General features: G+C 41.2%; 2 protein-coding genes and 1 long non-coding RNA gene across 6 annotated transcripts in view; 1 reads left to right on the forward strand and 2 right to left on the reverse strand.

Annotated features, from left to right (window-relative positions):
• Positions 1–2,892: 2,892 nt before the first annotated feature.
• On the forward strand, positions 2,893–25,306 carry LOC131272945 (zinc finger protein 350-like). 4 transcript variants are annotated; one of them, XM_071209601.1, is made up of 6 exons: positions 2,893–3,611; positions 4,535–5,299; positions 13,003–13,192; positions 17,972–18,098; positions 18,563–18,658; positions 23,143–25,306. In XM_071209601.1, the coding sequence occupies exons 3-6, from the start codon at positions 13,178–13,180 to the stop codon at positions 24,564–24,566; spliced, it is 1,662 nt and encodes a 553-aa protein (XP_071065702.1). In that variant the 5' UTR covers positions 2,893–3,611; positions 4,535–5,299; positions 13,003–13,177; the 3' UTR covers positions 24,567–25,306. The 4 variants fall into 4 exon arrangements, with proteins under 4 accessions (XP_071065702.1, XP_071065701.1, XP_071065703.1 ...); XM_071209600.1 differs by having other exon boundaries at positions 2,893–5,299; XM_071209602.1 differs by having other exon boundaries at positions 2,893–5,299; positions 23,146–25,306.
• On the reverse strand, positions 25,293–118,032 carry LOC131274219 (uncharacterized). Its single transcript, XR_009181416.1, has 2 exons — positions 117,981–118,032; positions 25,293–26,545 (listed from the first exon to the last, which is right to left on the reverse strand). It is a non-coding gene; the product is annotated as an uncharacterized lncRNA (long non-coding RNA).
• A 25,225-nt stretch (positions 118,033–143,257) lies between these two features.
• Positions 143,258–144,179, reverse strand: part of PPP2R1A (protein phosphatase 2 scaffold subunit Aalpha) — a 23,440-nt gene continuing 22,518 nt past the window's right edge. The window contains exons 14-15 of the mRNA XM_058279404.1: positions 143,864–143,955; positions 143,258–143,710 (exon numbers count right to left, since the gene is read on the reverse strand). Coding sequence (XP_058135387.1) covers positions 143,694–143,710; positions 143,864–143,955 — 109 coding nt within the window. The 3' untranslated portion in view covers positions 143,258–143,693. The remainder of the gene's footprint in view (positions 143,711–143,863; positions 143,956–144,179) is intronic.

Here is a 144,179-nt window from a genome sequence, read left to right on the forward strand (position 1 = left end):
TATTAGGCCATGAGGCATTTGGGAAATGGCAAATTGGAGTAAGGTAATGATGGAGAATCTGGTGTTTGCTTGTATAGAGTCTTTTTTTTTTAAACAGTTGACAATGTGTTTTATTTTTTATTTTTAAGATTTTTTATTTCTTTCTCCACCCCGCCTCCCCTCCCCCGCCACATACACACATGTTCTCTGCTCTGTGTCCATTTGCTGTGTGTTCTTGGTCCGCTTGTATTCTTGTCAGCAGCACCAGGAATCTGTGTCTCTGTTGTGTCATCTTGCTGCATCAGCTCTCCATATGTGCGGCGCCACTCCTGGCCAGGCTGCACTTTTTTCATGCGGGGCTGCTCTCCTTACGGGGTGCACTCCTTGCACGTGGGTCCCCCTGTGCAGTGGACACCCCTGCGTGGCACAGCACTCCTTGTGTGCATCAGCACTGCACATGGGCCAGCCCACCACATGGGTCAGGAGGCACTGGGTTTGAACCCTGGGCCTCCCATGTGGTAGGGGGACACTATCAGTTGAGACAAATCCACTTCCCTGTATAAAGTTTTAAAAGCATTCTCCTGAAATCTTGCATTAGCCTATAATTAATAAACTAATTCAGGGTTTTGTGGGAATGACAGTAAAGATGGCTGGAAAACAGAGGTGGCTGCAGAGCCACTTACTGGTAGGGCCCAGTGAGGTGGCAAATTCAGTAGTAATTCAGATGAACTAAAGGGAAGAAAACAGGGAAGGGGATGTGGTTCAAGCGATTGGGCCCCCATCTACCATATGGGAGGTCTTGGGTTTGATTCTGGGGCTTCCTGGTGAAGGCAAGCTGGCCCGTGCCACGGAGAGCTGATGGCCTGTGCTGCAAGAGCTAAGCTGGGACAGCAAGAACACGCAACAAAAAGAAACAGTGAAAGACAGTGGACCAGGGAGCTGAGGTGGCTTAATTGTGTGCATCTCTCCCATGCCAGAGGTCCCATAATCGGTTCCTGGTGCCTCTGAAAGAGAAGACAAGCAGACACAGAAGAACGCCCAGTGAATGGACACAGAGAGCAGACAGCGAGTGCAGGTGGCAAGGGGGGAAATAAATAAAAATAAAATAAAATCTTTAAAAAAATAATGAAAGGATAATAGAGGGAGTGATTCAAGTGCTATTTTTCAGATATCGTCAATAGAAACTGGTGACAAGTGTGAGGATGACATGGGTTGGGGTTTTGAGTTAATTTTTTGTTCTTATCAATTTCCAATGACCAATAATTCAGATAACTCCCAAATTTCCATTCTTAATTTCTTGTACAATAGTGACAGGAGTTGTTTAGTTAGAGGTTCTTTTTGGGGAAGGGGTTGTGTATTAGCCAAAGGAGTACTGATGCAAAATACCAGAAATTGGTTGGTTTGTATAAAGGGTATTTATTTAGGGTAGGAGCTTACACATACCAGGCCATAAAGCACTAATTACTTCCCTCACCAAAGTCTATCTTCCCATGTTGGAGCAAGATGGTGCCAACGTCTGAGAGGGTTCAGGCTTCCTGGGTTCCTCTGGGCTCAGTGCCTCTGTTTTCTCCACAAGGTCAGCTGTAGACTATCAGGTGAACTACTCTGTCTCTCTCCCCGGGGCTCCAGCTTCAGCATCAAACTCCAACACCAAAACTCCAACTTTAAAAGCCCTAACTCTGTCCTTTGCCATGGCTTTTATCTGTGAGTCCCCACCCTTTGGTGGGTGGGGACTCAACGCCCTACTGGCACAAGAGGTTTTCATGATTACTTAATCAAGCAAACCTATGAATCAAATATTATCTAATATGCTGAGAAGAAGAGATCAGTTTACAAATATAATCCAATATTTCTTTTTGGAATTCATCAATAACATCAAACTGCTACAGGTGGGAATGCTATTGGTACTGAGCAAAAGTGGGTTCTTTTCTCCTGATGCGCTATAAAGACTAATTTCTGAGGCAGTGGGGCATCAAAGAAAGATTTCTTTGTTTGCACAAACCAACATCAGTCACCAAAAATTGCCTCCTGGAGCTGCATTAATTTTGATATAACAGCAGGATGCTAATGAATAACTGGGGTGGAGCTGGCACAGGTTCCTTCATTAATTAACATTAAGGGGCTGAGCAGGATGGGAGTGGGCACCAAATCAGGGTGAGTCACAAAGTTACAATCTTTATTGGAGATCAGGGTTCTGGGACAGAGTAGAGAGGTCAGTCACAAGGTTTTCCGTATGGATATTTAGCAGGAGGATGGAGTGGTTACCATCACAATAGCAAGTGTACACAGGGATGAGACCACTCTAGCTAGCTTCAGTAATTTCAGGTATTAATTTTTACTATTAGTAATATAAAGGCATCTATATAATAATTTTGTAAACATAGTTATTAATTCTTAATCCTGGGTTACACTATGTTAATAAATACCTGTGAGAGTTTGAGATTATTTATGAATCCCAAAAAGAGAAAAATTATGTTTATAAACCAAACTGTTCCTCTGGGTGTAATACCCTTTGGTGTGTTAAATTCAGTGAGGGGTCTCTGATTAAGTTTATTTGATACAATCAGTTTAGGTCTTTTGATTGGGCCATGTCAGTAAGGCTAACTCAGGTTGAGTCTCCGCCCCCTAGGTGGGCTGATGTAAATGGTCACTCACTCAAAACGGCATGCCAAAGAGAGATGAGCCATTGGCCTGATAGCTGCCAGCTGACCTTGGGAAGAGAGCCAAGACTGACAGGAAGCCCTGAGACCAGCCCTATGCCAGCCTGCAGCTGAGAGTGGGAAGAAACTGGGCCCATGGAGCCTTGAGAGGAAGAGGAAGCCCAGAGCAGAAGGCTGAAACCTGGTGGAGATTGCCTGCTGTCTTGCTTCAACACTTGGCAGCTGACTTTGGTGAGAAAGTAACTTTTTAAAATATATATATTTATTTCTCTCTCCCCACCCCCTCATTGTTTCCACTTGCTGTGTCTGTTCATCTTGTTTCTTTAGGAGGCACCAGAAATGGAACCAGGACCTCTGATGTGGGAGGGAGGTGCCTAATTGCTTAAGCCACCTGTTTCCCTCCTTTGTTGTTGTGTCTCTCATTATGTTTTCCCTCGTGTCTCTTATTGCATCATCTTGTCACACCAGCTCACCGTCCTGCTCATCCTCTTTAGGAGGCATAGGGACCCTCTGCTCCCTGCTTTGTTTTGTCTTACTATGATTTTCTTCTTGTGTCTCTTTTGCATCATCTTGTCAGCTTGCCATGCCTTCCTGTCATGCCGGCTTGCTGCCTTCTTTAGGAGGCACTGGAACTGAACCGTGGACCTCCCATATAGTAGGCAGGAGCCCAATTGCTTGAGCCACATCTGCTTCCTGAGAAAGTACCCTGAGTTGAACTTTCCACGGCCTTGGGACTGTAAGCTTTTGCCCCAAATAGATACCCTTTATGAAAGCCAACAGATTTCTGATATTTTGCACCGGCACCCCTTTGTCAGACTAATACTTTTTTTTTTTTTTTAAGATTTTTAATTTATTTACCTTTTTAAAAATTTATCCCTTCTCCCCCAGTGGTTCTCCCGTCTTTCTGCTCATTGTTTGCTCACCTCCTCCAGGATGCACCAGGAACTGAACCTGGGACCTCCCACATGAGAGGCAAGTGCACAATAGCCTGAGTCACATCAGCTCCTTCTGGGCAGTGGCATTTGTTGACCTGTGGCATCTGCTCATTGCTGCAGGGTGGTGGCATGTGCTCGTCTTCTTTTTAGGAGGCACTGGGACCGAAATCTGGGACCTCCCATGTGGTAGGCGAGCACCCAACTGGTTGAGCCACACTCACTTCCCAATATGAAATCTTTTAATTAGAATTGAGTGGGTGTATACTTAGTGAAGAACCCCAAGGCCAAACTCCACAAATAATAAAAATTAAAGGTTTTAACTTATCCAGAATTTTGACATGCATGTTCATCAATTTTTCTCCTAAAAAGAGGAAAATATAAATGCTCTTCTGTAGGTCCATTTCTCATCCTCTCAATAACACTTTTATTTTGATTAATACTGATAATTATATTGACTTTTTTTGTCTTTACTCATTTTTTTAATATTACATTCAAAAAATGAGGTCCCCATATATATTGACTTTTTAATGGCTATATAATGACCTATTAAGGGAATGTGCCTTAACAAATCCTTAACCTATGGATGTACATTCAAACTATCCCTAATATATATTTTTCCTAATATTATTTTAATTATCAAAATTGTTGTGGTTAATAGAAAAATTTAAAACTAATGATTAGAACTGGAATCGCTGGATTGAAGAGAATGAAAAAGTTAAATTGGAGCGCTAATTCCACGTTGCCCTCCAAGAAGACGGTAGACTATATTCTCTAATACCCCAGCCCACCTCGCCTGCAAACTAATATTTCTTAAGTGTTTATTTTTAAAAATTTGAGAACGATGCCAAGCAGGTCAAGAGCATTATCTCATTATTTAATCACTTTAGTCACCTTTCTTTTCTTAAGGAAATATTCGCATATATATGAAGCCTCACCCCTTTCCTTTCCCTCCTAATGTAGCTAAGTTTCCAGGCTCATGAAGGCACCGAGCTACACTGAGCCCAGCCGCTGGCTCAGCCTCAACAGTCTCTGACCATCCTCCCTAGACCGGCCTTACCCATTTTCCCACCCTCCGCGTCTCATTCCAAAGCTTGACAAGGAATCGAAATGATCAGTGCTTTGGGTCACCGCGTGACCTCCGCTTGTCCACTAACGTCTCGGTTTCTACCTTCTACCTTGCTGGTTCCCCATAGACGCCTCTAGCAGAAGTTCTCCAGGCTCTTCTCCACCCGTACGGATACCGGACTTCCTCTAAGATGGCCGGGCCCATGATACGCCTTCTTAGTGCAGTCATGTGCACAGAGGGCGCTGCCATCTTTTTTTTCTTTCTTTCCCAGCCGGCTCAACAGCAAGCAGCCCACACCCTGTTGGGTTTGGAAAGGCTCCGGCCTCTGAAAACATAGCACAACGCCACTGGCCGTCTCTTGCAACCGGAAAAGGAAGGCAGTGGGGTGCCCAAAAGTGATTTACATTTTCCCCTACCGGCCTGAGCCGTAGCTGCCGTTGATGGCCGCACGTCAGAAAGGCCGAGTACGGCGTAGCCTAGTCTTGAAGTCGGACTTCCGGAAACTCTACGCGACCCGCGTCGGACGCCGTAGTCCAGGCCCCAAAAGCGTTTCCAGCGGCCGCCGCGGAGGGCTTCCGATGGAGAAAGGAAGTCCGAATCCGTTTTGAAAGTGTATTCAACGTTGAAAGTAGCTACCAGGAGAGTCTTGAGAGGGTCAGGTGAGTCGGGTTCTCGGCGTGGGTTCGGGATACGGAGCTGTGGGTGTGAGAGACCGCGTTGCAGGGGTTTCCTTTGCTGCATTCACTGGGAATCCGGGCTTTAGGGATGGGCCCCTTAGCGGTCAATGATTGAGGGCCAAGATCTATTATCGCTGGAGGCTCCAACTGTCGGGTTTGGTGTCACCAATACTCTGTGAGTAACTCTGCTTGTGGTGCTCAGTGATTTTAAAATGCGGTGGAAAATATGTATCAGTGAACGGTGTTCTTCCACCAGGTTCGTGATTAACTGTCAGGTAAAGAGAAGTCAGAATAATAAGGTTTGTCAGTGAAAAAGGGTCATTGGGGTAACTTTCAGTTTTATTTTGAAGTCAGGTTTTTTTTCTTCTTTTTTTCCTGGGAGTCTAGTGTGTGTCTGTATTTGAGAAGCTTGAGGAGGCTGGGGTTCTGGAGGGTGGATGGGGTGAGGCTCCAATCTTGACTACTGGAACAGACTTGCTGAAGGCTGCTGCCTTAGTTTGCCAAAGGACTGCGCATGCAAAGTACCAGAAATGGGTCGGCTTTTTTATTTGGGGTAAAAGCTTACAGTTCCAAGGCCATGAAATGTCCAAGTCAAGGCATCAAGAGAGATGCTTTCTCACCAAAGTCAGCTACTGTTGATCCTGGAATGCTGCCCTGCCACGAAGCAAGGTGGGAGATCTTTGTCTTCCCCTCCAGAATCTACTGTTTCTCAGAGCTCATTTGTGTGAACCATGCATAGGGCTTGCCTCTTACAAGACCCCCTCTCTCAAGGTCTGCTTTCTTCCAGAGTTCACCTGTGAGCTATCAGGCATATGGCTAATCTCTCCCTGGGCCCCAGTTCTTTGAGCGAGTCAGGGCTTCTTTCTTTCCTTGAGCTCAGCTATTGGTGAACCTGTACAGTCCTTTCTCTCACCTTGCAGGATCAAAAATGGCAGCTCCCATTCCCTGTGTGTTTCTGTTTATATCAGACCCAGCAAGAGGGCAGACACCCAAGCTGACTTAGGCCTCATTGACGTAGTCCAGTCTGAAGGCCCCACACCCACTGGAATGGATTAGTTCAAAAACAATCTTTTAATCTTTTTCTTTTGCTGATTCACCAGATTCACACTGCCACAGATACATTCCCTGAGCTGATCTAAATCCAGCTGTTTTGTCTTTCTTGTCATCACTCTTAGCATTGTCTTCCTGAAACTAAAATAGTAAGAACTGCTGACATGCTTACTATTAAAGATGAGTTTTTTCTTCTTCCCTCCATGTTTGCTGTGGCTTTTTCTTTGACATTACCTTTCAGATTCATTTTGACACAAGTTAAAGTGTCTCTATTCCACTAATTTCTGGTCAGCAATGAAAACTTTATTATTATTATTATTTTTTAAAGATTTATTTATTTATTTTAATTCCCCCGCCTCCCCTGGTTCTGTTCTCTGTGTCTATTTGCTGCGTCTTGTTTCTTTTGTCCACTTCTGTTGTCGCCAGCAGCATGGGAAGTGTGGGCGGTGCCATTCCTGGGCAGGCTGCACTTTCTTTCGTGCTGGGTGGCTCTCCTTACGGGGCGCACTCCTTGCACGTGGGGCTCCCCTATGCGGGGGACACCCCTGCGTGGTACGGCACTCTTTGCGCGCATCAGCACTGTGCATGGGCCTACTGACGCGGGTCAAGGAGGCCCGGGGTTTGAACCGCGGACCTTCCATGTGGTAGACAGATGCCCTAACCACTGGGCCAAGTCCGTTTCCCTATATTTATTTATTTATTTATCTTTTTATGCTACTGTCACATTTGGGATAATTGGTATAAACATAGGTTTCATTTGATTTTATCAATTCATTTCTCATCACAAACATAGTTCCACAGTATTATTTTTTTAGTATGCAATATTTTATGTTTTCTTACTGGCTGCAGTGGTATCACATCAGGTGGTTAAACCAGTAACATGGTGACTAGAGTCACATTAAATATATGCTTTAAATTGGATAGAATTGACTTATATGGTATTTTGGATTGTACTTTTCAGTAACACATTATGATTCTCTGATTACCCAAATTGTCTCATCCCCACCCCAAGATTTATTTTGCCTTTTATGTATGACCCAGACATGTTGGTTACATTTCTTCCTATGTGGTTTATATGTTTTTGCCTTTAAAAAAAATTTCCTTGTTTCTGAATTTTGTACTGTAAAAGGGCAGTTCATTGCTTTTGAATACTGAAAGTTTTAGTGGATTCCTTTGTTTTTCAGATGAGCAGTTATTTCTTCATATAATTTTGGCTCAACTAAGTGGCAGGAACAAACCTATTTTTTAATAGTGAGTCTACCCATTTGTCATATAATTGGCGCAAGTCTTTCTCAGGGATGTTGTGAAATTAGGTAAACTAATGCATCTAATTTTTTTTTTTTTAATATGCCAGCATATAAATGTTTCTCTTTGTACAGCTTTATCTGTTCCTCACAAGTTTCATATGTAATATTTTCTATATCATTCAATGTATTTGTTTTCTATTGCTGTGTAACAAATAAGCACAGACAACAGTTTAAAACAACACACATTTATTATTTCACAGTTTCTCTAGGTCAGAGGTTTGGTCGTGACTTAGTTTGGTCTTCTGTTAAGAGTTTTACAAGGCTGTGATGACAGTGTTAGCCAGGCTGCATTCTCATTTGGAGGCTGAACTGGGCAAGGGTTCACTTCCAAAAGGGGAGGCAATTATACAAGGAAGTGGTAATCTTAAAATTCTGCCTATCACATTCAATTTAAAGAATTTTTTTTTTTTTTTTTTTTTTTTTTTTTAAAGATTTATTTATTTTATTTAATTTCTCCCCCTCCCCCGGTTGTCTGTTCTTGGTGTCAATTTGCTGCGTCTTGTTTCTTTGTCGGCTTCTGTTGTCGTCAGCGGCACGGGAAGTGTGGGCGGCACCATTCCTGGGCAGGCTGCTCTTTCTTTTCACGCTGGGCGGCTTTCCTCACAGGCGCACTCCTTGCGCGTGGGGCTCCCCCACGCGGGGGACACCCTTGCGTGGCACGGCACTCCTTGCGCGCATCAGCACTGCGCATGGGCCAGCTCCACACGGGTCAAGGAGGCCCGGGGTCTGAACCGCGGACCTCCCATATGGTAGACGGACGCCCTAACCACTGGGCCAAAGTCCGTTTCCCAAGAATTTTCTAATTTCCATTTTTTTTCTTTGACTTCTTGGTTACTTAATGTAATTAATAATTTTTAAACATATGGAAATTTCGCAGTTTTGTGTTTGTTATTGATTTCTAGCTTAATTGCATGACAATTGAACATGCCCTTTATGGTTTCAGTCCTTTAAAATGAGTTGTGACTTTCCTTCTGGCCAAACATATGGTCAGTATTTGGGGAAGTTTTGCATATATATATTTGGGGAAAAATGTTTGTGTATAGGTAGATATATCTTGTTGATGGGTGCCAAACTCTATTCGTGGCTCTTAAGTCGTGTTTGCTGATCATATAGTGAACATATTCTTTATAATTAAGTTTTGTTTGCTTATTCTATCAGTAAATAAGAAAGTTACATTAAAATTTCCTACTACAAATGTGAATTTCCAATTTCCCATTGTGACTTTTGGCTTTATGTATTTTAAGTTTATATAATTAATTGTTAGATGGTCCTAGTGAGAATGTTTTATCCTTACGAAGCATACCTCTACCCTGTTATTTTTTCCTCACCATACTCTTTCTTTTGCTTAATGTTTTCATATTATATCTTTTACCATCCTTTCAATCTTTATGTATTCTTGTGTTTTGTATGTAGAAATAATGAGAAGCAAAAGGTGATTTTATCTTCCCACAGAGATTTTATTTTCTTTTGTTTCTCCCATGTGCTTGAGTCCTACCAGTCCAGGTTCACAGTAACCCAGTTTTAGGGATTGAGACTTCTCTGGCTCATGCAGTGATTGTCTTAGTAAGTCAAGCCAAAGGACTGATGTTTCTAGAACCCCTCCCTTTGGCATATCTTGGACTCTTAACATACATTCCTTTAACCCTGTGAGTGTGGCACAATCACAGCTCAGGCTCTAACTCAATTCTTCTGTTATTGGTAGACACCCAATGGGAAAAGAAGCACAAATGAAAGTCTCACTTCTCTGAATCTGATTTTTTCCCAGATCTCAGTCCAGTAATTTTTCAGTATTTCTTAGGCTTGCTGATGACTCCAGGTTAACTTTTGTTCAGCTTTTTCAGTCATGTTCAACAAAGTCCCTCTGCATTAATTTTTGCTTTCTTTTCTTCTGTAGGGGGTTCACTTTTTTTTTTTTTTTAATTTTTATTCCCCCCCCCCCCCCCCCCAAGATGGTTCCTTCATCTGTCTGCTCATTGTCTGCTCGTCTTCTTTAGGAGGCACCAGAAACTGAACCCTGGGCCTCCTTTGTGAGAGGCAAGTGCCCAACTGCTTGAGCCACTTCTGCTCCCTGCTGGTTGCGGCAGTTACAGTGGTTGCAACGGTAGCAGCATCTGCTGGTTGCGCATCTGCTCATTGCTGCATCTACCCATCTTCTTTAGGAGACACTGGGAACCTGACCCAGGTCCTCCCATGTGGGAGGTGGGCACCCAACTTCTTGAGCCACACTCTCTCACATTTATCATTTCTAATAAATATTTAAGTTATTTTCCCTTCTCATATTCCAGTATAACAAATTCTGATATATTGTTTTTTTCATTGCCATTTAGTATTACATAATTCAGAATTTTCATTTTTGTTGTCTTTTTAAGCATTTTTCAAATTTTTTTTTTAAGATTTATTTTTTTGTTTCTCCCCCCTCATTTTGCACTTGCTATCTGCTCTCTCTGTCCATTCACTGTGTGCTGTTCTATGTCTGCTTGTCTGCTCTTTTAGGAACCAATTCTGGGACCTTCTGGAATGGGAGAGAGGTGCTTAATCTCGTGCACTACCTCCCTTCACCAGGAGGCCCTGGGAATGGAATCCTGGACCTCCTGTACGGTAGACAGGAGAGTAATCACTTGAGCCACATCTGCTTCCCTTTTAAGTGTTTTTGAAAATTTCTAGATATACAGGTTTTTGTTTCTATTTCAATCTGTTGCATTTTTCTCTAACATGATTTGTAATTTCATTTCATTGTGATCAGTGAACAAGCTTCTTTTAGTTTTTTTTTAGGAAATTTTAAAAAACATTTCTTTTTCCCCCTTCCCCTCCCCCTTCCTCCTCCCTTGCCCTGCTGTTTTTGCTGTCTGTATCCTTTTGCTTTGTGATCTTCTGTATCTATTTGTCTTTTTGTCTTTTCATCTTTCTCCTCTAGGATTCACCAGGATTCAATCCTGGGGACCTCTAATGTGGAGAGAGGTTCCCTGTCAATTGTGCTACCTCAGTTCTCGGTCTCTCCTGCGCTTCACCTTGACTGTCCTCTCCGTCTCTCTTTTGTTGCATCATCATCTTGCTGCATGACTCACTTGCACAGGCGCTGGCTCACCATGTGGGCACTCAGCTTTCTGCGTGGTCACTCAGCTTGCTGTGCGGGCACTAGCTCACCATGCGGGCACTTGGCTCACCACATGGGCACTCACGCAGCCACTGACTCGCCGTATGGGCACTGGCTCACCACACGGGCACTCACATGGGCACTCAGCTTGCCGTGTGGGCACTTGGCTCACAGCATGTGCACTTGACTTGGCATGGGGGCACTGACTCACCATACAGACAGGCTTTCTCTTCTTTTTTAGCAGGAGGCCCCAGGGATCGAACCCAGGTCCTCCCATGTGGTAGGTGGAGGCCTTATCACTTGAGCCACATCTGCTTCCCTCCTTTTAATATTGATCTTTGAAATATGTGAAAATTTCTTCTATGGCCTATTTTTCTCTATAGAGCTTTATATATGCTATTATGTATATTCTGGAAAGGATTTTGTCCCTTCCAGGATAAAACAGGAGTTATTCCATTGAATCAAGTGTGAATAATTGTTAAAAGTCAGTGGGAAATGCTGTCATTTCTTGGGCCATGAGCGCTCAAGGACAGAGAGTATTGAAATTTGGATGTGGCTCAGATACTGTGTTCACATCCAGTTGCACATGAATAATCCTGCATCCAAGTTTCATACCTTTTCTCTTGGGCTGCTGCTTTAAGAACATAGATCTGTTATTATTCTTGGTGCTCTGAGTGAAATTACCCCACAGTTAGAAACAGAAAGGAAATGCATATACATGGAGGTCAAAGAACAATTGTTGCAGGGCTTTATGGGTTTGGGGATTTAGGAAAGCTACTAAGAAATTGTCTTGGAAAGATTTTAGCCACAAGGAATGGAAGCAAAACCTTAAGATAACCCTGCTGAGTTTAAAACCTTATCTTAAGAGTCCTTCTTGGCCCTCCTCTTTCATTGTTCTAATGCTTTGGAACACAGTGACTTCTGACTCCCTGGAATTAAGGCAGACTTCTTAGGTGAAGGGCATAGTCTTCCAGGAGACTGCCCTCACACTTCAGATGCCAGCCACAAGTTTGGGAATTCCCAGGACTGCCCTCCCTTAAAACCAACTAGCTACAAATTCAGGGATTCCCACCGCCTCCTCAGGTTTTATTATTCACCAGAACAACTCACAGAACTCAGCAAAGTGCTATTGTAGGATCATAATTTTATCATAAATAAAAGGATACAAATAAGAACCAGACAAAAGAGAGACACATAGGGCAAGATCTGGGAGGGATCCTGGTGGGAAGCTTTTCTTGTCCTTGGAGTCAGAGTGAGGACGGATCACACCCTCCCAGCCAAGACATGTGGCAAGACTCAAGGAATCCTGCTAACCAGGGAAGTTCACAGGAGCTTTGTCTCCAGAGTTTTTGTTGGGGCTCCATCACATAGGTTTAATTGAGTCATTAGCCATGGTGGCTGAATGTTGAGCTTAGTCTCTAGTCCCCCTTCCCTCTTCACAGCTGCTGTCATGTGGCTCAGAGCCCCAAGCCTCTGATCCTATTGTTGGGGTTTCCGGCATGACCAGGCCCCACTCTGCCTTGTTGCTGGCCACACCCTGAGTCAAATCAGTCATGTAAACTATCAGTTGTGTTTTAGGGTGCCAAATGTGAATAAAAATGGCACCCAGAAGCTGAGACAAAGGCCAGACCTTTTTTGGGTAAAGTTAATTCTTCGCTATACAGAAATTTCATGGCAAGGCCTGCTACTTTTGCAGCCCTGTGTGTATAGAAGTACACACTGTGTGTGTACTGAGTGTTCTAAGTACTGTTTCCAGAAGTCCACTGTGTGCATTGTGGCCATATGCTACCTGCAACTCCGACAAGGTTGGAGGCCCCAGGGAATGCACTGCTTAAAGTGAATTTGGGGAAGTGGATCTGGTTCAAGCAGTTGGCGATTGGGCTCCTGTCTACCATATGGGAGGTACAGGGTTCGATTCTTGGGGACTCCTGGTGAAGGCAAGCTGGCCTACATGGTGAGCTGGCCCGAGCAGAGAGCTGGTGTAGCAAGATGATGCAACAAAAAGAGACACAGAGGAGAGACAATAAGAGACAACAGCAGACCAGGGAGCTGAGATGGCGCAAGGTGGCAAGGTCCCAGGATCGGTTCCCAGTGCCGCCTAAAGAGAGGACAAGCAGACACAGAAGATTGCACAGGCAAATGGACACAGAGAGCAGACAATGGGGTGGGATGGGGATGGGGAAATAAAGAAATAAGTAAATCTTAAAAAAAAATAAAGTGAATTTGCTTTTCAGCCCTTAGGATCAAGGGAAGCAAGGAGAGAGATTTTCCAGGAGCAGGGGAGTCATCATTTCTGGAAATACCCGTGACTGAGATCTGGGACCTGAGAACTCTGACCAGAACTTCAGGGCCGATCTAGAAGAGTCGAAAGACAAATCCCAGTTACTGGCCATTTTCAAAGAGCACAAGATGACCAAGGCCCAAGTGAGTTTTCACATATTTATACATTTATTTCCCCTTTTGCTGTCCTGTTGTGTTTGTGCAAGCTCATAAGAATTGATTTGATTCACTGGGAAATAGACATTTTTAGCATGGCCAGCCCCCAACCTAAAACTCAGGCCAGGCCCACCCTGAGTCATTTCATGAGCACAGACTGTCAGGTGTGATCTGGGGGCCCAGGAATAACAGGACACTCCTGGCACCCCAGAAATTCCCTGGCCTCAGTGGTCTTCTCACACACGCAGGCTCTGCTGAAGACCTAAGGGTTCTTCTGCAGAGCTCTCCCTATGAAGCATTCTCCTCTCTCATGCTCTGCCCTGGGAACTTTAGCTTACTTGGGCTACCTGAACTTTGAGCTCTTAGCTCTAGGCTGTTTGGGTTCCTTCTCCCTGAACTGCCCACTGGTGGCACTTCTCTTTTTCTCAGAGATCACTGTCCTGTGCTGCCCATTATCCAGTCAGTTTGAGGTTGTTTGAGGTAAATTTAATCCGTTTCTCTGTACTAGCCAGATAGAGAAGTCAAAAGCAGGTTTTTTCTTTAATACCCAGCAATTCTTACAGTGATTTACCTGATTCTTATTCTCTGAGCATTTTCACCCTTTAATATACATTTCTCAGCAAAGTAATTTAGAAATTTAAAAGGAGATATAGGGAATTAATTCTTTTTAATTTCTGAAGGCTCTTTTGTAGTCTCTGATTGCTTTCCCATGGTATCCTCTTCTTGTTTAATGGATGAAATATAGTCCTGAATTTATCTGAGAATATTAATTTGTTTTCTATTAATTTTGTTTTCTTTACATAGGATTATCTTTTTTTCTGGGCTTATTTTTTTTTTTTGATTGTCTTGGCATTTCACTTTACGCACTCCTCATATTTCACCTTTTGGTGTCTTTCATGTTTAATTATGACATAAAAAATATAAGAATATTGTCGCCAGAATTTAAAGATAAGGCAGAAAAAAGAAGTGAACTAATTTCATTTATGAATGACAGTATAAAGATGCTAAACAAAATATTAGAAAACAGTAATCCAGTCACACACTACTTTTTTCTTTTCTTTTTTTTTGAGGTATGGGGTCGGGGATTATACAGGACCTCATATGTGGGAAGCCGATACTCAACTACTGAGCCACATTGGCTCCCCTGAGTTGGTTTTTTCATTTGTTTGCTTGTTGTTTATTTTTGTTTTTAGGAGGCACTGGGGACTGAACCTGGGACCTCCCAGGTGGAAGCAGGTGTTCAACTGCTTGAGCCACATCTTTTTCTTTTCTTTCTGTTTTTTTTAAGGTTTTATTTAACCGCCGCCCCCCCACCCCCCGTTGTCTGCTCTCGTGTCCATTCACTGTGTGTTCTTCTGTGTTCTCTTGCATTCTTGGTGGCACCGGGAATCTGTGTCTCTCTTTGTTTTTGTCAGCTCTCCATGTGTGTGGTGCCACTCCTGGGCAGGCTGCGCTTTTTTCACACGGTGGCGCGGGGCATGTTACTTGTGCGTGGGGCTCCGCTACATGGGGGACACCCCTGCGTGGCATGGTACTCCTTGCACATGGCAGCGCTGCGTGTGGGCCAGCTTACCACACGGGTCAGGAGGTCCTGGGTTTGAACTCTGGACCTCCCGTATGGTAGACAGACGATCGATCAGTTGAGCCACGTCTGCTTTCCTCTTTTTTTTTAAGTTGGTACTGGGGATTGAACCTGGGACCTTGTTTGTGGGAAACAGGTGCTCAACTACTTTAGCTACACCCACTCCCAAAACACTGCATTTTATTTTATTTTTCTTATCCCCCCCCCAGTCCCCTCAGTTGTCTCTTCTCTGTGTCCATTCGCTATGTGTTCTTCTGTGTCTGTTATGTTCTCTTTAGGAGGCTCTGGGAACCCATCCTGGGACCTTCTGGAGTGGAAGAGAGGTGATCATTCTCTTGTGCCACCTCAGCTCCCTTGTCTACTGCATCTCATATTGTCTCTTCTCTGTGTCTCTTTTTTGTTGCATCATCTTGCTGCATCAGCTCTCCATGTGGGCAGCTCCACTTCTGGGCAGTCTGCTCTTCTGCTCGGGGGCTGCACTTCTTGCCCAGGGGGCACCCCTGAGCAGGACAACACTCCTTCCGCACAACCGCACTCCATGTGGGCCAGCTCGCTACACGGGCCAGGAGGCCCTGGGTATCGAACCCTAGACCTCCTATACGGTAGGCAGAAACTCCATCCGTTGAGCCATATCTGCTTCCCTATTACGTTTTAAAAATCACCGTGACTAGGAGGAATTCAGAAAAAGCCTACAGATATCATGGCCACTTTTCATATTTTTGGCTTTCCGAAATCTGAATCCCCTGATTATTTTTGGGGACTTCCCCACCTCAAGAGTTTTCGTAAGAGTCAGAGTCCACACCTAGTCAGAGAAACCAAAATGAGACATAAGACATGTTCTCAACATTCCCTGATGTTTGTATTTGGGTGTGAGGCCTAAACTTAGCCAAATAAGTACACTCACTCTTGACACTGAATTAAGCAGTGAAGAAAAGAACTGGGAATAGCAGAGTATTAACTACAACTTTCACAGGTCAACCTTCAGTCTCCAGCAGCACCAGTGCCTGTAGGTAAGAGGCTGCATCCTTGCCCAGTGCCCATGGCAGGTGATTCAAGTAAGGGTGTTCAATGTAAGGAACTCTAGTGATATAATTGACTACGCCAGTGTTTCTCAATGGAAGGGAGGCAGTGGGTACAATGACATTTTAGCATAAAAAGTCTTCCTTATGTGGGACTGTCCTATACCTTGCAGGATATATTACATCCTTGGTCCCTGACCATTAAATACCAGTAGGGACCCACCCGCACAAATTTCTGTATACCTCTTTGATATGCCTCCTGATCTCCCATTTGGAAATCACTGTAAGTATGTTAACAGATTAATATTACAGTCTTTTGCTAACATGCGTAAATGTTAAAAGGCATTTAATAAAAATTCAGAATATGTTCCTGATTAAAATAAATGTTCCTCAATATGTATTTCTTATATGTAAATTCTGTACTGTGATAACATGCACTACATACCAGTATGAAAGTTAGAATCAAGCCTAATGAAAAAAACATTAAAAACACACTCCATAAAAGTCATTAACAAGACACAGATGCCCAGACACCACATTGTTTGGAAATACTAGCCAAGAAAAGAGACAGAAACAAGAAGATGTAATTTTTTTTTTACAAATCAATTTTATTGATACATATTAATAAAACAGAAATCCATTCAAAGTGTACAATGAATGGTATTCAGTATAATCACATAGTTGTACATTTATCACTTCAATCATTTTTAGAGTATTTTCATTATTCCAGGGAAAATGTTATAATAATACTAAAAAAGACCAAATGGACAAATAAAACTCATAACCTCTTAAACTTTCTTTGAAGAAGATACAAATTTTGAAAAAAAGAGGTAAAATTTTCTGTACTTACAAGTTATGTTGCTGTGTACATGGAAAAATACAATGATTTTGATTGAAAGTTGTTTTTCCTCAGCTCTTTAAAGATATTTTACCACTTTTTCTGACTTCTATTGTTGCTGTTGAGACATAAGCTGACAATAAATTATATTTTTATTCCTTTGTTAGATTTTTATTGTCTTTTTCCTTTGGATATTTTTGAAATTTCCCTTTAAGTTTTGGTACTTTACAGTTTTAGTTTCATGTGTCTAGGAGTGGATCTCTTTTTCTTGATCCTACTTGGGTTTGTTGGGTTTCCTGATTCTGACAAATTATCTGCCCTTGCATCTTTGGGTATTACGTTCCCTTCTGAGACCCTGAATAGCTCTGGGTCCAACATTCTCACTCTTTCATGTAAGTTAACCTCATTTTTGTATTTTTCAGTCTTGCCTTTTGTATTTCAGAATTCTATAGCTCATGAGTTCTCTCTCAGTTATTTTTTTTGAAGATTAATTTTTTATTTCTCTCTCCTTCCTCCCCGCCCCGTTGTCTGCTCTCTGTGTCCATTCACTATGTGTTCTTCCTTGTCCACTTGCATTCTTGTCAGCAGCACCAGGAATCTGTGTCTCTTTTTTCATTGCATCATCTTGCTGCATCAGCTCTCCATGTGTGCGGCGCCACTCCTGGGTGGGCTGCACTTTTTTCGCACGGGGTGGTTCTCCTTGTGCGCAGGGGACACCGCTGTGTAGCATGGTGCTCCTTGTGCGCGGCAGCACTATGCGTGGGCCAGTTTGCCGTACGAGCCAGGGGGCCCAGGGTTCAAACCCTGGACCTCCTATATGATAGGTGGATGCTCTATCAGTTGAGCCACATCCGCTTCCCAGCATTTTTTTTTTTTATTCATTTTTTAAAAAATATTACATTTGAAAAATATGAGGTCCCCATTAACCCCCACCGCCCCCACCCCACCACTCCCCCCACAGTAACACTCTCCCCCATCATCATGACACATCCAATGCACCTGGTGAGTACATCTCTGGGCATCGCTGCACCCCATGGCCAGTGGTCCACACCATAGCCCACACTCTCCCACATTCCATCCAGTGGGCCCAGCATGATGTTTTAATGACCACTTTTTATAATTGTTTTATAACTGAATTGTTGCATGAATAGATGACTGAATTACTGGAGCAGGATGTTTTCAGTAAGATTTTCCTGACTTCCACAATATACCATGTGTATTTACATACACAGAGAAAGCCTACACAGTAGAAACAATTTGAATAGATCTCTTAAAAATCATCAAATAGGAACAATCACCTCAGATTAAAGAAGGATTTATTACTACAGGGATCACTGTCATTTGACGATGTGGCTGTGCAGTTCACCTGGGAGGAGTGGCAGCTGCTGGGCCCTGCTCAGAAGGACCTGTACCGGAACGTGATGCTGGAGAACTATAGCAACCTGGTGTCACTGGGTGAGGACAGCTCCCCTGTGTCACTTGAGGGTGCCCAGTCAGTGCGTCTTTTATTTCTCAATTGTCTGATGATTTTGGGGGTCTCTGAAGTACTCAATGATAGTATCCAGGGGTCATCAACTTTTTCCGTGGAGTCCTAGAGAGTAAATATTTTAGGCTTTATGAGCCCTGTACAATATCTGTCACATATTTTTCTTGCACTTTTTTTTTTACAGTTCTTTAAAAATGTGAAAACCATTCTTAGTTCTGAGTTGGGCCATACTTTGCTGACCCCTATATAAGACTTGAATGTTATAAGTGATAGATTCCTAGTCCCCTCTCTGATCCCCAGAGAGAATGTTTTCCCTACGCTTAAGAGAAAGCTCTTTTCTTTTTCAAAGTGCAGTTGCACAAGCTGTAAAAGGTAACATTTAACAACGTTCAAATAAATTTGTCCAATTATTTCCGTAATTTTCCACGAACAGGGTATCAAGCTACAAAACCAGTTGGAATCTGCAAGTTGGAGAAAGGAGACAGGCCATGGACAGTAAAGGAAGAAATCCATGGTCAGAGCTCTCCAGGTGAGTGAGAACCATCCAGATGGAAGAGAAGAGAAGTCAACTGCTAGTTGACTTGTGAAGGCCTCATACCTTTGAAATAGCATTGAGGGAGACTTACCTTAAAGTTCTAGAACTTCTGTAGGCATCTAGATACCTAAATATTGCTTCTGGTTATTACTGTCCCTATGTTGGTATTTAGAGGAAAGTATACTCCTCCAGTCTCACCTCTGGATCTGATCCTGACTTATTTCATCTAGGATCTTGTTTTAATTTTGCTTAGGTTTTTTTTTTTTTTTTTTTTTCCATTTGAGGAATTGTAGATCTTTCCCTTCTTTGTCTCCTGCCATAGTATCATGGCTTGCTCCTTCCACTCTCCTTGCTTTGGAAATCCAGTCTTCCACGCCTCTCTTAAAGAGAGAACTTTGAATCCATCACTGACTTCTGACCACTGTACCTTCCTGCCTTGCTGGGTAATTTTGATTCCCTTCAGAATATCCAGCTCCACCTTAGATGTGTGTCTACATGGTAACCTGGTCTCTTTAAATGTGCACTTAATCTGCTTCCTTGGGTTTTCTTTGTTTCTACTGTCATGTTTCTCATTCCCAAGGTCATATTTCTCATTTTCTTCCCTATTCTCAAATTGCAATTCTCTTGAAAGTTTCATTTGGAAGGAAGTCTGATTTAGACTTCCATATTGACATCTTTTTCAGTATTATCTAGTCTGCACTCTACTAGTATATTCGTCTCTAGGGCAGCTCCCCTGTGACAGCCCCTTCCTTTATCCTCAGTGTGAGAAACTGGAATTCTCTTATTTCCACAATAACCCCTTTTCACCACTCTCTCTATTTAAGTTCTTCTGTACTATTATACATTCTATATCTTGCCTGCCCTGGAGTTTCCTTGACTTTCCCTATCTTCGGAGCTCTTTTACTGAAGGTCTCTGCTGTTCCTCTTATTTTTCAATTAGAAAGGAACTTGTCCAAATTCCTCATTCTGGATGCATAAATATGACAACTGTATAATTGAGGAGCTGGATATATAGATATATCATTCTTTCAACTTGTCTGTATATTTGCAAATTTTCATAATAAAATATCAGGGAGAAAGAGCAATTAGTAATGTCTGTTTCTGAATGAATTATAGCTCCCAGATGAACTGAAATAAAACAGAGTTCATCCAAATAAAAAATCAAACAAACAGGCGAACAAAAAACACATTCTTGGATTCCACCTGAATCAACCATAAAGCCATGCGTGCTTTTTTTCTCATTTCTAGGTGTATTTTCGATATTAGATCTTTCTCATGGTTCATCTCAAACTCTGCTCCTGAATTAATTTCCTTAGTCTAACAGGTCCTAGTTAACCCTGTTACCAACATATGAAATTTAAATCTCTCTGCTATTAAGGACCTCCAAAATAAGGTATCGTCTTGCTTTCAGAGGCTTTTCTCTCTATTCCCTCAACTCAATCAGCTTCATTTAAACCAATCTCTACACATGAGATTTCTTCATACATTCATTCATTCAACTAGTATTTTTAGTACCTATTATGTGCCATTATATGCCTTGCTTTACATTCCGGAGCTCTAGCAGAGGATAAGTAGTTCTCAAACAACGTGCATTCTTATTGGAAGAGGTACACAGATCGACAAATGTGTATATTTTTCTGGTGATAATAAGTATTGTGAAGAACAATAAAGGGGGATAATGTGTGTCAGGCAGTGGGGGGCCTGATGCTTTATATACCATGCTCAAGAAGTGCCTCCTGCTCTTAGAAGATGGCATTTGAGCAGATAGCTGAGTGCAGGGAAGGAGCTGGCCACGTGTAGGTCTTGGAAGTGTCCTGGCAGAGGCAGGTCTGGAGGCAAGGATGTGCTTGGCACTCTGTGTGACGGAGCAGAATGATCAAGAGGAGTGGTAGGAAAAGAGGTCAGAAAGGCACTAGGTCATGTAGGGCCTTGGCAGACCATTTTAAGGACTTGGAAATTTTTTCAGAATGAGATGAAAACTACTGGATGATTTTGAGCAGAAGAGTGACACAATCTGGCTCATGTGTTATAAGGAGTGTTTAGCCTGAGATTGAAGCATAGATATGGGTGGATGTGGGTACAGATAGGTGGCCAGCTGGGGGGCTATTACAGTAGTCCAGTAGAGATGATGTCAGCTTGGTCTTGTGTGGGAGCAGCAGTAGCTGTGGGAAGAGTCAAACTTGTGATGCCTTTAAAATCTTGAGCTGACAGAAATAGCAGTTTACTGAGTGAGGTTGGGTAGATGGGCAGAGAAAAGTTGTGCTTTTTGTTTTTTAATAGTCCAAAGCAAAAAGCACATAAGACTTTTTTGAATAAAATAAATGGAGTTCAAGGAACAGAAATGTAAAATAAAAATGTTTAAGATGAATGTGGGAGAATGTTTAGCCGGTTGGCCTGAAACAGCAAGCTCTCAGAGGCCATTGTAGATGGTATTTAATGGGAACCTAGTGGAATGGAAGTAGTATATACACTTTGCCATGCTTATAACTCTGGATGATAGTGATAAAGTGTTGGCTTTTGTTTGGGTCTTCTCTCTCTCTAGGCAACATTTGCCTTTTACCTGGATTTTTCCTGATGGTTTTACAGGTGGTTCTAAGATAAACGGAAGATTAAACAGCCAAGTTCCTTGATCCAGAATAAGGAATGTGATCCATTAGAATCCCTTCATTGATAGGTGCCAGATCTATGGCAATCAAGACATAAATGCAGAGCTCAGGGAGAATCCAGTAGTATTATTGGTAAGAAGAGAGTTTGGGGAATGAAATGGGAGAAAGCCAGCTCTTATAGTCTGTATAGTTTCAGTATTTATGGAGCCTGATTGAAGAAGGTGGCAGTTAAGCAGCACTCTGTTCCTGAGGAAGGATAGGTGGTTCCCTGGTTTCATTTAACAATCCACATGGATCATTCTTAGAATATACATCTCAGGTAGATAGAAAGTTGAAGCATTGACTACAGGAGTTTTTCCTGAACGCACAATTGGCACTTTAGGAAAATTAACCTGGTGGCAATATACAGAATAATGAATAGAGACTAGATTCAGGAGTAGGATGACAGAGGAGAAATTGCTTTCTGACCTGTCTCCCAGAATTTGTTCTAAGTAAATACCTCTGCTACTTGTTTTCCCAGTCATTAGCCACTTTTTTTTTTCCTTCTGGAAGGGCCTTCTTTATTATCTGAGTCTCGCTACCTCCTATAGCTCTGAGAGTTGGAATGAGTAAAACTTGGGCATGGGCCATTCTTCTTTTTATTTTTTTACTCTCCCAAAGAGATCTCATCTAGTCATCTCTCTTTAATTATATTTCCATACTGACAACTCCCAAACTTCTCTCCAGATCACTTTCTCTGAGTGGGATTTTCATGTCTGCACTTAGATATCTAATAATGATCTTGAAGTGTTTATTCTCCAAAGTATACGCCTGGTTTTCTCTATATTCCAAAGCTTTCTTTCTAATATTCTCCAACAGATGCCCAGGTATAAGCCAAATACCTAAGAAATGTCTTTCGTTCCTCCCTTTCACTCACACCCCATTTCGATTTCATCATTGAATCTTGTCTTTTCTTTCTCCTACATGTACTCAAGTTTATCTGTTTTCTACTTCTCTGTTGTGGAGACCAGTTCACTATTATCTCTTGCCTGGATTACTATACTGATTTCCTGTTTTCTGTATCTTGTTTATTTTTCCCTCTCTGCCATCAGTTTTTCCACATACAGGAATCTTCTGGAAATATAAATCAGACCTTGCCACTCCACCTTTGCAAAACTCAGGCCTGCCACTGGTCATAGAATCAAATCCACCTTCCTTTTACTGGGTGGACACGAACTGACTTCTCTCTATCTTTTCAACATCAACTCTTCCTTCCTCCACCAAGCTTTTTCCATTTGGGACCTACTGGCTGCCTTTATTTCTGGCCCACACATTTCCCGTCTCGGCCTTTTTTCTGCTGTTGTATCTGATGGAACCCTTCTTCTTCTGCTTCACATGGAGTTGCTTATTCTTGGTAGTGTTGTGGATCAACTTTCTCATAGGTAATTACCTATTTAAAACTGGCCAACTCTCATCACACTATCTTATCCTTTACACCACTTGTCACAGTCTGCAACTGTCTTGTTTTTTGTTTTTTGTTTTTTCTTTTTTTTGCTTGTTTTTACCTAGTGGAATTCAGAGAATGTATCTTTCTTTACCTGTGTTCCAAATACCATTATGTAAGAGACATTTAATAAATATTGGTGGGATAAATGGATACATCTCCTGCTATGCTGATTCAGGTGTCCTTCTAACTTACTTTATCTTGTGTTGTGCAGCACATTTCTGTTTCTTTTTTAATTTTTTTTTTTTTTGCCAATTTTTGGAAGGCTCTATTTGGAAAGCAGCCAAACTTTATTAATTAGGAATTAGCTACCATTGCTTCAAGCAACTATTTTTGTCTATGTTTTGCTTTCATTTCATTGTGTTTTAATTTATTTTCATCTTTTCTAGAAGTCAGGAAAATTGATGAGCATATGCAGTGGCCCTTGGAAAACCAAAACAACCTTAAAAGTATGGAAAGAGACCATGACCATAAACATAACTCATCTGAAAATATTTTTCATGTCTGCAGAAATCATGTTACTTTAAAGCAAAGCCATGATAAACTTAGCATATATGGAAAAACATTGAACTCTAATTCATATTTAGTTAACCAGAATAGAAGTGCAGTGAAGAACCTTGATGAGTTTCATAGATGTGAGAAATCATTATTTCATACTAAGCAACAGAAAAGTTATACCGGAATTAAATACAAAAAATATGGAAACACCATCAATCATTCACAACTCATTACACATCAGACTGAAAAAGGAAAGAAACACCATGAATGTATGGAATGTGGGAAAGCCTTTGTGAGAAAGTCTCTGCTCACTAAGCATCAAAGGACTCATACAAGAAAGAAACTTCACAGATGCAATATATGTGAGGAAACTTTCTCTAGAAAGTTTCAGCTCAATGCACATCTGAGAACTCATAGAAGAGAGAAACCATATAAATGCATTAAGTGTGGTAAAGCCTTCAGTAAGAAAGCAGAACTCACTATGCATCAGCAAACTGAAAGAGGAGTAAAGCCCCATGGATGCAGTGAGTGTGGGAAAGCTTTCTCCAGGAAGTCACAACTCATTGCCCATCAGAAAATTCATACAGGAGAGAAACCATATATATGCAGTCATTGTGGAAAAGGCTTCATCCAGAAGGGTAATCTCCTTATACATCAGCGAATTCATACTGGAGAGAAGCCCTATGGATGCAACGAATGTGGGAAAGCCTTCAGTCATAAATCACGCCTCATTGCACACCAGCGATTTCACACAGGAGAGTCTCCCTATGTATGCAATGAGTGTGGAAAAGCCTGCTCTCAGAAGTCGAATCTGATTAGTCATCAAAGAACTCACACAGGAGAGAAGCCCTATGAATGTAGCGAATGTGGGAAAGGCTACTCCACAAAGTCAATACTCAGTAGACATCAGAGAATCCATACAGGAGAGAAACCCTATGGATGCAGTGACTGTGGGAAAGCCTTTTCCCGTAAGTCATGCCTCATTAAACACAAAGGAACTCATGCAAGAGAGAAATGTATAGATTCAGTTAAGGATGAAAATTCTTCCTCAGGGAATCACAGTGCATTATGTGTCAGAGATCCCATAAAAGAGGAAAATTCTATGAAAACAGTGACTATGGAACTGCCTTCTGTGGCGAGCCAAGCATCATTAACAATCCTGGCTGACAGGAATGTAGTCCTTGTGGGACAGCCTGTTGCCAGATGTGCACCATCAGGAGAATTTGCACAAGAGAGAAATGATGTGAATGCAGTAAATGTGTTAGTGCCTTCAGTTATCAATTATGTCTTATTTTATGTCACAGGAAACACATAGGGAAAAATTTGATCGTTAATGTGGATAAACTTGTGATAAAGTTTTTTTTGGGGGGGTGTGGCACAGTAAAATTTGTCTTTATGATTTACATAGAGTAATCAAGTACTCAAAAGAACAAACTGTCAAAACGGCCCTCTGTAGCTTAGGAAATGACTAGTCCCAGTTCCATCATACAGTGTTCATTCAGCTTAGAAAAGAGTTTCTTTTCATTGGGTTTAATCTGTGTGTTTTTTTTTCAGTCCCCAATGCTTGCACATTTGAGAACAGACATTTTTGCTATTTTGTTATCATCAAGCACAAAATGGTTACCAATTCCTAGGAAATAAAACCAACAAAAAAGTCCTGTGATTATAGAGCACATTTCTATAGAACCAAATTTGAGAAGCTTATTACAGTTTGATACAGTTAGTTTCCAGATCTACATGTGAAACATGAAACGATATTGTTAAGTTACATTTATCTTTGTATTCAGGTTTAATTTGTTTTTAGGTAATTACCACACTTTTTTTGTGCAAGGGTTCCATTGAATTCTTTGGTTTTGAACATTATAGCTCTATTTAACCTAAGTATGAATCAATAAAAATAAATGGAATTTCAAAAGGTAAAATTGCAATTATCACTTCAGTGTATGTGGCCCACTGGGGTGATACTGCTATTATTGCTTTGCTTCTATTATCCTGGAAATCAAGTAACATTGGAAGATATGCCTCATTAAATACCTGCAGCTTTTTTTTTTTTTAGATTTTTTTATTATTTATTTCTCTCCCCTTTCTCCTGCCCCCAGTTGTCTGCTCTGTGTCCATTTGCTGTGTGTTCTGTGTCTGCTTGTATTCTTTTTTTATTGTTTTTTAAAGGTTTATTTATTTTTCTCTCCTTCCCCCCAATCCCCGCCCCAATTGTCTGTTTCTGTGTCTATTTGCTGCGTCGTCTTTGTCTGCTTCTGTTGTCAGCGGCACCAGAATCTGTGTTCTTTTTGTTGTGTCATCTTGCTGCGTCAGCTCTCCGGGTGTGCAGCGCCGTTCCTGGGCAGGCTGCACTTTCTTTCGCACTGGGTGGCTCTCCTTAAGGGGTGCACTCCTTGCACGTGGGGCTCCCCTACGCGGGGACACCCCTGCGTGGCAGGGCACTCCTTGTGCACATCAGCACTGCACATGGGCCAGCTCTACATGGGTCAAGGAGGCCCAGGGTTTGAACCGCAGACCTCCTATGTGGTAGGTGGACGCCCTAACCACTGGGCCAAGTCCTCTTCCCTGCTTGTATTCTTATCAGCAGTACTGGCAATCTGTGTCTCTTTTTGTTGCATCATCTTGCTGTGTCAGCTCTCCGTGTGTGCAGCGCCACTCCTGGGCAGTCTGCACTTTTCGCTCGGGGCGGCTCTCCTTATGAGGCGCACTCCTTGTGTGTGGAGCTCCCCTACGCACAGATACCCTTGTGTGGCATGACACTCCTTGTGCGCATCAGCACTGCCCATGGGCCAGCACACCACATGGGTCAGGAGGCCCTGGGTTTGAACCCTGGGCCTTCCATGTGGTAGATGGATGCTCTATCAGTTGAGCCAAATCTGCTTCCCCCTGCGGCTCTTAGTAGGTTATATTGAAGCGAGCTTGACTTCAAAATCTTTGCCAATTCATATAGGAAAGAAATTTTAGGAAAGCAGTTGTGTTGAGGGACCACAAGAGTACTCTCAGGGTTGTTGAGTCATTTGAAGGGTATGCAAAACTCATAAAAGCTGTTATATTCACAGATACTGTTTATTACAATGGAAAGATACTGATTAGGGAAGGAGATGTGGTTCAAGCAGTTGAGGTCCTACCTCAAGAGGTCCAGGTTCAGTTCCCGGTGCCATCTAAAGATGAGCAAGACAGCTGACAGCAATGAGATGATACAAGGAGATACAACAAGCAGGGAGCAGAGGTGGAGGTGACTCAGTCATTGGGTTCCTCCCACAGGGTAGGTCCTACGTTGGTTCCCGGCACCTCCTAAAAAGACGAGCACACAATAAATAGACACAGAGCAGACAGCGAGTGCAAAACTGCAGGAAGGGAGAAATCTTAAAAAAAACACCCAAAAAACATTAAATCAGCAAAGGTAAAGGAAGCATAGAGCAGAATCCAGGAGCGAGCAGGCACAAGCTTCAAGTTGTCCTCATACAGAGCACTTGATTAGGCAATGACGTGTGACAACAGGGACAAAATATTGCCAACCCAGGCAGTTCACCTGAGCCTTGGTGTCCAATCATGACCGACTTGGGGATCAGTCATGTAGGCATGGAGCACCCATGTAACTGACCTTAGCTACTTGGTCTCCCACCTCACCAGAGGTCGAACTGTGGCTCAAATATCCAGGCATACAGCCATTCACTTTAGATCACATTGCTGGCATAAGCAATCTGGCATAGCCCAAGACCCCAGGTATACAAAAATATTTTTGCCAGGTAGGATATTTCAAGACTTAAGTATGTCCCAGGAGCTGGTCATGGGCCAGTTTTTCTTTGGAGTGTGCACCGTTTGAAAACCCCATACCTGCTGACTTAACCCTTTCATGCACAACAGTAAATATGACAGTTTTTAGTAATATATTCTGCCTCATCGTGTGTTAAGGAAATGAGATGGATACACTCAATGTGTAGAATCTTTAGCAAAATGTCAGAGCTCACAGAGAAGAGAAGCTGTATGATAGCACTGGATGTCTTAAAAGTTTATATTTTTTATGTAACCTAAATATCATATTTAAATGATCATATTTTTAAAAATAGGTGTAATGTGTCATTTTCAGGACATTGGAGTTGTCCTGAATGATGTTGCAGTGATGTATACAGGCCATTATATATCCTGTCATAACTTACAAAACTGTGTGGGAGAGAGTTTAAACTATAAACTATAATTCACACAGTGGCAATGCTCCAATATGTATTCATCAATTACAACAAATGTACCACACTAATGAAGGATTTGTTACTGTGGGAAACTGGGAAGGGTATGGAACGGGACATATGGGACTCTCCTACACTTTTTATGTAACATTTATGTAATCTATCTTTTTTTAAAAAATTCTATTCCCAGGAAAAGGGGAGGCACAGCTAAAAAAAAAAAAAAGTTTACTGTTTTAGGTCTACCCTCTTTCTCATCAGATAACAATGTGTATTTTGGGGTCTAATATCTTGAACTCTCTTTCATTGCTCTGTGAGTGACTCTTTATCCTTTTCTCTATGTTCCTCTCTAGTCTGAGTAGCATCATATGCTATTTGGGGGACAGATATGTGGTCCAAAATTGTGAGAGATGGCATTGCAGATCATTGGGCAAAGGGAAGATCCTATCATTTACGTTGCTGCAGCCATTGGTTATTGTTATGGAAAAAGAGGAAACTGGATCCCTATCACACATCATCAATCAGGATCAATTCTCAGTGGATCAAAGACTTAAATATGAAAGGGAAAACTTCCAAAACATTCACAATAAAATATATAAGCCCCTCTATGCACTCTGAAAAACAGATATATGAGAATATGTTATTTTGGGTAGGGAGAGGTTTTTTTAACAAAAAACAAAAAACACTTTAAAATACAATATGGATAAATTTGACTACATTTAAAATTACCAACTGTTCATTTCAAGAGAGTGAAACAAGGAGCCACAAATTTGGAAAAGATATTTACAACACATAAAAATGTTAGTGTATGGTATATACATAAAGAACAACTACAAGTTTTGTTTCTCAAAATAGGAAGCAGCCCAGTGAAGAAGGATGGTCTGATGATGAGCACTTGATACTGATGACTATGCTTATGAGCCTTTGTACCTGAAATTTCAACTAGGCCTACAGCTGCAGGGTGCCTCAGAATTACCTCCTGAGAGCCTCCATGGTGCTCAAATGTGGCCACTCTCTAAGCCAAACTCAGCATGTACATGCATTACCTTCCCCCCAGCATGAGACATGACTCCCAGAGATGAGCCTCCCTGGTGCAGAGGAATTACTACCAATCACTAACTGGTGATTCAACTCAAAAAAGACGTTGAATAAAAGGGGGAAATGGTAAAGACAAATGAGTTTATATGGCTAAGAGTCTTCAAAAAAGAGTCGGGAGGTCATCAGAGGGGTTGCACTTATGCACGCCTCAGGAGAATCCCAGAGACAGTCAAAGTTGATGCAACCCCAGGTACTGGTACTCTTGAGGGCTACAGAGACACATAGGTTCTACAGTCATGGCAGATGGCTCTGGAGTACAGTGCCTTGTCAGTGGGCCCTACTTTGGAATTTGTGTTCCTGAGAGTGATGGAATTGGACTCAGATGTGATCTTTCTATACATGCCTTTTCTGTCACTTTTACTGAACATGTAGTTGGCTTTGGGGTTGGTTTTTACACAGGAGACTTGAATCTCTGGACTGGTCATGTGCCAGCTGGGCCCTCAGGCTCAGCAGTTGCAACTCCTACTCTCCGGTTCATTGGACTTATCCAGGTCAGCTAACAAGGAGGTGAAAATGGACAACCACCATATCAGGGAACTGAGAGTGTCTACAACTCCAAGCAGGAGAATTGCATCCATCAACCATGTGTGATCCAAGCCCCCTCTCAATACAAAAGTGAAGTGGACATCACCATCCCAGGGTCCACAGGATGGAGGAATAAAATATGGATTAGAATGGACTTACTGGTATTCTACTATAGAACTATTGTGACTAGTGATGGAATTAACTGTAGCATTGATGTGGAGAAAGTGGTCACGGTAGTTGCTGAGGGCAGGGAAAGGGAAGAAGAGATGTGATGGGGCATTTTTGGGACTTGGAGTTTTCCTAAATGATATTGCAGGGACAAATGCTGGACATTATATATCCTATCATAACCCACTGAAAGTACTGGGGGAGAGTGTATATTACAATATAAACTATAATCCATGCAGTGCAGCAGTGCTCCAAAATGTATTCACAAAATGCAATAAATGTGCCACAATGATGAAAGAAGTTGATGTGGGAGGAGTGGGGGGGGTAGAGTGTGGGATATATGGGAATCTCTTATAATTTTTAATGTACCATTTTTTGTGATCTATGTATTTCCAAAAAACAATTTAAAATTTTAAAAAATAGGAAGCAAATGAATAAAAATGAATGTAGACTACAGTGAGGTAGCATTTTATACCCAAATAAATGGGCCAAAATTAAGAAATTAAATGTTAGCATAGATGTGGACTAAAGAGAACTCTCAGACACTGCTTATCTGAATGTAAATTTGTACCAATGTTTGGAAAAACAATTTGGTAAAATGGGAGGATTAAGACCCAGACACTGCAGTACACTAGCATTTTGAAAGAAGGAGCTCGGCCTCATTGATGGTGTCATGTGGGCTTCAGACCAGGAAAGCCACTGTTGGTGATGTAACAAACTTTACTGGAGTATGTGTATCTGAAAATGGGGCAACCAGATCCATGGGGAGTTACTTGAATCAAGAAAATGTTGGCAATATCAGTGACACATGTTTGGAGTTCCAAGCAGCTTCCAGTTCCACTTAGTCTTTTGGCCTAAGTTACACTGATGGCTTTAGCCCAAATAAAAGAAATCACCCCTGTGACAACATTAGCAATGTGTCCACATTAAAAAAAAAAATACTGTGTTCCTCTAATCTCCCTTGCCACCTCCCTGGGGGAAGCCATGTGACACATTTCTGGCCAGTGGAATAAACTGAAGGCTGGAAGGCCCATCTTTTCACCTCTTTCCCAGAACACATTATCTAGAGCTGTAGTAACCCTCTGGCTATCGTGAAGAAAAAGCCAAAAAAGAAATCACATAGGGGAATGGATATGGCTCAAGCAGTTAAGCGATTGCGTCCCACATGTGAGGTCCCAAGTTTTATTCCTGGTGCTGCTGAAAGGAAAAACAACAATGAGCAAAAACAACAAGCAGACAATGAGCACAATGAGCAAACAGATGAGGGAATCAGCTCAGAGGAAAAAAGCTAACTTTGGCAGGGAGCAGATGTAGGTCAGTGATTGAGTGCCTGCTTCCCATGTGAAAGGTCCTGGGTTCAATCCCCAGTATCTCCTAACAAGAAAAAGAAAAAGAAATTTCAGAGACTTCAGCTCTCATAGTCTTGAACCACTGGTCTAATGCCAGCATCAACCTACCTCTGAGCTCCTTGTTATGTAGAAAAAAGAATTAACTCATTTATTCCAGACTTGGCTTAGTTTACTTGCAGTGAAATCCAAAATTCACTGTGGATAAAACTACCTCTCAAATACCATCTCTCAAAAAAGTAGGTGACTGAGGCTAACCAAAGAAGAGCAAAGAGCCAAGGAAGCAGAGGGAGATGAAAAGAAAGTAACTTCAAGGCACTAATTCGAATTGTACCACAAAGAGCAAAAGAAAAGGAGCTATGCAGGCCACTGTCAGTCCAAGTTTCTCCAATGGTCAGGAAGGTAATAATTTGTGGGAGATGGTTGGATTTGAATCATCTCAAAGGCTCTCTTCCCATTGGCTTCCAATTATGGCACCTGCATATTCCTAATAATTGACCCCTGAAAGTTCCCACAGTCTCTGACCACCAAGAATCTTCTATCACTGGTCTGCACAGATCATTCCAGATTGAACCCCAAAGGCCTATTTGATCCTAGACTAACAAGAAAGCTCCATCTACTGGCCATTTCCCATTCCATTGATTGCTCAAACCCTCCCATCCACTGCCCTACTTCCAGCTACCTTAATTTCTGAATATAACAGGAACTTTGGGCCCCAGTCTTTTCCAGTCTTTTCATTGATGAGCTGCAGGTGAATGTAGATAGGGGCAAACTAATCCAGTAATGGGAGGGGGGGGGGAGGTTGCAATGATGGGAAGGTATGGAGGAAGGGGCGAGCACAAAGGGCACCTGTCTGGATTTTGAAGAAAGTATGTCAGGTGAAGGTGCTTCTTAACCTTGGTCTCCACAATGTCAGTGGAGGAGGAATTTAATTCAGCTGCTTCATGCGAAACTGCCCACAGGTCGGGGGTTTTCCTTTTTGATCATTCCATGATTTAGGCCTCTAACCCTCTGAATCTTGCTTTCACAGGTTGTGTAAAGGGAGTGGGTTTGGGGCTTTAGCTTGATATGTGGGAGTCACAGGATAGAACCTAGAGAGAAAAAAAATTAGCCACCCAACAATCCCACCCCACCTTTTTTTTAGTTTTGACTTCTGATTTCTGTGATTTCCCCCACCTTGCAGGTGAGAAAGCCCCAACTCTGACCTAGTATCTGCCCATATAGACAAGAAGACCCCTCCTTCAATGTTTACTCTGTAACCCCCACCTTTCTAGTGTCATCCCTTTTGCCTTATTCCTGACCCAGTTCCTATCCTCACCCCCATATCTTGTTTTCCCCAACCAGTGCCCTCTTGTACCACTTCGGCTTCTCCAAATCCTATACTGGTCTCTAAAGCTTTCTTCAGCCAAATACATTCCCAGAGTCTGCCCCTTCACCAGCCCCTCTCTTCTCAGGATAAAAGTTCTCTGTTCTATGGACATCTACACCTCCTTCAAGATGGCCATGCCTGTAGACACAAAAGAGACTCAATGGCTGTGGCCACTCATATTCTGTCTACTGGAGGGGAAAAGGACAGTGCTACATTGTTGGGAGTCAGGCACGTACTTAGTGTCACTGATGGCACTTGGGAGATGGAGGCTACAGAGCTTAAATGTCCTTGCGAAGAGGCTGAATTTTTGGTAAGGTACATCTTCAAAACTTGACTGCAATGTAAGTGTGACCATATTTCCTCCCAAGAGTTGGAATCCAGATCGCTGGTGGTTTGTCACGTGACTGGTGACAACCTTCTGCTCAAAGGTACTTCTGAGTGTGTGCATCAGAGGAGTTGGAGGGTTGCCAGGTGGCCTGTATTGGAGAGCAGCCAATGGAAGCCTGTCACCGGGACAGTAATCTGGGTGAAAGTAGAGATCCCTGTGGGGCTCAAGGTGGAGCGGTCTGTGGACATCAGTGATGAGGGTCTTTGGAGGTCAGTGAAGTGGGTCTTTGAAGTCAATGAAAGGGGGACTGTGAGAGTGATGGGTGTTTGTGCGTCAGTAATTGGGGCATCTGTAAGATCAGTGATTAGGGAGCCTGTGGAAATTCATAATTGGGTAAGTCTGTGGGTCATTGACTGGGTCCGTGGAATTAGTGATGGCATAGGGAATCTATGGGGTCAAAACTGGAAGTCTGGGGCATCAGTGATGAAAGTTTGTGAGATCCCTAATTAAAGTGTCTGTGAGACCCAGTAATTGGGGCTGCCTGTGGGGCCATTGATAGAACAACTGTGGGGTTAGTGATATGGGAGTCTTGGGGCTCAGTGATGGGGATCCATGCCCATCAGTAATGAGGGAGTGTGGGATATTCATAATATGGAGATTTGGGAGTCAAAATTTAGATTTGTGTGGGGGAGATATGGAATCACTGGAGGTACAGTGAGGCCTTGGGGTGGTCATTGTTGGGTGTGAGGGGTCCATGCTTATGGCTCTTGTTGATACAGGTCATTGAATTTCTGGGAGCCACAAGGTGGGTGTAAAATGTCAGAGCTCATGACTGGGGCAACCTGGGAATCAGTGTCTGTGACTGGTGAGCCATGGGAGTTGTTGCTTTGGGAATCCTATGGAGTCAGTGTTTGGGGCAACACTCTGTGGGGATTCTTGAGGAAGGGACTTCATGCAGTGATAATCCTCCAGCTCCCAAACAGCACTTCTAGTCAAGCAGCTGTTCAAACCTGTTCTCAAACACCTCTATTCAACTCTCCTTTCCTTTGATGGTCCCTACAAAAGTTAAAGTGCTTTGAATAATCAGAGCCTCAGGAAATCTAAATGACATGTCTAAGCATGTTTGCTTGTATATACAGAGAATACAATGCAATGAGATTGGTAGCACCCTCCTGACTGCTCTTTCTGCTTTTGCTCCCAGTTGCATGGATCATAGTCTACAGACAAACCATCTCCCTTGAGCTCTCAGAAGTGGCCATGTTTAGTGTCCCACTTAAAGTGAATTCACTCCTGGGCTTCCCAGGTGCAGAATAGATAAGTTAACTGAAGAGGAGGGGATCCCTGTTGTAGGAAACTGGCTTACTTATTTGTTGCTTCCTGTTATTGTAAAAGATGTTGCTAGTTGCTTCCTGCCATTGTAGAAGATGTTGCAAACTGCTTCCTGTAGCCAACAGCTGCTCATTAGCTTTCAAATAAATATGACATGGAAACTAAGGTTGAGGCTCTCAGTTTCAAAAGCTGTGAAGTCCCTTGGTCCCGTCTTTGTTTCCTCTCTTGTGTCTTTCTTTCTGTCCTTTAATTTCTTCAATTCTGTGTCACCTTCCCTTCATGCAGACCTATTGCTGAGCTGGTCTCAGCAGATCCGTAGGACCAAGAATTCTTTACTGAAGAAAACTATCAGGCACAGCCAGATGGGTCAATGGGTCACTGGACAGAGCAAAGGATGGAATTGCTTGCCTATTTCAGAAGAACCACACAAAAAATGGTCAAGATCCAGGTGAATTGTTGTGTCCACTTAATTATGCATTTGTTTGTTGATTGTTTACTTGGTTTCCCAATGGAAATAGATTTGTGGTGTATAACAATTCATGTAATTAAAGGAAAACATAAAAATACATGAAAATCATTCGAAGGGGGAAAAGTTACTAAGACTGTTACATCAAGAACAGGGCAGGGTTGGACAGGAATATGTAGGTCATGGAATCAGGAAAAGTGCTAAGAGTTGACACATAGAGAGATGCAGATCACATGGTCTCCAGAGTTACCAAAGTGGTCTGCATGCCCACTCCGCTAATCCCGGCAGCATAATCACAAAGTATGAGCACTTATGGTTTGCATTGTCTGTAAGAGGAAAGCAGACTGGTCCTCAGGGGAGAGAAATATTTCCTAGCCTTCAGTCTTTGATGTGGTATATAATGTCTTCAACAGCAACCCTCAAATAAATGCAGTAACAGGCTCTTTCCTTGAGGGTTTCTTCTAGCAGGCCACAGTCATAAAGCAGAGCAGAATCCTGTGAGACCCATTCTTCATAGAACCAACTTGACCCAAACACATATCTTTCTTATAGTCTGCTTTAATTCAGGTGTAAAGTCTAGAATACCTGGGAGAAAGATGGACTGCATAGTCTCCAAATCATCCTTCTTAAACATTTCTTGCACCTGGAATTTTGGTTCAGATATGGCAAATACATTCAGAGTCAAAAAGCCCTGGAATGGGGTTTCTGCAGAGCTTTCTTCATAATTTCATCACTGTAATCTCAGAGAATATAATGAGAATCCAATTCTTACCTGCTTTCTCTTATTGTACCTTTATTTTATTTTTAATTTTTTAGTAAATTTTTTATCTTTTTTTAAAGATACATAGAGCACACAAAATGTTACATTAAAAAATATAAGAGATTCCCATATATCCCACTCCCCATGTCTCTTTTTTTTTTTTAGTGAATGAACAGGTGAAGTATATTTACGACTGCATTTTTTTTTTAATTTGATCATTCATTTTTTTTTTTTACCGTTCCCATGTGTCTTTATTCTTATAATTAAACAGTGATTCATGAGTCTATAGAGACAAAACAGATTAGTGGTTTTCAGGGGTTGGGCAAAGGGACAAATGAGGAGTGACTGATAATGGGTATGGATTTCATTTTGGGGTGATCAATACATTCTAAAATTAGATAGTAGTGGTTTGTACAACTTTGTAAATGTACTATAAGCCTTCAATCGTACACTCGAAAAAGGTGAGACCAAGCACATTTGTAGTCTTAGGGTGGGGACCATAAAGACCAACCATATGATTAGGGGGTTGGGACTTAGAGCTAAATGATATCAGACTGATGTCTGAAACTTCTGGCGAGGTCAGAGGGCCTGGAGGCTGAATTCAGCCATGTGGGAATTGATTCTACCAACCACGCCTCCCTAATGAAACACAACATAAACTCTGGACACTGGAAGCTTGGGTGACCTGCCATGATTGATATGATTCAGTGATGTGCTGGGAAGGTGATGCATTCTGACTTTGTGTGAGGAGCACACAGAAACTTTGCATCTGAGACCCATCCAGACCTTGCCCTATGTGTCTCTTCTTTTGGCTGCTGCTTCTCTCTCTCTCTCTTTTTAATTGGTGAGGTTGTAAGTTTACAGAAACATCATGCAGAAAGTACAGGTTTCCTATATATCCCATCACATACTAACAGTTTTCCCTATTATTAACACTTTGCATTACTGTGGTAACTTTGTTACAATTGACAATATAAAATTTTTATAATTATATTATGAACTATAGTCCACAGTTTACACTAGGGTTCACTGTTTGTGTTTGTGGTGGTTTGAAGCTATACATAGCCCAGGAAAACATGTTCTTAGATCTAATCCACCCCTGTGGGTATAAACCCATTGTAAATAGGATTTTTGAGAAGGCTACATCAGTTAAGGTGTGGCCCTCAGGATGGAACTCAATTCTATTACTGTGTTCTTTTATAAACCGAATGAAGACAGAGAAAGAGGGAGCCCCTCAAGGGAGCAAGAAGCTAAAATCAATGGAACCCAGAAGAAAAGGGACAGTCCTGCCATGTGCCTTGCCATGTTGCAGAGGAACGAAGGATTTCCTGCAGCCAGGCTTTGAGAAGAAAACATTGCTTTGATGATGTCTTGATTAGGATATTCTCATAGTCTCAAACTGTAAGCTAATAAATTCCCATTGTTTAAAGCCAACCCATTTCATGGTATCTGCTTTAAGAGGCCTAGGATACTAACATGGTGTTATATAGTCATATGTTTTTGTTTTTGTTTTTGTTTTTCTTCTAATAGCATAAATACAACCTAAAATTTTCCATTTTAACTACTTGCAAATATACAATTGAGTGATGTTTATTGCATTCACAATATTGTGTTACCATCACCACTATCCGTTATAAAAAATTTTCTATAATGACTGAATACTATTCCATTGTATGTATATACCACATTTTGTTTATCCATTCATCGAAATCCATGAACATTTAGGTTGCTTCCATCTTTTGGCAATTGTGAATAATGCTTCTATGTACATCAGTGTGTGGCTTCTTATTTGTATCTATTTGCTATAATAAAATGATAAGTATAGCACTTTCATTGAGTCCTGTGAGTTGTTCCAGTGAATTTTTGAACCTGGGTGGAAATCCTCAGATTTGTAGCCAGTTGATAAGAACTCCTGGGGCACTTGTGGCTGATGTCTGAATTTTTAGTCAGCCAATTCCATTTGTCACTTGCAGAACAAGAAAGTAAGTGAATGCACAATGCCAGGATATTTTATTTTTAAGAATTCTTTTTCCCACAAAGAACAATACAAAACCAGATATATGAAAGGCAGATATATATCACATATGGTTGAAATGATCAGAATACGTCCCCATTCATCTTTTCCATATCACCTTATGCTATGATTCCCAAACAGAAGAGGAATGTCTTATTACAGGGCTCACTGTCTTTGAAGGATAATACTTTGAATTCACCTGGGAGGGGTGGCAGCTGCTGGGCCTTGCTTAGAAAGACCTGTACCAGGATGTGATGTTGGAGAACTATAGCAACCTGGTATCAATGGGCAAGGACAACTCCCCTGTGTTACACATAGGACTCCCAGTCAGTTGTCTCTGTCACTGAGTAACAAATCACACCTTATATCAGAGAATGCCTACTGGTGATAAACCCTTTGGGTAGACTAACTGTGGGAACACCTTCAATTAGAAGATCAATCCTTCTTAACTATCAGAGAATTCATACAGGAGAGAAACATCATGGATGCAGTGAATGTGGGAAAGCCCTTACCAGAAAGTCACAGTTCTTTACACAGCAGAGAATCTATTGTATTGAAAGCAGAGGTAGTTTACTGCAACTACAAAATCACTTTGGTGACTTAGAAGAGTGTCCACTCATTTCCGCAAACAAATTTTTGAATGGACAGCTAAAGGGGTTGATTAGATTGAGTACCATCCCAATATCCAATGATCAAATATTATCACCTCCCCAAATGCATCTTTTTGAATGTTCTCATTCTTTTACCAAACTATGAAACTCTAATGATCAGAGTTGCATATATTCACAAAATTCATCCATTTTAATGTAAAGATAGATTTCTATTGCCTGAAAAAGTCTGCTAGTAGAAAAGTTTCAATCCGCATAGACATATAATTCACTCTGCTGTGGCTAGAAAATGATTTTTCTATTTGTCATATACCCTAAAACAAGCTGTTTTGGGAAGCAGATGTGGCTCAAGTGATTGAGCTCCCACCTACCACATGAGAGGTCCCTGTTAGATTCTTGGTGCCTCCTAAGGAAGTCATCAAGCTGGTGTGATAGGCAGGTGTGGCAAGTTGACATAAGAGACATGAGCAGAGGTTCATAGTGCCCCCTAAAGAGGACAAGCAAGACAGTGAGCTGACTCAACAGGCAGGTGCAGCAAGCTGACACAAGATGATGTAATAAGAGACACAAGAAGAAAAGCACAATGAAAGATACAAATGAAGCAGGGAGCAGACAGAGGTGGCTCAAGCAATTGGGCACCTCCCTCCTATGGGAAAAAGAATTTAGATTGCATTTGAACTTTGTATGACCTGTTCCTTATTGTAAATGTTGCACCTGTTCTATTGTAGTTGTTGCAGTTGTTCCCTATTATTGTAGATGATGTTGAAGTTCAGGTAGCAAACAGGTGCTTGGTAGTTTCCAATAAATATGATGTGGAAACTAGGGTTGAGGCTCTCAGTTCCAGACGCTGTGAGTCCCCTGGTCCCATCTTTATTTCCTTTCTTGTGTCTCTCTTTCTGACTTTTATTTCTTAAGTTCTGCATTGCCTTCCCTTCAAGTCAACCTATCGCTGAGCTGATCTCACCACCCTCCTATGTTGGAGGTCCTGGGTTCAGTTCCTGGTGCCTCCTAGAGAAATAAGGAAGACAGAGACACAGCTAGTGAAATAACAAGGGGATGGGGAGGAATAAATAAATCTCTTAAAAATTGGGCAAAAGATTAAAACAACAACAACAACAAAACAAGCTGTTTTTCCCTACCATGAGTAGACAGGCAAGAGAGAAGATAGAACCATATTGTGAAGATCCTGGCAGCTGGGGACTGCAGCCCTTTTTTTTTTTAACAGATGAATTTTATTACAACTTTATTTATTTATTTAAAGATTTATTTATTTACTTATTTCTCTCCCCTTCCCCCCAGCCCTAGTTGTCTGTTCTCTGTGTCTATTTGCTGAGTCTTCTTTGACTGCTTCTATTGTTGTCAGTGGCACGGGAATCTGTATTTCTTTTTGCTGCGTCATCTTGTGTGTCAGCTCTCCGTGTGTGCAGCACCATTCATGGGCAGGCTTTCTTTCGCGTTGGGCGGCTCTCCTTATGGGACCCACTCCTTGCGCGTGGGGCTCCCCTACGCGGCAGGGCACTCCTTGCGTGCATCAGCACTGCGCATGGGCCAGCTGCACACAGGTCAAGGAGGCCCGGAGTTTGAACTGCGGACCTCCCATGTGGTAGACGGACACCCTAACCACTGGGCCAAGTCCACCGCCTTATTACAACTTTAAAATGTCACAAATAGGTCTGGCATCTTGTTTCCATTGCTGCACAACGCTTAAATCTTATTCATCAGCCTGCTGAACTGTTCCTTTTTTCAGAAACATAAGATGCCATCCAACCTTCTTCTTATATCCTTGTTTTAACTGTTTTTAACTGTTGTGGCTTGCAGAATCAAAGCAACTGAATTTGATACAAGTTCAATGCCATTTCCTTCATGAATTAACTCATCTTTCTGAGCTTGAGATACTGAACAAGCAACACCTGGCCTCATCTGAACCCTGCGGATGTATTCTTCACCCAAGAAATTCTGGAGACTCACTTCTGAATAACAATATTGATAGGAAAGTCCTCATCGTAATGGAAGCCCAATGTACCCAACCCCACACACATATTCTGTTCACGACTACAGAGTTGTGCGAACTGTAGCCAGTTCCTTTCTATTTCCTCACCATTTGCCAACCAGAAGCCTCTTTTTCTTCCAAAGTAGACTGAGATTGACGTCCCTCCACACGGTCCTCTGGGGTCCTTCACAAAAACTGTGCATCCTTTTAGTGTAATGTCGACATTTTCTGGTTGCTGAGAATGGTCTTCATTCTCTTGCAGATGCCGCAGAGACAACTGCAGCCTTCTAACCAAGCAAGAGGTAAAGGGCAAAGGGTTCTGGGGGTTTGAATTTGTGGCTTTCCCAATCCCTAAGTCTCCTTCCTTACATCCAGCTGTGGTCTATCTGGAGGCAGATTTCCTTTTCTTTAAGGACAAAAAGGAAAACTACACTCTGTAAAACCAGTCATTAAAAGCCGTAGATATATATGAAACAAAATCTAGTCTCATCACTCGACCCCTTTCGCCAGCTACAATCTGGAGCCCGCCCCCTGCCGGTTCCTGTCTTCCCTGCCCAGGAAACCCATTCTTGTCCCGCCCCGACAGCGCCACCGTGACGGCTGCACCAGTAGTGAAGTTGCCAGCTCCTACTCAGTACCACCCGCCACGGCCATGCTGATCGTGGGTCGATGGGCCATCAGTGGCGTTACCCAGCACGCAAATACCTCTAGCTACAGCTGTGTGTGTGTGTCTGTGTTTGGGTTGAGATGACCCGGCAAAGTCTGTGTGTCTGTGTGTGTGAAAAGTGTGGGTGTGTCTGTTGAGGTTGAGATGACCCGGAAAAGGTCGACCTCCTGCCCAGTTTAAACGCTGTACGGAATATTTGTAAAAAATGGCTTCCTCTGAGCGAAGCGTTTTATCGGGCGCGGCCATGTTATCCCACAAATGCCCGTACAGCATTATCCGGGTATCTGGAAGGATGCCTGTGACCGTTGACAAAAGCTACTGAGTCTGCGTCTCCATAGAGACGGGGCGAGGGTATCTGCACGCAGATGTACCTGAGCCCTCTGAATGCTCTGTTAAATTTAGGTTCTGTTTCTAAACGCTGTTAGGGAGTCCTGTGAAGTCCGTTATTGTCAGAAAGCTCATGCTTTTCAGTGATTGGGAGCGAGGAGTAAAGGGAGTGACTGGCCACCTGGGGATCAGTGCCTGGGGAGTCTTTGAGAGTTCAGTGATGTTAGGGGGGCGGTTGCTTTGAGGGGGCATTGATGGGAAGGCCTGTGAAGGGTTGGGTTGGTGATTTGCCCACTAATTTAAAAAATATGTATTAGCCACCTTCCTGTCAGGCGGAGCATGAGCAGCTGTGGATGTGGCGATGCTGGGACTGAGATGAAAAGGAAGAAAGTTGACGATAGCTGGTTAATTACAATCGCTTCTACTCAACCGTGACAGTCTCACACTTCAGCCCAGGAAAGGGAGACTAGGCCAGCGTACTGTGCGCCTTTAAAAATGGCCTCTTCTAGTGGAAAGAGGTGAAGGCGGTGAGGCCATTTACCCTAAGTGGGTCCTGCTGCAAAATCCCCACATCTGGAAAGAAGCCTTGGGGCTCTTGGTAGCTGACACTGAGTCTGTGCTTCTCCAGAGGCGGGTTGGGTCCCAGGACGCTATTGCATCTAGTTGAAGGTGCAGTGAGGAGTGTTCATGGTAGGATCATTTTCATGTTCTGGAGTTAGATTGGGTTACGAAGACCTTTAAGGGCCACTGTTGTCAGACCAAGCGTGAGTTTCTGTGATTGGAGGGTCTGTAGGAATCAGTTACTGCTTTTGGGGGGAGAAGTAAGGTTGGTTATCAGGTTTATGGGGATCAGGGTTTGAGAAATCTTCTATAGTGAAGCTGGCTAGTAAGATAGGAAATCAATAGATGGATCTGGCAGAGAGCCCACGTGGACATCAGTAAGCTCAAGATGACTGCTGGAAGACCCTCCCCCCCACAAGATTCTACCATGCAGAACAAGATTTCCTCCCAGAAGCCTGGAGAAACTCCAGATAGTCTCCAGGGGTCTTATTGGGCCCTCCTGGGGGATTGATGGGTGGGGTAATCAATCAAAACAGCAAATACCTGGAACTCCTCTCCTGCCATTAGCGAAGGGTGGAATAATTCATTAATTTAAAAGCACCTGCCAAGCTCTTTTGCTCTCTTGCCTTCACTCTGTCCCGGGGCCAGTCCTGCCCTGTTCCTTCCTCCCCTGGTCTGCTCTCTCCCCTTTGGACCCTGATTCTGACCATCTTTCCCCCCTGCATGGATCAACATGCAAGTAAAACCTGGGCATTTGTAATCTATAATGGAAACTGTAGTCTGTAGATCAGCCTGCTTTATCACTTTTCAGCCCATGTAAGGGTAAGGCCACATTGGGAAAATAGGAATAGAACTACATTAGGAAATAGGAATTGTAAGTGCCTTCGGATAAATAACTTAGGGCTGCTCCCAAGAAGAGTGCCAATAAATAACTTAGGGCTGCTCCGAAGAAGAGTGCCAATAAATAACATGGGGTTGCTCACAAGAAAGGGCTTTTAAAAAAGAAAAAAATAGATACACTATCTTCAGCTAACTGCAGTATTCCACTTCTGTGCCTGCTTGCTTTCTCGATTACTAGTAAACCCCCGCCCACCTCCTGAAAGTCTATAAAAACACCTCTTCCTTTAGACTTGGGACTGCTTTCTCCTCTGTGTAGGATGAGGCAGTTGCCACGTGGCTAATAAAGCTCTCAATTGGAACTTTATTCAAAGTTTGAGTCTGGTCAATATCACTGGTCTATAACATTTGGAGGCCCAAGCGAGATTGATCGGCAACATCGCCCACTCCAGTGGGGTTGATCTCCTCAGACTCAGGGAGACGGGTATGTCCTGGGGATGGACCGACAGTCTAGGGGAAGGCCTCGGAGAGAAGTTCCTCTGCCCCTGATGCCGCCCGGCCCTGGAACTCGTCTTCACCTAAATTCTATCTGGAGAGCGTCAGGAGTTCCTGGGCCCAGGATCAGCAAATGGGACGTCCCTAGGTGAGTCTGTTTTCTGGAAAACTTCTGCAGAGTCTGTGGACTGTGAGGAAGTGGATCTGCTGGACCCAGCAAATAGATCCCACCCACTGGTCAGAGCGAGACGTTGCTCTTGACCTCAGTTCAGGTTGTCTGGTTTGTCTCTTCATCTGTCTTAATTGTTTGTCTTTTTGTATTTCTGTTCTGTGTAATTTGTGAAAAATTATGAGTCAGTTGTAAACTGTATGTTTCTGCTAATGTGTTGTAATTATTTTATGTTTGTCTGTTTGTTCAACATCAGTGTGTATTTTGATACCTCCAGATGGTGATATAAATTAATAAAGATTTTTTAAAAAGAGCTCTATTCAAATGGCCAAATATTAAATAAGCACTTATATTAATACATAAGTTTGAATGTTAATAAGATCTCTACAATGATAAAAATTGTAAGTCTTGATTTAAAAAATTATTATAAGTCTTTAAAAAAATAGTTTTTTCCTAGATTGAAATGAATATTTTTCTTCACAGGATAAAATGAAGGATGTAAAACTTAAATGAATATTAAAGAAGGTTAAAGGTTTGTGGGAATGCTGACTGAAATTTAATACGTTTTTTTCTAAAAAGTGTGTTTTGTCCTAAAATAGGATGGCTAATTTTCATAAACTCTTGGAACTCAAATGTATGTGTCAAGTTGTAGAAGGTATTGTGGTAACTTTAAGTAAGGGAATGTGTTCTGTGAAGGTAAAATTTGTCTTAAATTTATAAATAATTATAAAAAGTTTAATGAAGCATTGTTTAAATTAAGGTATTTAAATGGTTAATTCCAAAAAGTCTTTATTAAACAAAACCTGAATTGATAATACTACTAATAAAAAGTAATTTTATAACAGGAAAACTTGTTGGTAGCCAGCCTCCCCTGCCAACTTGCTTCTAAAAGACTTTCTGGTATTACATGCTACTAAGTATTTAAAGTGAAGAAAAGTTCATTATTTTAACAAGCTTGTTTAGTGTTGATGGCAATTATATGTTGTAAGAAGTTTGCCTGGTAACTTAGTATGTGGGATATATGGAATGTGTTTTTATTGTTAAGGAAACAGGAGATGATTTTGTCCTAAGATAAAATGAATGATTATTGGGAAAGAGTAGAGTATGGGACAAAACCTGAATGAATACTGAAAGTGTAGAAAGTTTGTTGAAGAGAAATTTTTATGGTTAAAATTGAGTAAGATTTGATAAGTCTGTCTATAAAGTTTTAAAAGGTTTAGCATCAAGAAGTATACTGATGCAAAGTTAAAAGTTTTGTTCTTTCTCAGTCTCTCAAGTCATTAGTCTCTTTTAGTAAAAATTTCCTGAATAATCAATATACAAAGAAAGTCTTTTATCAAAATAGCTTCTTGTGTTTTAACCTCATCATTTCCTCAGTGTTTGAAGAAGAAAGGGCCTTATCTCTTTTAAAAGAACAATGTTCTAGAAATCAAATCCTGAAAAATAGCTTTTTATTTCAAACTAACTGCAAGAGATTTGTTCTTTTACCTTAAAAGAAAAATTAAAGTAATAGTTAAGTTCATTTAATATGTTATAAGTCAAATGAAAGGTGTTTAAAGGTGTTATAAAATTAACAGGTTTAAAAATTTAATAAAAACTGTAACTAAGAGTTAAAATCATTTATAAATGCATTTATATTATAAAACAGTGGAAAAATAATAACTGAAATTATAACTGAGTAAATTTAGCCTGAAACTATTATTGTAAGTATAAACTCTAAACTAACCTTTCCTTCGTTTATGGTTGCGTCAAGCCTGACCTCACCCCTTGTCTTTGCCTATGGTTATTTCATGATAGCTTCTGCCCCCACAGTCCAGAAAAAAGCTGGAACATCCCTGTCTCCTGTCCTGGTATTAGTAACCCTGCTTTCTCTCATGAATCCAAGTGTAAACTAAATTGCTGCCTGGTGGAATTCTTAGCCCTTGGGTTTAAATGATCACTGGAGTTTTATTATCTCCAAGGACTGGGGGGAAAAAAGAAGGAAATCTCCTGCCTTAACTAGCAGTGTTCCTAAGAGTGGCAATTCATGAGAGAAACCAGTCTGTCTCCCTGAGGCTTCAAATAGCCTAGGTAAATATACATAGAATTAATCTTGTTGCTTATCCAAAATTCTGCTAAATTCAAAGTAAAATATAAAGTTCTGAAACAAAATGATGCTAAAGCATTGGGAACATTTTAGTTACAAGCCATTAGTAAAAAACAAAATTCTTGGGCAAAACTGCACAGTCATAGTGCAAATTAAAAAAGTTTCAAGAGTCTGAAATGCTTTGCAGTCACACTTTTTTTAAATTAAAAAATGGAAGTTTTAAGTCACTAAATTTATGTTTTTGTGTCAAACTGTTCATGTCTGCCTATTTACTCAAATTGTTGAGGTTAAATATGCAGTTATATAAGTAATATATATTTCTGGAAGCCAAATTAAGCTAAACAGTATATAAAATAATGCAAATTATAAGTAACATCAATGAGTTGTGTTTCTGTGTCTAACTCTTATTTGTGTCTGCCTGTTTGCTCAGTGTATGTCTTCATACATCAGGATGATAGTATCAAATTAACAAGTGAGAATTCTTAAAAGAGCTCTATTCAAATTGTTAAAAATTAAATATGCAGTTATATATGTGAATAAATATTCTTAGAACCCAAATTAAACTAAGCAGGATAAAAAAGTCTTATAAAAATCTAATTATAAGAACTATTGAAAAAGAGCCTCCTCTCTGCAAGAGTTTTAAGGGCAGGACTAGGTGTAGCATATTAAACCTATCTACTAGGCTGGAGAATTAAAAATCAATTTGCCCTGTAATTTCCCAGTTTAAACCTTTTAACAGCCATAAAATAAGAGTAATTAATAGCTCTGTTAACAAATTTCTGTAAGTAAATGTTGGAGATTTGGACCCAAAGGGTATTGGGAATGAAAGAAAGAGAAAAAGGGGGGAGGGAAAAAAAAAAAGAACTAAGAGCTAGAATCAGGGGGTCTGTGAGTAATGACTCCTCAGACAACTTTATTTTCTACATGTGGCATTATATATACTCAAACTATCGAGATAACAAGCAGTGTAACTACACATTAACAAGACTCATAAATTAAAGACCTTATCTCAAAGTACAAAAATTCAGTATTCCTTTCAAACTACAAAGTGTGTTTACTCGTATTTCTCCCTGCCCCAGACAGCTCTATCCTGTTAACTAGAAAGGCTTAATTGCTGCATTCCTATGTTACAAGCATAGCCATGAAAACAGCATGTCTCCCTTTGTGAGACCACCATGCCTTAGTTTCTAACAAGTAAAAAAGTCCATAAAAACTATGAAAAAAGTATGCTTTTGAAAATTATTCATTTTCATAACTTAAACAAAGAAAAAAAAATTTAGCTTCCTGTAAAGAAAAAAGAACATTCCTTGCATAAACTATAGTAGTTTCAATTTTGTTTAGCTTAAGTGTAATCTCCCTCAGTTTATGAAATGCCCATTAAATAAAGTGGCATTGTATGTACAGGATCTTTTGAATAATAAAAATTACAAATTTACGTTGATAAAATTAAGCTAAAGAAAAAAGATTGTGGATGTACTCTCTTAAATAAGTAAAGTGAATTTCTTCAGTTAGTAATTGTAATTTAATAAGTTTATTAAAACAAAGTAACTGGTCAGTGTGGTTATAGTCAATTATAAAAAGTTTGTAGAGCATCTTCTGGGCTAAAAATGTTTAAATAGTTCTAGTTCTAAAAGTCATTGTTAACTAAAAACTTGAATTAATATTAGTTGCAAAAAATAACTTCGTGGTAATAAAACCTGTCTGAAGGCCACCACAAAGTGCATATTTAAATAAATGGTAATAAAAAATTATTTGCTTCTGTTGAGAATCTTCTGTTTTCATTTTAACAATGAAAAATAGTTTTTTCCCTCTATTACTAAAGTAAAATACCTACTATTATCTTCATGGTAAAATTGTATAAGTAAACAGTCATTTGATATATGATGTGTGACCTTAAATTGTTTAAAATATATATAAAAACAAGGAATAAACTTTAACATTGTTAAACTCTTTTGTGCATTCAAACCAGTCCTTGAATACATTACAGGTTGCCTTTCCATTTGAGTTATTGGCTAGGCTGGTCACTGACCCCTCAATTAGAAATATTTGCTATATCAGCCTCTGGTTTTGCTCCTGAAGTCAATGGAAACTTTGTTGCAGTTTCAAGATCCTGCAGCAGCCAATGATGACTCGGTACAGCCAAGTGTACAATGAATATTTCTTCCAGACTAGCACTGTTCCATAGTGTCAGAGAGCACTATGCACCAGGCTGGTAGAATACTGGAAACTCTCTCTAGAATCAACGATGCTGTGACTTGTTCACTGTGAAGAACATGCTAAGTGGAGCCATGATACCAGGATACTGTAAGTAAAACTTAAACACAATTGGCATTATGGCCTGCTCCCATGAAGAGATAACATGTAAAGTATTACAATCCTGAAATTTAAAACTATTAATTGCAACTTGGAATCCTAATACATTACTTAATATTAAAGTGCTGTACTTTTATCCTGTACTAAATATATGCCTAATAATTATAACGTTATCTTTTCTATTCTGGATCAAGTACAAAAGTATAGTAAACATGTTAAATTCCTGATAACTTTATTTTCTAAATAATTAATAAGCCTGTCTATAAAATAAAGTAGCAGTCTCAGCCAGGCTCAGTCAACTTACTATTCTACTGTACTCTACTGTGTAGCAAAAATACAGCTTGCTTGCCAATAATGAGTCACCTATTGAACAGTCAAAATTACCAGAAATTGTACAATTAAAACCAAAATGTAAAAACCTTTATTCTGTAGTTCTGATCACTCCCACAGCTAAACCTAAAAAAAAATTTCAACTTGGTGTACTAATCCTGAATGAAACCAATTGCCCAAAAGGTGCCAGCTCACCAAGAGCATCTGACAAAGCACATGAGTGCCAATCATTAAACAGCTTGAAATGTGTCTTCAAACAAAGCTAAATATCTATTGCAATTTCTCTCTGAAAATAAGTAACTTAAAAAAAATACATATATATATATATATATATATTGTTTCCACCAGCTTTTAAAAAAGGGGGCCATCTTTATAGGCACCTAACCTTGCCTACGTCTGTAATCCAATGTCCTCTTTTAAAACCAGATATTCCAAAATTTTAATTACGTTTGTTTCTTTCAGAATGAACATCTTATTAACCATATGAAAACGTCATCCAACTTCATACAGAAGGCCAGATCTATCGTCCTCCAGTTAAAATAAAATAGAGTTTTACACCTTGTTAGGCAATGACTACAGCCCATGGCCAGCAGGAAGCAGTTACAGAAAAGAGATCATTTCCCTTCAGCACTCCTTAAGATAAAAGGTATAAACTCTTTAAGGGTAAAACAGGATTAATGGATGGATCTGGAGCCTGGCTGGAGATCTACATGGGCGCCAGTGGCCCCAGGATGACTGTGAGGGGGCCTCTGCCCCAAGATTCTGCTGTCCAGAGTAAAAACTTCTAAACTTCTGGGAACAGGCTCCTAGATGCTACACTGAAAATTGATAAGTAAAGTAATCAGTCAAAACAACAAACAGCCATCCACCTCATAGCTCCAACCATAATTATGCCAAAGCTTAGCAAATTAAGCTTTGGCATAAAAAGAAAAAAAAAATGTAAGCTATGAGTGGAAGGCTCTTTGTCTCTTCAGAAATAACCTTAACCTAAGCTGTCTGTCCTAACTTGTAAGTGTGAAATAGTGAAAAGCTGCAGCCCTGCCCTTAGTGGCCATGGCAATGACTCTAGTCCCGAGAAGCAGTTTAGCAGTGCAAACTTTGTAAGCTTTGAGTGTTTGGGAAAGAATTCACTCAACAATGGCAGTTGCCACGACTGCCCCACCTCCTGAGCAACCCTAGAAAATCTGCAAGAGCAAAGATTGTGCCTCATAATTGAAAATTATTCCCTGACTTCTTCCTCATATGCTGCCTCCTGTGGACACCGGGCGACTATACACCAGACATATTCAGACAAATCCTGGGTGTTAATTGCCCCCCCGGAAACTTGGTTTGCTTGCATCTCAGGACTAACCCCTTGTATTCTCCCCAACTCCAATGACCTCTGTGTCCTAATAAATATAATCCCCCAGGCTTATTACTATTCAGGGCTTAAGAGCAGGGAGCTCTTCAACTTGCTAGAAGTACCAAAACCAGGTCACCAAATATATAAGAGGGCCCCCTTTCTTGTTCCATTGCTGGTTGGTCTTAGGAAGTAGCAGGCTCTGTCACAGTAAAATCAGCAACCCTAGTAAAAGGAAACAATGACAAACACCCTGTCCTCCTTAGTTACCCAGGACATTAAAAACCTTTTTTTAAAATTTATTTATTTATTTATTTATTTTTATTGATTTTGTAAAAATATTACATTAAAAAAAAATATGAGGTCCCATTCGACCCCACCACCCCCACCGCACCCCTCCCCCCCCAGCAACACTCACTCCCATCATCATGACACATCCATTGCATTTGGTAAGTACATCTCTGGGTATCTCTGCACCTCATGGTCATTGGTCCACATCATGGCCCACACTCTCCCCCATTCCATCCAGTGAGCCCTGGGAGAATTAACAATGTCCGGTGATTGCCCCTGAAGCACCATCCAGGGCAACTCCAAGTCCCAAAGGCGCCTCCACATCTCATCTCTTCCTGCCATTCCCCATACCCATCAGCCACCATGTCCACTTTTCCCACTCCAATGCCACCTTTTCTCTGAGGTCCTTGGATTGGTTGTGTCCGTTGCACCTCTATGTCAAGAGGAGGCTCAGATTCCACATGGTTACTGGATGCAATCCTCCTGCTTTCAGTTGTAGGCACTCTAGGCTCCATGGTGTGGTGGTTGTCCTTCTTCAACTCCATCTTAGCTGAGTGAGGTGAGTCCAATAAATCAGATTGTAGGAGCTGGAGTCTGTTGAGGCTCAGGGACTGGTTATCATATTGTCAGTAAAAAGATTCAATCCCCTAAATATATCTGAAACCCCAATACCAACTACAATTCCAGTAAAGTAGCATGATAGTCTTATGAAAAGAGATCCCCTCTGGGTCCAGTTTCATCACGCAGAAACACCAGCTCCAAAGAAGGGCCATCTGTCATGGCAATGAACCCTATCTGCCATGAATATCAAATAGGCCATCTGGAACAAGCCTTAGATTCCCTCGCTGAAGTAGCTCTCCAGAATAGGTGAGGATTAGATTTACTGTTCCTCTGGCAAAGAGGCCTGTGTGTAGCCCTAGGCGAAACCTGCTGTTTTTATACTAACCATTCGGGAGTTACTAAAAAAAGCCTAGCCTTAGTTTGCAGGTGATTAGAAGAGCATGGCAAAGCCCAGAAAATGCCTGCCAACTGGTATCACAGCCTTTTTAACTAGTCCTCTTGGCTCACATCCCTCATCACTGCTTTAGCAGGGCCCCTGTTTATCCTCCTTGTACTGCTTACCTGCAGCCCATATATAATCAGTAATTTAAAAAATTAGTACAAGAAAAATTCCCAACTGTTAAACTTATAGTTTTGAGTGTCCCCTATTAGTGCCTATCCATGAAGAAATTCAAAGATTTGAATTACCATAAAGGAAAGGGAGAAATGTAAGGGTAAGGCCACATTGGGAAAATAGGACTAGAACTACATTAGGAAATAGGAATTATAAATGCCTTCAGATAAATAATTAACTTAGGGCTGCTCCCAAGAAGAGTGCCAATAAATAACATGGGACTGCTCACAAGAAAGGGCTTTTGAAAAAGAAAAAAATAGATATGCTATCTTCAGCTAACCACAGTGTTCCGCTTCTGTGCCTGCTTACTTGCTCACTTACTAGTAACGCCTCCCCCCCCCGAAAGGCTATAAAAACACCTCTTCCCTTAGACTCAGGGCTGCTCTCTCCTCTGCATAGGATGAGGCAGTTGCTGCATGGCTAATAAAGCTCTCAATTGGAACTTTATTCAAAGTCTGAGTCTGGTCAATATCACTGGTCTATAACACCTATTCCTCTCTATCTGGGACCCATGATCTATTATTTTCTCCCATTTCTTTTCCCTCCCTGTCTGAATAATTTAGTGGCCTAGCTCACCAGATGTGCTCTTGAAATTAATTTCTGGCATAGTCAAGAACCTAGACAAAATCTGGTTACAGTGGGAATTCAGTGATAACAGAGGTTCCTGTAAGGAGCTGGTGAGGGAAAGGCTGCAGGGTGATTGGTCGGTGATTTATTCACTTGTTCACCAATTGAGCACCTTTGTGTATCAAGCTATAGGTATAGCGGTGAACATAATAACAACCCTTCCTTCATAGTGCTTATGATTTAGTAGGGGAGAGTCAGATACCTGCTGTGGAAAACAAGAGTACAGGAGTAGTCAGAAAAGGGCTGTAATGAGGTAACATTGGAACAAGGGCTTGAAGGAGCTGAGGAAGAGCATGCTGTCAAGAAAATGGAAGGTACAAAGGTTCCACAACAGGAGTGTGCCTGGTGAGTTGGAGAAATAGCAAGTAGGCAAGTGTGAGTACAACTGGAACTGAATGAACTAGGGGGGGAATGATTATGATTTTTCTCCCCTTGAGTCTGGTGAATGAACAAAGATACCAGTTCATATTTGCTTCTATACCTCTTTGTAGTTGTTTATCATCCAGATGTTCTGGGTGTGGAGTGTTTGTTGCCTCTCTCCCTGCCATCCAGAGTCACTTGCCTTGCTCCAGTTATGAACTTATCCATGAATACTTACTTGTACAAATCCATTCGGCCATGGGCCAGGCATTATAATACCCTCATAACTGAATGTCACCAAACTCTGAGAGTACATTTTATTTTATTTTTTAAAAAGATTTATTTATTTATTTATTTCTCTCCCCTTTTACCCACCCACCCCAGTTGTCTGTTCTCTGTGTCTGTTTGCTGTGTCTTCTTCTTTGTCCGCTTCTGTTGTTGTCAACAGCATGGGAATCTGTTTCTTTTTGTTGTGTTATCTTGTTGTGTCAGCTCTCTGTGTGGGTGGTGCCATTCTTAGGTAGGCTGCACTTTTTTTCGTGCTGGGCGGCTCTCCTTATGGGGCACACTTCTTGCATGTGGGGCTCCCCTACACGGGGGACACCCCTGCATGGCACGGCACCCCTTGCGTGCATCAGCACTGTTCATGGGCCAGCTCCACAGGTGTCAAGGAGGCCCAGGGTTTGAACTGTGGACCTCCCATGTGGTAGATGGATGCCCTAACCACTGGGCCAAGTCTGCTTCCCCAGAATACATTTTTGAGGACCTGTTTTGGAAAGGTAATATCCATTTCCCCTTCTTTATTTGTGCTTTCTTGCCAGAGAAGGACACAATCCCAAAAGGGGATATCTTGAGTTGATAAGATTGTGTTATCATTGGAAATGAAGATCCATGGGCAATTTGAGTTCATTTGGAGGATTCTGCTGCCAGGACTTTACGTGCTTAGAAAGCCCTGTGGCCAATGATAATGCAAAGGGAGCATGAGGATTTGGGGTCTTTGTGTGCCAGTGTTAGTTTAATGAGGAGCATAATTATTGAGGAGCCTTTGTGGGATGCTCAATGAGAGGTAATGACTGGATGACTTGCAATTGAAATTTCCATTTTTGGGGGTTCCGTACAAGTCTACAATTCACTAGAAGGACCCAGGTCAGAAAATACTCCTGGTTTATTACAGCAAAAGAATACAGATTAAAATCATTTACTGGGAAACGGACTTTGGCCCAGTGGTTAGGGCATCCGTCTACCATATGGGAGGTCCGCGGTTCAAACCCCAGGCCTCCTTGACCCGTGTGGAGTTGGCCATGCACAGTGCTGATGTGCGCAAGGAGTGCCATGCCACGCAAGGGTGTCCCCCGCGTGGGGGAGCCCCCACGCGCAAGGAGTGCGCCCATGAGGAAAGCCGCCCAGCATGAAAAAGAAAGTGCAGCCTGCCCAGGAATGGCGCCGCCCACACTTCCTGCGCCGCTGACGACAACAGAAGCGGACAAAGAAACAAAAGCAGACAAAGAAACAAGATGCAGCAAATAGACACCAAGAACAGACAACCAGGGGAGGGGGGGAAATTAAATAAATAAATAAATCTTTAAAAAAAAAAAAAATCATTTACTGGAAAAGGTCCAGGAGAGTTCCAGGAGCGACCTTCCCTTTGTTCCTTCCCAGGGGAGTTGTGTAGACAGTGCTTACTTCTCCCTGTGATGTGTGACAGCAAGCATTGAGTATTTCTAACCAAGGATGCTCACCTGAGCCATAGTACTCTGTGTTTATTGGGAGTTGGTCACATAGACCTGGCTGACTGCCCACTACGCTGACCTTAGTCTCCAACTTCTCCAGAGATCAAGCTGAGCCATGATCCTGGAAATAAGGAAGGCAGAGAAAGATGAAAGATTTGGGCTGCTTTTCTTCTTGAGGGGTCAGACAATTTTCAAGTCATAGGTGAAATGCTGAAGAGCTGAGTAGAGCTTCTTGAAAGTCTTACAGAATGTGAACAGTAAAAACTAGAGTTCAGAGTTGAAAAAGGAGGAACCCTATTAAAGCTTTCAGTTGGTAATCCTGAAAGGTTATGCTTAAAAGAGTAAGGGTAAAGCTGAAATTAGATCAATCTCCACAGAGACTTAAACTCAGCCTTGAATCATCTCAATTCCTGATTGAATTAAAGTGCCCTTTTTCTACCAGCTACCTGCCTAAAGGAAATGTAAAACCTCTTTGGAGGAAGATAACACCATACACTTAAATATTATTTCAATAATAATCTCAATAATTATTCATACACTGTCCAGCCTTCAATCAAAATTATCAGGCATATCAGAATATAGGCCAAAATGACCAGAAACCTAATGAATGAACAGACAATACAAACAGCCACACATCATCCAAATATTAGAGTTAAGAGATATAGACTTTAAAATAGCTATAGTTACTATCTTAGAGAAAGCATATGACTAGATGGAAAATTTCCATAGTGACCTTGAAGTATAAAAAAGATTTTCACTGGAAGTCTTAGCACTTAAAAGTAAAAAGTTAAGGTCTCAAAGCTAGAGAAAGGATTAAGTAACTGGAATATAGATCATAAGAAAATTTCCAGATGAAGTACATAGATAAAATGACAAAATGGTAGAAAACACAGGAAAAGTATAAGAGAAATATGGGTCATAGCAACAACAACAAAAAACCTAATATAAATGAAATTATGTTCCAGACCGAGAGTGGAGAAAAAAGAGGGAACAAGTAATATTGGAAAAGATAAAGGGGAAGGAATTTCCTATCCTCTCTAAAATCATCCAACCCACAGATTAAAAAATATTGTGAACCTCAAGCATAATTTAAACAAAGAAAACCTACTCCTAGGTATACCAGAGAAAACACTGAAAACCAAATACAAAGAGAAAATCTTAAAAGTGGGCAGATATAGGAAAAAAACTATCAAAAATTGGACTCACACATGATTTTTCAAAAGAATCAGTTGGATGTTTTTGGCTATTTGGGACCCCTTTCCCTTACAAATAAATTTGGTAATTGACTTCTATTTCTGTAAAGTAGGCTGTTGGAATTTTGATTGATATTGCATGGAATCTATAAATCAGTTTGACTAGAATTGACATTTTCATGATGTTTTAGTCTTCCAATCCATGAACACGGAACATCCTTCCATTTGTTTAGGTCTTCTTTGATATCTTTTAGCAGTGTTTTGTAGTTTTCTGAATCCAGATCCATTACATTCTTGGTTGAATTAATTCCTAGATATTTGAGTCTTTTTTGTTGCTATTGTAAATGGAAGTTTTTCTTGATTTCTTCCTCAGCTTGCTCATTACTGGGTCACAGAAACACTACTGATTTTTGTGCTGATCTTGTATCCTGCCACTTTCCTCTACTCATTTATTAGCTCAGGTAGCTTTGTTGTAGATATTTTGGGATTTTCTAAATATGGAATCATGCCATCTGCAAATATTGAGAGTTTTACTTCCTCTCTGAATAGGCAGCCTACTCAATGGGAGGAAATATTTGGAAACCACACATCCAACAAGGGTTTAATATTCAAGATCTGTAAAGAGATTCTACAACTCAACAATAAAAAGACAAATGACCCAATTAAAAAATGGGCAAAGGATCTGAATAGTCATTTTTTCTAAAGAAGAAATGCAAATGGTGAAAAAACACACACAAAAAATGCCCAGCATCAGTGGCTATTAGGGAAATGCAAATCGAAACTACAAAGAAGGAAACGGACTTTGGCCCAGTGGTTAGGGCGTCCGTCTACCATATGGGAGGTCCGCGGTTCAAACCCCGGGCCTCCTTGACCCGTGTGGAGCTGGCCCATGTGCAGTGCTGATGCGCGCAAGGAGTGCCGTGCCACGCAAGGGTGTCCCCCGCGTGGGGGAGCCCCACGCGCAAGGAGTGCGCCCGTGAGGAAAGCCGCCCAGCGTGAAAAGAAAGAAGCAGCCTGCCCAGGAATGGCGCCGCCCACACTTCCCGTGCCGCTGACGACAACAGAAGCGGACAAAGAAACAAGACGCAGCAAATAGACACCAAGAACAGACAACCAGGGGAGGGGGGGAAATTAAATAAATAAATAAATCTTTAAAAAAAAAAAAAAAACTACAAAGAGATATCATTTCATACCTACTAGAACAGCTACTGTAACAAAACAGAAAACTACAAGTGTTGGAGAGGATGTGGAGAGACAGGAATGCTTATTCACTGCTGGTGGGAATGTAGAATGGTACAGCCACTGAGGAAGTCAGTTTGGCAGTTTCTAAGGAAGTTAGATATAGCTCTAACTTTTATATCAATACTGCTACTAGGTACATACCCTGGAGAACTGAGAGTAGTACATGAACAGACATCTGCACACTAATGTTCATAGAGACATTTTCATAATTGCCAAAAGATGTAAACAACCCAGGTGTCCATCAACTGATGAATGGATATACGTGGTATATATGCACAATGGAATATTATTCAGCTGTAAGAAGAAATAAAGTCATGAAGCACATGATAATGTGTATGAACCTGGAAGATGTGTTGCATGAAGCATGCCAGGTGCAAAAAGACAAATATTGTATGACTTTTTTTTTTTTTTTAATTTAATTTCCCCCCCTCCCCTGGTTGTCTGTTCTTGGTGTCTATTTGCTGCGTCTTGTTTCTTTGTCCGCTTCTGTTGTCGTCAGTGGCAGGGGAAGTGTGGGCGGCGCCATTCCTGGGCAGGCTGCTCTTTCTTTTCACGCTGGGCGGCTTTCCTCACGGGCGCACTCCTTGCGCGTGGGGCTACCCCACGCGGGGGACACCCTTGCGTGGCAAGGCACTCCTTGCGCGCATCAGCACTGCGCATGGCCAGCTCCACACGGGTGAAGGAGGTCCGGGGTTTGAACCGCGGACCTTCCATATGGTAGACGGACGCCCTAACCACTGGGCCAAAGTCCGTTTTCCAAATATTGTATGACTTTGCTATTATAAACTATGATAAGCAAACTCATGGATTTAATAGCTAGAATATAAGTCACCAGAGAAAAGAACGTAGCTAGAGAATGGAAAGCTGAGGCTTAATCTGTGCAGAATTGGTAAAAATGTTCTTTGTAAATCTTTGGAAATGAATAGAAATGGTGAAAGTACATCAAAGGATTTGTAATTAGTAGCACTAACATGCATATAAAAGTAAGTTTTTTTGGAAAATGCTCTATTATTGATTGAAGTGATGAATGCATAACTCAGCAATTATACCAAATGCCATTGATTGTACATTTTAGATAAATTGTATGGTTTATGAACAAAAAATAATAGGGTGGGTTGGGGGGAAATACACCTAATGTAAGATATGGACTACAGTCAGTTGACAATGCTCTTTCATAATTTGTTACAGATGTTTCACAACAATGCAAGGTATTTGTGGTGGGATGATGTATGGGAGCCCTGTATGAGGTTATGTATGTTTGTTTTGTAAATCCACAACTTTTACTTTATACTTGTTTATGTATGTTCATGTATGAATGATATACTTCAATAAATTGCTTTTAGAATAAAAAAATCAATTGGAATGATGTCTTCAACATGCTGAAAGAAAATAGCTGTCAATTAAGAGCACTTCAACTAGCAAAAATAATCTTCAAAAATGAAGGCTTAAAAATAGGTAAGATGCATTTTTTTCCCTTAAACAACAGGAATTTATTTACTCATTGCTAGGAGAAGTCTAAATCAAGGTGTCAACAAGGCAATACTTTCTTCCCAAAGACTGTGGTGCTCTGGGGCTGGCTACGGGGTGATCCTTGGTCCTTGGATTTTCTGTCACATGACAATGTATATGGCATGTCTACTCCTTTCTCCTCCGGTTCCACTGACTTCCACTTTCTCCCTCTGAAATTTTCTCTGTTCAATTTCCTTTGCTTATAAGGACTAAAAAGGATCACATCCATGGAACCAGGGGTTGGGACCTGAATGTGCCTTTTGTGCTTCCTTCCAGAAATTTTCTATATGATACATACATTGACATTATTCTTTTTTAAAAAATAAATGGAGAGATGTTTAGAAAGTTCAATTTGCATGATAACTGTATTTGAAAAAAAAAATCACCTAATGTGAATCTACTTAAAATTAGGACATTTCATAGTAAAAACTGGGAAAAAATGTGAGTGGTAGTTTATCTTGAAAAATGAAATAAATTTTTATGAAAGTAAGTTTATATTACATTTGACAAAGTTTAGGTAATAAATGTAATTATGTGCTAATTTTAAGCATGAACAAAGAATATATATGACAGGTTTTGGCATAGTTTTTTGGACAAAATTGATAGCATATTATGTCATTTTTTTTTTCATGTTTGACTTTCACAGCAAGGTGATCAGAGAGTCATTTTTGTAAAAAATACCAAAATTTTATGAAAATCTTCTTTTAATTCTTCATTATTAGAGTATTTTCATTTTTAAGCTAAAACACATTTATTTACTTTTTTTCATTAGGAGGTACTGGGGACTGAACCCAGGACTTTGTACATGCAAAGCAGGCACTCAACCATGGAGTGACAACTGCTCTGCTTTATTTACTCTTTACTTTTAATATTGGAATAATTTTTTAAAAAGATTTATTTATTTTTATTTATTTCTCTCCCCCTCTCCTCCCCCCACTGTTGTCTGCTCTGTGTTCATTTGCTGTGTGTTCTTCTGTGTCCACTTGCATTCTTGTCAGCAGCACTGGGAATCTGTGTTTCTTTTTGTTGTGTCATCTTCTGCATCAGCTCTCCATGTGTGCAGTGCCACTCCTGGGCAGACTGTGCTATTTTTGCATTGGGAGGCTCTCCTTGCGGGGCACACTCTTTGTGCATGGGCTCCCCTATGTGGGGGCACCCCTGCGTGGCAGGGCACTCCTTGTGCACATCAGCACTGTGCATGGGCCAGCTTCACACAGGTCAAGGAGGCCCAGGGTTTGAACCATGGACCTCCCATGTGGTAGGTGGATGCCCTAACTACTGGGCCAACTCCGCTTCCCAATGGACCTTTCTGACTCCTTTGAAAGTATCACCATTGAATAAATGCAGCCCTTCTGAATTAAGGTTCTTTAAAGGGTTGTTTTTCTATCTTCTATGCTTCCCTCATTCATTGGAACACTAAAAGAATACAGCTCATGAGGTTTCCAAGACCACATGCAGGTCTGCTGATTTGCTAGGACTCATGGAACTCAGAAAGGCTCTTTGTGTGCTCACAGTTATGATTTATTCCCCTGAAAAAATACAGACTAACAGCAAAGGAAAGAGACATGTAGAGCAGAGTCCAGGATAGAACAGGCATGAACTTCTAGTTCTCCCAGCACATTTTGGGAGCCATCAGTATCAATGTGTGATGACACTTATGGAGTAATGCCAATCAGGGAAGCTCATCTGAGCCTTGGTGTCAGGTTTTTACTGGTGATAGCAAACATTGGCATGACTGACTGCCAGCATGACTGACCTTACTCTCTAGGTCCTATAGAGGTACCCCATGGCCCAAAGCCCCTACCATAATTGACATGTTAGCATAGACTAACTGGTGTGGTCCAAGACCACCAGGTTAAAAAAAAAAGTCCTCTTAACAGTCAGGCTACTCCAAAGGGGTTGAGTGACCTCCTAGGAGCTGGCAGAAGACCTTATCTTTCTTTGGGAAAGTTTACTCATTTACTGCACAGGCCAGCCCCTGGTCTGAGACTTCTTAATGCAAAACAATCATATTGGTCTGAACAGCTACCTTTAGCATAACATTTATATTACAGATACTGAAGAAGTGTCAGTAGGAATATGCCTAACATTTGGAGGAGCCAGGTGTGGGCTAGGGGTAGATTTAAAGAAACAGTCCTTCCTATAAAGCCATTACATACATTTTCATTTTTTATACTAATTTGATTATTCCTTTCCCCTCTTGGTCTACCACTATTTGTATAAACTTGCATAGGACTATTTAATGTAGAAATTAGATGATGGTTAGGTAAATCCAGTTCTTCCTCAGGCCAATCATTTTCTTTTTCTTCTTAAAAAATTTTTATTATCTTTTTAAAAAGATACATAGATCACATAAAATGTTACATTAAAAATATGAAGTTCCCATATACTCCCACTCCCCATACCCCCCACTCCTCCCACATCAACAACCTCTTTTATCAGTATGGCACATTCATTGGATTTGATGAATGCATTTTGGAACACTGCTACACAGCATGGATTATAGTTTACATTGTAGTTTATATTCTCTCCCATTCCATTCAGTGGGTTATGACAGGATATATAATGTTCTGCATCTGTCCCTGCAATATCATTCAAGTCAACTCCAAGTCCCAAAAATGTCCCCATATCACACGTCTTCTTCCCTCTCCCTTCCCTCAGCAACTCCTGTGGTCACTGTCTCCACCTCAATGAAACAATTTCTTCCATTGCTAGAGTCACAATAATTCTATAGTAGAATACCAGTAAGTCCACTCTAATCCATATTTTATTCTTCCATCCTGAGGACTCTGGGATGGGGATGTCCACTCCACCTCTAAATCGAGAGAGGGCTTAGATCCCACATGGCTGATGGATGGAATTCTCCAGCTTGCAGCTGTAGACTCTCTCAGTTCCCTGGTGTGGTGGTTGATTATCCTCACGTCCCTGTTAGCTGATCTGGATAAGCCCAACAAACTGAAGGGTAGTGTTGCAACTCTGCTGAGGCTCAGGGCACACCTGACACATGGACAGTACAGAGATTCAAGTCTCCTGAGCATACACCAACCTCAGTGCCATCCACAGGTTCAGTAAAAGAGGCAGAAGAGGCATGCACAGAGAGGTCACATCTGAGTCCAACTCCACCACACTCAGGAGCACAAATTCCAAAGCAGGGCCCACTGGCAAGGCACTAAACTCCAGAGCCATCTGCCATGACTGTAGAACCTGTGTCTCCATAGTCCTCAGGAGCACCAGTACCTGGGGTTGTATCTACTTTGGCAGTCTCTGGGATCATGCTGAGACATGTGTAAATATGACCACAGCATTTTCTATCAGTGTTACTTCCTGAGAAAGCCTTAACTCATTCTCTCAATACATTTGCACATCAATATCAATATTATAATGAGACTTATTTACATAAGGTAATTAAATCTTACCAAGTCTAGAGTTACAACATAACACAGTATAATAGTAGCTGTCACCTGAAAAAAAAACAATCTCAGTTCCACACAAGGTCATGTCAACTTATGTTGCTATTCTGATTCCTGTCTGCACTATCTTATATGTCACCATCAGATTTGTTTCCTTAAAGCATAATGGCTTTGTGTTGCTAGCAATCACCTACCATTTTCCTCTGTTTCCTGGTATATAACAGTGAAAATAATTTGTGGAAGGCATGAAGGTTCTTCAAGGAAAATTGATTCTTGTAGAGCCAGAAAACTTGTCTTTCTTACTAATATTTATCCATCCATTTCTCATTTCTAAATATTTTTTTAAATGAGATGTGCCTTTATGTGATGGCTGCCAGATAGGTGAAGTCAGGATTTAAACAGAATAAATAAGGCTGTGACTTTACTGTGACTGGGATCATTACATTAGGGCAGTTGAAAGGATTTCATAGCCAGAGAAGAACAGGGCACATTTTCAGGTAGAATAAGGGGATAGTTCCAAAAACCAGAGTGTAACAGCTGTTCAGTTCTAGGTTAAGGGCAAATTCCACACTGACTTCTTTTCTTTAGAAAGAAGGATATTCCTGATTCTGTGAAACTGTGTGAGAACATATCACAACCAGAGAGAAAGCTAGATCACCAACTGTCGGAGTGTCCCTCCAAATAAGAAGTTGGTCCTTTGAGTAAGTTAGTTTTGAAGCAGTATGTACGATGAATTATGAATGAAAGGGAAATCCTGCATTTGGGACAACCACAGAAGAGCCAAGCAGTGTAATTTTGGAATGAGCCAATGAACATGTTGCAGTCTGAATTTTTTCCTCGAGTCCAAGTCTTCTTGCAGATATTTGCCCCTTAACATCTTTGTCTAGTTTCTTGGTCATCATAACCACTTTGTTCCTCCCAAATGACTTTTCCCATTCTCCTCATATTGACTTCTCCAACTCTCTGGGCTGTCATCTTTTCTCTCTACCTTCTCTCCCTGTCTCCATTGTCACTTACAAAGATTATTGCCGTAGTCCCCTAACTTCTCTCACTGCTTCTACTCTTTCCCTCTCCAGTCCATTTTCTAGGCAACAGCCAAAGAACTCTATTAAAATTATAAATCAGGGAAGTGGATTTGGCTCAACTGATAGAGCATCTGCCTACCACATGGGAGGTCCAGAGTTCAAATCCAGGGCCTCCTGACCCATGTAGTGAGCTGGTCCGTGCACAGTGCTGATGCACACAAGGAGTGCCATGCCATGCAGGGGTGTCCCCTGCATAGGGGAGCCCCATGCACAAGGAGAGCCACCCCATGCGAAAAAAAGTGCAGCCTGCCCAGGAGTAGTGCTGCACACATGGAGAGCTGATGCAGCAAGATGATGCAACAAAAAGAGACACAGATTTCCAATGCCACTGACAAGAATACAAGTGGACACAGAAGAGCACACGGTGAATGAACACAGAAAGCAGACAACTGGGGGGGGGGGGCAGGAAAGGAAGAGAAGTAAATAAGAAATAAATCCTTAAAAAAATTATAAATCAGATCTTGCTATCATTCTGCTTATAAATTTTAGTAATTTCCCATTGGTCTTAGAATAACCTCCAAGCCTGTACTTTGTCTTATGAGGGCCTGCTCGATCTCGTTCTTGCTTCTCTCTCAACTCATCTCAATTTTCCTCTTCATCTCTACCATGCCAGCCTATTTTGTGTCACCCAAATACATCAAGCTCTTTTCTTCTTTGGTTGTTCATACTTGCTTCTTTTCTCTGTGCCTAGAAGTTTCTTCTCACTTCTCTATTCATGACTGGCTGCCATTTGGCCTTCATCTCAAAAGTCCTTCTGTCAGAAATGACCAACTTATTGAAAATTTGAGTTTACCAGTTTCTTTCTGTCACATTGCTCTATTTTGATCATGACAATAATCACTGTTTATTGGCTAATTTGTCCATAATCTGTTTTTTTTTAAGATTTATTTATTTCTCTCCCCTTCCCCCCTACCCTGGTTGTCTGTTCTCTGTGTCTATTTGCTGCATCTTCTTCTTTGTCCACTTCTGTTGTTGTCAGTGGCATGAGAATCTGTGTTTCTTTTTTTGTTGCGTGATCTTGTTGAGTCAGCTCTCTGTGTGTGTGGCACCATTCTTGGGCAGGCTGCACTAAATTTCACACTGGGTGGCTCTCCTTATGGGGTGCACTCCTTGTGTGTGGGGTTCCCCTACACGGGGACATCCCTGCATGGCATGGCACTCCTTGTGTGCATCAGCACTGTGCATGGGCCAACTCCACATAGGTCAAGGAGGCCCAGGGTTTGAACTGTGGACCCCCCATTGGTAGATGGACGTCCTAACCACTGGGCCAAGTCTGCTTCCCCATAATCTGTTTTCTCTGCTGGAGATGAGGGTAGAGTTCATTTCTGTCATTTTCATAAGTGTACTCCCAGCACCAGCACAGTACTTTGCAAAATAGAAGGTATCAAACAGATTTCATCATATGAGTGACCAAAACACTCCAACATTAAATGAAATAGCCCACCAGCATCCTTCATCATATTGGTATTATTGCTTCATTTTGCTTACATTTTTGTTAGGGTTAAACTATAGACATTAAAGTCATTTTACTAATTTTTCAGGTTCAATAACAGCAGATTTGATTGTTTCAACTTTCAGGAAACAGGGTATATATTTGCACTTTGAATTTCTTTAAGATTAGGGGGTTGTAGACCAGAAATAGTCAGCCATAACACATAGCACTTCTAAAGAAGTTTTATCTTATAATGTGATCATGGAAGAATTCATTATTTTCTTTCTAAAAGTCTTGCACAGTGATATCATACTACTTGGCACTAGGAGAACCAAGATTCCCTTAAAATAAGGAGAGAGCTCAAGAATGTGATGCATTTAGGGAAACACTTTATCTAGGTATTAATCTGGGCCCCATAAGAAAAATATTCCATAAATGTAGAACACATGATTAAAGTTTGAAATGTAATTCAGATTTGCCTATTCAGAATAAAATCTAGGGAAATGGAAGTGCCTCAAGCAGTTGGGTGCCTGCCTATCACATGGGAATTTCCAGGGTTGGTTCCTGGTGACTCCTAAAGAAGATGAGCAAGACAGCAAGCCGATGTAAGTAGTTGGTGTGGTAAGCTGATGCAACAAGATGATGCAATGAAGAGACACAAGGAAACCCAATGAAAGACACAACAAGCAGGTAGCAGAGGTGGCTCAAGCAATTGGGTGCCTCCCCCACAGATGGGAGGTCCTGGGTTTGGTTCCTGGTGCCTCCTAAAAAGAAGATGAGTAGACAGCAAGTGCAAACAATGAGGGAGGGAATAAATAAAATAAATCTTAAAAAAAAATAAAATCTATGCAAAAGGGAAAACTGTGGAAATCTGTAAACTGGGGAAATCACTTCTCCCTGTTGAGCATGACAAAATACAAATTAAAGTGAAATGTCATGTATGTCATTAATGTGGAAGAGCCTTCAGTCCTAAGTCAGAACTCGACAGACATGTGAGAATTCATACTGGAGAAAAGCCCTATGGATGCAGTGACTGTGGAAAAACATTCATTATGAAGCATGACCTGGATGTATATTGGAAAACCCACATGGACAAGAAACCCTGTAAATGCAGTGAATGTGGAAAAGGCTCTAGAACAAAGGTAGATCTTGGTAAGCATTATAAAACTCATATGGGGGGAAATCCTATATATGCAATGAATGTGGGAAAGCCTTTAAAGATCAGTCATGCCTTAAAAGACATCTGAGAACTCATGCAGGAGGGAAACCCCATGCTGGCACTGACTGTTAGAAGACCTTTAGTGATAAATCTTATTTAAACAGACAACAGAAAACTCATTCAGGAGAGAAACCCTTTGGATGCCAATAAACCAGATCTGCATGTTCCTCTGGCATTTAGTATGAAGAAGTATAAAGGAAATTCTCTTATGACTTTTTAGAACTGCTCAGGAGCTGTTGTCAGGATATCCTTCCAGGTATTCAGCTCTTTGAACAAATGTAATCTTGATGCAGAGTTGTTCTGGGATGTCATTTCTCATAATTGGGGGCAGCATCTGCTAAGGAAAGAGAAAGTAGGGGTCCTGATTGGAGTCCAGACTTCCTGTGAGTCTGAGGTGGGATTTCTACTGCTCTCCAGCTGAAGTTCAGCTTTCTCCGGGATTGAAGAATGTAGTTAATGATATGTATTCACATAATGCCTGTGTTTAACACTTGTCAACATTGCAAAATGTAGGCTTTGGGGATTCAGCAATGACAAAATTTGTGGCTCCCCTTAGAGTCAAGGAGGGAAAGCCAAAAATAAGCAAATAAATATATTAAATGTATCAGGTGATAGGGAAGTGGCTATGGCTCAATTGACTGGGCTCCCACTTACCATATGGGAGGCCCTGGGCTCACTTCCCAGGGCCTCCTTGTGAAGGCAAGCTGGCCTATGCCCAAAGATAGCTGATGGCCCACGCCCTTGGGGAGCTGGTGCAGCAAGGTGACACAACAAAGGGAGACTAGCAGAAACAGAAGAACACGCAGTGAATGGACGCAGAGAGCAGACAGTGAGCAAGTGGCAAGGGGGGTGATAAATAAAAATAAATCTTAAAAATAAATATATCAGGTGATAACAGGTCAATGATGATTTGAGGAAAAGTTGGTATTTGAGCTAAAAATATAAGAATAAGAGGTAGTTCCCCAAGTGTAGATCATTGAAATGATATCCTTTCTGAGTTTATGTTCCATAATATCCACAACTCAACACTTACAAATGCATGAATCATATACTCCTGGGCAGCTACCTGCCTAATCCAAAGATGAAGGCAAAGTACAACAGTAAAATTTTTAACATCTCAGAAAGATTAAAATTCATGCCATGGAATACATTCAGTCAAAGAAAATGCCCTCTAAAGAGATTAAAAGTGGGCCCCACTGACCCTGTTAATTAAATCAAAGGAATTCTAAGAACCTCAAAATTGTTGTGCCTCAGCCACCTCAGCAGACCTCAAGATAGAATAGGAATCATCTCAAAAAGATTGTGGATTTGGCTTTCATTCTAATGGAAAGAACCCTAAAAAGATGAACAGGAGATTCACAAGGTTTTAAAATTTTTTAAATTTTACTGTAGTTACATATATACAACTCAAAATTTCCCATTTTGACCACTTGCTAGTGTATGATTAATTGGCATTACATTCCCAATATTGTGCTACCATCACCAACATCCATTACCCCAACTATTTCATCACCTCAAACAGAAGCTCTTCATCTATGAAGCAATAATTCATTTCCCTCCCCCAACAACTTTCCCCACTGACCTCTGGTAACTTGTAAACAATGATGTTTCTGTAAATCTGACTTCTAGGTATTTCATATAAGTGAGATCATACAATATTAGACTTTTTGTGTTTGATTCATTTTACACATGCCTTCAAGGTTCATCCGTGTAATAGCATGTATCAGAATTTCATCAATTTTTAAAAATATATATATATTTAAAATGTATTTATTTCCCCCCATTTTTTGGTCTCGCTGTCTGCTCATCTTTTTTTTTTTTTTTCAGGAGGCACCAGGAACTGAACCCAAGACCTCTCATGTGGGAAGGAGGAGGCACAATCACTTGAGCCACCTGCTTGTTGTGTCTCTCATTGTGTTTCCTTGTTGTATCATCTTTAAAAAAAAATATTTATTTATTTTCCCCTTCCCCTCCTCCTGCCCTGTTGTTTTTGCTGTCTGTGTTGTCTTCTCATTTTCTATTCTCTAGGATTCACTGGGATTTGAACCTGGAGACTTCTGATGTGGAGAGAAGTTCCCTGTCAATTGCGCCACCTCAGTTCCTGGTCTCTGCTATGTTTCACCTTGACTCTCCCCCTGTTTCTCTTTTGACGCATTATTGTTTTGCTGTGTGACTCACTTGTGTGGGCCCAGACTCACCACACGGGCTCTGGCTCACCACATGGGCACTCGTATGGGCACTGGCTCACCATGTGGGCACGCTTTCTCTTCTTTTTTAACAGGAGGCCCCAGGGATCAAACCCAGGTCCTCCCACATGGTATGTGGAAGCTCTATCACTTGAGCCACATCCTCTTCCCATGCATCATGATCTTGTTGTTCAGCTCACTGCACCAGTCTCTTGTGCCAGCTTGCGCATCTTCTTTAGGAGGCACTGGGGACCAACCCCATGACCTCCCATATGGTAGGTGGGCACACAACTGCTTGAGCCATATCCACTTCCCTTATCCATTTTTTAAAAAAGATTTGTTTATCTCCCCTCTCCATTGTCTGCTTTTTGTGTCCATTTGCTGTGTGTTCTTCTGTGTCTGCTTGTATTTTCATTAGGCAGCTCTGGGAACCAATCCTGGGCTTTCTGGAGTGGAGAGAGGTGATCATTCTCTTGTGTCACCTCAGCTCCCTGGTCTGCTAAGTCTCTTATTGTCTCTCCTCTGTGTCTCTTTTTGTTGTGTCATCTTGCTGCATCGGCTCTCTGCATTGGCTGGCACTCCTCATGGGCTGGCACTCTGTGTGGGCCAGCTTGCTGCACAGGCCAGCTTGGTTTCACCAGGAGGCCCTGGGTCTTGAACCCTGGACCTCCTATATTATAGATGGGAGCCCAATTGCTTGAGCCACATCCAATTCCCTCATCCATTTTTTAAAAATTTATTTTTATTTATTTATTACCCCCATTTGTTTGCGCTCGCTGTCTGTTCTCTGTGTCCATTTGGTGTGTGCTTTCTGTGTCTGCTCATCTTCTCTTCAGGAGGCAATGGGAACTGAGGCACTCAATTACTTGAGAAATCTTTCTCCCAGCCCTGTTGTGTCTTTCATTGTGTTTCCTCTTTGTGTCTCCTTGCTGCATCATCTTGTTGCATCAGCTTGCCACACCAGTCCACCATGCCAGCTCACTGTCTTTGCTTGTCTTCTCCAGGAGGCACCAGAAACCAAACCTGGAACCTCCCATGTGGTAGTCAGATGTCCAAATGCTTGAGCCACATCCACTTCACCCCTCATCCATTTTTTAAAAAGATTTATTTTACTTCTTTCCGCCCCCCGCCCCCCCAAGTTGTCTGTTCTCTGTGTTTATTTGCTGCATTTCTTCTTTGTCTACTTCTGTTGTTGTCAGCGGCACGGGAATCTGTGTTTCTTTTTGTTGTGTCATCTTGCTGTGTCAGCTTTCTGTGTGTGCGGTGCCATTCCTGGGCAGGCTGCACTTTCTTTTGTGCTGGGCAGCTCTCCTTATGGGGCTTGCTCCTTGAGTGTGGGGCTCCCCTACATGGGGACACCCCTGCATGGCACGGCACTCCTTGCATGCATCAGCACTGCACATGGGCCAGCTCCACATGGGTCAAGGAGGCCCGGGGTTTGAACTGCGGACCTCCCATGTGGTAGATGGATTCCCTAACCACTGGGCCAAGTCTGCTTCCAAACATGATATCAGAAATTTTCCCAGTCAAACTTCTTGGCTCCAGATTCTCTCTCTTTTTTTTTTTTTTCAAGGAGGTACCAGATATCGAACCCAGGATCTCTTACATGGGAAGCAGGTGCCCAATCACTTGAGCTACATCTGCTTCTTCATCCATTTTTAAGACTGAGTAATATTCTACTGTATTTGTATACCATATTTTGTTTAGCCATTCATCTGCTGATGGACATTTGGGTTGCTTTCACCTTTTGAATACTGTGAATAATGCTCCTATATACATTGGTAGACAAATATCTGTCCAAGCCCCTGCTTTCAGTTTTAGGGTTATATACCTAGAAATGGGATTGCCAGGTCATATGACATTTCTATGTTTAACTATTTTACACAGCAGCTGCACCATTTTATATTCCCATTAGCAATGTATGAGCATTCCTATTTCTCTGGTCCTCCAGCACTTGCTATTTTCCATTTTTAATATAATTCTAATGGGTGTGAAATGGTATCTCATTGTGGTTTTGTTTTGCATTTCCCTAATGCTAATGCTAATAATATTGAGCATGTTTTCATGTGTTTATTGATCATTTGTGTATCTTTGGAGAAACAGGTATTTTAGTCCCTTGCCCATTTATTTTATTTTTTTTAAATTAATTAATTGATTATACACCCCCATTGTTTTGTGCACTTGCTGTCTGCTTTCTGTGTCCATTCACTGTGTGTTCTTCTGTGTCTGCTTGTCTTGTCTTTAGGTGGTACCAGGAACTCATCCTTGGGACTTTCCAGAGTGGGAGAGAGGCTATCAAGCTCTTGCACCACCTCAGCTCCCTGGCCTGCTGCATCTCTTATGTCTCTCCTCTGTGTCTATTTTTGTTGTGTCATCTTGGTGTGACAGCTTTCTGTGCAGGTCAGCACTCCTGTGTGGGGTGTTACTCCTGCATGAGCCAGCACTCCTGTGTGAGTCAGCATGCTGCATAGGCCTGCACTCCGTGCAGTTCAGCACACCATGCAGGCCAACTTGCCTTCACCAGGAGGCCCTGGGAATTAAACGCTGGACCTCCTATATGATAGATGGGAGCCCAATCACTTGAGCCACATCCACTTTCCTCCTTTGGCCATTTAAAAATTGAGTTTCTGTCTTTTTTTTTTGGTACTGTTGAACGGTCATAATTCTTTCTTTCTTTTTTTTTAATATTTATTTATTATTATTTTTTTAAATTACAATAAAAAAATATATGAGGTCCCATTCAACCCCACCGCCCCCGCCCCCCACTCCCCCCACAGCAACACTCTCTCCCATCATCGTGATACATCCATTGCACCTGGTAAGTTCATCTCTGAGCATCACTGCACCCCATAGTCAATGGTCCACATCATAGCCCAGACTCTCTCACGTTCCATCCAGTGGGCCCTGGGGGGATCTACAGTGTCCCGTAATTGTCCGTGAAGCACTATCCAGGACAACTCCACGTCCCGAAAACGCCTCCACATCTCATCTCTTCCTCCCGTTCCCCACACCCAGCAGCCCCCATGGCTACCGTTCCCACACCCATTCCACATTTTCTCTGTGGACATTGGATTGGTTGTGTCCATTGCACACCTATGTCAAGTGAGGGCTTAGATTGCACATGGGTACTGGATGCACTCCTCCTGCTTTCAGTTGTAGACACTCTAGGCTCCATGTTGTGGTGGTTGACCTTCTTCAACTCCATGTTAGCTGAGTGGAGTAAGTCCAATAAGTCAAAGTGTAGGAGCTGAAGTCTGTTGAGGCTCTGGGCCTGGGTGTCATATTATCAGTCCAGAGATTCAAATCCCCTACATATATCTTAAACCCAGCACCAACTACAATTCCAATAAAGTAGCATGCAAGTCTTGTGAAAAGAGATCCCCTCTGAGTCCATTTCCATCACGCAGAAACACCAGCTCCAAAGAAGGGCCATCTGTCATGGCAGTGAACCCCTTCTGCCATGACCATAGAACCCGTGGGTCTCTTTATCCCTCAAAAGAACCAATACCTGGGGTTGTATCTACCTTATCTGTCTCTTAGACTCTGTTCAGTTGTACATAGGGGTATTCCTTCTGACAACCTCCAGACTCTTTTTTAGAGACTCACAGCCTTATAATCTCATTTCTCCTTTCCATTTCCCCCTTACATTAGGTCAAACCGCTTCCCAAAGTCATGTTATTATATGTAGACAGGTATATTCTGCTGTTCCGCATTGAATCTTTAATTCAAGGTCATTTTCTAGTTGCTTCTTCAGCTGGTATGTGGTAGTGATCCCTCGGTGCCAGGGAGGCTCATCCCCGGGTGTCGTGTCCCACGCTGGGGGGAATGTATCACATCTACACGCTGAGTTTGGCTGTGAGAGTGGCCACATTTGAGTAACATGAAGGCTGTCAGGAGGAAACCCCCAGGCACAATGCTACTCTAGGCCTTGTTCTTATTGCAGGTGCATAGGCTCAAAAGTGTAGCCATTAGTATCAAGAGCCCACTGTTGGGCCCTCCTTCCTTCCTGGTTCTTGCCGTTGCACCTGGAGGATTGCCGCTGCTCTCCCAGGGCCCACAACAGTGACCCCCCGGCCAGGAGCCCAGTACCCCCCTAGCTGTTGTTATTAATTGTTTCCACTATGCGTATATATAGACATTACCATATACCCTGGGCATATGCCCTGTATAACTCCCTGTCAACCATATATATCCTGTCAATAACATCCCATATCAGTATTCCTCCACTGCCATTGTTGAACCACTCTGTGATCCAAAACTTCCCGTAAAGTGAATCCCAACATAATGTCAGCTTCAGAAGAGTCTTAGATCACCAAAATTCATATATACAATATACAGTATTTCCCCAGATCCACCATAAAACCTTTTCCCTTCCACAGCAATAATCTTTTAACTTATTCATATCATATTTCCTGAAACTGATGTACAGATTCCGAAACTATAGTTTTCAAACAAGGTAACATTTGTGCTTACTATGCGGTCCATACTTTAGGTTGTACAGTTTTCTAAATTTTTTAGTTATCCTATGTTTTGTCTTATGGTTTTCATTATTAGTCTGTCGTCCCCTATATGTTTTTGGTGTAATATTAGCTGTTTTATATTCATCCTCGTGTACTCTCACATGACTCCTCTTTTGCCCCCTTATTTACCTTTGTTCCATCCATTGCACGTCCATTTTCCCCTCCCCTTAGGGCCCACAACGCCTGCCAATCTAATGCCCTGGGAGCCGTCCTTTCTCATGAGAGATACAGTTCTCTCTATTCGACGGCATTAGTCTTCCCCAGGATATAGGTCCACCCCACCCAATGGTAGAACCCACCTTGGCAAAATGAGCCTTCAGCTATTCCCTCCGGAGTCCGTCCCGCATCAGACCATACCCCCTGAGCGTCCTAACCAGGTAACCCTCCTACTTATACTTTGATACGTTTTACTCAACATTTAGTTCTCAACGAACTTCTGGCACTCTCCCATGTTTGTATGTTGCCCCTCCCTCCCACCTATTTCTTGGACCATATTACCCCTCTTCCCATCCCCAGCCCCCCTCAAACCCAGAAAACCCCACCCGAAGGTAACCCCTTGCCCCCATTTTGTCCCTTCTTTTAGCTCATACTTACCCCCAGCTCATCACAGATTCCACCCCTACAGACATTAACTCACAGCCTTCCTCCACCCCCTGATTTCCAGTAAGCCACTTTTCCAGACTCTAGCTCTCTGAGGCAGTTAACTTATTTCATATCATTGAGGTCATATAGTATTTGTCCTTCAATGCCTGGGTTGCTTCACTCAACATAAGATTCTCAAGGTTCATCCATGTTATCATGTGCGATTGTAGTGTATTGGTTCTTACAGCTGAGTAGTATTCCATTGTGTGTATATACCACATTTTATTGATCCACTCATCTGTTGATGGACTTTTGGATTGATTCCAACTTTTGGCGATGGTGAACAATGCTGCTATGAACATTGGTGTACATATATCGGTTTGTGTCCTTGTTTTCAGATCTGATGGGTATATACCCAGCAGTGGTATTGCTGGGTCATATGGCAAATCTATGGATAATTTTTTGAGAAACTGCCAAACTGTCCTCCAGAATGGTTGGATCCTTCTGCATTCCCACCAGCAATGGATGAGTGTTCCCCTTTCTTCACATCCTCTCCAGCATTTGTATTCTACTGTTTTTTTCATGGCTGCCAATCTTATGGGAGTAAGATGGTATCTCATTGTAGTTTTGATTTGCATTTCCCTGATAGCTAGGGATTTGGAGCATTTTTTCATGTGCTTTTTAGCCATTTGTATTTCTTCTTTGGAGAAGTGTCTGTTTAAATCTTTTTCCCATTTTTTAAATGGGTTGTTTATCTTTTTGTTTTCGAGATATATGAGTTCTTTATATATGCAAGTTATAAGTCTCTTATCAGATATATGGTTGCCAAATATTTTCTCCCATTGTGTGGGTTCCCTTTTTACTTTCTTGACAAACTCCTTTGAGGTGCAGAAGGCTTTAATTTTGAGGTAGTCCCATTTATCTATTTGTTCTTTTGCTGCTTGTGCTTTTGGTGTGATATTCATGAAGCCATTTCCTATTACAAGGTCCTGTAGATGTTTCCCTACACTGCTTTCTAAGGTCTTTATGGTCTTGGCTCTTATATTTAGGTCTTTGATCCATCTTGAGTTGATCTTTGTATAAGGTGTGAGATGGTAATCCTCTTTCATTCTTCTACATATAGCTATCCAGTTCTCCAGGCACCATTTGTTGAATAGGCCATTCTCTCCCAGTTGTGAGGGTTTGGTGGCTTTATCGAATATTATATGGCTATATACATGAGGTTCTATATCTGAACTTTCAATTCGATTCCATTGGTCTGTGTGTCTCTCCTTATGCCAGTACCATGCTGTTTTCACTACTGTAGCTTTGTAGTATGTTTTGAAGTCAGGAAGTGTGATTCCTCCTATTTTGTTTTTCTTTTTCAATATGTCTTTGGCTATTCGGGGCCTCTTTTTATTCCAAATAAATTTCATAGTTAGTTTTTCTAGTTCCTTAAAGAAGGCTGTGTTGATTTTTATTGGGATTGCGTTGAATGTGTAGATCAGTTTTGGTAGGATAGACATCTTAATAATATTCAGTCTTCCTATCCATGAACAGGGAATATTCTTCCATTTATTTAGGTCTTCTTTGATTTCCTTGAACAATCTTGTATAGTTCTCGATGTATAAGTTTTTTACCTCTTTAGTTAAATTTATTCCTAAGTATTTGATTTTTTTATTTACTATTGTGAATGGTATTTGTTTCTTGATTTCCTCCTGATCTTGCTCATTATTGGTGTATAGAAATGCTACTGATTTTTGCGCATTGATCTTATAACCTGCGACTTTGCTAAACTCATTTATGAGTTCTAGGAGCTTTGTTGTAGATCTCTCAGGGTTTTCTATATATAGGATCATGTCATCTGCAAATAATGAAATTTTGACTTCTTCCCTTCCAATTTGAATGCCTTTTATATCTGGTTCTTGTCTCAGTGCTCGAGCCAGTACTTCCAAGACAATGTTAAATAGGAGCGGAGACAATGGGCATCCTTGTCTTGTTCCTGATTTTAGAGGGAAGGATTTCAGGATTTCGCCATTGTAAACAATGTTGGCTTTAGGTTTTTCATATATACTCTTTATCATGTTCAAAAAGTTTCCTTGTATTCCGATCTTTTGGAGTGTTTTTATCAGGAAGGGGTGCTGTATTTTGTCAAATGCCTTTTCTGCATCTATAGATATAATCATGTGGTTTTTTTCTCTCAATCTGTTTATATGGTGTATTACATTGATTGATTTTCTTATGTTGAACCATCCTTGCATACCTGGGATAAATCCCACTTGGTCATGGTGTATAATTCGTTTAATGTGTTGTTGAATACGATTAGCAAGTATTTTGTTAAGAATTTTTGCGTCTAGGTTCATTAGAGAAATTGGTCTGTAATTTTCCTTTCTTGTGGTGTCTTTGTTTGGCTTTGGTACTAGGGTAATGTTGGCATCATAGAAGGAATTAGGCAGTGTTCCTTCTGTTTCGATTTTTTGGAATAGTTTCAACAGGATTGGTGTTAGTTCTTTCCGGAATGTTTTGTAGAATTCACCTGTGAAGCTGTCTGGCCCTGGGCTCTTCTTAGTTGGGAGATTTTTAATGACTGATTCTATCTCTTTGCTTGTGATTGGTTTGTTAAGATCATCAATTTCTTCTTTTGTCAGTATGGGCTGCTTATGTATTTCTAGGAATTTGTCCATTTCCTCTAAATTGTCATTTTTGTTGGAATATAGTTTTTCAAAGTATCCTCTTATGATAGTCTTTATTTCTGTGGGGTCAGTGGTGATATCACCTTTCTCATTTCTTATTTTGTGTATTTGCATCTTTTCTCTTTTTTTCTTTGTTAGTCTCACTAAAGGTTTGTCAATTTTGTTGATCTTCTCAAAAAACCAGCTCTTGGTCTTGTTTATTTTTTCAAGTGCTTTCTTATTTTCTATTTCATTTAGTTCTGCTCTTATCTTTGTTATTTCCTTCCTTCTTCTTCCTGTTGGGTTACTTTGTTGTTGTTTTTCTAATTCCTTCAAATGTGCAGTTAATTCTTCAATTTCTGCTCTTTCTTATTTTTTGATATATGAATTTATGGCTATAAATTTCCCTCTCAGTACCGCTTTTGCTGCATCCCATAAATTTTGGTATGTTGTGTTATCATTATCTTTTTTTTCAAGGTAGTCATTGATTTCTTTTGAGATTTCCTCTTTGACCCACTGTTTTTCTAAGAGTGTGCTGTTTAATTTCCAAATTGTCGTGTGAAGTCTGGGTCTCTGTCCCTTGCAAATTTCCAGCTTGACTCCACTGTGGTCAGAGATATTGTTTTGTATGATTTCGATCTTTCTGAATTCATTAAGCCTTTCTTTGTGGCCTAGCATATGGTCAATCTTGGAGAATGTTCCATGTGCGCTTGAGAAAAATGTATATCCTGCTGTGTTTGGGTGTAATGATCTATATATGTCTGTTAGATCCAGCTCTTCTAATATACTGTTCAAATGTTTTGTTTCTTTAGTGATTCTCTTTTGAGATGTTCTGTCCAGAGTTGATAGTGGTGTATTAAAATCCCCCACTATAATTGTAGATGCATCTATTCTTTCACTTAGTTTTTCCAGCGTTTGCCTCACATATTTAGAGGCGCCCTTGTTAGGAGCATAAATATTTATGATTGTTCGATCTTCTTGACAAATTGTCCCTTTCACTAAAATATAGTATCCTTCTTTGTCTCTCACAATTGTTTCGCATTTAAAGTCTATTTTGTCTGATATTAATATAGCTACTCCTGCCTTTTTTTGGTTGTTGTTTGCTTGTATGATTGTTTTCCAGCCATTCACTTTCAACCTCCATGAGTCTCTGGGTCTAAGATGTGTCTCTTGTAGGCAGCATATAGATGGGTCATATTTCCTTATCCAGTGTCCCAGTCTGAATCTTTTGATAGGTGAGTTTAATCCGTTGACATTCAGTGTTATTATGTTTAGAGAGTTATTTATGGTAGCCATATTTTGGTTGGATTTGTGTTTGTTATATTTTGTTTGTATTATTTTATTTTCCCCTTCTATTTTTGTCTTTCTTGTTGCTTTTACACTCTCCTCCATCTCTGACTGTCCTGTTTTTTCCTTTCTTCCTGCAGAATTCCCTTAAGAATTTCTTGAAGGGGAGGTTTCTTGTTGATATACTCTTTCAGTTTCTGTTTATCTGTGAATATTTTGAAGTCTCCATCATTTTTGAATGCTAGTTTAGCTGGGTAGAGTATTCTTGGTTGGAGATTTTTTTCCTTTAGTACCTTGACTATATCATACCACTGCCTTCTTGCCTCCATCGTTTCAGATGAGAAATCAGCACTTAATCTTATGGAGTTTCCCTTGTATGTGATGGTTTTCTTTTCTCTTGCTGCTTTTAGAATTTTTTCTTTGTCTTGAGCATTGGATAATTTGACAAGTATATGTCTTGGGGTGGGCCTGTTGGGGTTTATGACCAGTGGAGTGCGCTGTGCTTCTTGGATATGTACATCTGTCTCTTTCAGTAGATTTGGGAAGTTTTCATTCATTATTTCCTGCAACACTCCTTCTGACCCCTTTCCCTTCTCTTCTCCTTCTGGAATGCCTATAATACATATGTTTGAGCGTTTTGCGTTATCATTCAGGTCCCTAAGTCCTATCTGGATTTTTTCTACCTTTTTATTGACCACTTCTACTATCTGTTTGATTTCCAATGCACTGTCTTCCACATCACTAATTCTCTGCTCTGCCTCTTCTAGTCTGCTGATATTTGCTGCAAGTGTATTTTTGATTTCTTGAATTGTGGTGTTCATTTCCATCATATCTGTTATTTTTTTGCGCATGTCTGCAATTTCCCCTCCAAGTGTTGTCTTCACGCTGTTAACCTCTTTCATTACTTCATCAAATTTGTCGGTGATAAATGTTCTGAGATCTTTCATTGCTTGTGCGAAGTCCTGCTCCCCTTCCTGATTTTCAGTTTGTTGATTGGATTCAGCCATGTTTTCCTGATTACTGGTTTGGTTTGTAGATTTTTGTTGCTGTCTTGTCAACATTTTTTCTTGACGGGTTTAATCAGTTCCTTAGCTTCTTTGTCTAGTCTTGGAGATTAATTAGCTGTTGTTTTTGCGTAAGTGTTATATCTTCTCTTTGTCACTTTGTTCTTCTTATTCCAATTTCTTATTGCTAGTTAAGCTCACTTTAAAGGAAAGTATTAGTGCTGGGGAAAGTCAATTGTGTAAGGAAGGAAAAAGTGTGAAGTAGTATTGGTGATATATGTTTACAAAGCAATAATATGAGTTCTGGGAGGATGGAGGTTAGATCATGTAAATTGTGTAGAGTTATAGTAGTAGGAAAGTACCTATAATGAGGTAGACGACTGAATATGGGAGGAATGTGGTACGTACTAAGAGGCTATTGTTTTCGTGAGAGAGGGAAAGAGAAAAGAAAGGTAATAGTTTCAGGGACGAATACCAGATGGAAAACTAAACAAAGGTATTAGAAATTAAGAGTTAGACACTTTATGGATCAAAGAAAGGGAGATGGAATATAGGAGAGATAGCAGATGGTGGAGGATATCAAGTTGTAGGGGAAAGGGGATAGTGTAGATAGGCTAAATCTATTCACAGAGAAATGAGGCAGTGGAGGGTGAGGAAACCCAGCAAATGTGAGGTATTTCCTGTAGGACCTATTGTATTGTTAAGGTAAAATAGTATAAGAAGAATATTGGGGACAAGAAAGAGAGGATTGAAAAAAAAAAAAAAAAAGAACAACAACAACAACAACAAAAAAAAAAACCAAAGAACAGAAACCCCGCCGCCAGGCTCGGCTGGGCTCAGCTGGGCTCCGGTCCCCCGCCCGCCGCCCGCCGCAGCTCGGCTGGGCTCGGCTGGGCTCGGCTTTCCTGCCTGCCGCCCGGCGCAGCGCAGCGCGGCTCGGCTCTCCGGCTCGCCGCCCGGCGTGGCGCGGCTGGGCTCGGCCGAGCTCAGCTGGGCTCTGCCCCTCCGCCCGCCGCGGCTCAGCCGGGCTCGGCCGGACTCGGCTAACCTGGCCGCCGCCCGCCGGGGCTCCGCGCAGTGCTAGCTGCCTCGGCTCCACCTACCCAAGGAGGGAATCCTCCACACGTAGCTGGGATCTCCGTGTATATTTCACAGATGGATCCTCTCTGTTACCTTCCCTCCAAATCGATGTCCAGACACCTCCGGACCAGGAAAAATCCTGAAACAGCCGGTCCCAAAGAGTCTCCGACGCCTCCCAGCCGATTCCCCCCAGGAGCTAGTAACCGGGAAGTTCACTCAGCCGCCATCTTGCCTCCCCCTCCTGAAAAGTCTCAATTTATATCTTATAGACCAGTCCTTTCCGTTACCTTCCCACCAAATCGATGTCCAGACACTTCCTGCCCTGAAAAAATCCTGAAAAAGCCTGGTCCCGGAGAACCTCCAGCGGTGCCCAGCTGCCTCTTCCCAGGAGAGACGGCAAGGCGCATAATTCTTTCTATATTCTGGATATTAAACTCTTGTCAGATATATGGTTTCCAAATATTTTCTCCCTTTCACTTGTCTTTTTACTTTCTTTCTTTCTTTTTTTTTAAAGATTTATTTATTTATTTATTTAATTCTCCCCCCTCCCCCGGTTGTCTGTTCTCTGTGTCTATTTGCTGTGTCTTGTTTCTTTGTCCGCTTCTTTTGTCATCAGCGGCACGGGAAGTGTGGGCGGCGCATTCCTGGGCAGGCTGCACTTTCTTTCGCGCTGGGTGGCTCTCCTTACGGGTGCACTCCTTGTGCATGGGGCTTCCCTATGCGGGGGACACCCCTGCGTGGGGCGGAACTCCTTGCGCACATCATCACTGCGCATAGGCCAGCTCCACACAGGTCAAGGAGGCCCGGGGTTTGAACCGCGGACCTTCCATGTGGTAGACGGACGCCCTAACCACTGGGCCAAGTCTGTTTCCCTCTTTTTACTTTCTTAATCATATCCTTAGATGTATAAAAGTTTTTCATTTTGAAAAAGCCCAATTCATCTATTTTTCTTCTTTTTTTTGCTCATGCTTTCTGTGTAAAATATAAGAATAAGCTGGCTAACACAAGATCCTAAATGTCTTTTACTTCTGTCTTTCCTTCTAAGTGTTTTATACTTTTATAAATAGTTCCTCTGTTTAGGACTTTGAATGACTCCTAGTTTGATTCAGCTTTATGGGACTTTATTCACTTATGGTTTTGAGGGCAGGAAAATGTCCAAATCAAGGCATCATCAAGGCAATGCTTTCTCCCCAAAGACTGTGGCATTCTGGGGCTGGCTGCTGGTGATTCTTAATCAAGGTACATGGCATCTTCTCTTCCAGGTTCTGTTTCAACTTCTTGTTTCCTTTGGCTTTCTCTCTCTCTCTGAATTTCATTTTCTTAAAAAGGATCCAGTAATAGGGTTAAGATCCATCCTGGTTGAGGTGGGACACACCTTAACTGAACTAATCTCATCAAAAGGTCCAACTTACAATGGGTTTATACCCACAGGAGTGGATTAGATTTAAGAACATGTTCTTCTGGTGTACATATAGCTTCAAAACACCAAAGGGACTTTGAGTTAATTTTTGTATATGGTGTGAGGTAGAGGTCTACTTTCTTTCCTTGCATATGGATATCCAGTTTTTCCAGCACCATTTACCGAAGAGAACAGAGTTGGGGATTTTTGATGTTAGAGTTTGATGCTGAAGACCCGGGAAGTCAGCTCCCAGAGGAAAGAGAAGTCAGCACCAGGAAGGAAGGAAGCTTGAACCCAGAGAAAAGCAAGCACTGGGAACGTAGGAGCCCAGGAAGCCTGAACCCTGACAGACGTCAGCAGCCGTCTTGCTCCAAATAGACTTTGGTAAGGGAAGTAACTTATGCTTTATGGCCTGGTATCTGTAAGCTCCTACCCCAAATAAATATCCTTTATAAAAACCAACCAGTTTCTAGTATTTTGCATCAGCACCCCTTTGGCTGACTAATACAGTTACTATTACTGTTTTTTTTTTTTTTTTTTACTGAGAGACAGCTTAAAAATATTCACACTTTTATAGTATTCAGGTAAGTGGCTTTTAGTTTATTTACAAAGTCATGCAATATTCATCACTGTTTAGTTCAAGAATATTTCATCATACCAAAAAAACAACAACCCAGTAATCATTGGCAGTCATACCTCATTGTCCACCCCAGCTGCCAGCTGCCAATCTAGTTTATGTCTATCTAGGTTTATAGGTTTTGGATATTTTGTATAAATGGAATCATTCAATATGTGGTCTTTTATATCTGACTTCTTTCACTCAGCATGATGTTTCAAGGTTCATTCATGTTCCAACATATATCAATACTTCATTCCTCTAAAAAAATCTATTTACTTAATTTATTTATCCCCCTCTCCCTCAGATGGGTCTCTCTGTCCATTGTTTGCTTCCCTTCTCCATGAGGCACCAGGAACTGAACCCAGGACCTCCCACATGGGATGTGAGTGCCCAATGGCCTGAACCACACCTGCTCCCTGTGGGCTGTGGTGTCTGCTGGTTTGTGGCACCTGCTCATTTAGGCATCTACTCATTGCAGTGGGTCTGGTGTCTGCTTGTCTTTAGGAGGCACCAGGACCCAAACCCTGAACCTCCCATGTGACAGGTGGGTGCCCAACTGGTTGAGCCATATCTACTTCCCACTTCATTCCTTCTTATGGTTGAATAATATTTCACTATATCAACACACCACAATTTTTTTATTCATCAGTTTATGGGCATTTGGGTGATATCCCCATTTGGTTATGAATAATGCTGCTGCAAATATGTGTGTAAAGTTCTTGGGTGGACTTAATGTTTTCAGTTCTCTTGGATATGTAACTAGGACTGGAATTGCTGAGTCAAATAAAAACTGTGCTTAACTATTTGAAGAATTGACAGTTTTCTAAAGTGGGTGCACCATTTTACATTTCCACTTGAAAAGTATGAAGGTTCCAATTTCTCCAAATCCTCAGCAACATCAGTTACTATTTGATTTTTTGATCCTGGTCATCTCAGACAGTATAATTTGAAGTTGTTTTTTTTTTGTTTTTTTGTTTTTTTTTTTGAGTGCTTTTTTGAATCTGTCTTTTTTTTTTATTTTTTTATTCATTTTTAAAAAATATTACATTAAAAAAATATGAGGTCCCATTCAACCACACCACCCCCACCCCACCACTCCCCCCACAGCAACACTCTCTCCCATCATCATGACATATCCATTGCATTTGGTAAGTATATCTCTGGGCATTGCTGCACCTCATGATCAATGGTCCACATTATAGCCCATACTCTCCCACGTTCCATCCAGTGGGCCCTGGGAGGATCTACAATGTCCGGTAATTGTCCCTGAAGCACCACCCAGGACAATTTCCAGTCCCGAAAACGCCTCCACATCTCATCTCTTCCTCCCATTCCCCGTACCCAGCAGCCACCATGGCCACTTTTCCCACACCAATGCCACATTTTCTCTGTGGACCTTGGATTGGTTGTGCCCATTGCACATCTATGTCAAGAGGAGGCTTAGATTCCACATGGATACTGGATGCAATCCTCCTGCTTTCAGTTGTCAGCACTCTAGGCTCCATGGTGTGGTCGTTGACATTCTTCAACTCCATGTTAGCTGAGTGGGGTAAGTCCAATAAATCAGAGTGTAGGAGTTGAAGTCTGTTGAGGCTCAGGGCCTGGCTATCATATTGTCAGTCCAGAGATTCAAATCCCCTAGATATATCTTAAACCCCAGCACCAACTACAATTCCAGTAAAGTAGCATGAAAGTCTTGTGAAAAGACATCCCATCTGTGTCCAGCTCCATCATGCAGAAACACCAGCTCCAAAGAAGGGCCAACTGACATGGCAATGAACTGCATCTGCCATGACCATAGAACCTGTGGGTCTCTTTAGTCCTCAAAAGAACCAATACCTGGGGTTGTATCTACTTTATCTGTCTCTGAGACTCTGCTCAGGTGTGCATAAGGGCAATCCTTCTGACATCCTCCAGACTCTTTTTTAGAGACTCATAGCCATATAAACTCATTTCTCCTTTCCATTTCCCCCTTACATTAGGTAAAACAGCATTTTAAACTCCTGTTATTATATGTAGACAGGGATATTCTGCTGGTCCACGTTGAACCTTTAATTCAAGGTCATTTTCTAGTTGCATCATCAGCTGATACTTGGTAGTGATCCCTCGGTGCCAGGGAGGCTCATCCCTGGGTGTCATGTCCCATGCTGGGGGGAATGCATTGCATTTACATGCTGAGTTTGGCTTCGAGACTGGCCACATTTGAGTAACATGAAGGCTGTCAGGAGGAAACTCCTAGGCACAGTGCTGCTCTAGGCCTTGTTCTTATTTCAGGCATATAGGCTCACAAGCATAGTCATTAGTATCAGGGGCTCACTGTTGGACCCTCATTCCTTCCTGGTCCTTACCGTTGCACCTGGGGGACTGCTGCTGCTCCCCTAGGGACCACGACAGAGCACCCCCGGCCAGGAACCCAGTACCTCCCCAGCTGTTGTTTTTAATTGTTGCCACTATGAGTATATCCAAACATTTCCAGGCACCCTGGACATACGCCCTGTATAACTCCCTGTCAACCATATATCGCCTGTCCATAACATCCCATACCAATATTCCTCTGCTGCCATTGTTGAACCATTCTGTGATCCAAAACTTCCTGAAAAGCGAAGCCCAATATAATGTCAGGATCCCTTACTGGTAAAATGGAATATAGCGATGGGTTTAAAGGTAGATATAGAATACGTATTGATTTGGAAAAACTCTACATCCTATCCTTTTCTTTTTTCCTAATTATTGAGCTTCTCTTTACAAGAGCCTTAGATCACAGTAATTCATATATACAATATACAGTACTCCCACACATCCACCATAAAACCTTTTCCCTTTCACAGCGATATTCTTATAACTTATTCATATCATATTTACTTAAACTGATGTACAGACTCTGAGACATAGCTTTCAAACAAGGTGACATCTGTGCTTACATTGTGGTCCATACTTTAGGATATACAGTTTTCTAAATTTTTAGTTATCCTATGTTTTACATTATGGTTTACATTATTAGTCTGTCATCCCCCATATGTTTATGGTGTAATATTACATGTTTTATATCCATCCTTGTGTACTCTCGTGAAACTCCTCTCTTACCCCCACATTTACCTTGGTTCCATCCATTTAACATCCATTTTCTCCTCCCCTTGGGGCCCACAGCAACAGCCAATCTCCATTTCCTGAGGAGCCACATCCAGAGATACTTGCAACAGTGTTCAGGGCCTGACTTGCTCAACTGCCCTAATGCCTGGGAGCCATCCTTTCTCTCGAGAGATACAGTTCCCTCTTTTTTGATGGCATTAGTCCTCCCCAGGATGTGGGTCCACCCCCACTCTTGCTACTTGGGTCTCTATCCAATGGTACAACCCACCCTGGCAAAATGAGCATTCACATTCCCCGGAGTCCGTCCTGTGTCAGACCATCCCCTCTGAGCATCCTAAACAGGTAACCCTCTTAATTATATTTTGATATGGTTTTCTCAGCATTTTACTCTCAACCAACACCTGACACTCTCCTATGTTCGTACGTTGCCCCTCCCTCCCCCCCCCATTTTCTGGGCACTATTACCCATCCGCCCATCCCCAACCCCCTCAAACCCGCAAAGCCCCACCCAAAGGCAACCCCTTGCCCCCATTTTATCTCTTCTTTGTGCTCATACTTACCGCTAGCTCACCATAGATTCCACCCCTGCAGACGTCGGCTCACATCCTTCCTCCACTCCCCGATTTTCTGTAAGCCTATCTTCCAGTCTCTAGCTCTCTGAGGCAGCTTGCTTATTTCATATCATTGAGGTCATGTAGTATTTGTCCTTCAATGCCTGGGTTGCTTCATTCAGCATAAGGTTCTCAAGATTCATCCATGTTCTGACGTGTGTTGGTAGTGTGTTTATTCTTACAGCCGAGTAGTATTCCATTTTATGTATATATCACATTTTATTGATCCACTCATCTGTTGATGGGCATTTGGGTTGATTCCAACTTTTGGTGATAGTGAACAATGCTGCTATGATCATTGGTGTGCATATATCGGTTTGTGTCCTTGTTTTCAGTTCTGCTGGGTATACCAGCAGTGGTATTGCTGGGTCATATGGCAAATCTATGTTTAGTTTTTTGAGAAACTGCCAAACTGTCCTCCAGAATGGTTGGATCCTTCTGCATTCCCACCAGCAGTGGATGAGTGTTCCCATTTCTTCACATCCTCTCCAGCATTTGTATTCTGTTTTTTTTCATAGCTGCCAATCTTATGGGAGTAAGATGGTATCTCATTGTAGTTTTGATTTGCATTTCCCTGATAGGTAGAGATTTGGAGCATTTTTTCATGTGCCTTTTAGCCATTTGTATTTCTTCTTTGGAGAAGTGTCTGTTCAAATCTTTTTCCATTTTTTAAATGGGTTGTTTATCTTTTTATTTTCAAGATAGATGATTTCTTTATATATGCAAGTTATAAGTCTCTTATCAGATATATGGTTGCCAAATATTTTCTCCCATTGTGTGGGTTCCCTTTTTACTTTCTTGACAAACTCCTTTGAGGTGCAGAAGGCTTTAATTTTGAGGAAGTCCCATTTATCTATTTGTTCTTTTGCTGCTCATGCTTTTGGTGTGATATTCATGAAGCCATTTCCTATTACGAGGTCCTGTGGATGTTTCCCTACACTGCTTTCCAAGGTCTTTTATGGTCTTGACTCTTATATTTAGATCTTTGATCCATCTTAGGTTGATCTTGTATAAGGTGTGAGATGGTAATCCTCTTTCGTTCTTCTACATATGGATATCCAGTTCTCCAGGCACCATTTGTTGAATAGGCCATTCTCTCCCAGTTGAGACGGTTTGGTGGCTTTATCGAATATTATATGGCTATATATATGAGGTTCTATATCAGAACTTTCAATTTGATTCTGTTGGTCTGTGTGTCTCTCCTTATGCCAATACCATGCTGTTTTCACTACTGTAGCTTTGTAGTATGTTTTGAAGTCAGGTAGTGTGATTCCTCCAATTTCGTTTTTCTTTTTCAATATGTCTTTGGCTATTTGAGGCCTCTTTCCTTTCCAAATAAATTTCATAGTTAGTTTTTCTAGTTCCTTAAAGAAGGCTGTGTTGATTTTTATTGGGATTGCATTGAATGTGTTATCAGTTTTGGTAGGATACACATCTTAATAATATTTAGTCTTCCTATCCATGAGCAAGGAATATTCTTCTATTTATTTAGGTCTTCTTTAATTTCCTTGAACAGTCTTGTATAAATCTCAGTGTATAAGTTTTTTTTACATCTTTAGTTAAATTTATTCCTAAATATTTGATTTTTTTATTTACTATTGTGAATGGTATTTGTTTCTTGATTTCCTCCTGATCTTGCTCATTATTGGTGTACAAAAAGGCTACTGATTTTTGCACATTGGTCTTATAACCTGCAACTTTACTAAACTCATTTATGAGTTCTAGAAGCTTTGTTGTAGATCTCTCAGGGTTTTCTATGTATAGGGTCATGTAATCTGCAAATAATGAAATTTTGACTTCTTCCTTTCCAATTTGAATGCCTTTTAATTCTGGTTCTTGCCTTAGTGCTCGAGCAAGTACTTCTAAGACAATGTTAAATAGAAGGGGAGACAATGGGCATCCTTGTCTTCTTCATGAGTTTAGAGGGAAGGATTTTAGGATTTCTCCATTGTAAACAATGTTGGCTGTAGGTTTTTCATATATACTTTTTATCATGTTCAAAAAATTTCCTTGTATTCCAATCTTTTGGACTGTTTTTATCAAGAAAGGGTGCTGTATTTTGTCAAATGCTTTTTCTGCATCTATAGATATAATCATGTGATTTTTTTCCTTCAATCTGTTTATATGGTGTATTACATTGATTGATTTTCTGATGTTGAACCATCCTTGCATACCTGGAATGAATCCCACTTGGTCGTGGTGTATAATTCGTTTAATGTGTTGTTGAATATGATTAGCAAGTATTTTGTTAAGTATTTTTGCGTCTAGGTTCATTAGAGAAATTGGTCTGTAATTTTCCTTTCTTGTGGTGTCTTTGTTTGGCTTTGGTACTAGGGTAATGTTGGCATCATAGAAGGAGTTAGGCAATGTTTCTTCTGTTTCAATTTTTTGGAATAGTTTCAGCAGGATTGGTGTTAGTTCTTTCCGGAATGTTTTGTAGAATTCACCTGTGAAGCCGTCTGGCCCTGGGCTCTTCTTAGTTCGGAGGTTTTTAATGACAGATTCTATCTCTTTACTTGTGATTGGTTTGTTGAGATCATCAATTTCTTCTTTCGTCAATATGGGCTGCTTATGTGTTTCTAGGGATTTGCCCATTTCCTCTGAATTGTCATTTTTGTTGGAATATAGTTTTTCAAAGTATCCTCTTATGATAGTCTTTATTTCTGTGGGGTCAATGGTGATATCTCCTTTCTCATTTCTTATTTTGTGTATTTGCATCTTCTCTCTTTTTTTCTTTGTTAGTCTCGCTAAAGGTTTGTCAATTTTGTTGATCTTCTCAAAAAACCAGCTCTTGGTCTTGTTTATCTTTTCAAGTGCTTTCTTATTTTCTATTTTATTTAGTTCTGCTCTTATCTTTGTTATTTCCTTCCTTCTTCTTCCTGTTGGATTACTTTGTTGTTGTTGTTTTTTCTAATTCCTTCAAATGTGCAGTTAGTTCTTCAATTTTTGCTCTTTTAATATATGAATTTATGGCTATAAATTTCCCCCTCAGTACTGCTGTTGCTGCATCCCATAAATTTTGGTATGTTGTGTTATCATTATCATTTGTTTCAAGGTAGTCATTGATTTCTTTTGAGATTTCCTCTTTGACCCACTGTTTTTCTAAGAGTGTGCTGTTTAATTTCCAAATTGTGGTGTGAAATCTGGGCCTCTGACCCTTGCAAATTTCCAACTTCACTCCACTGTGGTCAGAGATATGATTAAGTATGATTTTGATCTTTCTGAATTCATTAAGCCTTTCTTTGTGGCCTAGCATATGGTCTATCTTGGAAAATGATCCATGTGCGCTTGAGAAAAATGTATATCCTGCTGTGTTTGGGTGTAATGATCTATATATGTCTATTAGATCCAGCTCCTCTAATATACTGTTCAAATGTTTTGTTTCTTTAGTGATTCTCTTTTGAGATGTTCTGTCCAGAGTTGATAGTGGTGTATTAAAATCCCCCACTATAATTGTAGATGCATCTTTCTTTCACTTAGTTTTTCCAGCATTTGCCTCACGTATTTAGAGGCACCCTTGTTAGGAGCATAAATATTTATGATTGTTCGATCTTCTTGACAGATTGTCCCTTTCAGTAAAATGTAGTATCCTTCTTTGTCTCTCACAATTGTTTCACATTTAAAGTCTATTTTGTCTGATATTAATATAGCTACTCCTGCCTTTTTTTTGGTTATTGTTTGCTTGTATGATTGTTTTCCAGCCATTCACTTTCAACCTCCATGAGTCTCTGGGTCTAAGATGTGTCTCTTGTAGACAGCATATAGATGGGTTATATTTCCTTATTCAATGTCCCAGTCTGAATCTTTTGATAGGTGAGTTTAATCCGTTGACATTCAGTGTTATTACTTTCAAGGAATTATTTGTGTTAGCCATATTTTGATTGGAGTTGTGTTTGTTATATTTTGTTTGCTTTTTTTCCCCCTTCTCTTTTTGTCTTTTTTGTTGCTCTTACACTCTCCTCCAACTCTTCCTGTCCTGTTTTTTCCTTTCTTCCTGCAGAACTCCCTTTAGAATTTCTTGAAGGGGAGGTTTCTTGTTGGCATACTCTTTCAATTTCTGTTTATCTGTGAATATTTTCAACTCTCCATCATTTTTGAATTCTAGTTTAGCTGGATAGAGTATTCTTGGTTGGAAATCTTTTTCCTTTAGTACCTTGACTATATCATACCACTGCCTTCTTGTCTCCATGGTTTCAGATGAGAAATCAGCACTTAATCTTATGGAGCTTCCCTTGTATGTGATGGTTTTCTTTAGTCTTGCTGCTTTTAGAATTTTCTCTTTGTCTTGAGCATTGGATAATTTGACAAGTATATGTCTTGGGGTGGGCCTGTTGGGGTTTATGACAATTGGAGTGCGCTGTGCTTCTTGGATTTGTACATCTGTCTCTTTCAGTAGATTTGGGAAGTTTTCAGCCATTATTTCTTGCAACACTCCATCTGACCCCTTTCTCTTCTCTTCTCCTTCTGGAATGCCTATAATACGTATGTTTGGGCATTTTGCATTATCATTCAGGTCCCTAAATCCTAGCTGGATTTTTTCTATCTTTTTACCAACCAATTCTACTATCTGTTTGATTTCCAATGTACTGTCTTCCACATCACTAATTCTTGGCTCTGCCTCTTCTAGTCTGCTGATATTTGCTGCAAGTGTATTTTTGATTTCTTGAACTGTGGTGTTCATTCCCATCATATCTGTTATCTTTTTGCATATGTCTGCAATTTCCCCTCTAAGTGTTGTCTTCATGTTGTTAACCTCTTCCTTTACTTCTTTACATTTGTCAGTGATAAATGTTCTGAGGTCTTTCATTTCTTGTGTGAAGTTGTGCTCCCCTTCCTGAATTTTAGTTTGTTCATTGGATTTGGCCATGTTTTCCTGATTACTGGTTTGGTTTGTAGATTTTTGTTGCTGTCTGGTCATCATTTTATCTTGATGGGTTTAATCACTTCCTTAGCTTCTTTGTCTAGTCTTGGGGATTAATTAGCTGTTGGTTTTGCATAAGTGTTATATCTTCTCTTTGTCACTTTGTTCTTCTTATTCTAATTTCTTATTGCTGGTTGAGTTCACTTTAAAGGAAAGTATTAGGGCCAGGGAAAGGCAATTGTGTAAGCAAGGAAAAAGTGTAAAGTAGTATTGGTGATAAATGTTAACAGAGCAACAATATGAGATCTGGGAGGATGGATATTAGATTCATGTAAGTTGTGTATAATTATAGCAGTAGGTATAGTACCTATAATGAGGTAGTCAACTGAATATGGGAGGAATATGGTATGAATTAAAAAGCTAGTATTTTTGTGAAAGAGGGAAAGAGAAAAGAAAGGTAGTAGTTTCAAGAGTGGATAACAGACAGAAAACAAAACAAAGGTATTAGAAATTAAGAGTTAGACACTTTGTGGAGCAAAGAAAGGGAGGTGGAATATAGGAGAGACAGTAGATGATGGGGGATATCAAGATGTAGGGGAAAGGCGATAGTGTAGGTAGCCAAAATCAGTTCACACAGAAATGAGGCAGTGGAGGATGAGAAAACCCAGCAAATGTGAGGTGTTCCCTGCAGCACCTATTGTATAATTAAGATATAATAAAATAAGAAGAAAATGAGGGACGAGAGAGAGAAAAAAACAGAAAAAAAAGAGAAGAAAGGAAGAAAGAAAAAGGGGGTGGGTAAAGGGCGGGGAACAGGTAGGGGAAAGAAAAAAAAAGATATACACCAACTGCAACAGCAACAATAACAAAAAAAAACCCTAAATAACTGAAAAAAAAAGACTTTGGGGGATATGCTGGGAGAAAAGACTAAGGGATAACGCAATGTTAGCAATCAGGACATTAAAAAAAATAAAAAAATAAGATAAAATGAAAATAAAAACAAAATAAAACAAAGCAAAAAAGAAAAAATGCAAATGTTGAGGTCTAGGGCATTCAAGGACCTCAGACGGACCTCAGGGCATGATGGATTCAGGGATGGAAAGTCTGAGATATTGAAGACTCAAGAGGTATGAGTCTCTGGGGTGTGGGCCACCAGGGTTTAGGGGACTCAGACCTGGCAACCTCAAATCTGGTCAACAGGGAGCCTGGGAGCACCACAGTGTAACACAGCCTTCAGGGATCCCCACAGCTGGGTGCCAGCCCTATGGGGGAAGTCAGATCCACAAACTCTATCTTATGTCTGAATCCTGCAATTCACTCCCTCACTGGAGTCTATTCTGTGGATGTATCATCAATTTGGCTTCAGGACAGCTCCCACCCTGTAATCCCCCAGAATGGCCACTTGAGGGCGCCTCTACACTGCAGCCAATTTAATGACACAGATGAGAAGCCAGGCCCGGGGGTGGGGCTCCAGCTGGAAACCCTGACAACAGAGTCCAACACCAGAATTCCCAAGCTTTGCAAAATATTCCCCAATTGTCTTCCAGACGTGTCGCCCCCCCCGCTGCCACACCCTGTAACAGCCTCCTGATTATATCCCTTTATTGACAGCAATCAAAGACCCCTGCAGATCGGCAGCCAGGCTTGTGGGGGCGGGGCTCCAGGAGGAAGCGCTATTACTTGTTTCCGCAATCAAAAATTCCCTGCTTCACAACAAAACGCCCATTTGTCTCCCCAAATCGGTCAACAAAGGCGTCCCGTCCTGTCAACCCCCTAACAGCCCACCCAGGGCTCGCGCATTCCCCAGTACTGCAGAGCCTCCAAAAAGCACAACTGCAGTGCCGGTTCTGCGGCTCCACCCACCCCCCCAGGAGGGAGCGTCCCACATGCAGCTCACCTCCATGCAATAGAGTTTCAATTATATCTTATAGACTAACCCTCTCCGTTACCTTCCCACCAAATCGATGTCCAGACACTTCCTGCCCTGCAAAAGTCCTGAAACAGCCTGGTCCTGGAGAACCTCCAACGCTGCCCAGCCGCTTCTTTGCAGGAGAGACCGTCAGGTAAGCTCACTCAGCCACCATCTTGCCCCAAGATCGAATCTGTCTTTCTTTATGGTAATTTGAAGTTTTGATTTGCATTTCCCTGATAACTAATGATGTTAAGCTCCTTTTCATGTTCTATTGGCCATTTGTATGTCTTCCTTGGGGAACTGTCTATTCAGATCCTTAGTCTATTTTTTTTTTAAGGTAGGATATTTTAATGATAACATGGCAAAATTTAAAAAAACACAACAGAAAGAAGAAAAAACAACAATGATGTAAAGAAAATGTCAGCACTTGGAGAACCACGCTTCAATTCTTTCAGAACTACCTGGTGGTTTGAAACTCTATGTACTCCAGAAAAACATGTTGTTAAACCTAACCTACTTTTATAAATGTGAACTCATTTTGACTAGAGCGTTTTCTTGAGATTACTTCAGTTCATGTGTGACCCAACCAGCCAGGATGGATTTCATCCAATTATTGGAGTCCATTATAAGCAGAATGAAATTCAGACATACAGAAAGAAAGCCATGGAAGAAGAAGGTGAAATTCAACAGAAGCCAGAAGGGAAGAGAGAGACAAGGGGACACCACCCCAGGCCTTGCCATGTGACAGAAGAGTCAAGGATCTTGGCAGCCACTCCCAGAACACTGCCATCTTTGGGGAGAAAGCATCACCTTGATGATGTCTCGATTTTTATTTTCTTTTACCCTCAAAATGATAAGCATAAATTTGCAATGTTTGACCCTACCCATTCCATGACATTTGCTTAAGCATGCTCAGAAACGACAATGCCAGACTTTTTGAGGAAGGGGGAGTGTGGGAATTGGTTTTTGAAGTCTGGAACCACTTATTTTGTGTTGGGCTCCAGTTTTGAGCCAGGGACACAGCTTGTGCCAACTCAGACACAGTGGGGGTCACTGGGAAGGAAAGTCCAAGGTCCCTGACTCTGCAGCTGTGCCAGCTGAAATCTGATCCTGTCCTGGTCCCAGCAGGCCCCAGGCCATGGCTGACCATTTGCCCATTGCTTGGGGATGGCAGCCCTCATCAAAAATGGATCAATCTTCAAGACCTTAAAAAACCAACCTTAAAAGAACAAATTGGAAGGATCAGGGGTGGGGTGGGGAATGGGTATATGGGAACATCTTATGTTTTTTTTTTTTTTGCATATATCTTTTTATTTTTACCCAATTAATATTGGATTTTTCTATGTAATTTTCCCCCAAAATTCTACTCAATTTATTCATTCTTTTAAAAGATATTACATTAAAAAATATGAGGACCATTCGCCCCCACCACCCCCACCCCACCATTCCCCCCACAGTAACACTCTCCCCCATCATGTCACATCCATTGCGTCTGGTGAGTACATCTCTGGGCATCGCTGCACCCCATGTCCCGTGTTCCACACCATAGCCCACACTTTCCCACGTTCCATTCAGTGGGCCATGGGAGGACATACAACATCTGGCAATTGTCCCTGGGGCACCACCCAGGACAACTCCAAGTCCCGAGAATGCCTCCACATCTCTTCTCTTCCTCCCATTCCCCGCACCCAGCAGCCACCATGGCCACTTTTTCCACATCAATGCCACATTTTCTCAATTATTAACCACAATAGTTCATGAATAGAATATCATTAAGTCCACTCTGATCCTTACAATATTCCTCCTTCCTGTGGACCTTGGCTTGGTTGTGTCCATTCCACCTATGTCAAGAGGAGGCTTAGATTCCACATGGATATTGGATGCAATCCTCCTGCTTTCAGTAGTAGACACTCTAGGCTCCATGGTGTGGTCGTTGACATTCTTCAACTCCATGTTAGCTGAGTGGAGTAAGTCCAATAAATCAGAGTGTAGGAGCTGAAGTCTGTTGAGGCTCAGGGCCTAGCTATCATATTGTCAGTCCAGAGATTCAAATCCCCTAGATATATCTTAAGCCCCAGCATCAACTACAATTCCAGTAAAGTAACATGAAAGTCTTGTGAAAAGAGATCCCATCTGAGTCCAGCTCCATCACATAGAAACACCAGCTCCAAAGAAGGGCCAACTGGCATGGCAGTGAACCCCATAGAACCTGTGGGTCTCTTTAGCCCTGAAAAGGACCAATATCTGGGGTTGTAAGTCTATTTTTTATTTGGGTTATTTTTTATTAATATATTTTTAATTGAAGTGTACCATTCATACATGAACATAAATAAACAAGTGTATAGTAAAAGTTGTAAACTTACAAAATAAACATGCATAACATCACACACGGGTCCTATACATCACTCCTCCACCAACACCTTGCATTGTTGTGAACATATTTGGGTTATTTTTAAGAGTTCTTTGTATGTTCTGGACTCAAGGCCCTTATCAGGTATATGATTTACACATATGCATGCATTTTCTCCTGTGGGTTGTCTTTTCACTTTCTTGATAGTGTCCTTTGAAGCATGAAAATTTTAAAATTATGATACAGTACAATTTATTTTTTCTTTTCTTGTCCGTGCTATTGGTATCATGTCTAAGAATCCACTGACAAATCCAAAGTCATGAAGATTTACCCCCCTGTTTTCTCCTAAGAGTTTTATAGATTTAGCTGTTACATTTAGGTCTCTGATCTTTTAATTTTATTTTTATAAAGAGAAGTTGTGAGTTAACAAAACAATCATGCATATCATACAGGATTCCCCAACACAAATGCTTTCCATTGTTGTGACACATTTGTTACAAATGATGAAAGACCATCATCATAATATTACTGCTATCTACAGTCTATACCTTATATTTGGTGTATTTTTTTCCACAAACCACTCTATTATCAACACCTTGTATTAGTATTGTATATTTATTAGAATTCATGAGAGAATGTTCTCATATTTGTACTGTTAGCCACAGTCCATCATTCACCATGGATCCACTGTGTTATACAGTCCCCTGCCTTGTACAGTCAATCCAAAACATACACTCAGTGGCTCTTAGTTTCATCACAGAGTTGTGCTGTCATCAACTAAGTCCATTTCAGAACACTTTGATTATTCCAAAGGGAAAAATCCCATACCCTCTTAAAACCCCCTATTATTGACTCAGCGTTGATATAGTACCTACTTTGCCATTGCTGTAAGAATATTACAATATTATTGTTAACTATAGTCTATATATTAGCTATATTTCTCCATGTATCTCCATATTCTTAATATCTTTTAATAGAGGACATACTTGTATTTGTACTATTAACCACAATCATCCATCACTAAAAATACTGTTATATAGTCCCTAGATTATCCTCTGGCTTTCTTTTTTTTTAAAAAAGATTTATTTTTATTTATTTAATTCCCCTCCCCTCTCCCGGTTGTCTGTTTTCTGTGTCTTTTTGCTGTGTCTTGTTTCTTTGTCCGCTTCTGTTGTCAGCGGCACAGGAAGTATGGGCGGCGCCATTCCTCGGCAGGCTGCACTTTCTTTCGCACTGGGTGGCTCTCATTATGGGTGCACTCCTTGTGAGTGGGGCTCCCCTATGGGGGGGACACCCCTGTGTGGCACGGCACTCCTTGTGTGCCTTGCGTGCATCAGCACTGCGCATGGGCCAGCTCTACATGGGTCAAGGAGGCCGGGGGTTTGAACTGCAGACCTCCCATGTGGTAGACGGACACCCTAACCACTGGGCCAAAGTCCGTTTCCCTAGCTTTCTTTCAATTGACATTAACCTCTCTAGACTATCCCTTTCAGCCAGCATTACATTTGTAAATCAGCAGTGTTGATTATACTTACTATAATGTTATCATAAACAACCATTTCACCACATTTGCAGTTCCCCTTATGAAATATTCTACATACATTTGGCATCAGCCCTCACTTCTCAACCCACTTTCTGTCTCCTAATAACATATACTCTGTAGTTTAACTCCATGAGTTTACTCATTGTATTTAGTTCATATTAGTGAGACAATACAATTTTTGTCCTTTTGTTTCTGACTTCTTTCACTCAACATAAAATCCTCAAGGATCATCCATGTTGTCAAATCATCACAAATTCATTTCTTCTTACAGTTGAGTAGCATTCTGTCATGGGTATATACCACATTTTATTTATCCATTCATCTCTTGATGGACACTTGGACTGTTTCCACCTTTTAGAAATTGTGTATAATGTCACAGTGAACATCAGTGTACAACTATCTGTTCATGTCCTTGCTTTCAGTTCTTCTGATTATATACCTAGTAGTGGGATTGCTGGAACATATGGCAGGTCTATATATTTTTTTCATTTATTCCTTCTTTTTTTTTCTTTAAAAATTTTTTTTAATTTTTTTGTCTTTATTTTTTTAATATTACATTTAAAAAATGTGAGGTCCCCATATACCCCCCACCCTCTCACCCCACTCCTCCCCCCATAACAACAACCTCCTCCATCATCATGAGACATTCATTGCATTTGGTGAATACATCTTGGAGCACCGCTGTACCTCATGGTCAATGGTCCACATCATAGCCCACACTCTCCCACATTCCATCCAGTGGGCCATGGGAGGACATACAATGTCTGGTAACTGTCCCTGCAGCACCACCCAGGACAACTCCAAGTCCCAAAAATGCCCCCACATCTCATCTTTTCCTCCCATTCCCTACCCCCAGCAGCCACCATGGCCACTTTCTCCACACCAATGCCACATTTTCTTTGATTAATAATCACAATAGTTCATGAATAGAATATCAGTAAGTCCACTCTAATCCATATTCTATTCCTCCATCCTGTGGACCTTGGAATGGTTGTGACCACTCCACATCTATATCAAGAGGGGGCTTAGATTCCAAATGGATGCTGGATGCAATCCTGCTTTCAGTTGTAGGCACTCTTGGCTCCCTGGTGTGGTGGTTGACCTTCTTCAACTCCATGTTAGCTGAGTGGGGTAAGTCCAATAAACCAGAGTGTAGGAGCTGAAGTCTGTTGAGGCTCAGGGCCTGGCTATCATATGGTCAGTCCAGAGATTCAGGTTCCCTGGGTATATATTAAGCCCCAGCACCAACTACAGTTCCAGTAAAAGTAACAGGAGAGGCTTGTGAACAAAGATCACATCTGAGTCCAGCTCCATCACACAGAAACACAAACTCCAATGGGCCAACTGTAATGGCACTGAACTCCATCTGTTATGACCATAGAACCTGTGAGTCTCTGCAGCCCTCGGATGAACCTGTACCCTTGGTTGTATCTACTTTATCTGTCTCTGGGACTCTGCTGAGGTGTGCATAAGAGCAACCCCTCTGATAACCTCCTGGCTCTTTTTAGGGACTCATAGCCATATAAACTCACTTGTCCTTTCCATTTCCCCCTTTGATTCAGGTCAAAAAGCATTTTTAACTCCTGGTATTATATGTAGATTGAGATATTCTGCTCATCCGAGTTGACCCTTTTATTCAAGGTCATTTTCTAGTTACATCATCAGCTGGTACTTGGTACTAATCCCTCGGCACCAGGGAGGCTCATCCCCAGGAGTCATGCTCCCCGCTGGGGAGAAGGCAATGCATTTACATGCTGAATTTGGCTTCGAGACTGGCCACATTTAAGCAACATGGAGGCTCTCAGGAGGTAACTCTTAAGCACCCTGCAACTCTAGGCCTTGTTCTTATTTCAGGTGCATAGGCTTACAAGCATAGTCATTAGTATCAAGGGCTCATTGTTGGACCTTCCTTCTTTTTTGATCTTTGGCATTGCACTTGGGGGATTGTTGCTGTTCCTTTAGGGACTGTGATAGAGCTCCCCTGGCTAGGAACTCATCACTCCCTCAGTTGTTGTTTTTAATTATATCCACTATGAAAATATCCAAACATTTTTATGTACCCTGGATATATGCCCTGTAGGACTCCCTGCCAACCATGTGTCCCCTGTCAATAACATCCCACACCAGTATTCCTCCCTGGCAGGTCTATATGTAGCTTGCTGAAGAACTGCAAACTGTCCTCCATAGAGGTTGAACCATTATACACTCCCATCAATAATGACGAAGTGTTCCTATTTCTCTACAGCCTCTCCAACACTTGTAATTTTCTGCCTTTTTAATAATGGCCATTCTGTAAGGCATGAAATGATAATTCATTGTAATTTTAATCTACTTTTTGTTTTTTGAGGTGCTGGGGTCAGGGATTGAACCCCAGATCTCATATGTGAGAAGCTGGCACTCAATCATTGAGCCACATCAGCACCTCTGAGGTTTTTTTTTTTTTTTCCATTTGTTTGCTTGTAGTTTGTTTTGTTGTCTTCAGGAGGCACAAGGGACCAAATCGAGGACCTCCCATGTGGGATGCAGGCACTCAACCACTTGAGCCACATCCACTCCTGGTTTCTTGTTTTTTAAAAAAAATTATCATTTAGTTGTTTGACCTCTTTATATAGCATGGAGAACAAATCCTTATCAGATATGCGGTTTCTGAAAAATTTCTCCCAGTGCCTTTTCACTTTCTTAAAGTCATTTGAAGCACAAATGTTGACTATGGGTTTTTCATAGATGCATTTTACCATGTTGAGAAAGTTTCCATCTTTTCCTATCTTTCTGACTTTTTTTTTTTTTTTTTACTATAATGTAGATTTTACTAAATAGAGGAAAAAAGGAATTGGACTGCATGATACAAAGATTCCAGTTTGGTCAAATTCCACACAAGCCCTTCCCATCTATGTGATCAGAACTCTTACCTCTTTCAGGGAAACTTACCTGCCTCCTTGACCCACAGGGACTTGTGGAAGATGAGGGCCTCAGGAGCAGATTCACTGCAGCCATACACATGATCAGTTCCTAGTTCCCAAGAGGCAAGAGCAGAGGGCATAACTCACAGAACTACTTTACAAATAAAGTCTACCTGATCTTCAGGGGTCGCTTACAAAACTTTATTTTAAAAGATCAAGCAGAAAGTAAGGCATAGGACCATGTAATCAGTGTTGTGGCACTGGAATGTTCTGGTTTATGGAGTGGTGGGTAACAAAGTTTGGGATTAGACATTGTAGGAAGAGGATGACATGCTGCCACCATGGCCTGTCCAGTTAGTGTGGACAAACCACCCTGGGGTGGCTAAGAACTCTTAGGTGTAGCACCAAAACAATCCCACTGGGCCTGGATCAGGTTGGCTGGCAGCATCTCATGTCTGTATCCATCATAGAAGAAAAGAGCAGTGGTGAAGCAGGGCATGGGGATGCCTATCTGGATGCCAGTGCTAATGGCTCACTGCCACAAGTCCTGGCAGTTTTCAACAGCAGACTTAAAGAAGTCATCTAGCAGTAGATTCTGAAGGTCTGGGTTTTGATCAAATGCAGAGTGTTTTTATCAGGAAAGGATGCTATATTTTGTCAAATGCCTTGTTTGCATAAATCAAGATGATCGTGTGATTTTTCCTCATTTTATTATGTGGTGTATTACACTAATTGATCTTCTTGTGTTGAACCATCCTTGCATACCTGGGATAAAATCCACTTCATCATGGTGTATGTTTTAATAGGCTTTTGATTTCAGTTAGTGTAGCAGTCTGGTATTATTTATGAATTCCAAAAATAGATATTGGATTATGTTTGTAAACTGGCCTGTTTGCATATTAGATTGTGTTGGATTGAGAGGTTTCACTTTTATTTGATTAAAAAGCCTCAATCATAATTAAGGCTTTGATTGGGCCATGTCAGTAAGACAGTGACTCTGTGTCCCCTTGGTGGGTGGGAATCACAGAGAAACTACACTGCAGAGAAGGGAGGTTGGAGTTTTAATCCTGCAGCCCTGGGAAGTAAATACAGAGAAGAACACAAAGGAATAGCAATGGCTCCTTAGATATGGCAGAGGCCCCGGAAAGAGAAATGAGACATTTGCCTAATAGTTAGAAGCTGCAGAGACAGACCCCTGAGCAGCTGAACTTGGAGAGAAATGAGTCCTGGGAGAGAGACAAGACTTATCCCAGCCTACAGTTGATAGTGGAAGAAGCTGGAACCACAGAGCCTTCAGATGAAGAGGGAAGCTGAACACTTGCAGACATCTCCTGCCATCTTGCATCAACACGTGGCAAGAGACTCAGGGTGAGAAAGTACCCCTTATGGTACCTCGAGGTGGACTCTTTAGGGCCTTGTGATTGTAAGTTTCTACCCCAAATAAATACCCATTATAAAGACCAACTGACTTCTGGTATTTTGCATCAGCATCCCTTTGGCTGATTAATACAGTTAGCAAGTATTTTGTTGAAGATTTTTGCTTCATATTATTACAGAAATTGGTCTATAATTTTCTTTTTTCATAGTATCTTTGACTGGCCTTTGTATTAGGATGATGTTGACTTCATAGAATGTGTTTGGTAGCATTCCTTCCTGTTCAATTTTCTTGTAAGAGTTTAAGCAAGCTTGGTGTTAGATCTTCATTGAATGATTGGTAGAATTCACCTGGTAGAAGCCATCTCATCCTGGGTTTTCATTTTAGGGAAGTGTTTTTTGTTTATTTAATCTGGTTGCATCATCTTTTTGGTGCTTCACTTCACTGCACGGGATCTTTGTGCCTCTCTGTGCAGATCTGGGCTGCGTTTTTGTTTTTTTCTTTTTTTACCAGAAGGATTGAACCTTGATCCTCCATATGATAAACAGGAGCTCAATTGTTTGAGCTACAGCTGCTTAGGGAGTTTTTGATGACTGTTTCAATCTCATTACTTGTGAATGGTTTGTTGAGGTTGTTCATGTGTTTCTAGGACTTTGTTCATTTTGTCTACACTGTCTAGTTTGTTGGCATACAATTGTTCATAGTATCCTCTTATGATATGATCTCTTTTATTTCTGCAGGGTCAGTGGTAATATCTGATTTTATTTATTTAAATCTTGTCTCTTTTTCTTTGTCAGTCTAGCTAAGGCTTTGTCAATTTTGTTGAACTTCTCAAAGAAGCAACTTTTTGTTTCATTGATTTTCTCTATTGCCTTTTGCTCTCCATTTCATTTATTTCTGCTCTAATCTTGATTATTTCATTCCTTCTGCTTCCTTTGGGATTAGTTTGCTGTTCATTTTCTAGTTCCTCCAGGTGTGTGGCTAGGTCTTTGATTTTAGCCCTGTCTTCTTTTTTAATGTAAGTATTGAGGGCTATAAATATCCCTCACAGCACTGCCTTCACTGTATCCCATAGGTTTTGATATGTTGTGTTCCAATTTCACTTGTCTTGAGGTACTTATTGATTTCTCTTTCTATTTCACCTTTGAACCACTGATTAAGACTGTGCTGTTTAATCTCCATATATTTGTGAATTTTCCCTTCATCTGCCTGTTATTGATTTCCAGCCTTATTCCGTTATGATCATAGAATGTGTTTTTCTGCTTGTTTTTTTTTTTTGTGTGTGTGTGTGTGTTTTTGCTTTGAGGAACCCAGATTGAACCTGGGACCTCATATGTGGGAAGCCAGCACTCAGCCACTGAGTTTGAGCCACATTGGCTTCTCTGAGTTGATTTTTTCATTTGTTTTGCTTGTTGTTTCTTTTTTTTGTGGTGAAACATTACATTGTTGTAAATGTTACACTGTTACATTGTTGTTTCATTAACCTTCTTCAATTCTTATAATAGTTTTGCATTTAAAATGTATTTTCTCCAATGTATCAGTACTCCAGATATTTTTTTGGTTACTATTTACATAGAATATCTTTTTCCAATCTTTTACTTTTACTTTTTCCAATCTTTTACTTTGTGTCTATAAGTGAGTCTCCTATAGACAGCATATAGATGGTTCATTTTTTAAAATCCATTCTATTAGTCTGTGTCTTTTGATTAAGGAGTCCAGTCCACTAATGCTCAGTGTAATTACTGTAAAGGCATTACTTACTTCATCTTATCCTTTGGTTTTCTGTTCTTATATCTTACAATTGTGTGTCTTTTTGCCCTTTTAGTTTCCCTTACTAATAATCTTCATTTGTATACTCTTCTCCAAGTCTCTTACCCTTGTCTTTTCCTATCAGGCTGCAGACCTACCTTTATTATCTCTTGTAAATCAGTCTTTAGGTAACAGACTCTCAGCTTTTGTTTGGCTGTGAAGATTTTAACCTGATCCTCATTTATGAAAGACAGTTTTGCTGGATAAAGAATTCTTGGCTGGCAGTTTTTCTCTTTCAGAACCTTAAATACATCTTACTACTGACTTCTTGCTTCCATGGCTTCTGGTGAGAGATTGGCTCTTCATCTTATTGAGCTCCCCTTGTATGTGATACATTGCTTTTCTCTTCTTTCAGAATCCTCTTTATCTCATTTGACGTTCTGTATAGTATTTGACGTTCTGTATAGTAGGTATCTCAGAGTAGGTCTATTTGGATTTATTCTTCTTGGGGTGTGTTGTCCTTGATCATGTTGTATAATTCTTTTTTAAAAAGGTTATTAATTTTGCCAGAATGTTGATGTTCATGTAATTACTCAACATAAGTAGGTCATTGGATGGCACCTCTCCGTTGTGCAGCTATAGTGGCAGGCACTGTCTTACATCATAACTCCTATATTTTCCCTCCTAAAGCTACTTCTTAATAATTTCTTGGTACATAATTTTTATTTGTTTTGTCCAGGTTGTTGCTTTTAATGGAACCAAAAGATAAGACATATGTGTATATTTCCCTAGTCATCCTAGAATTTAACTGGGATTTATGCCATCACTAATTATGTTACCCTCACAATTGTCAAATGTCCATATTCTCAAGCAGCCCAGATCTCGTTTCCTTAATATGTATAAAATCATGAATCTAGACGTTCAAGCCCTTGTTTTTCCAAACATGCTTTTGATTTGCTAAACCATAAAAAAAAAGTGACTACTTCACATCAGAAACCTACAGGGCAAAGAAATGTATTAGTGTAGTATATATTGAATGCTTATTTACTTAAACTCAAGATTGCTGGGGATAGGCACTTTCTAAATTTACCAAACAAATCACTGTGATCCAAATGTTTCCTAACAACCACCTGGGGGAGGAGTACAGTCTCCTCAGTATTTTCTTTTTCCAGGCATCAATTTTATTTTATTTTATTTTAACTTTTTTGTCTTTATTTTTTTTAATGTTACATTCAAAAAATATGAGGTCCCCTTATATTCCTCACGACCCTCACCCCACAACAACCTCCTCCATCATCATGGAACATTTATTGCACTTGGTGAATACATCTCTGAACACTGCTGCACCACATGGTCAATAGTCCACATTATAGTTTACACTCTTCCCCAGTCCACCCAGTGGGCCATGGGAGGACATACAATGTCCAGTAACTGTCCCTGCAGTACCACCCAGGACAACTCCAAGTCCTGAAAATGCCCCCACATCACATCTCTTCTTCACACTCCCTGCCCTCAGCAGCTACCATGGCCACTTTCTCCACATCAATGCTGCATTTTCTTCGATTACTAATCACAATAGTTCATGAATAGAATATCAGTAAGTCCACTCTAATCCATATTCTATTCCTCCATCCTGTGGATCCTGGAATGGTTGTGTCCACTCCACATCTATATTAAGAGAGGGCTTAGAATCCATATGGACGATGGATGCAATTCTGCTTTCAGTTGTAGGCACTCTTGGCTCCCTGGTGTGGTGGCTGACCTTCTTCACCTCCATGTTAGCTGGCTGGGGTAAGTCCAATAAACCAGAGGGTAGGAGTTGCAAGTCTGTTGAGGCTCAGGGCCTGGCTATCACATGGTCAGTCCAGAGATTCAGGCTCCCTGGGTATACACTAAACCCCAGCACCAACCACAGGTCTGGTAAAAGTAACAGGAGAGGCTTGTGAACAAAGATCATATCTGAGTCCAGCTCCATCACACAGAAACACAAACTCCAAGGTAGGGCCAACTGACATGGCACTGAACTCCATCTGGAATGACCATAGAACCTGTGGGTCTCTGTAGCCCTCAGAAGAATCAATACTTGTGGTTGTATCTACTTTATCTCTCTCTGGGACTCTGCTGAGGTGTGCATAAAGGTGACTCCTCTGATAACCTCCTGGCTCTTTTTTGGAGAATTTATAGCTATATAAATTCATTTGTCCTTTCCTTTTCCTCCTTTTATTCAGGTCAAAAAGAATTTTTAGCTCCTGATAATATATGTAGGCTGAGATATTCTGCTGGTCTGAGAGTTGACCCTTTTATTCAAGGTCTTTTTTAAAAATTTATTTTTCTCACCTTTCCCATCCCCACCCCCACCCCAGTTTTCTGCTCTCTGTGCCCATGTGCTGTGTGGTCTTCTGTGACCGCTTCTATCCTTATCAGTGGCACCAGGAATCTGTATTTCTTTTTGTTGTGTCATCTTGCTGCATCAGCTCTCTGTGTGTGCGGTGCCATTCCTGGGCAGGCTACACTTTCTTTTGTGCTGGGCGGCTCTCCTTACGGAGCACACTCCTTGTGCATGCGGCTCCCCTATGCGGGGGCACCCCTGTATGGCAGGGCACTCCTTGTGCACATCAGCACTGCACATGGGCCAGCTCCACACGGGTCAAGGAGGCCCAGGGTTTGAACCGCAGACCTCCTATATGGTAGGAAGATGCCCTATTCAGTGGGCCAAGTCCACTTCCCAAGGTCATTTTCAAGCTAAATCATCAGCTGGTACTTGGTAGTAATCCCTCGACACCAGGGAGACTCATCCCTGGGAGTCATGTCCCATGCTGGGGGGAAGGCAATGCATTTACATTTACATGGGGAGAAGGCTTTGAGACTGGCCACATTTGAGCAACACAGAGGCTCTCAGGAGGTAACTCTTAGGCACACTGCAGCTCTAGGCCTTGTTCTTATTTCAGGCACACAGGCTCACAAGCATAGTCATTAGTATCAAGGGGTCATTGTTGGACCATCCTTCTTTTTTGGTCTTTGCCATTGCACTTAGGGGATTGTTGCTGTTCCATTAGGGAATGTGCTAGAGCTCCCCTGGCTAGGATCTCAGCACTCCCTCAGTTGTCATTTCTAACTGTAACCACTATGAAAATATCCAAATATTTTTATCTACCCTGAATATATACCCTGTAGAGCTCCCTGCCAACCATGTGTCCCCTGTCAATAACATCCCACACCTGTATTCCTCCCCTACCATTGTTGAACTGCTCTGTGATCCAAAACTTCTTTGAAAATAAAGTCCAATATATTGTCAGGTTCCATTAATAGTAAAATGGAATATAGTGATGGGTTTAAAGGTTACATATAGAATACATATTAATTTAGAAAAACTAAGGTAAAAATAATTTACCTTAAATTTAAAAAATTTAAAAATGCAAAAGCTTTGTTTTTGATGTTTTGCCTTCCATCACTGACATAAGTGTTGCCCTGTATTCAAATTGGCAAGGCAACTTCTTCCATCTTTTCCTCAGTGTCTACGTCCTTTCTTTTTCTTTTTTTTCCTAATGATTAAGCTTGTCTTCACAAAAGTTTTATTTATTTTTTTAAATTATTTATTTTTTAAAAATTACATTAAAAAAATATGAGGTCCCATTCAACCCCCCCGCCCCCACCCCCACTCACCCCACCGCAACACTCTTTCCTATCATCGTGACACATCCATTGCACCTGGTAAGTACATCTCTGAGCATCACTGCACCCCTAGTCAATGGTCCACATCATAGCCCACACTCTCCCATGTTCCATCCAGTGGGCCCTGGGGGGATCTACAATGTCCCGTAATTGTCGGTGAAGCACCACCCAGGACATCTCCTCGTCCCGAAAACGCCTCCACATCTCATCTCTTCCTCCCATTCCCCAAACCCAGCAGCCACCATGGCTACCCTTCCCACACCCATTCCACATTTTCTCTGTAGACATTGGATTGGTTGTGTCCATTGCACATCTATGTCAAGTGGGGGCTTAGATTCCACATGGATACTGGATGCACTCCTCCTGCTTTCAGTTGTAGACACTCTAGGCTCCATGATGTGGTGGTTGACCTTCTTCAACTCGATGTTAGCTGAGTGGAGTAAGTCCAATAAATCAAAGCGTAGGAGCTGAAGCCTGTTGAGGCTCTGGGCCTGGGTGTCATATTATCAGTCCAGAGGTTCAAAACCCCTAAATATATCTAAAACCCCAGCACCAACTACAATTCCATTAAAGTAGTATGCAAGTCTTGTGAAAAGAGATCCCCTCTGAGTCCAATTCCATCACTCAGAAACACCAGCTCCAAAGAAGGGCCATCTGCCATGGCAGTGAACACCATCTGCCATGATCATAGGACCCGTGGGTCTCTTTATCCCTCAAAAGAACCAATACCTGGGGTTGTATCTACTTTATCTGTCTCTCAGACTCTGCTCAGTTGTGCATAAGGACATTCCTTCTGACAACCTCCAGACTCTTTTTTAGAGACTCATAGCCTTATATTCTCATTTCTCCTTTCCATTTCCCCCTTACATTAGGTCAAACAGCATTTTGAAGTCATGTTATTATATGTAGACAGGGATATTCTGCTGATCCGTGCTGAACCTTTAATTCAAGGTCCTTTTCTAGTTGCCTCTTCAGCTGATATGTGGTAGTGATCCCTCGGTGCCAGGGAGGCTCATCCCCGGGTGTCATGTCCCACGCTGGGGGGAATGCACTGCATCTACATGCTGAGTTTGGCTGTGAGAGTGGCCACATTTGAGTAACATGAAGGCTGTCAGGAGGAAACTCCCAGGCACAGTGCTACTCTAGGCCTTATTCTTATTGCAGGTGTATAGGCTCAAAAGCATAGCCATAAGTATCAGGAGCCCACTGTTGGGCCCTCCTCCCTTCCTGGTTCTTGCCGTTGCACCTGGGGGACTGCCGCTGCTCCCCCAGGGTCCATGACAGTGTCCCCCCAGCCAGGGGCCCAGTACCCCCCCAGCTATTGTTTTTAATTGTTTCCATTATGAGTATATCCTACCAAAACTGATCTACACATTCAATGCAATCCCAATAAAAATCAACACAGCCTTCTTTAAGGAACTAGAAAAACTAACTATGAAATTTATTTGGAAAGGAAAGAGGCCCCGAATAGCCAAAGACATATTGAAAAAGAAAAATGAAATAGGAGGAATCACACATCCTGACTTCAAAACATACTACAAAGCTACAGTAGTGAAAACAGCATGGTATTGGCATAAGGAGAGACACACAGACCAATGGAATTGAATTGAAAGTTCAGATATAGAACCTCAGGTATATAGCCATATAGTATTCGATAAAGCCACCAAACCCTCTCAACTGGGAGAGAATGGCCTATTCAACAAATGGTGCCTGGAGAACTGGATATCCATATGTAGAAGAACGAAAGAGGATTACCATCTCACATCTTATTAAAAGATCAACTCAAGATGGATCAAAGACCTAAATATAAGAGCCAAGACCATAAAGATCTTGGAAAGAAGTGTAGGGAAACATCTACAGGACCTTGTAATAGGAAATGGCTTTATGAACTTCACACCAAAAGCATGAGCAGCAAAAGAACAAATAGATAAATGGGACTTCCTCAAAATTAAAGCCTTCTGCACCTCAAAGGAGTTTGTCAAGAAAGTAAAAAGGGAACCCACACAATGGGAGAAAATATTTGGCAAACATATATCTGATAAGAGGCTTATAACTTGCATATATAAAGAACTCTTAAATCTTGAAAACAAGAAGATAAACAACCCATTTAAAAAATGGGAAAAAGATTTAAACAGACACTTCTCCAAAGAAGAAATACAAATGGCTAAAAAGCACATGAAAAAATGTTCCAAATCTCTAGCTATCAGGGAAATGCAAATCAAAACTACAATGAGATACCATCTTACTCCCATAAGATTGGCAGCTATGAAAAAAACAGAAGAATACAAATGCTGGAGAGGATGTGAAGAAATGGGAACACTCATCCACTGCTGGTGGGAATGCAGAAGGATCCAACCATTCTGGAGGACAGTTTGGCGGTTTCTCACAAAAGTTTTAGATCACAGTAATTCATATATACAATATACGGTACTCCCACATATCCAACATAAAACTCTTTTCCCTTCCATAGCAATAATTTTTTTACATGTTCATACTATATTTACTGAAACTGATGTACAGATATTGAGACAATAGCTTTCAAACAAGGTAACACTTGGGATTACATTGTGGTTTATATTTTAGACTATACAATTTTCTAAATTTTTAGTTATCTTATGTTTTATATTATAATTTACATTTTAGCCTACAGGCCCTTATACATTTTCAGTGTAATTTAACATGTCCTATATACATCCATGCATAATCTTGTGGAACACTTCAATTGCCCTCCAGTTACATTGATTCCATCTATTCAATACCTCTTTCTCCCTTCCCTCAGGGCCCACAGTGACGATCAATCTTCATTGCTTGAAGGGCCGTGTTCAGAGATACTTGCAACAGTGTTGAGGACTTGACATGCTCAATGGCACTAATGCATTGGGAGCCACCATTTCTCTCAAGAGATACAATTCCCTCTACTTGAGAATATCAGTCCTCCCCAGGATGTGTATATACCTTCACTCTCATTATATGGGCCTCCATCCAATGATATAACCCTCTATGAAAAATGAGCACTCACACACACCTAGAAGCCTGTCCTGCATCAGATTCTCCCCTTTAAGAATCTTAAACAGGTAACCCTCCTTATTATATTTTTGAAAAAGGTTTCTCAACATTATATTCTCAACCAAATACCTGACAAACTCCTATGTTCATATGTTCCCCCTCCCTCCCCCCAATTTCTTGGGCAATATTACCCATCCTCCCATCCCTAGCCCCCTCAAGCCTGCAAAGTCCCACCCAAAGGTAACCCTATGCCCCCATTTTTATCCCTTCCCTGTACAAATACTTACCTCCAGTTTATCATAGAGATCACCCATGTAGGTGTCAGCTTGCATCCTTCCTCTATTCCCCAAATTCCTTTAAGCCTATCATCTGGTCTCTAGCTCTCTGAGGCAGCTTGGTTTACTTATTTCACATCATTGAGGTCATGTAGTATTTGTCCTTCAATGCCTGGGTTGCTTCACTCAACATAAGGTCCTCAAGATTCATCCGTGTTATCACATGTGTTTGTAGTGTATTCATTCTTAAAGCTGAGCAGTATTCCATTGTATGTATATACCACATTTTATTTATCCATTCATCTGTTGTTAGGCATTTGGGTTGATTCCAACTTTTGACGATAGTGAACAATGCTGCTATGAACATTGGTGTGCATATATTGGTTTGTGTCCTTGTTTGCAGTTCTACTGGGTATATACCCAGCAGTGGAATTGCTGGGTCATATGGGAAATCTATAGCTAGTTTTTTAAGGAACTATTAAATTGTCCTCCAGAATGGCTGGATCCTTCTGCATTCCCACCAGCAGTGGATGAGTGTTCCTATTCCTCCACATCCTGTCCAGCATTTGTAGGCTTCTGTTTTTTTCATAACTGCCAATCTTATGGGAGTACGATGGTATCTCATTGTAGTTTTGATTTGCATTTCCCTGATAGCTAGAGATTTGGAGCATTTTTTCATGTGCTTTTTAGCCATTTGTATTTCTTCTTTGGAGAAGTGTCTGTTTAAATCTTTTCCCCATTTTTAAAATGGATTGTTTGCCTTTTTATTTTCAAGATATAGGAGTTCTTCATATAGGCAGGATATAAGTCTCCTATCAGGTATATGGTTACCAAATATTTTCTCACATTGTATAGCCTCTCTTTTCACTTTCTTGACAAACTCCTTTGAGGTGCAGAAGGCTTTAATTTTGAGGAAGCCCCATTTATCTATTTGTTCTTTTGCTGCTCGTGCTTTTGGTGTGAAGTTCACGAAGCCCTTTCTTATTACAAGGTCCTGTAGATGCTTTCCTATGCTGCTTTCCAAAGTATGGTCTTGGCTCTTATATTTAGGTCTTTGATCCATCTTGAGTTGATTTTTGGATAAGGTGTGAGTTAGTAATCCTCTTTCATTCTTTTACATATGGATATCTAGTTCTCTGGTCACCATTTGTTGAAGAGGCCGTTCTCTCCCAGTTGAGAGGGTTTGGTGGCTTTATTGAATATTATATGGCTATATATGAGGTTCTATGTCAGAACTTTCAGTTCAATTCCATTGGTCTGTGTGTCTCTCCTATGCCAATACCATGCTGTTTTCACTACTGTAGCTTTGTAGTTATGTTTTGAAGTCAGGTACTGTGATTCCTCCAATTTCATTTTTCTTTTTCAATATGTCTTTAGCTATTCGGGGCCTCTTTCCTTTCCAAATAAATTTCATAGCTAGGTTTTCTAGTTCATTAAAGAATGCTGTGTTGATATTTATTGGGATTGCATTGAATGTGTAGATCAGTTTTGGTAGGATAGACATCTTAATAATATTTAGTCTTCCTATCCATGAACAGGGAATATTCTTCCATTTATTTAAGTCTTCTTTGATTTTCTTGAACAGTGTTGTGTAGTTCTCTGTGTGTAAATTTTTTACATCTTCAGTTAAATTTATTCCTAGGTTTTTTTAAAATTCACTATTGTAAATGGTATTTGTTTCTTGATTTCCACCTGAGCTTGCTAATTATTGGTGTACAGAAATGCTACTGATTTTTGTGCATTGATCTTATAACCTGTGATTTTACTAAACTCATTTATGAGTTCTAGAAGCTTTCTTGTAGACTTCTCAGGTTTTTCTATGTATAGTATCATGTCATCTGCAAATAATGAAATTTTGACTTCTTCCTTTCCAATTTGGATGTTTCTTATATCTGGTTCTTTGCTCAATGCTCAAGCAAGTGCTTCTAATACAATGTTAAATAGAAGAGGTGATAGTTGGCATCCTTGTCTTGTTCCTGATCTTGGAAAGATTTTAGGATTTCACCATTGTCAATGATGTTGGCTGTGGGTTTTCCATATATACTCCTTATCATGTTCAGAAAATTTCCTTGTATTCCAATCTTTTGCAGTGCTTTTTATCAAGAAAGGGTGCTGTATTTTGTCAAATGCTTTTTCTGCATCTATAGATATAATCATGTGATTTTTTCCCCCTTCAATCTGTTTATATGGTGTATTACATTGATTGATTTTCTTATGCTGAACCATCCTTGCATACCTGGAATGAACCCCCACTTGGTCCTGGTGTATAATTCATTTAATGTGTTGTTGAATATGGTTAGCAAGTATTTTGTTGAGTTTTTGCATCTAGGTTCGTTAGAGAAATTGGTTTGTAATTTTCCTTTCTGGTGGTGTCTTTGGTTTGGTACTAGGGTAATGTTGGCATCATAAAATGAGTTAGGCAATGTTCCTTCTGTTTCGATTTTTTGGAAGAGTTTCAGCATGACTGGTGTTAGTTCTTTCCAGAATGTTTTGTAAAATTCACCTGTGAAGCCATCTGGCCAAGGGATCTTCTTACTTGGGAGGTTTTTAATGACTGATTCTATCTCTTTACTTGTGATTGGTTTGTTGAGGTCATCAATTTCTTTTCATCAATATAGGCTGCTTATGTGTTTCTAGGAATTTTTCCATTTCCTCTGAATTGTCCTTTTGTTGGAACATAGTTTTTCAAAGTATTCCCTTATGATAGTCTTTATTTCTGTGGGGTAAGTGGTGATAGCTCCTTTCTCATTTCTTATTCTGTGTATTTGCATCTCCTCTTTTTTCTTTGTTAGTCTAGCTAAGGGTTTGTCAATTTTATTGATCTTCTCAAAGAACCAGCTCTTGCTTTCATTTATCTTTTCAAGTGCTTTCTATTTAGTTCTACTCTTATCTTTGTTATTCTTTATTTCTTCTTCCTTTGGGGTTACTTGGCTGTTTTCTTACTAATTCCTCCAAGTGTGCAGTTGGTTCTTCAATTTTAGCTCTTTCTTCTTTTCTGATGTATGAATTTATGGCTATAAATTTTCCTCTTGGTACTGCTTTTGCTGCATCTTCTAAGTTTTGTTATGTTGTGTGATCATTTTCATTAGTTTCAAGGTAATTATTAATTTCTTTTGAGATTTCCTCCTTGATCCACTGTTTTTCTAAGAGTGTGCTGTTTAATTTCCATATCTTGTTGTGAAATCTGGGCCTCTGGCCCTTGCAGATTTCCAGCTTCACTCCACTGTGGTCAGATAAATTGTTTTGTATGATTTCAATCTTTCTGAATTCATTGAGCCTTTCTTTGTGGCCTAGCATATGCTCTATCTTGGAGAATGATCCATGCACCCTTGAGAAAAATGTATATCCTGCTGTATTCTGGTGTAATGATCTGTATATGTCTATTAGCTCCTCTAATATACTGCTCCTCTAATATACTGTTCAAGGTTTTTGTTTTCTTATCGATTCTCTTTTGTGATGTTCTGTCCAAAGTTGATAGTAGTGTATTAAAGTCCCCCACTAAAATTGTAGAGGCATGTATTCTTTCACTTAGTTTTTCCAGTGTTTGCCTCATGTATTTGGAGGCACCCTTGTTAGGAGCATAAATATTTATGATTGTTCATTCTTCTTGAAAGATTATCCCCTTTGCTAATATATAGTGTCCATCTTTGTTTCTCACAATTGTTTTGCATTTAAAGTTTATTTTGTCTGATATTAATATAGCTACTACTGCCTTTTTTTGGTTAGTGTTTGGTTGTAAGATTGTTTTCCAGCCATTCACTTTCAACCTCCTTGAATCCCTGGATGTAAGATGTGTTTATTGTAGACAGCATATAGATTGGGTCATATTTTCTTATCCAATCTTCCAGTCTGAATATTTTGACAGGTGAGTTTAATCCATTGACATTCAGTGTTATTACTTTCAAGGAATTATTTATGTTAGCCATAATTTCTTTGGACTTGTGTTTGTCATATTTTGTTTTTGTCTTCTATCTTTTTTGTTGCTCTCACACTCTCCTCCAACTCTGTCTCTCCTGTTTATTTCTTTCTTCCTTCAGAACTCCCTTTAGTATTTCTTGAAGGGCAGGGTTCTTCTTAGCATACTCTTTCAATTTCTGTTTATCTGTGAATATTTTGAACTCTCCATCATTTTTGAGTGCCAGTTAGCTGGATAGAGTATTATTGGTTGGGATTTTTTTTCTTTTAGTACCTTGACTATATCATACTACTGCCTTCCTGCAGCCATGGTTTCAGATGAGAAATCAGCACTTAATCTTTTGGAGCCTCCCTTGATTGTGATGGTTCTCTTTTCTCTTGCTGCTTTTAGTATTTTCTGTCTTGTGCACTGGACAATTTGACAAGTATATGTCTTGGGGTCAGCCTGTTCAGATTTATGCTGTTTGGGGTGCATTGAGCGTCCTGGACATGTACATGCATCTTGCTCAATAGATTTGGGAAATTTTCAGCCATTATTTCCTCCAACACCCCTTCTGTCCCCTTTCCCTTCTCTTCTCCTTCTGGGATGCATATAATGCATATGTTTGTGTGTTTTGCATTGTCATTCAGGACCCTAAGTCCCAGCTGGAATTTTTCTATCTTTTTATCGATCAGTTCTACTATCTGTTTCATTTCAGATGTACTGTGTTCCACATCACTAATTCTCTCCTCTGCCTCTTCTAATCTGCAGTTATTTGCTAAGAGTGTATTTTTTATTTCTTGAATTGTTGTGTTCATCGCCATCATATCCATTATCTTTTTGTGCATGACTGCAATTTCTTCTGTATTCTCTCCAAGTGTTTTCTTCACATTGTTAATCTCTTCCTTTACTTCATTAAATTGGTTGCTAATATATGTTTTGAGAGCTTTAATTACTTCTCCAACATCCTGTTCCTCTTCCTGGTTTTTAGTTTGTTCATTGGATTCAGCCATGTTTTCCTGATTATTGGTTTGATCTGTAGTATTTGTTGCTGTCTGGTCATCATTTTATCTTAACGGGTTTAATCAGTTCTTTGTCTAGTTTTGGAATTTAATTAATTGCTTGTATATAAGTGTTATGTCTTCTCTTTGTCACTTGGTTCTTGCTCTATTTGCTTGTTGCTGGCTAAGTTCACTTTGAAGGAAAATATTAGGGCCAGGGAAAGCAAAATGAGTAAGAAAAGAAAATTTATAAAGTAGTATTGATAATAAATGTTAACAGAGCAACAATGTGAGATCTAGGAGAATGGATATTAGACTCATGGAAGTTGTGTAGAGTTATAGCAGTAAGTAGAGTATCTATAATGAGACAGTCAACTGAATATGGGGAGGAATATAGTATGTATTAAAAGGCTAGTGTTTTCATGAGAGAGGGAAAGAGACAAGAAAGACAATAATATAAAGAGTGAATAAAAGACAGAAAACAGAACAAATGTGTTAGAAATAAAAAGTCAAACAGATAATCTCTCCTGCAAAGAAGTGGCTGGGTAGGGTTGGAGTCCTGCTGGACCAGGCTGTTTTGGGTGTTTGCAGGGCAGGAGGTGTCTGGACATTGATTTAATGGGACAGTGACAGGAGATTCTTGTAAGAGGTAGAATTTTGGGTCACTTTTACGGAGATCGGGGCTGCATGCAGGACTCTTCCCCCTGGGGCTGGCGGCCCAGCAGCAGCATTTCCTGGAGGCTTTGCTGTGCTGGGGAGTTCCCAAGCCCTGAGTGGGCTGCTTTGGGGGCTTGCAGGGTGGGAGGTGTCTGGAAGTCGATTTGGTGAGACAGTAATGGAGGAGATTCTTGTGAGAGGTGGAATTTGGGGTTTCTGACACAGAGGTCAGAGCTTCTGGCTAGAGCCCCTCCCCCTAGGGCTGGCGGCCCATCTGCGGCAGTCCTTGAGTTGTTTGTAGTGCAGCAGCACCCCCAGCAGGCTGTTTTCAGGGCTTGCAGGGCGGGAGGTGTCTGGAAGTCGATTTGGTGAGACAGTGACAGAAGAGATTCTTGTGAGAGGTGGAATTTTGGGTTTCTGACATGGAGGTCAGAGTTTGTGGGCATGACCCCTCCCCCTAGGGCTGGTGCCCAGCTGCAGGGATCCCTGAAGGCTGTGTTGCGCTGCAGTGCTCCCAGGCTCCCTGTTAACTGGATGTGTGGTTCCCAGGTCTGTGTCCTCTAAACCCTGGTGGCCCACACTCCAGAGACTCACACCTCTTGAGTCTGCAATATCACAGACTTCCTATCCCTGAATCTACCGCACCCTGAGATCCATCTAGGTCCTTGATTATCCTAACCCTCAGCATTTGTGTTTTTTTTTTCTTCTTTTCTCTCTTTTTTTTTATTGTCTTGGTTGCTAATATTGCATTATCCCTGGTCTTTTCTCCTATTTTATCCCCCAAGTTCCTTTTTCATTTATGTAGGTTTTTTCCTTCTTTTCTTTTTCTTGCTGGTTTCCCTCCCTTTTCTTTGCCCACCCCCCTTTTTTCTTATCTCTTTTTTCCTTTTCTCTCTTTTTCTTCTTATTGTATTTTATTTATATAATAGGTGCTGCAGGGAGCGCTTCACATTTGCTGTGTTTCCTCATCCTCCATTTCCTTGTTTCTGTGTGAATTGATTTTGGCCACCTACGCTATCCCCTTTCCCCCACATCTTGCTATCCTCCATCATCTACTGTCTCTCTTACATTCCACCTCCCTTTCTTTGGCCCCCAAATGGTCTAACTTTTAATTTCTAATACCTTTGTTCTGTTTTTTCTTTTATATAGTCTTGATATTATTGTCTTTCTTTTCTCTTTCCCTCTCTCATGAAAAGACTGGCTTTTTAATTCATACTATATTCCTCCCCATATTCAGTTGACTATCTCATTATAGGTACTGTACTTACTGCTATAACTCTACACAACTTCCATGAGTCTAATATCCATTCTCTCAGATCTCACATTGTTGCTCTGCTAACATTTATTACCAATACTACTTTACACATTTTCTTTTCTTACATATTTTCCTTTCCCTGGCCCTAATATTTCCCTTCAAAGCGAACTTACCCAGCAACAAGAAATTAGAGTAAGAAGAACAAAGTGACAAAGAGAAGACATAACACTTATGCAAGAACAAAAACTAATTAATCCCCAAGACTAGAAAAAGAAGCTAAGGAACTGATTAAACCCATCAAGATAAAATGATGACCAGACAGCAACAAAAAACTACAAACCAAACCAATAATCAGGAAAACATGGCTGAATCCATTGAACAAACTAAAAACCAGGAAGGGGGGCAGAACATCGGACAAGTAATTAAAGATCTCAAAACATATATTAGAGACCAACTTAATGAAGTAAAGGAAGAGATTAACAATATGAAGAAAACACTTGGAGAGGAAATTGCAGACATATACAAAAAGATAACAGATATGATGGGAATGAACACCACAGTCCAAGAAATAAAAAATACACTCTCAGCAAATAGCAGCAGATTAGAAGAGGCAGAGGAGAGAATTAGCAATGTGGAAGACAGTACATCTGAAATCAAACAGATGTAGAATTGATCGATAAAAAGAAAAAATCCGGCTACGACTTAGGGACCTGAATGACAATACAAAATGCACAAACATATGTATTATAGGCATCCCAGAAGGAGAAGAGAAGGGAAAGGGGACAGAAGGGGTGTTGGAGGAAATAATGGCTGAAAATTTCCCAAATCTACTGAGAGGGATGGATGTACATGTCCAGGAAGCACAACGCACCCCAAACATCATAAATCCCAAGAGGCCCACCCCAAGACATATACTTGTCAAATTATCCAGTGCTCAAGACAAAGAGAAAATTCTAAAAGCAGCAAAAGAAAAGAAAACCATCACATATAAGGGAGGCTCCATAAGATTAAGTGCTGGTTTCTCATCTGAAACCACAGAGGCAAGAAGGCAGTGTTATGATATAGTCAAGGTACTAAAAGAAAAAATTTTCCAACCAAGAGTACTCTAACCAGCTAAACTAGCATTCAAAAATGATGGCGAGTTCAAAATATTTACAGATAAACAGAAATTGAAAGAGTATGCTAACAAGAACCCTGCCCTTCAAGAAATACTAAAGGGAGTTCTGCAGGAAGAGAGGAAAAAAACAGGAGAGGCAGAGTTGAAGGAGAGTGAGAGAGCAAAAAAAAAGACAAAAAGAGAAGGAAAAAAACAAAATATGACAAACACAAGTTCAAGCAAAATATGGCTAACATAAATAATTTCTTGAAAGTCATAACACTGAATGTCAATGGATTACACTCACCTATCCAAAGATTCAGACTGGGACATTGGATAAGGAAATATGACCCATCTATATGTTGTCTACAAGAAATACATCTTAGACCCAGGGATTCATGGAGGCTGAAAGTGAATGGTTGGAAAACAATCTTACAAGCAAACAATAACCAAAAAAAGGCAGGAGTAGCTATATTAATATCAGACAAAATAGACTTTAAATGCAAAACAATTGTGAGAGACAAAGAAGGATACTACATATTAGTGAAAGGGACACTCTCTCAAGAAGAACGAACAATCATAAATATTTATGCTCCTAACAAGGGCATCTCAAAATATGTGAGGCAAACACTGGAAAAGTTAAGTGAAAGAATAGATGCCTCTATAATTATAGTGGGAGATTTTAATACACCACTATCAACTTTGGACAGAACATCTCAAAAGAGAATCACTAAAGAAACAAAATATTTGAACAATATATTAGAGGAGCTGGATCTAATAGACATATACAGATCATTACACCCGAATACAGCAGGATATACATTTTTCTCAAGTGCACATGGATCATTCTCCAAGATAGAGCATATGCTAGGTCACAAAGAAAGGCTCAATGAATTCAGAAAGATTGAAATCATACAAAACAATTTATCTGACCACAGTGGAGTGAAGCTGGAAATCTGCAAGGGCCAAAGGCCCAGATTTCACAAGATACAGAAATTAAACAGCACACTCTTAGAAAAACAGTGGGTCAAAGAGGAAATATCAAAATTAATTAATAACTACCTTGAAATTAATGATAATGGTAACATAACATACCAAAACTTATAGGATGCAGCAAAAGCAGTACTGAGAGGGAAATTTATAGCCAAAAATTCATATATCAAAAAAGAAGAAAGAGCTAAAATTGAAGAACTAACTGCACATTTGGAGGAATTAGTAAAAAATCAACAAAGTAACCCCACCGTAAGAAGAAAGAAAGAAAGAACAAAGATAAGCACAGAACTAAATGAAATAGAAAATAAGAAAGCACTTGAAAAGATAAACAATACCAAGAGCTGGTTCTTTGAGAAGATCAATAAAATTGACAAACCCTTTTTGAGATTAACAAAGAAAAAAGGAAAGAAAATGCAAATACACAAAATAAGAAATGAGAAAGGAGGTATTGTGGGGAGCCACCTGCTGTGAGGTCTGTTTATAGCCTCCAACAACATGGCGGATTTCACAACACTGCCCTGCCATTTTCTTCTTCTTCTTCTCCTTTGTTCTCCCCTTCCTGCCACAACTCTGGTAAACACAGTAGCACGCATGCTCAAGGCGTGAAACTCTGCAGACCTAGCGCAAACTTTCAGCCAATCCCCTCCTTGGACGCCTGTCACCTGCAAGACTAGCCTATCACCTGTGGACATGTTCCCTTTGAGGGAGTATTTACTCCCCGGCAGGCACAGGTGTGGCTGGCAAGCCTGGCAGAATCCAAGGTATGAGATCGGAAACCGTCTCCCTTGGAAGGCATCAGGGTCGAGGTGGCCAACGCCTCCCCTCAAGCCTTCTGTCCATCTCCGCAGCTCACCAACCCTGCTAGCCGCCCATTGAAAAAAACTGTCCCCCTAAATTTCACCTTTCCCTAGCAACCGCCCAGGGTAGCCAATCAGAGGCCTCCGGTGGCTGGGCCAATGAGCGGCTTACACGTCACCCGGTACCCTATAAAAGTGCGTGCGCTTCTGCAATAAAGCAGACCTGCACCATCCGCCTCGTCTCCGCAGTTGTCCTTCGAGCCACTGTGCATCCTCTCACGCCTGCGCCTCCCCACCCCGAGCCCCCTGTCTAGAGAAGCGGGGGCTCCTCACCTCATTTGGTGCCCAACGTGGGGCCTGGCTTCGACCGCTCGCAGTCGTCCAGGAGCAGGTAAGGACCCCTCCGGGTGCACCTCCCCTAGCTAGGATGGGGAGCTCACTCTCCTGGCAGCAAAGCCCGCAGGTTCAGGCCCTTGCTGCCCTCTTAGACTGCCACAGATGTAAGGTCTCAGCCCGTCAGCTTCAGACCTTCTGGGGCCTCCTTCTTCCCTTTAACCCCTGGCTTACCACCACCAACCTCTGGGACACAGACACTTATCGTGTGCTCATAGATCGGGTCACCTCTGCCATGGAGCACGAAAATAAGCGTTTCCCTCCTGGCCTCATTCCTACCCTCATCACCATTCGCTCCTGCCTCCAAGGAGCTGCTCCTCCCGCCGCGGCTTACAGCTGCGAGGAGGCCAACCCCACTGACGACAGGGACGACGACTCCATCTCCCTCGTGTCCCAGCTTAACAATCTCTTAGAGCCCACGCAGCCGCAGGCGCTCTCTCCTAAAGTGCAAAATCTTGAGCCATCGGCACCTCCGCTTAAGCATCAAGATGGCGCATTTCCGCCTTCTTCCCCGTCCGAGCCCAAACATGGCGCACTTCCGCTTTCTTCCCCGCTCGCCACGCCCAAGGACCCAAGCGGCCACCCCCCATCTCCTCTCCCGGGGAAGGCGCCACCTCCCTCCGCAGCGGCTACGTCACTCTACCCTGAACTTTCTGCTGCCACAGCACAGGAAGTCCCCAACTTCCCCCACCCTCCCTGTCCACAGGGTGGGGCCGCTGCAACCACCCCGTTCGCCCAGGCGGCTAGCACCTGCCTAGGACTAACCAACCCATACCCGCACACCGGCTCCTCCATGTCTGCCCCTTGGCCGTTCCCCACCAGTCTCGAGTCGCAGCCAAATAATAATTCCCCATCATTTCCCGCTGCGCACTTCCAAATGATGTGTCAGGAGCCTTTACCTCTGCCTGCCCCGAGTGGCTCTGCTCAGCCTTCAGCCAGCTTCCCCCAGCTCTTCCCCCTCAACATCCAACAGACTCCACAGCGCCCCCTCCCTTGGTACCCCCACGAACGCGCAGAGGTCAAACGCCTCAGGGAGACAGTGAAAGAGGACGGTCTCGGCAGCCCATACGCCAGACAGCTCCTCGATGACATCTCTCTTCACTTAAATCTCCCTTACGATTGGCTCTCTGTTGCCCGCGCCATCCTAACTCCCGGTCAATTTGTCAACTGGCGCGCGCATTTCCAGAACCAAGCCGAACTCCAGGCAGCCACCAACCTGCAGAACGGCGTCCCCTTCCCGGCCGAGGCCTTCTTAGGCACCGGGCCTTTTGCCAACCCTGGGGTATACGCCCGGGCGCCTGCCGCCTTTTGGGATCAATGCCGTTTGGTTGCCTTGTGAGCCTTTCAAAGCTGCTCGGCTATTAAGACTGATGGTCTCGCTAAACTTACCCAAAGGAAGGACGAGGACTTCTCAGCCTTCATTTCGCGAGTCCAAGAGGCCTGTGAACAAAAAGTAGAAAATGATCAGGCCTGCCGAGCCCTCTCTAGGGAACTTATCCTAGAAGGGGCAAACTCGGCCTGCAAGCAGGCCATCTTGCCTGTGCGTGATAAAGACATACATGAATGGATATTGGCGTGCAAAGACTTAGATCAAACCACCCAAGTCCTAGCCACCACCCTAGCCACCTCCATAAACCATTCCACCCAGAACCTCGCCGACACCTTGGCCTCATCCCTGGCCGAGGCCCTCTCCCTTACCGGAGGCTGCTTTAAATGCGGGGAAATGGGCCATTTCGCCCGCGACTGCCCCCAAGGACCCTGCCCTTCTAACCATCGGCCTCCAGGGCCTCCCACTCCTTGCCCAAGGTGCGGGCGTGGCTATCACTGGGCCAGAGACTGCCGGTCACGCGCAAATAAGAACAGCAAGCCTTTAAACTTCCAAGGGGGCGGGCCCCAGCCCCACAACCAAGGGGTTCCCCCCCCCCCGGCCCCACAACCAAGGGGTCCCCCCCTGCACGCAAACCACCAAAGCCATAATGTGGTCCATCCCCATCCACCAAAATAAACCTCTTCTAGCCATAAAAGTTGGAGGAAAATGTGGAGGGCAATGGTTTCATGGCACCCTTGACTCCGGAGCTGAAGTCTCCTGTTTCCCCATTTGTTATGAACACCTATGGGAAACCATACTGGGTCCTCCCATACAAGGTGCCACTGGGGAAGCGCCCTCCCAAAAGACTAGGAAATTAATTCCATGGGAGGACGAAGATGGACACAAAGGGCTATTTCAGCCTCTCATTGTGCCAGAACTCCCTACTATTCTATGGGGCCATGATATCCTCGAACAAAGCGGTGCTATCATCTCCACCGAGCACCCTGGGTCTATGGAGCACCCCCAATTCTAAGCACCATTGCTCGTAATTTACCACCTCAACCCGTTCCTCTTCAATGGGACACAGAGGAACCTATCTGGGTTGAGCAATGGCCTCTCCCGTCTCATAAATTGGAAGCTTTAAAGTTATTAGTACAAGAGCAGCTACACCTGAAACACATAGAACCCTCTGTTAGCCCATGGAATTCCCCAGTCTTTGTCATACACAAAAAAGACAAACAGGCATACCGATTCCTCCATGACCTATGCGAGATAAATAAGCATATAAAACCAATGGGTTCCCCGCAACCGGGGCTACCTCACCCGTCAGCTATTCCCAAAAAATACCACATACTTATTATTGACATCAAAGACTGTTTCTTCTCCATACCACTGCATCCTAATGACCGCGAAAAGTTCGCCTTCACGGTTCCACTGCCCAATCATCAAGGGGCTAATGCTAGATATCAATGGACCGTGTTAACGCAAGGTATGAGAAACAGTCCAGCAATGTGCCAAAATTATGTCAATCAGGCCATTGAACCTCTTAGATCCTCATATTACGTCATCCACTATATGGATGACATCCTCATCACTCACAGTGAAGAAGAAATGCTAATCGAAGGGCTAAACCAATTAAAATTAAACCTCCAACAAATAAACTTAACCATCAAAGAAGAAAAGGTACAAAAGGTAGCCCCATTCACATTTCTTGGATACCGAATAACCTCCCATATAAACCCCATATCACCCCAACTCGAGACTCCGGAAGCTCTCACTCTTACTGAGCTGCAACAGCTTTGCGGACATATCAATTGGATTAGAACCTCCATCCCTATCATTACACAAGACCTTGACCCCCTTTTCCAGCTGCTTAAAACACCTGGACACCCTTCCAATATAATTCATAAAAAGATTAAAATCACCCCGGCTGCCAAACAAGCCATAGAAAGGGTGTCCCAGGCTTTGTCGAAAGCAGTTATCAATAGATATAACCCTGAGGAACCAATCTTAGCTCTAGTCCTCAAAACCCTAGGCACCCCAACGGGAGTGTTATGGCAAAATGGGCCTCTTCTTTGGGTGCATTTGTCTAAATCTCGCATTCCAAAGCTGCTGCCACTAATACAGGCCTTTATATCCTTGGCATCAGACCTTGTCACTTCGTGTAGGCAAAGGTACAATGTAGAACCTGCACGAATTATATGGCCATTAAATAAAGAACAAACTACCACCCTCTTGCAGGAGAACTATAGCATGCAAGTGCTCAAGGAACAGTACACTGGGGACTTTGACACACATTACCCTTCAAGCAAGTTGTTGCAAGGCCTTACAGGCATAAAGTTAATGGAACAAAACCATGAGTTCCCTTCTGGAGTGCCTATTCCTCATGCCACAGTAGTATTCACTGATGCATCCAAATGTGGATTTGGCTTTGTAGCATATACAACCAACAAATGCACACCTTCATATCAGGCCTATAAGTTAACTAATTCAGTCCAGAGGGGCGAGCTACATGCAATCATAGCAACCCTTCAAACATTTAGTCAGGAACCACTTAACATATTTTCAGACAGCCAGTATGCCTGCCAGGTTTGTAAAACCATAGCGTACTGCACCTTCTTCCCCACAGACTCACCTCTAGATGCAGCCCTGGTTGACCTAAAAAAGGCCCTGGAGCATAGACATCACCCCTGGTATATCAGCCATGTTAGAAGTCATACCTCACTTCCAGGAGCTATAGCAGAAGGAAACCATTTGGTTGACTCTTTAGTCTCGGCACTCCTAATGCAACAATTGACCGTTGATCCCATCAGTCAGGCAAAAAATCTGCACGCGCGCTTTCATTTTTCAGCTGCGTCCTTAAAGCACTTACTCCCTGACGTACCTTTAGACACATGCAAACACCTAGTGCGCCTTTGCAAAACCTGCGCACCATTCTTACCATTGGGACCCCTACAACCTCAAGGGGTTAACCCCTGAGGCCTGAAGCCCAACGCACGCTGGCAAATGGATGTCACCCACATCCCAACATTTGCTAGGCTAAAATATGTACATGTCATCATAGATACTTATTCTCATTTAACTTATGCGGCAGCCTTGGCCAGTGAAGAGGCTAGGCACTGCATAAAGGCACTGCGACAAGCCATCCTGTTCATGGGAGTGCCTTGGGACCTAAAAACAGACAATGGCCCTGCCTATACTAGCAGAGAGTTCCAAAATTTTATCAGAACGTACAACATCACACACCATTTTGGCATCCCATACAATCCACAAGGTCAAGCCATAGTAGAAAATACGCACCATCGCTTAAAGGTTCTCATTGAAAAAGAAAGGGGTATACAGCCCCAAGCTACACCAGATGAACTATTAACCTCATGCCTAATACACTTAAATTTGATGACATTTGACAAGAATGGCCTCTCGCCAATGCATAAGCATTGGGGGCCCTCTATAATATCTACTCCTCTTCCCCTCGTATATTGGAAGAACCCAGAATCCAACAACTGGCAGGGACCCAGCCCCCTTCTAACCCAAGGATGACGGTTTGCTTGTATTTGTCCAGATAACGTCCCACAGCCCATCTGGATCCCTGGAAGGAATGTCCGCCCAGCAACCGGAGAGACCAAACCGACCCAGTCAGGGTCCATGGAAGCCGTCCCGGAGGGACCACCAGCGGATGCGAGCTCTCCAACACCAGATACAACACCTCAACATGTCGGATGAAGCTCCAGACATCACCGCCCTGATCCGCCTGTATAGGAGAGCCAGAGCCACCGGCCCAATGAAGCCCCCTAACCTCATTGCCCTGCTGCTTGCTATGCTCTCGCTCGCCTCTACAGGCCAGGCCATGGAGGTCTGGGCGGCAGTCCGTCATCCTCCTGGACTCCTTTTCCTTTCCCCGCAGAGCCTTGTTTTCCCCCAACTCATCCTAAGGAACTGCTCTCTACAGCTACCATGCAACCCCACCTTCGTACCCACATCGATAACTCTCACTGTTTCTCTTACTCCCCCCCCCCCAGACGCTCTCTTACTTATAGCCTTTGGCAGTGTTGCCAATCCTATAACCAATCCTTTTGGAATTATACCCTCTCTCTGCAGCATGACATAGAAACCTTTAATGACCTCGTTGTCCCCGAATTTACTATTAGCCTCCTCAGTCAGCTACTCAATAAGTTCACCCAATTTTTCAACCCTGCCAATCTCATTTTCTATGGTATCCTTTTCCTAATAGCTGTTATTCTTCTCATAGTGTTCAGACATGTCTTTACCTCCCTAACCACGTTAAAACAGAACCAGTGAGTTCTGGCTATCTCCACCCTAGCCTTAAAAGAAAACAAAGGGGGAATTGAGGGCAAGCATGCAAAAGTTTGGCTCTCGGAACTGGCCGCCTCCGAGGTCTGAGGCATGAAATACGCCTCCCTTGGTTGGCCCCTCGGGACGAGGTATGCACCTATGCCTCCCTGCAGGGGAAACTCATGCAAGCCCCCTCACACCACCTCCATCTGGGCCAATTTCAGGGCCTCCTACCTCGTAAAGACATGCCTGCTCTCTTCCACCTATCAGCGAGCTATCCAGCTCAGCTCTCCCAAATTTAAGCTCTCCCTAGTAACTACTGACCAGCCTAGTAGACGAGTTCTGCTTCTATGCCCTTATAAGGTAACAACAGCTAATCTAGCCTATCAGAACCCAATCACCCTCCACCAATCCCCTCTCTTCATACTCTATAAAACTGCTTGTACTTCCTCAATAAAGTAGACCTGCGCCATCAGCCAGTCTCCGTGAGTATCCCTCGCGTCGGTCCTACCTGCTGCGAGGCCCTGCCGGCAGTGAGGCCCTCCGGCACTCGCCTTCACCCTTCCCTCAGTATATATTCCCATGTTCTACCCCCAATAAATGAGGCTTGATCAGAATCCTGTCTTGCCTCCATTCTTCATGTCTCTTGTCCCCGTCTCTGTGTTGTTTGCTTTGTTTCTAGATCCCCGACCTTGGTCGGATGGGAGACGTCCTGTCGTATTGGCCTGGCCTGCAGGTGGGTCCAGGTCAAGGTATCACCACTGACCCCACAGAAATAAAGACTATCATAAGAGGATACTTTGAAAAACTATATTCCAACAACAATTCAGAGAAAATGGACAAATTCCTAGAAACACATGAGCAGCCTATATTGATGAAAGAAGAAATTGATGATCTCAACAAACCAATCACAAGAAAAGAGATAGAATCAGTCATTAAAAACCTCCCAACTAAGAAGAGCCCAGGGCCAGATGGCTTCACAGGTGAATTCTACAAAACATTCTGGAAAGAACTAATACCAATCCTGCTGAAACTCTTCCAAAAAATTGAAACAGAAAGAACATTACCTAACTCATTCTATGATGCCAACATTACCCTAATACCAAAGCCAACCAAAGACACCATAAGAAAGGAAAATTACAAACCAATTTCTCTAATGAACCTAGACACAAAAATCCTCAACAAAATACTTGCTAACCATATTCAACAACACATTAAGTGAATTATAAATCATGACCAAGTGGGATTCATTCCGAGTATGCAAGGATGGTTCAACATAAGAAAATCAATGTAATACACCATATAAACAGATTGAAGGGGAAAAAATCACATGATTATATCTATAGATGCAGAAAAAGCATTTGATAAAATACAGCACCCTTTCTTGATAAAAACACTGCAAAAGATTGGAATACAAGGAAATTTTTTGAACATGATAAAGAGTATATATGAAAAACCCACAGCCAACATCATTGACAATGGTGAAATCCTAAAATCCTTCCCTCTAACATCAGGAACAAGACAAGGATGCCCACTCTCTCCCCTTCTATTTAACATTGTCGTAGAAGTACTTGCTTGAGCACTGAGGCAAGAACCAGAATTAAAAGGCATTCAAATTGGAAAGGAAGAAGTCAAAATTTCACTATTTGCAGATGACATGGTACTATACATAGAAAACCCTGAGTGGTCTACAACAAAGCTTGTAGAACTCATAAATGAGTTTAGTAAAGTCTCAGGTTATAAAATCAATGCACAAAAATCAGTAGCATTTCTGTACACCAATAATGAGCAAGCTTAGGAGGAAATCATGAAACAAATACCACTTACAATAGTAAATTAAAAAATCAAATACCTAGGAATAAATTTAACTAAAGATGTAAAAAACTTATACACAGAGAACTATACAAGACTGTTCAAGGAAATCAAAGAAGACCTAAATACAAGGAAGAATATTCCCTGCTCATGGACAGAAAGACTAAATATTATTAAGATGTCCATCCTACCAAAACTGATCTACACATTCAATGCAATCCCAATAAAAATCAACACAGCATTCTTTAAGGGATGAGAAAAATTAACTATGAAATTTATTTGGAAAGGAGAGACCCTGAATAGCCAAAGACATATTGAAAAAGAAAAATGAAATTGGAGGAATCACACTACCTGACTTCAAAACATACTACAAAACTATAGTAGCAAAAACAGCATGGTATTGGCTCAATGAGAGACACACAGACCAATGGAACTGAACTGAGAGTTCTGATATAGATCCTCATATATATAGCCATATAATATTCGATAAAGCCACCAAACCCTCTCAACTGGGAGAGAATGGCCTATTCAACAAATGGTGCCTGGAGAACTGGATATCCATATGTAAAAGAATGAAAGAGGATTACCATCTCACACCTTATACAAAAATCAACTCAAGATGGATCAAAGAACTAAATATAAGAGCCAAGACTGTAAAGACTTTGGAAAGCAGTGTAGGTAGCATATCCAAGACCTTATAATAGGAAATGGCTTCATGAACTTCACACCAAAAGCACGAGCAGCAAAAGAACAAATAGATAAATGGGACCTCCTCAAAACTAAAGCCTTCTGCACCTCAAAAGATTTTGTAAAGAAAGTGAAAAGAGAGCCTATACAATGTGAGAAAATATTTGGTAACCATATATCAGATAGGAGACTTATAACTTGCATATATAAAGAACTCCTATATCTTGAAAATAAAAAGATAACCCATTTAAAAAATGGGGAAAAGATTTAAACAGACACTTTTCCAAAGAAGAAATACAAATGGCTAAAAAGTACATGAAAAAATGCTCTAAATCTCTAGCTCTCGGGGAAATGCAAATCAAAACTACAATGAGATACCATTTTACTCCCATAAGATTGGCAGCTATGAAAAAAACAGAAGACTACAAATGCTGGACAGGATGTGGAGGAATAGGAACGCTCATCCACTGCTGGTGGGAATGCAGAAAGATCCAACCATTCTGGAGGACAGTTTGGTGGTTTCTCAAAAAACTAACCACAGATTTGCCATATGACCCAGCAATTCCACTACTGGGTATACACCCAGGAGAACTGAAAACAAGGACACAAACCAACATATGCCACCTATGTTCATAGCAGCATTATTCACTATCATCAAAAGTTGGAATCAACCCAAATGTCCATCAACAGATGAATGGATAAATAAAATGTGGTATATACATACAATGGAATACGATCAGCTTTAAGAACAAATACGCTACAAACACATGTGATAACATGGATGAATCTTGAGAACCTTATGTTGAGTGAAGCAATTCAGGCATTGAAAGACAAATACTACATGACCTCAGTGATATGAAATAAGTAAACCAAGCTGCCTCAGAGAGCTAGAGAATGGATGATAGGCTTATAGGAAATTGGGGGTGGGGGTAGAGGAAGGATGTAAGCTGACATCTACATGGGTGAAATCTATGATAAGCTGGAGGTATTTGTACAAGGAAGGGATAAAATGGGGGCATAGGGTTACCTTTGGGTGGGGCTCTGTGGGCTTGAGGGGGGCTAGGGATGGGAGGATGGGTAATATTGCCCAAGAAATTGGGGGGAGGGTGGGGCAACATATGAACATAGGAGATTATCAGGTATTTGGTTTAGAGTATAATGCCGAGAAAACCTTTTCAAAAATATAATAAGGAAAGTTACCTGTTTAAGATGCTTAAAGGGGATAATCTGATGCAGGACAGGCTCCTAGGGAATATGTGAATGCTCATTTTGCCAGAGTGGGTTATATCATTGGATAGAGACCCATATAATGAGAGTGAAGGTAGACCCACATCCTGGGGAGGACTGATGCCATCAAATAGAGGGAACTGTATCTCTCAAGAGAAATGGTGGCTCCCAGGGTATTAGGGCAGTTGAGCATGTCAAGCCCTCAACACTGCTGCAAGCATCTCTGAACACGGCCCTTCAAGCAATGAAGATTGACTGTCACTGTGGGCCCTAAGGGGAGAGGGAAAGAGGTATTGAATAGATGGAACCAATGTAATTGTGTGAGCAATAGAACTGTTTCACAAGAGTATGCAAGGATGGATATAAAACATGTAAAATTACACCAAAAATATATAGGGTCTGATAGGCTAAAATGTAAATCATACTAAACACAAGATAACTAAAAATTTAGAAAATTGTATAGTCTAAAAGATAAACCACAATGTAAACACAAATGTTACCTTGTTTGAAAGCTATTGTCTCAATATCTGTACATCAGTATCAGTAAATATAGTATGAATATGTAAAAAGATTATTGCTGTGGAAGGGAAAAGGTTTTACGTTGGATATGTGGGAGTATTGTATATTGTATATATGAATTACTGTGATCTAAAACTCTTGTGAAGATAAGCTTAATAATTAGAAAAAAGAAAAGACACGATGTAGAATTTTTCCAAATTAATATGTATTCTATATCTAACCTTTAAACTCATCGCTATATTCCATTTTACTATTAAGGGAACCTGGCAATATATTGGGCTTCACTTTTCAAGAAGTTTTGGATCACAGAGAGGTTCAACAATGGCAACGGAGGAATACTGGTGTGGGATGTTATTGACAGGGGACACATGGTTGGCAGGGAGTTCTACAGGGCATACATCCAGGGTACATAAAAATGTTTGGATATTTTCATAGTGGAAACAATTAAAAACAACAACTGAGGGAGTGCTGAGCTCCTAGCCAGGGGAGCTCTATCACAGTCCCTAAAGGAACAGCAACAATCCCCCAAGTGCAACAGCAAAGACCAAAAAAGAATGAAGGTCCAACAATGAGACCTTGATACTAATGACTATGCTTGTGAGCCTGTGCACCTGAAGTAAGAACAAGGCCTAGAGCTGCAGTGTGCCTAAGAGTTACCTCCTGAGAGCGTCCGTGTTGCTCAAATGTGGCCAGTCTCGAAGCTATACTCAGCATGTAAATGCATTGCCTTCTCCCCAGTGTGGGGCATGACTCTTGGGGATGAGCCTCCCTGGTGCCGAGGGATCAATACCAAGTACCAGCTGATGATGTAACTAGAAAATGACCTTGAATAAAAGGGTCAACTCGGTCAGCAGAATATCTCAGTCTACATATAATAACAGGAGTTAAAAATGCTTTTTGACCTGAATCAAGGGGGAAATGGAAAGGACAAATGAGTTTATATGGCTATGAGTCTCCAAAAAAGAACCAGGAGGTTATCGGAGGGGTTGCCATTATGCACACCTCAGCAGAGTCCCAGAGACAGATAAAGTAAATACAACCCCAGGTATTGGTTCTTCTGAGGGCTACAGAGACCCACAGGTTCCATGGTCATGGCAGATGGAGTTCAGTGCCATGTCATTTGGCCCTTATTGGGAGTTTGTCTTTGTGATGGAGCTGGACTCAGATGTGATCTTTTTTCATAAGCCTTTCCTTTTACTTTACCAGAATTGTAGTTGGTGCTGGGGTTTAATATATACCCAGGGGATCTGAATCTCTGAACTGATGATATGATAGCCAAGCCCTGAGCCTCAACAGACTTCAGCTCCTACACTCTGGTTATTGGACTTACCCCACTCAGCTAACAGGTCAACCACCACACCATGGAGCCAAGAGTGTCTACAACTGAAAGCAGGAGGTTTGCACCCAGCATCCATGTGGAATCTAAGTCCCCTCTTGATATAGATGTGGAGTAGACACAACCAATCCAAGGTCCACAGGATGGAGGAACAGAATATGGATTAGAGTGGGCTTACTGATATTCTATTCATGAACTATTGTGATTAATAATTGAAGTAAATGTGGCATTGGTGCAGAGAAAGTGGCCATGGTGGCTGCTGGGTGTGGGGAATGGGAGGAAGAGATGAGATGTGGGGGCATTTTCAGTACTTGGAGTTGTCCTGGGGGGTGCTGCAGGGACAATTACTGGACATTGTATGCCCTCCCATGGCCCACTGGATGGAACGTGGGAGAGTGTGGGCTATGATGTGGACCATTGACCATGAGTGCAGTGATGCTCAGAGATGTATTCACCAAATGCAATGAATGTCTCATGATGATGGAGAAGAATGTTGCTATGGGGGGAGGAGTGGGGTGAGGGGGGTAGGGAGTATATGGGGACCTCATATTTTTTTAATGTAATATTAAAAAAAATGAATAAAGAAAAAAAAAAAGTCAAACAATTTGAGGGCCAAACAAAGAGAGGTGGAATGTATAAGAAACAGTAGATGATGGAGCATAGACAGATATAGAGGAAAGGGGATAGTGTAGGTGGCCAAAATCAATACACACAGAAAAGAGGAAATGGAGGATGAGGAAATATAGCAAATGTGAAGTACTCCCTGTAGCACCTATTATATAAAGAAAGTAAAAGAAGAAAGAAGAAAAAGAGGAAAAAAGGAGGAAAAGAAAAGAAAAAATTGGGGGGGGAGACAAAAAAAGGAGGGGGAAGCAAGCAAGAAAAAGAGAAAAAAACTAAAGAAAAGAAAAAGGGCCTTGGGGGAGAAAATGGGAGAAAAAAACAGGAGACAATGCAACAATAGTGACAACAGAAAAAAAAAAAAAGAACAAAAGTTTCAAGCTAGGAATCCTCTTTGCAGTTAAATAAAACACTTAGGAATCTGACATTCTCCCTTTCTCCCTTCCTCACTTCTCTCTCTCCCCAGGCAGCAGGAAAGCTGCATGAGAGGTCCAGTAGGAGATTCAAGTGGGTCCTTGTTGAACCAACTCAACACAGAAGACAATGACTCTATTTCCAGTGTGAGAGCACCTACACCTCACCAGAAACCCCAAGTATGCTATTGGAAGCTTGGACAGCACGTCCTACAGTCCCTCCCCCTTAGCTGTGCTAGGGGAGGTCTAATTGATTTTCTGATTCCACCTTCTCCCAGACCAAGTTTCCTATCCCAGAACGTTTAGGTAAATTGGGCTTTCTCAGCAAATTCACCTCTCCTTTCTTCCCAGACTCTCCCCAAGTCAGCTGGTATACTCCTCCAAGTTCAAAGAAAACAAAAAACAAAAAACACGGAGGGCTAGGGTAATCACGGACCTCAGATGGACCTCAGGGCATGCTGGATTCAGGAATGAGAAGTCCGGGATATTGCAGACTCAAGGTATGTGAGTCTGTGGAGCATGGGCTATCAGCGTTTAGGGGATATAGACCTGGGAACCATGCAGCTGGTAAACACACAATTTGGGAACACTGCAGCACAACAAAGTTTTCAGGGTTCACCGCAGCTGGGCCACCAGCCCTAGGGGGAAGGGTTCCACCCACAACTTCTGACCTCCGTGTCAGAAACTCAAAATTCTACCTCTTGCAAGAATCTCTTCTGTCACTGTCTCACCAAATCGACGTCCAGACACCTCCTGCCCTGCAAGCCCCTGAAACAGCCTGCTTGGGGTTTGGGAACACCGCAGCACAACAAAGTTTTCTCATGTTGTATAATTCTTTTAATGTGCTTTTGGATTTGGATTTCAAGTATTTTGTTGAGAATTTTTGCATCTCTATTCATTAGAGAAATAGGTCTGTAATTTTCTTTTTTCATAGTATATCTGATTTTGGTACTGGGATGGTGTTGGTTTCAGTGAATGAGCTTGGTAGCTCTCCATCCTGCTCAATTATTTTTATCCTCCCCATCCCCCCAAGATTTCTCCCTTGTCTGTTCATCTTTTGGAGGCACTAGGAACCAAACCTGGGACTCCCACCTGAGTGGGAGGTGGGTGCCCAATTGCTTAACCCTTCATCCTGTTCAAATTTTTGGAAGAGCTTGAGCTAGATTGTAATTAGGTCATCTTTGAATAATTCATAGACTTCACCTCTGAAGCCATCTGATCCTGGGCTTTTCATCTTTGGAAAGTTTTTGGTGACTGACTCTCTTTACTTGTGATTGGTTTTGTCAATTCTATTGTTTTTTGTTCTCTGTTTCATTGGTTCTCTGATTTTTATTCTTTCCTTTTGTGTGGCTTGGGATTAGTGTCCTGTTCATTTTAGTTCTTCCAGATGTGTAGTTAAGTCTTTGATTTTAGTTCTTTCTTTCTTTTTTAGGTACCAGGGATGGGGATTGAACCTGGAACATCATATGTAGGAAGCCAGCACTCAGCCACTGAGTTACATGAGCACCCCATCTTTCTTCTTTTTTAATGTAAGCATTGAGGGCTATAAATTTCCCTCTCAGTACTGCTTTAGCTGTGTATCATAGATTTTGACATGTTGTTTTCTCATTTTCATTTACTCAAGATATTTACTGATTTCTCTTACAATTTCTTCTTTGTCCCACTGATTAAGAGTGCACTGTTTGATCTCCATATATTTGTGAATTTTCCCTTCATCCACCTCTTATAGATTTCCAGCTTCATTCCATTATAATCAGAAAAAGTGCTTTGTATAATTCCAATCTTTTTAAAATTCACCGAGAACTGTCCTATGACCCAACATATGTTCTATCCTGGAGAAATTTCAGTCCATGAGTACTTGAAATGTTCTATAAATGTCTGTTTGATGAAGTTCCTTTATATTATTCAAGCTGTTTCCTTATGTATCCTCTGTCCAATGTTCTGTCCAATGCTGAGAGTGGTGTATTGAAGTCTCCAACCATTATTGTAGAGACTTATATTTCTTCCTTCAGTTTTACCAGCATATCCCTCCTGAATCTTGGGGCACCCAGGTAAGTTGCATAAATATTTAAGATAGTTATTTCTTCTTTGAGAATTTCCCCTTTTATTAATATATAGTGACCTTTTTCATCTCTTATAATAATTTTGCACTTAAAATCTGTTTTGTCCATATTAGTATTGCTACTCCAGATCTGTTTTTGGTTACTATTTACACAGAATATGTTTTTCCAGTCTTTTACTTTCAGCCTGATTTTGTCCTTGCATCTAAGGCGAGTCTTCTGTAGACAGCATATAGATGGCTTTTTTATTTTTTTTTAATCCTTTCTGTCAGTCTCCGTCTCTTGATTGGGGAGGTCAGTCCATTAATATCCAATGTTATTACAGTAAGAATGTTATTACTTCATCAACTTTTCCTTTGGCTTTCCATTGTCATCTCTTACTATGTCTGTCTTGTTACCCTTTCAGTTTCCTTTAGTAATAATTTTCATTTCTACACTCTTCTCCAAGTCTCAGCACTTAGTCTTAATGAGCTTCCCTTGTATGTGATGCATTACTTTTCTCTTGCTTCTTTCAGAATCCTCTCCTTATCTCTGTCATTTGATGTTCTGATGTCTATTTGGATTTATTCTGTTTGGAGTGCATTATCCTTCTTGGATATTGATATTTATGTCTTTCACAAGAATTCAGAAGTTTTTGGTCATTATTTCCCCAAATATTTTTTCTGTCCCCTTTCATTCTTTTTCCCTTCTTGGACACCAGATACATGTGTTTGTGTATTTTGTTGTTGTCATTCAATTTCCTGAGACCCTGTTCCTTTCTTCCCCATTCTTTTATCTTTTTTTAAAGATTTATTTCCCCCCCTCCCCCCCCCATTGCTCTCTGTGTCCATTTGCTGTGTATTCTTCTGTGTCTGCTTGTATCCTTGTTAGGTGGCTCCAGGAACTGATCCTGGGAACTTCTGGAGTGGGAGAGAGGCAATTACTCTCTTGTACCACCACAGCTCCCCTGCTTTGCTACATCTTCTTATTCTCTCTCCTCTGTCTTTTGTTGCATCATCTTGCTGTGCCAGCCCTCTGCATTAGCTGGCACTCTTGCATGTAGTGACTTTCCCAAGCAGGGCCACAATCCCACATTGACCAGCACTCAATGTGGGTCAGCTTGCTGCATGGGCCAGCTGGCCCTCACCAGGAGACCCTGGGCATCAAACCTGGGACCTCCTATATGGTAGACAGTAGCCTATTTGGTTGAACCACATCTGTTTCCCTCTTTTACCTTTCTATTCTGTCTTTTCAAGTTCAAATGCTGTCCTTGAGTTCACTAATTCTGTCATCCACCAATGCATATCTGCTATTATATGCCTCTTCTATATTTTTTAAATTTTACAATTTTTGTAATATATATATTTTTTACTTTTAAAGAAGCTTTAGATTACATAGCTGTTATATAAAAAATACAGGGGGGAGCAGATGTGGCTCAAGTACTTGAGTGTCCTCCCCCGACATGGGAAGTCCCAGGTTCAGTTCCTGGTGTCTCCTAAAGAAGACAATGAGCAGACAATAAACAAGACAACAGGCAATGAACAAAAACAAGCAGGGAACAAATGTGGCTCAAGCAACTGAATGCCTGCATCCCACATGGGAGGTCCTGGGTTTGATTCCCAGTGCCTCCTGAAAAAAACAAACAAAAAAAGCAAAACAAACAAACAAAAAAACAACTCAGGGGAGCCAATGTGGCTCAGTGCTTGAGTGCAGACTTCCCACATACAAGGTCCTGGGTTCAATCCCCAGTCCCTGGTACCTCAAAAACAAAGCAAAACAAATATATATATATAGGGGATTCCCATATACCCTACCCCCCTCTCCCACAATTTCCCCCATTAATAACATCTTTCATTAGTGTGGTACATTTGTTATAACTGATGAACACATATTGAAGCATTGCTACTAACCATGGACTCCAGTTTACATTATAGTTTACACTTTGCACCACACAATTTTATAGGTTTTGATAAAATATATAATGGTCTGTATCTGTCATTGCAATGTCATGCAGGACAATTCCAATGTCCCTAAAGTACACCATGTTCCACCTATTCTTCCCTCTCTCTCTCCTTAGAATCTCTGGTGGCCACTGCCTTTATATCAATGATACAAGTTCTTCCATTACTAGGATAATCATAAGTCTACTTAAGTCCATAATTGCATTCCTCCTTACGTTTGTTCATTCCTCAATCATGAAGATTTTGGGATGGTGATGCCCACTGTTTCTGACTGAGAGGGGTCTTAGATCCCATTGGGCAGGTGGATGGAACTGTCATGCAAAGAGTTGTAGACACTGTTTTTGGGATGGGCATTGTCCATTATCAAACTTTTGTTAGTTGTCCTGGGCAAGTCCAATGGACTGGAGAGTAGGTGTTGCAATTCTTGCTGAGATTCAGGGCTCAACCAGCATGTGAACAGAACAAAGATTTAAACCTCTGGGACACATATTTTAAAAATATAGTGCTAAATATAGGTTCAAATAAAAGAGGCAGAAGAGTAATGTGTAGAGGAATTGTAAATGAGTCTAATTCTGTTACATTGGGGAACATACATTTCAAAGTAAGGCTCACAGGGTGCTGAATTCCTGAGATTGTCTGCCCTGCCTATAGTGTCTAGATGTCTCTAGATTCCTGAGGAGCCCCGCCATTTGAGACACTACTATGGCAATGAGATCATGCTGAGATGTGCATAAGGATAACCTCTGGGATGGCCTCTTGACTGTGAAATTTCTTAGCCATAAAAACTTGTTTGTATTTAATATTTCCATTTGGTCAAGGTCTTTTTAAAATTTTATCATATTTAACTCTATTTTGTACACTTGATAACTGAAAATAGAAACAATAATTAAAAAATAAAGAGAAAGTACAGTTGAGTAAAAACATACATTTCTCAAATGTGCTGGATACATATGAAATTTTTTTTTGAATCATATATGTTACACAATAAATTTGGGTTCATCATAATGCAGTCATACAGTATTTGTCCTTTTGTGTCTGACTAGTTTCACTCAATGACCTCCAGGTTCATCCATGTTGTCATATGCTTTACAACTTCATTACTTACAGTTGCATACTATTCCATTCTGTGAATACACCAGAGTTTATCCATTCATTGGTGGACGGACACCTGTTTTTTTCCAACTTTTAGAAATCATGAATCACACTGTTGTGAACATAGTTGTGCAGATGTCTACTTGTGTCACTGCTCTCAGTTCTACCAGTAGTGGTATTGCAGGGACACTGGGCAAATCTATACTGAACTGTCTTAAGAACTACCCAACAGTCCTCCACAATGGCTGTACCACTCTGCATTCCAACCAACAGTAAATAAGTGTTCCTATCTCTCCACATCCTCTCTAACTCTAGTAGTTCTCTGTCTTTTTAATAGTGGCCATTCTGATAGGTGTGAAATGATATCTCATAGTTTTGATTTGCATTTCCCTAATTAGTGATGCTGAACATTTTTTCATATGTTACTTTTGCCATTTGTATCTCTTCTTTAAACAAATGTCTAGGTCTTTTGCCCACTTTTTATTTGGGTCATTTGTCTTTTTATTGTTGATTTATAACATCTCTTTGTATACCCTGGATATTAAATCCTTACTGGACATGTGATTTCTGAATATTTTCTCCCATTGAGTTGGCTTCCATTTGTATTCTTGTCAGCAGATAATTGCCTCTTCTAATTCTCTAAAATAGGTTGTTGGAATTTTGATTGGTATTGCATTGACTCTATAAATCAGTTTGGGTAGGATTGACATCTTCACAATATTTAGTCTTCCAATTCATGAACGTGGAATGTCTTTTCATTTGCTTAGGTCTTCACTGATTTCTTTTAGCACTCTTTTGTAGTTTTCTGCATCTAGGTCCCGTACTGCTTTGGTTGGTTAAATTCCTAGGTATTTGAGTCTTTTTGTTGCTATTGTAAATGGAATTTCCCCCAATTTCCTTCTCAAATTATTCAATACTAGTGTAGAAAAACATTACTGATTTTTGTGTGTTGATCTTGTATCCTGCCACATTGCTGAACTCATTTATTAGCTCAAGTAGCTTTGCTGTGGATACTTCAGAATGTTCTAAATACAGGATCATGTCATCTGCAAATAAGAGTTTTACTTCTTTTCCTATTTGGATGCCTCTAATTTTATTTTCTTGTCTCATCACCCTATCTACAACTTCTAGTACAATATTGAATAACAGTTGTGACAGTGGACATCCTTGTCTTGTTCCTGATCTTACAGGGAAAACTTTCAACTTTCCCCACTGAGTATGATGTTGGCTGTGGGTTTTTCATATTTGCCTTTTATCAGATTGAGGAATTTTCCTTTTACTCCTATCTTTTGAAATGTTTTTTATCATGAATGGATGCTTGATTTTGTTGAATAATTTTTCTGCATTGATGGAGAGGATCATGTGGTTTTTTCCCTTGAATTTGTTAATATAGTATGTTTTCTTATGTTGAACCAGCCTTATGTACCAGGAATGAATCCCACTTGGTTGTGATGTATAAGACTTCTGAAATGCTGTTTGATTCAATTTGCAAGTATTTTGTTGAAAATTTTTGCATTTATGTTCATTAGAGAGATTAGTCTGTAATTTAATTTTCTTGTAGGATCTTTATCTGGCTTTGGTATTAGGTTGGCTTCATAAAATGTGTTGGGTAATTTTCCCTCTTCTTCAATTTTTTTGGAAGAATTTAAACAGGATTCTTTTCAAAATGCGTGGTAGGACTCACATGTCAAGACATCTGGTCCTGGACTTTGCTTTGTTGGTAGAATTTTGATGACTGATTCAATCTCTTTGCTTGTGATTGGTTTGTTGGTTCCTGTATTTCTTGTAGCATCAATGTAGGTTGTCTGTGCATTTCTAGGAATTTGTTCATTTTATCTAGATTGTCTAGTTTGTTGGCATAGTTTCTCATAGTATCCTCTTATGATTCCTTTTATTTCTGTGGGGTCAGTTGTAACTCCCCCCCTCTCATTTCTGATTGTATTTATTTGTATCTTCTCTTTTTCTTTCTTAGTCTAGCTAGTGGTTTGTCAATTTTATTGATCTTCTCAAAGAACCAGCTTTTGGTGTGATTTTCTCAAATGTTTTTTAGTTCTCAATTTCATTCATTTCTGCTCTAATCTTTATTTCTTTCCTTCTGCTTGCTTTGGAATTGGTTTGTTCTTTTTCTAGTTTTTCTAGTTTTTCAGTGAAATCTTAAAAAAGAGTTTAGATCTCTTTTTTAGTATAGGCATTTAGTGCTATAAATTTCCCTGTAAGTTTTGATAAGTTTTGTTCTCATTTTCATTTGTCACAATATATTTACTGATTCCACTCAATTTTTTCCTTGATTCACTGATTTCTTTGATTCACAGGAGTGTGTTGTTTAGCTTTCAAATATTTGCAAATTTACTTTCCTATTATTGATTTCCAGTTTCATTTTATTATGATCTGAGAAGGTGCTTTATATAAGTTCAACCTTTTTATATTTATTGAGAGCTGCATTGTGCCCTAACAAGTGGTCTATCCTGGAGAAAGATCCATGGGCACTTGAGAAAAATGTATAAGTCACTGAGTTTGGATGCAGCATTCTGTATATGTCTTTCAGGTCTAACTCATTTATCATATTGTTCAAGGTCTCTGTTTCCTTATTATTCAGTTCTGCTTCCTTGTCTGTATGTCTAGTTGTTCTAATGTGAGTGGGGTGTTGAAGTCTCCAACTATTATTTTAGAGATGTCTATTTCTCCCTTCAGTTTTGCCAGTCTGTCTCATGTATTTTGAGGCACCCTGATTAGGTGCATAGCAATTTATGATTGTTATAGCCTCCTGGTGCATTGTCCCTTTTAGTAATATATAATGGTGTATTAGTCACCCAAAGGGGTGCTGGTGCAAAATACTAGAAATTGCATGATTTTATAAAGGGCATTTACTTGGGGTAGGAGCTTACAGATTCCAGGCCATAAAGCATGAGTTACTTCCCTCACCAAAGTCTATTTTGAGGTGTTAGAATAAGATGGCTGCCAACGTCTGTGAGGGTTCAGGCTTCCTCCATTCCTCTCTTCCCAGGGCTTGCTTCTTTCCAGGTTTAGGGTTCCTCTCTTCCCGGGGTTCCAGCTTAAGGCTTCAGCATCAAACTCCAACATCAAAAACCCTAAACTGTCCTTTGCCATGCCTTTGCCACATCCTACTGGCACAATAGGTTTACATAATTAATCAAGTAAACCTATGAATCCAATATAATCTAATATGCCCAGAGGAAAAGATCAGTTTACAAACATAATTCAATATTTCCTTTTGGAATTCATCAATATCAAACTGCTACAAATGGCTTCCTGTGTCTCATAACTTCTTTGCATTGAAAGGCTGTTTTATTCTGATATGAGAATACCTACCCCCCCCCTTTTTTTTTTTTTTTTTGGTTATTCTTTGCATGGAGTATCTTTTTCCTACCTTTCATTTTCAGCCAGTTTGTATCCCTGGGTCTAAGGTGAGTTCTTTGTAAGCAGAATAGGGAAGGCTCATGTTCTTTTATCCATTCTTTCAGCCTGTATCTTTTGATCAGGGAGTTTAATCCATTCACATTCAATGGCATTACTGTAAATGCATTATTTACTTCCACCATTTCATTCTTTGGTTTTCATATATCATATTTTTGTCTGACTTTTTACTTTTTGGTTATCCTGTCTGCTATTCTTTCTTCTATACTCTCCTCCAAGTCTCTCTCTCCCATCTTTTTCTTTCAGGTTCTAAGGCTTCCTTTAATATTTCTTTCAAAGATGGATACTTTTAAATGAACTCTTAGTTTCTGTTTATGAATATTTTATATTCACCTTCATATTTGAAGGGCAATTTTGCTGGATAAAGAATTCTCAGCTGGCAGTTTTTAGTATCCTAATTTTATCATACCACTGTCTTCTCACTCAACAGTTTCTGCTGAGAAATTCACATTAAGTCTTACTGGGCAACCCTTGTATGTGAAGGTTTGCTTGTCACTTGCTGCTCTCAGAATTTTTTCATTTGACATTTTGAGTACTATGTGTCTTGGTCTATTCAGATTTATTCTGATTGGGGTATGGTGTACTTCTTGGACATGTTAAGTTTATTTCCTTCCTGAGAGCTGGGAAATGTTCAGTTTTTATTTCCTGAAATACTCTTTCTGCCCCTATTTCCTTCCCTTCTCCTTCTGGAACTCCCAACACCTATGTTAATTTCATGTTGTCATTCAACTTTGAGCCCCTGCTCATTTTTTTCCATTCTTTTCTCTCTACAATTCCAGCTGTTCTGTCTTCAGTATCACTTATACTTTCTTCTGTCCTTTTTTAAGATTCCCCCTCCCCACCCCCCATTGTCTGCTCTCTGTGTCCATTCACTGTGTTCTTCTGTGTCCGCTTGCATCTCAGCGGCACCGGGAATATGTCTCTTTTTGTTGTGTCATCTTGCGGCATCAGCTTTCCGTGTGTGCAGCGCCACTCATGGGTGGACTGCGCCTTTATCTCGTGGGGGGGCTCAATGTGGGGCACACTCCTTGTGCATGGGGCTCCCCTACACAGGGGACACCTCTGCATGGCATGGCACTCCTTGTGCGCAGCAGCGCTGTGTGTGGGCCAGCTCACCACACAGGTGGTAGGCGGACGCTCTTATCAGTTGAGCCATGTCTGCTTCCCTCTTCTGTCATTTTAAGACTGCTGTTGTATGCCTGTAATAGTTTTTTTTTTGTTCTCATCTATTTTCTCTTTCATTCTCACGAGCTGTTACTTTTCTGTTCAAGATTTCAAATTCTTCTTTGCTCTTGTTCAGTGCCTTCTTGATGTCATTTCTTTAGCCATATTGTCTTTCAACTCATTGATTTTGGAAATTTATGCACATCTAGCTAATTAGTTCTCTCAAATCCCGCATCTCTTCTGGTGCTTTGATTTTTAACATATTTTTAATCTTGTCCTTTGTCTTTCATTTCCATAAGCTCTGTTACTTTTCTTTGCAGCTTCTTTTGCACCCAATGTCTTAATATCCTTTTTTAGTCTTATTTTCCTTCAATTACTTGAATTAGTTTAGGAGATTTGGTGAACATCATTGATAATTTGACTTGAATCCTGTGTCTCACCAGGATTCTTTTATTTTTTTGCTGGGTCATATCTTATTGTTTCTTGGTATGGCTTGTAATTTTTTCCGATCTTTAGACATCTGAGCATGTTGGTTAATTTATTCTGATGGTCACTTTCTCTCACTTGCATAGTGATTTTTTTACACTGCTTCTTTGATTTTTGGTTCAACTTATTCTAAATCTTTAGATTTCCCAGCCTAAGTCATCGAAACAGGTCCAGGGACCCCACTATTTGGGGTGCAGACCAGATTCAAGTGTGCTTGGATGTGAGTGACTCCAAAAAGCTTTTTACTTATTGCAGTTTCCCAGCCTGCCAGCATATGGTGCTCTTTGGCAAACCTTTTGTCAGAATTCTCTCAATCTCCACTTGCTGGTGATTCTGGTCTGGCCAGAGCAGAGATTCAAAAAGTACTCTACTGTCCAAATTCCTCGAAGAGAAACCACATTCCATCCTCCTCCGCCCTCTCCCTCCTCCCAGGAAGATATATGTTCCCCTCTGTTGGCTGCAGTGAGTCACTGGTTTTCCCCAAGCTGTTTGCATTGAGGGTGGGGGTAGGGTGCTAGTAATTGAGCTTTTGCTTCAGCTTCTAACTCTCCCTTTCCCTCCTGGACAATGCATAGCACTCCACTAGTGGGCAGACCTCCAAAGCAGCTCCCTCAGAAAACTTTGGTCTTTCCTCCACTGTTTTTGTTAGAGGGTTGAGCCCTGCCACCCTTCTTTGACACCATCTTCTCAGAAGTCCCTCGCTGATCAACTTTAATTTTGTACATGGTATGCAGGGTCACACTTTATTCTGCTTGTGGCTATCAAGTTGCCCAGGCATGATTTGTTGAAAAGACTGTTCTTTCCCCTGAATGGTGACACTCTTTATTGAAAATTAGTTGACCATAAACATGGTTTTATTTTTGTACTCCCAATTTTACTCTGTTGATCTACATGCCTAACCACGTCAGTCTTGATTGCAATTTTTTTGTAATAAGTTCTGGAATTTTAAGTGTGAACCTCCCAATTTTCCTTTTTCAAGACTGGGTCCCTTGAAGTTCCCTATGAATTTTAGAATTGGCTTGCCCATTTCTACAAAAGTTAGTTGTGATTCTGAAAGGGACTGTATTAAAATCTGTAGATCAATACGGATAATACTATTATCATAACCATATTGTCTTCCATGATTCATGAACATGTTTCTCCATTTTAGTTTTTAATTTTTTTCAAAAATGTTTTGTAATTTTCTGAATATAACTTTTTCACCTTTGCTAATTTTTTTTTGGTAGGAAGTAATGGGGACTGAATGAAAGACCTACTACACAGGAAGCAGGTGCTCAACCACTGAACTTCATCTGCTTCTCATTGAGAGTTGCTTTTTTTCCATTTGTTTGCTTGTTTTTAGGAGGCACTGGAGATCTAATCTGGGACCTCATACATGGGAAGCAGGAGCTCAAAACTTAGGCTATATTTGCTCCCCCACCTTTGTTAATTTTAATCATTTTGATGCTATTAGAAATGGAATTGTTCTCTTAAATCTCATTTTTAATTTTATAAGGAAAGTATATAGAAATACAGTTGAATATATTGATCTTCCATACTGCAACCTTGCTAAGTTTATTAAGTGGATTCCTTATGATTTTTCATGTACAAGAGAATTATCTGTAAAAAGAGGTAGTTTTACTTCTTCCTTTCAAATTTGGGTACCTTTTTTCTTTCTTAATTGTTCTTCAGTATAATATATAATGTTGGCTGTAAGTGGTAAGAGCAGACATCTCATTTCTGATCTTATGGGAAACCTTTCAATCTTTCACTGAAAGAGCAGATCTACAAAAAAGCAGAGCTAAGTTTATTAGTTCTATTTTGTAGATGACCTTTATCAGGTCAAGGGAATTCCCTTCTACAGCTAGATTACCGTTTTTATCTAGCTGATTTCTTCCCCCAAATGCTTTTCCTGAATATGAGATGATCATGTGGTTTTTGCTTTTTATTTTAGTGACATGGTATATTACATTAATTGATCTTCAGGTATTAAACTAACCTTGCACTGTTGGGGTAAATGTCACTGGGTCATGATATTTAATTCTTTTATGTATTGGTACATACCGTTTGGTGATATTTTGTGGAGGATGTTTGCATTGAATCTATGCTCATAAAGATAACGGTCTGTAGTTTTCCTCTCTTTTGATGTCAGGGTAATGTAGGTGCACACAACGAACTGGAAAATGTCCTCTCTCCTTCTATTATGAAGAGTTTGTGTAGAAGTTTGTATAGAATATTTGATAAAATTCAGCAGTGACGCCACCTGGGCCTGGACCTTTCTGAGTAGCTTTGTGTCTATTCACTTGTGTGTATGCGTAGAAATATGTTCCATATATTTCTAATACATGAACATTGCTGCTGTGATATGTAGCCCATCAAAGAGGGACAGACTATAAATAGTCTAGGTTTTGCCTCAATTTAGTTCAAGTGAGATCAGGTTTTGACCCCAGCAAAGCCTATCAGGGATTTCTGAGATTTGGAATGTGGCTAAGGGATCACATCTTTCCTGTAGTACTAATCTAGGCCCTACTTTTCAAACCTGCCTTCTTGGCAGGGCCAACTTCCCTCCTGGGCTGAGCCTATGAAGATCTTAAAGTAATTTTTCCTCTGAGGGAGGTTTGTGGTGCCCTGGTGTTGACAGTCTGTAAGATCATACACATACACCCTAAAGTCTCTGGGTATTGTCCCTCATTTGGAACACACCACGGGATAGAGAAGGACTAAAGGCAGAGTTTGGGGTGGGGATTTTCTCAAGACAGGAGGGCAGACAAGGTATGTTGAAGTTACAGGTTATTGATGTTTTTTATCTATTTGAGGACAGGGAACAGATAGGGTTGGCTCCTCCTTATGGGTTTGGAAAGGAAAAGTGGCATTTAATCCACCTCCTCAAACTCTGTCCTTTCTCCAGTCCCAGCTCCAGCATAGATCTTGTCCTCTCCTTCTTGGGACCATCATCCAGGCCACCTCCCTAACCTCCCAGACATATTCAATCCAACATATCATGCCAACACTCCCAGACCTCTCACGGTCAAACTCAAGCTCTTCACCGTGATATCTGGACATTCCTCAGAGTCCCTACATCCTTTTTCATGCTTACCAAGATAACTCCATCTCACTTTCTTCAGCCTCTATACTCAATTGTTTCCCTGAGAGTGAGGAGGCAGGAAAACTTCCCCGGTAGAGGCTAATGTGACAAGCAAAAACCTGCGTTGAAGCATGTGTAGGAAGTTTGTAGGAACCAAATGTGTTTCCTAGGAAGGAGGTGGTGGTGAGACTGGGAAGACCTGAGTCCTTGTTGCCAAGGTGACCCCCACTTTCTTCCCAACCCCCACCCACCAGTTCCCAACATGTCTGTATGGGAATATTTCTCATCTGTTTCCCTTTTGCCTCCCCCTTCCCTCCACAGTCCTGGCTCCATGTCAAAATTCTCACTTGGACCAGAATCCTTTCCAATCCCCTAGCCTTGGTCTCTCCCTATGCAGTTGTGATGCCATCACCATTTGGCCCAAAACCCCTGTGGCTGCTGTATATTCCAGGATAATGTTCAAATTTTTAGCTTGCTCCAAAATGCTTCTACATTTTCAGATCAGCATGCTTTCCTGTAGGAGTAGAACACCAGGTTTCCAGGGATGCTGAAAAAAAAATGGCTCTGAATATAGGTGGTTATGTGCCCAAATAAAAACCAGGACGTCTATACTAAGAAATGGGAGAATGGACATTGAGAGATAACTGCTATTCCCGTCACAGTACCCTTTGTTTCCACTTACTGTTATAGCCCTAAACATCCTGCAATTAAACCATTCTCAAGGACAGGGCTGAAGCCCTCTCCCAGCACACAGGGACTGGACTACAAGGGTTCTCTGGCCATTTATCGCCAACTCTTCTTGCTTCCCATGTGCTGTGCACTGTGACACACTTAATGGATATGAATTAATTTCTGACCTACAATTTAGATCCTTTTGCCATCCCCATTTTACAAAGTACAAAGCTGAGTTCAGAGAGACTGGGTGACCTTCAGTTACTAAGTGAAGAAGCCAAAATCTGGATCAAGGCAGTCTGGCTCCTGGGTACCTACCTGCTCTTACCCACCATATACAAGGGCAGTGTCTGCTAAACTGAACCATAGGACCCTGCTGGCCAGAACCACCTTGTGGACCCTCTCCCTGTTGGCTGGCTGCACTCCAGCTGGCTTGCCAGAGGACACATGGACGGGAAGAGGCCCAGAGAGAAGGGCAGAGAGCAGGGCCCTGGTGGGGCACAGCCCTTCCATGCTGATGAGACGAGACGACTGGCTATTTCTAGACCTTTATTTCTCTGTGAAAGGGGGTTTGGGGGGAGAATAAAATAAAAATGGCACAATAGACACAAAAAACCACCAAGGGGGGAGAAGTAATTGGGGGAGGGAGAGAAGTAGGTGGGGGAGGGGGTCCCAATTACAGCAGCAGGAACCAGTGACCAGGGATACCCACATCTCTCCCAACATGGGTGGGAGCAGCCCCTTCCTCCCAAGGCCACTGCCCTGTCCCACCTGTCCCTCAGCCCCCTAAAAGGTGGACAGTAAGAAGTCTCCCCAGGCTGAGGGGAGAAGAGAACCGTGCTGAGGGAGGGGCCTGGGGTCAGACCATGCACAGGAAGTGACAGCAAAAGGCCCCTGACTGCCCCCCTGAAGAGGGACTTGGTGGAAGAGGCAGTGGACACCAAGGCAGGCGTTTTGGCTCCTCTTCCAGCATCAGGCCAGAGACAGAACTGAGGGACAGGAACAGGCAGGTGTATCAGAACTACGGTATCCCTCTGTCCGCATTGGTCCTTTACCTCCCCCACCCCAGGAGCTGCTGCTCACAGGTGCCCTTCCTTATAGGCCCCCCTCCCCTGGGGGTCTCTGCCTTCTCAAGGCCTTACCAGTCAGAGCCTCCTGGGCAAAGTACTTGACGTCCACGTCCTGGTCCTGGGTCAGCTTCTCTAGGATGGGTTTGACCTCGCTCTGCAGCGTGCTGGAAGAAGAAAGGTGAAAGGTGAGCCAGCTGGGCTGGAGGCAACAAGGAGGGCCGAGGGCACCTGAGCAAAACACCAGGTGGGTGGCATCCCCAGAGGCTAGAGACACACATGAGTTAGGAGTCTCTGAGGCCCAATGGCTGAATGACTTTCACCCATTTCTGAGGTCTACCTTAGGAGGTGCTTAAGATAGTGTAGCAGTGAAGCAATCACTTTTTTTTTT

Source organism: Dasypus novemcinctus, chromosome 18 (assembly GCF_030445035.2).
Source record: "Dasypus novemcinctus isolate mDasNov1 chromosome 18, mDasNov1.1.hap2, whole genome shotgun sequence".
In the NCBI taxonomy this organism is placed as follows: Eukaryota; Metazoa; Chordata; class Mammalia; order Cingulata; family Dasypodidae; genus Dasypus; species Dasypus novemcinctus.

What these genes read in the sequence shown, in the direction of transcription:
- LOC131272945 (XM_071209600.1), top strand. An exon ending in TAGCAACCTGGTGTCACTGG is followed by an intron (nt 18,099 to 18,562) that starts GTGAGGACAGCT and finishes TTCCACGAACAG; the next exon opens with GGTATCAAGCTACAAAACCA. An exon ending in CCATGGTCAGAGCTCTCCAG is followed by an intron (nt 18,659 to 23,142) that starts GTGAGTGAGAAC and finishes CATCTTTTCTAG; the next exon opens with AAGTCAGGAAAATTGATGAG.